The sequence below is a fragment of the Nicotiana tomentosiformis genome, chromosome 1 (genome assembly GCF_000390325.3).
Source record: "Nicotiana tomentosiformis chromosome 1, ASM39032v3, whole genome shotgun sequence".
Lineage (NCBI taxonomy): Eukaryota > Viridiplantae > Streptophyta > Magnoliopsida > Solanales > Solanaceae > Nicotiana > Nicotiana tomentosiformis.
Window position 1 is genome coordinate 126,356,532 of NC_090812.1, and position 112,427 is coordinate 126,468,958.

The 112,427-nt window shown below is 38.2% G+C and overlaps 1 protein-coding gene and 1 long non-coding RNA gene across 3 annotated transcripts; one reads left to right on the top strand and one right to left on the bottom strand.

Moving 5' to 3' along the window:
* The first annotated feature begins 48,920 nt into the window (after nucleotides 1–48,920).
* On the top strand, nucleotides 48,921–100,922 carry LOC104118251 (DExH-box ATP-dependent RNA helicase DExH3). 2 transcript variants are annotated; one of them, XM_009629460.4, is made up of 19 exons: nucleotides 48,921–49,434; nucleotides 51,833–51,987; nucleotides 52,078–52,165; nucleotides 52,452–52,688; nucleotides 54,617–54,712; nucleotides 55,301–55,489; nucleotides 55,654–55,813; nucleotides 55,898–56,028; nucleotides 56,629–56,799; nucleotides 62,190–62,462; nucleotides 63,609–63,803; nucleotides 65,286–65,489; nucleotides 71,444–71,513; nucleotides 76,035–76,183; nucleotides 80,027–80,335; nucleotides 80,429–80,488; nucleotides 84,236–84,388; nucleotides 84,486–84,596; nucleotides 99,522–100,922. In XM_009629460.4, the coding sequence occupies exons 1-19, from the start codon at nucleotides 49,144–49,146 to the stop codon at nucleotides 99,984–99,986; spliced, it is 3,507 nt and encodes a 1,168-aa protein (XP_009627755.1). In that variant the 5' UTR covers nucleotides 48,921–49,143; the 3' UTR covers nucleotides 99,987–100,922. The 2 variants fall into 2 exon arrangements, with proteins under 2 accessions (XP_009627755.1, XP_070047304.1); XM_070191203.1 differs by having other exon boundaries at nucleotides 49,298–49,434; nucleotides 51,795–51,987.
* A 4,475-nt stretch (nucleotides 100,923–105,397) lies between these two features.
* On the bottom strand, nucleotides 105,398–108,373 carry LOC104113468 (uncharacterized). Its single transcript, XR_001972727.3, has 4 exons — nucleotides 108,225–108,373; nucleotides 106,650–106,877; nucleotides 106,025–106,108; nucleotides 105,398–105,892 (listed from the first exon to the last, which is right to left on the bottom strand). It is a non-coding gene; the product is annotated as an uncharacterized lncRNA (long non-coding RNA).
* Nucleotides 108,374–112,427: the final 4,054 nt, after the last annotated feature.

The following is a 112,427-nucleotide window of genomic DNA, read 5'->3' on the forward strand; positions in this document are numbered from 1 at the left end:
CAGCTGGACGGTAATTTGACTTATGATGTGGAGCCGGTGGCTATTTTAGACCGGTAGGTTCGAAAGCTGAGGTCAAAGAGCATAGCATCAGTGAAGGTGCAGTGGAGAGGTCAACCAGCCGGAGAAGCTACTTGGAAGATTGAGCAGGAGATGCAGAGCAAATATCCACACTTATTTGAGACTCCAGGTATTATTCTAAACTCGTTCGAGGACGAACGTTTATTTAAGAGGGGAAGAATGTAATGACCCAGCCGGTCGTTTTGAATATTATAACTTTGTTCCCTTATTTATTGCTTAATTTATCCCTTTCAATTGATTTATGACTTATCGAGTTAGTTGGTTTGGGTCCGGAAGGAATTCAGAGTGAAATGAGACACTTAGTCTCATAATTGAAAATTTAAGTTAGAAAAGTGGATCGGATGTGGACCTATATGTAAATAACCTCGGATTTGAATTTTGATGATTTCAATAGCTCCGTATGGTGATTTTGGACTTAGGAGCATGTCCGGAATATTTTTTGGAGGTCCGTAGATGAATTAGGGTTGAAATGCCGAAAGTTTAATTTTTGAGAATTTTGACCGGGGGTTGACTTTTTGATATCGGGGTCAAAATCCGATTCTGAAAATTAGAATACCTCTGGTATGTCATTTATGACTTGTGTGCAAAATTTGAGGTCAATCGGACGTGATTTGATAGGTTCCGGAGTCATTTGTAGAAATTAGAAATTTCAAAGTTTATTAGGCTTGAATTGTGGTGTAATTCATGGGTTTAGCGTTATTTGAGGTGATTTGAGGATTCGACTAAGTTCGTATGATATTTTAGGACTTGTTGGTATATTTGGTCGAGGTCTCGAGGGCCTCGGGTGAGTTTCGGATGGTTAACAGATCAATAATTGAACTACAACAGCTGCTGCAATTTCCTTCTATTGGAAATTTCTTCTACCAGAATCGAGCCCAGAAAATCGAGCCCAAATAAATCGAGCCCAGGGTTGAGGGCCACAATCAAGGGCAGGGTCGAGGATCAGGATCGAAGCCATAATCGAGCCCAGGGTCGAGGGCCACGATCGAAGGCAGGGTCGAGGATCAGGATCGAAGCAACGATCGAGCTCAGGGTCGAGGGCCACGATCGAAGACCGGGGTCGAAGACATGATCGAAGGCCAGGGTCGAGGGCCATGATCGAGGGCCAGGATCGAGGGTCAGAATAGAGGCCCAGGATCGAGGCCCAGGATCGAGGATCTCGATCGAAGGCAGGGTCGAGGATCAGGATCGAAGCCATGATCGAGCCCAGGGTCGAGGGCCACGATCGAGGCAGTCTGGGCAGAATTATAAAGCAGGGACTTCGTCCCATTCGCTATTTTTGACAAATTGGAGCTTGAGGAGAGGCGATTTTTAATAGATTTTCAAGAAAAACTTGAGGTAAGTCCCTTGTAATCATTTTTACTCCATAATATTATATTATCATCGAATAATCCGACTAGATTATATGATTTTGAGGTGTAAATCGGAGATTGGAACTTAGAAATTTGAAAATAAGATTTGTAGATTTGAGGGTCGAGTTGGGGTTGGATTTTGATAAAATTGGTATGGTTAGACTCGTGGTGGAATGTGCTTACGGATTTTATAACTTTTGTCGAATTCCGAGACGTGGGCCCCACGAGCGATTTTTGAGCTAAATTTTGATTTTTTATGGAAAATTAGTATTTTCTTATGGAATTAATTTCAATAAATTTTATTGACTGAAAAAAATTATTCGTGACTAGATTCGAGGCATTCGGAGGCCGATTTGCGAGGCAAAGGCATAGCAAAGTAAAGAATTTCACGTTTTGAGGTAAGTAACAATTTTAAATCTGGTCCTCAGGGTATGAAACCCTGAAATTTTGTGTCATGTGATTATTTTGGAGGTGACGCACATGCTAGGTGACGGGCGTGTGGGCGTGCAACGAGGTAATTGTGACATGGTCCGTCCCGTGAAACTGTAAAGTTGAATAATTTGTTGTTAGCTATATGCTCTTTATGTGTTGAAGAAATTTGACTATAAATCATGTTAGAAATCATGCTTAGGCTATGCGATAGTACTGTTGGGACCCACAGAGGGCACGTACTTATTGAATTAATTGCTAATTTATATCTTGTGCTCAGTCATGATTTTACTTGCGTATCATACCTCAGTCTTTCTTGATATTTGTTATTGCATTATGTTATCTTTGTTTGGGCTGATCTTTGTGATTTCTGAGAGCCCGAGAGACTAGAGAGGTTGAGGACTGAGTAAGGCCGAGGGCCTGTCGGTGAGGTAAGGATATTATGGCACGTGAGTTGTCCGTGCAAGATATTATAGCTCGTGAGTTGTCCGTGCAGATTATGGCGCTTGGGCTGTAGGAGCCCTCCGGAGTCTGTACACACCCTCAGTGAGCGCGGGTACCCATTGAGTGCTGAGGGATGAGAGCCGAGTGGTTGAGCTGTTGTGATGAGTTTAGTGACTGTCGCCTAAGAGGTTGTACATGCTTTGCATTTGATATTGCACTTGATTGCTATCTATTATTGTTGTGAAAACTCTGAAAAAGTGAATGACGTAAATCATTAAAAAAATCTTGAAAAAGTGAATGACGTAAACATGCATTACACCAATTACATGATTATGATAAAACATAATTAGAGTTGTAAATATGACTCTATCCTAATAAAATAAAGATAAAAATGACTATAACACAGTTATTATTTTAAAACCTAAAACTAGATGGCAAATTAGTATTTACTATAATAGATAGCTAGACTAAAGTCTTCAAAACATAAACTACATTGGAGCGATACCAAAAGAATTCTAAAACTAAAAGCTATCTTGAAAAAGATAAATTGAAGAATGCTAAAAACTCTTGAAGAAAATAAAGCATAAAGAAAAAAAAAATATAAGCATGGAAGTATGGTAAGAATTGGGGGACAAAACTCTTTGCTTTGTAATTCACACTTTGCATACAAAGATCTAAAGCGTGTATGTTATTTTGTAATCAACAAAGAGAAATAAAGATTATGAAATTAAGATAAACAATTAGAAAAAACTTTTTGACTTTTTGAGATTTTTTTTGTTTGAGAATTTACTATGAGTTAAATTTTTTATTTTTAACTTTTCAAAAAAGATTTATAAAGCAATTTTGTTTTAAATTTGGAAAAGTTTTCGAGGCTTACATCTGGCCAAATGAACACCCAGAATGTTGAGTGACACTCAGGCGAACGCCCGAAAGATTGAGTCTTACGTCTCACGATACTTACGCCTCAGGGTGTTTTTGAACGCTTCACCCCGGAGCTCGCCCGAAAAATGTCTTTAAAGACACTGGGTATTTGCATATATATTTCAAACTCTTATTTGCCCTCATAATGTTGTAGTTCAAATGGTAAATTTTTTCATATTTGGTTCTCAGAAACTAAAGAATTCGCATACGACAAATATTACAATTCTTAATTTGAAAAAGAAAATGCATGTCATTTAGTATCACTAAATTTAATTATACCAAATTAAGAGAAAAATAATAAATAGGTTCTTTCATATTTTAAACTCTTATTGATCTTCGTAATATTGTCCGAAACTTATTGATCTTTCATGTAGTTTAGATTGTTATAACTTTTTCATAGTTAGGTTGTCCGAAACTACAGAATTTATATATTACAATACAAAACATGAAAAAGGGATTGTTATTGTGACTACAATAGATTAATGAGATGTAAAATCAAAATGTATTATTATTATTATTATTATTATTAATACTGTTATTTTCTAAAGTTTGATAAGATAATGATTGAATACGTTTAACATTAAAATAGAAAAAAGAAGACAATGTCGAAATAATCTCATGATAACATATTCTGAATTAATTATTAAATAAGATATTTTAATTTAATTATTTACTTAATTTTCATGAAAAATGATCATTGACGTGTTATATGGATAAGTTAATGTATTTAACAATTTTAAATTTTAAGATATAAGTATAATCATACAATAGTTAATTTATGGGGAGAATTGACGCTGAAATTCTTGAAAAATGAAAGATGATAAACTTATCCTTTGTTTTTGTGATGTCGGAGTCTCAATTTAAAAAGGTATTACACAAACAATCTTATGCAATTCACAAGAGTCTCGAATTTTATTACACTTTCAAGAGGGATATCAATGTCAATAACAAGAATTCTGGTCATAAAAGAACGACTAAAACCGATGAAAGGAACATACATCATGAATATCATTTAAGAAATATTATGTGAGATACACCTATATTATATATTTGTATCACATTAAATTAAAATAAGTAAAAATCACATGCATCTAATTAAAGTTTAGTTGTTCATCTCATAAATTTAGAGATATCCAATTATCTTAACCTCGACAAACAAGTTACCAAACGACGATCTACATTGATCACTCACATAAACTTAAACTTTATCCTTTCATGTCTAATATTTATTTAAAGCTTAATTTTAATAATATTGATATTATTTTACAAAATAATATAGGACATAACTAGATATACACGTGCAACGCACGTGCCGAAAAATTAGTAATTATTAAAGGCATAAACATTGCTATAAAATGATAAAATTTTTCTATGATTTTTAGTTGCAATTCCTATTTACCGGTTCAAGTCCCCACCAAATGACTCAAATTTTGTAGACAACGTCCTAAGACTATTTCTAATAAATCTAAATAACATTCACTCTAAATTTGTCACAAAAATTAAATTCGAAATTCAAACTCACTTCTTGAAGGTTGTTCAACCATGGCGGGTTACCTTTCTAATATGATCTTCACCACCCAAAATTTATAAAATCAGTTCCTAACCACGATTTGAGCTCCAAACACAACAACAAATTCGCGTATGCCAACTAACAGCCAATAGGATTCACACTTTGCGTTACTATCCTATCTTGATTACCGCAATTTTCCAGTGCAATAAAAGTTATATTTGTATACAATAATCAGATTGTAGCGAGTATAGTTTAGGGTAAAAGTGTGAGTTGTTATGTTATCCCTTAGATAGTTAAAGAGTCATTCAGTTTGATTCATACTCCAACAGAAAACTTTATTTCTTAAAAGGATTTAATCCTTTTCCTCTCAATGACATATTCCAGAACAACCAATCAGATCTACGGTGGAGAAGAAGAACAACTAGAAATTGCCCATTATATTCAACGTAACTAACAAATTAACTAACAAACTTTTTAAATCGATTCCAATAATTTGCTAAATTCTTTAGGCGAAAAGAGGACGAAGAAGAAGGGAGAGATATGGGGGCATTCAAGTTTTTTGTTCTGCGAAAAAATTCAATATATGTACAAGTTAGGCTAAATCAGGAAAGTCAATTGTCACGATCCAAAATTCAACTAGTCGTGATGGCACCTAACCTCACCCGTTAGGTAAGCCAAATAACACAATCTGATTCAATTAATAATTAACTGACTATGCACTCCCCAAGGACTGGTAGTACAAATCATGAGTTTCTAAGATTAGAATTTACAAAACTTGCATGAAATAAATACATCATCTGTTCGAAGTGTACATAAATAGATTCTTATAAATCTAAGGTTATCATGAACAAGAGACAGCTATGACCGGAACACAGGTACATCTTCAAATCCATCTCACGTCGATCGCAGCAACATCAACATCCAATATCTGCATGCAAGGTGCAAAAGTATAGTATGAGTACAACCGACCGCATGTACTCAATAAGTAACAAACCTAACCTTAGGTTGAAAGTAGTGACGAGCTGGAACACAAGTCGGGGTCCAACACCAATAGCCAACAATATTTTATAACAATATAATTTAAAGCAGCACAAGTAATAATTCAACAATAACATGCTCAACTTAATCATAATTTCTGAAAATAGCTTTGCCTTTCAAGTGTATCAGTGAAAACTCAGTCTTTTACCGAAGTTGCCAAAAATATGAATAAGTTTGAAACAGTAATTTTTTCAAAATTCCTTTCAACAATAAATAAGATGTTTCATTTTCTTTCCACGTAGCCAGTGGAAAATGCATCAATATGCCCATATGCCAATATGTGTGAGAAATCATGAATGACGTGATACCGTACAGCATGATGAAAATGCATCTCTATGCATGTATGTCAAGTGGGGATGTCAATGTGATGTACCTCAATGATAAAACCATATGCATACTCTTAGAGTATCATTTCACTCATTCCTCCTAGTCACTCAATCATCTCAGTCACTCAGTCCTCCCAGTCACTCAATCCTCACAGTCATTCAGTCTTCACAGTCACTCAATCCTCACAGTCACTCATGCCTCACAGTCACTCAATCCTCCCAAGTCACTAGGCACTCGCTCTCGGCACTTGCACTCAGTAGGTACCTGCACTCACTGTGGGTGTGTACTGACTCCGGAGAGGCTCCTTCAGCCCAAGCGCTATAACAAGCCAATCATGGCATAAATTAGTCACTCATGCTGTGGCGTGCAGTCCGATTCCATAAATAATAATATATATCAAGCCAATATGGCCTTCTGCGGCGTGCAGCCCGATCCCATAATCATCCTTACAATCAGGCCCTCGGCCTAACTCAATCATCAATCTCTCCAATCTTCCGGGCTCACAATGTCATGAAAATCAGCCCAAAATGATGATATGATGAATCAATAAATAGCAACAGAGATTGAGAGATGATATGAAATGAATGAACATGACTGAGTTTTAAATTTTAAATTTAAACAAATTCAACAACAATATGACCTCTCTAAGTCTCAATAATACTGGCATATAGCCTCAACATGATTTTAACATAATTCTCAGCTTAATAGCTCTAGTACGTAGAGATTTTCATGATTTCAAATAAGTTCAGGTAAGTACACAGTACCACAGGAATAATCACAGTTCACACGGTGCACGCCCACACACATAACATATATAATTCAGGGTTTATACCCTTAGCTCCAAGATTAGATGAGTTACTTACCTCAATCCGAGCAAATTCTTTATTCCAATAAACCTTTTCCTCGTGATTCGGCCTCCAAACGCCTCGAATCTTATTCAAAATAATTCGATACAATCAACACGAGGTATAAGAATCAATTCCATATGAAAATGCTAAATTTCACAATAAAAATCCGAAATTAATTTAAAAATTAACAGTGGTACCCACATCTCAAATCCCGAAAAAATTTAGAAATCCTAACACGCGTTCCGATACGAGTTCAACCATACAAAAATTATCAAATTCTGACATCGGATTGACCTTCAAATCTTCATTTTACATTTTTTGAAAGATTTTATAAAAAACTGATTTTTCTTTCATAAATTCACGGATTCATGATATAAATGAATATGGAATCATGAAATATTATCAATATAGGATAAGGAACACTTACCCCAATGTTTTCCCGTGAAAATCTCCCAAAATTTGCATAAACGGAGCTCCATAAACTCAAAAATGAGTAAAAATGACAAGAACCCCGTTTTATAGACCCTTTATTGTTTTCGAATGCCACATGTAGTGTGGGGCACTGCCTGTGGCGTAGTTTCCAGTACCCCAATAATTCCAAGCGCCAGGGGTAGCACCTCACTTGCCCTGGGCGCTGGCGGCGATGGAAAATTGTTTCTGACACGAAAATGAGCATAACTCTCTCATACGATGTCCGAATTCGACGATTCTTTTTGCTATGGCTCCATAATTTCAATACGGATCTAAAGCTTCAATCAAAACTGAATTTGGAGCTCATTTTCTTAATGTGATACCACGTATTCTTGAACAATCGACATCGAACATTCTAGGTTCGATGCCGAAACATAGCAAATCAATCCGGAATGAACTCAAATTTTGCGTACAAGTCATAAATGACATAACAAAACTATTCCAATTTCTAAAATATGATTCTAACCTCGATATCAGAAAGTCAACTCCCCGGTCAAACTTCCAAACTTTAAATTTCTTATTTTCGCCATTTCAAGCCGAATTTAACTACGAACTTCAAAATGAATATCCGGACGCACTCCTAAGTCCAAAATCACCATACGGATCTATTGAAATCATCAAAACTCCATTCCGGAGTTGTTTGCACAAAAATCAAACTCCGGCTAACCTTTTCATTTAAGCTTCCAACATGAAATTCATTCTTCCGAACTAATCCTGAAACACCTGAAAATCAAACCGACGATTCACACACGTCATAATACATTACATGAAACTATTCAAGACTTCAAATAGTAGAAAGGAGAGTAATTACTCAAAACGACAAGTCGGGTCGTTATAACAATAAAGCGCGACTCAAATTGGTTAGAGAAATAACGAGGTGTACATTCTAGTAATAATTTCTAAAATATGTGTTTTTGATCAACTAGAGATATTTTAGTGAAAAGTACCCAAGAAAAAAACGGCTTCACAAGATCATGCAAAGTTATATTTTATTTGTATATTAAACTTCCATATCTGACCTTATAAAAAGTGAAATAAAAACAAAGACCGATTGTAGCTCAAAATTTTATGTGTTTTATGCCTGAGGGTAAGAGATAGTATTTCATAAGTAAAAGTGGGTTGAGAAGCATCATAGGTTCAAATATAGCATCAAATATTAGTGGATAGAGTTATCTAATATATGTGTTAGTTGATGTCACGGCCCAATTTAGGATCATGACCGGCACTTAGGAGCAAGTTCTCCCAAGTAAGCCTCATCGATAATTTATAGAAAATCGGACAGCGTTTTCCCTGTTTTAGGACTATCCAAAAATAAACCTGTCTTAGAAATCAACAACACCATCCTAATATCAAACCAAACAATCAACAACTTATTAATTAACCAAAATAAGTCCACCATTTCTAATCAACCCACTAACAATCAGAAATACTAATTTATCTCCAAACTCGATGAGAAAGTGCAATACTCATTATAAGTCTATAATAACGAAAAAAATACTCATGACACTAAAAGAATGACTATGAAGCGACTCTACGAGTTCAAAGAGAAGACCATAGCAATAAATAAAATTTTCGCCCACGCGAACAAGTGTGAGGCTCACCAAGAACTATCAACTTATGCGCTCTAATTAACGAAATCCTTCCATGCGTCACCTATTGTCTCTGAAAAAAATAGCGGGGAGTGAGTCGCTAGCTCAGCGAGTAATAATACTTAACCACAACCGTTTTTATTGGGGACAAGTGTCACGACCCAAAATCCAACTAGTCGTGATGGCACCTAGCCCAACCCGCTAGGTAAGCCAACTTTCAACTACCCAATTCCAATAACAATTATTAAAGCAATTTAAGTAAATAAGGATCTTAATCTTATACATTCCCCAAGAACTGGTAGTACAAATCATGAGCTTCTAAGAATAGAGTTTACAAAGTTGATATGAAGTAAATACATCTTCTATTTGAAAAGTACATAAACAGAGTTTTTATAATCTAAGGCTACCATGAACAAGAGGCAGCTACAATAGGAACGCAGGTACATCTTCAAATCCGGCAACCATCGAGCACAGCAACAACAGCAGCCAACATCTGCACGCAATATGCATAAGTGTAGTATCAGTACAACCGACTCCATGTACTGAGTAAGTATCAAACCTAACCTTATGTTGAAAGCAGTGACGAGCTTTTACCAAGGTCGGGTCCAAAACGAATAGTTCACCACAGTCCATAACAATGCAAAGCCAATAATATAAGAAGTAACTCAGAAATAAAATACTCAGCTAAATCATAATTTCTAAAAATAGTTCTTCCTTTCAAGTACATCAGTGAAAAACCTAAATTGTTTATCGAAATTTCCAAAAATATGAATAAGTTTGAAAGCAATAATTTTCAAAAAAACCTTTCAATAATAAATGAGATGTTTTATTTTCTTTTCAGATAACCCGTGTAAAATTAATGCATCACTATGTCCATCTGTCAACATGTGTGAGAAATCATGAATGATGTGATACTGTACAACATGAGGAAAATATATCTCTATGCATGCATGTCATGTGTGCATGTCAGTGCGATGCAACTCAGTGATAAAATCATATGCATACTCCCAGAGTATCATTTCACTCAGTCCTCCCAGTCACTCAGTCCTCCCAATCGCTCAGCACTCGCACTCAGTAGGTACATACGCTCACTGGGGGTGTGTATAGACTCATGAGGGGCTCCTACAACCCAAACTCTATAATCTGCACGGACAACTCACGTGCTGCACGGACAACTCACGTGTTGCACGGACAACTCACGTGCTATAATAATATCTGGATCCGCACAGACAACTCACGTGCTGCACAAACAACTCACGTGCTATAATAATATCTAGATCCGCACGGACAACTCACGTGCTGCACGGACAACTCACGTGCTATAATAAAGCCTATAAGTCCTGCTGCAGGCGGGCAGCCCCGATCCACATAATAATCCTCACAATCAGGCCCTCGGCCTTACTCAGTCATCAATCTCTCCAGTCTCTCTCTCATGGGCTCACAATGTCCTGAAAATAGCCCAAAAATAATGATATGATGTATCAATAAATAACAGTAGAGACTGAGATATGATATGTAATGACATGAATATGACTGAGTATGGATTTTTAATTTAAAATAAATAATTCATAGTAATATGACCTCTGTGGGTCCCAATAATACTGGCACATAGCCTCAACATAATTTTTAATATGCTTTTCAGCTCAATTTCTCTAACACATAAAACCACATGGAAAATGCCAAGATTATTTAACTACAAAATTCCAAAGAAACAATTATGTCACAATTTCTATAGTGCACGCCCACACGCCCGCCACTTAGTATGTGCGTCACCTCCCAACAATTCACATAATACATATATTCAGGGTTCATACCCTCAGCTCCAAGATTAGAAGAGTTACTTACCTCGAACAAGCCGAATTCAATGCCGAGAAAGCTAAACAATGCTCCAAAAATTCCATTATGTGAGTATCCACCTCCGAACGGCCCAAACCCTGATGATTTCCTTGAAAATCCCTCGTCAAAAATCGCCACGAACCGAGCTTTCTTGATTCAGCTCTTTAGTGATATTAAAACCTCCAACTACTCTTACAACTTCAATCTACATCAACATAATTCAATTGGACCAATATTAGTAGAAATTTCCAGAATTTTGTCCATTTAGACATTTTATCAAACACCTAGAGTGCATAGCATTTTACTACCTCTAATAATGATATTTATTCATCCAACATTCCCTCCTTCCCACCAATAAGAGATACTAAACCATCTTTTGTCTACAAATTTCCTTCTTTAACACCATTGCAATTATCAATGAACTCACATCCACCTAATTGTTACTAATTAATTCATTACAAAATCTCTACAACACCCAATAATCTAGTTTAAGTATTTATGGCTTCCAAGCACCATCCAATAAGTGCTAATGCTTATTTCTTACTCATATATTCACTAACAATCCATGCTTATAGGTTTAAGAGTGAAAGATTACCTCTTGAAGACCAAATCTTGAAAGTCAACTTTTGGGGTGTTCTTGAGATTTTGAAGAAATCATATGGAATCCAATACAAAATCTTGTTTTAACTAGTGATTGAGAAGTGAAATCATCATAAAAATAATCTTAAAAACTAACCTTAAGTGTGTATTGGAAGCCTTGGCCGGATGGGTGATGGAGAGAAAAGCCCTAGTCTTGAAATCCTCTTATTCTTCTATCTCCCCGCTCATGTATTAATAGGCACAGGTACAGTATTTTTTCACTGGTGCTATCCATGTGCTATAAGTCTTTAGCTCACTAGTTTGCTAAAATTCCACTGGTGCTATCCCTGTGCTATAAGGCGCTCACTAGTTTGCTAAAATTTTCAGCTTCCCTCCTGTGCTATAGCTGTGCTATGGGGAGATAGCTCACTGTATTTTCTTTAGTCTTATTGCTTTGAAATTAACATCCAAGGGAGAAAGTTCTACAACCTTTGTACTAATTGATCTACCTTGGCACCACAAAACCTTAATTTCCTTATAAAAAATTCTCCGGGGTCGTTACACATAATTCAACATCCGGTCAATCTTTTCAACTTAAGTTCTAAACCTTGAAACTAAGTGTTCCAAATCATTCCAAAACCTCACCGGACCCGAACTAATCACCCCCCGACAAGTTACATAACAATTGTAAAGCATAAATTGAACAGTAAATGGGGGAACGGGGTTGTAATACTCAAAACGACTGGTCGGGTTGTTACATTCTCCCCCACTTAAACATACGTTCGTCCTCGAACGTGCCAAGTGTTGTTTCCAAGCCATCACATCACTATTCCATCTTACCACGCACATACCTGGGGGTGATCCCACGCCACCCTATTCCATAGACTTGACAACACAACACAATTGAAGATCATTACGTTAACCTTAGTCCGTAGAACTTAAAACCCAATTTCCAACATCTAGAATTTCTTACAAGACCCGAGTCAAACATCTACACACCTGTATGAGTCTTAACAAGCTGTATCCAGCCATAACCATAATCCCAGATATAATCGCATAACATACTGCACAACTCGCATACTCGTAACACCATTAATTATCATGGTAACTACTCAAAACCAACCAAGTACTAGTATATAAAACCTCATATCAAGCCAAACCTCGTTCCAAAATCCTTCGTACACTACTGATAATAAAAGAAACATGCAGAAATCTCATGACCCCTTATCAGAGCAACAAGTCATGGAGCTCTCTCGCCCCAACCAGAACCATAATCACTTTCTAAGCCGACTTTTCATATTATCCTTCCGAATATGCCGTAATCAAACCTGATAGTACCCATTCTAGGTCCAATGACCTTATATTATTAAACACAACTATCCCACAGACACACCACATCAATATAACTCAAGCCACAACTGCGCAATCCATGTACCCAAATATGGGAGATGTCTCAAGGAAGAGAACTGTATTGCAAGTTCAACAAGCACCACCACCACCGCAATGTTACAACCAACTCCTCAAATTTCATGAAGAGGATAATCGTAGGCGTATGTGCACAATTGTATAGGAAGGAAATTAATGAATCAGATAAATTATCATAGAAATAAAATTCTCACACACGGCACGGACAACTCACGTGCCAATAATATGAATCGCCTGGCATGGTCACATACCTCCAGTCCCAGCATATCATACAGGAGCAATTAAACAAGTACACTTGTATATGATAAAGAAATAAGATTCTCATGCTCCTGGACTGGTATAAATAACATGCCATAGCGTAAGCATGTGCAAAGTCTGCTATCACACTTCAAATCGGCAAGTTAACATAGAAATAGTAACTACCCCGTTTATTCAGGGGAATTAGCCTTTTTGTAACCTCAAATGTAGCCCAGATAGTTCTCAACAAAGGTACGAACACGAGAAACGTTATAACTTTACGCTTAACAATCAACTCTAAGAATCATAGCCTAAGCATTCTTTCGAGTATGAATACTTGCCCGGATGCTCGCACATTGGCTCAAACCTCACATATATGCACACTTATAGCGCGTAGCTATCACAATAACTAACGCAACTAGTGCCTCCACTGAGTTTAAAGAAAATACTCATTTCAAACAGGCCGCAACTCGAAACAATATACTTCTAAGAACTTTCAGTCTCCAAATTCATCAAACACATGAATCACCATAACTGATCCCAACTCCAGCGCTAGAATGACTAACACATCTTTCATTCACAATCTTCCCATGAGGAATACTTTCATAATTCTTCCGTGCCACATAGCAATAATTTGAATATCAGCAGTCTATCAACCAGGTGAGTACTGCAATACCAATGAACATCCGTAAGTTAAAACACAATGCGCCTTTTGGAATGCACACCCTTCTCGGGGATTATCGAGCAGTTATAACATTCATAGAAATATATGAAACTGACCATGTTGTCCAACATTCGTTACCTTCTCTTCAAGACTGAACTGTCACCTTGTACATGTAAATCCTAATCCCGCACAACACACCACATCTATTATGCCATCAAGTGACAAGCACAAGAATCCCATTATCAGATCTGAGTCGATAGCAAATTACATACCCGGTTAGTTAGAAACCCTCCTCTTGCTTTCTTCCAGGAGGAAATCACAATACATAACATGTTTCCCACACCAGTAGAAAATATCTGTAGAGTCTCACCACATCATAATTACCCCTATAAATACCACAACCGAAACACCCACTCTGAAAGTACCTTATTTGAGTCTAAGGCCGTTGCATTCACCTTCCTGATACCGAAATATAAAATACATAATGATAAATAAAAATGCCACAAGTCTCGACACCATCCAACTTAAATCTCAGATTTTAGCCATAAACAAATCCGCCAAAATTTTTTAATTGTTACATATTAATCTCGAATCCATTAGAACTTTCTCGAGAGTCACCCCATTTGTTCAAATCCACATTACACCACCCAAATGGGGCAAAAGACACGTGCTACATTAGCACAACAACACTCAAAGAAGTAACTCTACTTTAATACCACCTATCAAAGTCATATTCCGTGCACACTACATCATTCACAAATATCAACTCACTCATCCCATGATTTTCATATACTCATAAAGCGCAATATAACCCGTATCCAGAAATTTCCTTACTCGAGTCATTCTCGAACTCCACCTATGCAAGTCATCATTGATTCCCAAGTATACTTCAGACCAAAACAAAAAAATATGACACATAACCATGAATTGAATTGTCAATAGCAGGCTCCCCCACTTGGCTCAAAGCCGTAGATTAAAACATTCCATAATTCACAATACCCATACTTTATTACTGTCATAATACCGTAGTCAGTATAACAAAAATTCTTCTCAAGCTCATACAACGCCAACCATAAAAATACCTCAATCGTCCGCTAGACTCGCATTCATTATCTTAACACTCAGTCAACTTTCTCAACCAGATTCAAATTCAAATCTCCACACATACGCCCCACTAGCAAAAAAGAAACCCTTCACTCACATTACAAGGAACACACTTACGTAGATTACTCTCCAGGAGATAACCCACCTACTTAACCTTAAATTAGTATCTTGTTATAACCTTTCGCAGTCGCAATTACTATGCAATCACTTAGTCTATCTGTGTCCAAACTCATTAACCAGACATGAGAATTTAGTTTGTCTCAAAATTTAACAACGTGAAAGATCCTTCAAAACATTCATACTCGAGACTGTACGTCACATCAAATCGAAAATCAAGCACCCAATGGCCTTTCCTTTACATTTCAAGGAAACATTTCTGGTCATATTCAAATCGTCTTAACACATCCCGTGGTCACATCATACTCATCACAAATCCATTTTACCATTTATCGAGCCATAAATTCTATTGTAGGGTCATTACCGGACATATGAGTCCAATTATACAAGTTACAACTGAAGCTACCTAGCTTAAGCTGCGGTCTAACCATGGCCTCAAGTCCTCCAGACTAGCCCATCACCAAAACACAGTATACACTCTCGAACTTCGTTCATAGAATCATAAGTCGGCGATGCACAGCTGATACTGAGTGCTCATGTGCGCATACGAATACGTGGAAGGAATCCAAAGAGTTATATTTCAAGATGAATCAATTCCGTACGATAAAGAAAGAAATATGTGAAATTATCCTAAATGCCCTGTAGCCTCTCGAAGATAAGTATGGACGTCATCATACCGATCCGCAAGACTCTACTAGACACTTGCTCATGATTTGTAGAACCTATGAACCTAGTGCTCTAATACCACCTTGTCACGACCTAAAATCCAACTAGTCGTGATGGCACCTAGCCCAACCCGCTAGGTAAGCCAACTTTCAACTACCCAATTCCAATAACAATTATTAAAGCAATTTAAGTAAATAAAGATCTTAATCTTATACATTCCCCAAGAACCGGTAGTACAAATCATGAGCTTCTAAGAATAGAGTTTACAAAGCATTATGAAGTAAATACATCTTCTGTTTGAAAAGTACATAAACAGAGTTTTTATAATCTAAGGCTACCATGAACAAGAGGCAGCTACAATAGGAACGCAGGTACATCTTCAAATCCGGCAACCATCAAGCACAGAAACAACAGCAGCCAACACCTGCACGCAATGTGCAGAAGTGTAGTATCAGTACAACCGACTCCATGTACTGAGTAAGTAACAAACCTAACCTTAGGTTGAAAGCAGTGACGAGCTTTTACCAAGGTCGGGTCCAAAACCAATAGTTCACCACATTCCATAACAACGCAAAGCCAATAATATAAGAAGTAGCTCAGAAATAAAATACTCAGCTAAATCATGATTTCTAAAAGCAGTTCTTCCTTTCAAGTACATCAGTGAAAAACCCAAATTGTTTATCGAAATTTCCAAAAATATGAATAAGTTTAAAAGCAATAATTTTCCCAAAATCCTTTCAATAACAAATGAAATGTTTCATTTTCTTTTCAGATAACTCGTGTAAAACAAATGTATCACTATGCCCATCTGTCAACATGTGTGAGAAATCATGAATGATGTGATACTGTACAGCATGAAGAAAATACATCTCTATGACTGCATGTCATGTGTGCATGTCAATGCGATGCAACTCAGTGATAAAATCATATGCATACTCCCAGAGTATCATTTCACCCAGTCCTCCCAGTCACTCAGTCCTCCCAATCGCTCAACACTCGCACTCAGTAGGTTCCTGGGCTCATTGGGGGTGTGTACAAACTCATGAGGGGCTCCTACATCCCAAGCGCTATAATCTACATGGACAACTCACGTGCTATAATAAAGCCTATAAGGCCTGTTGCAGGCGGGCAGCCCTGATCCACATAATAATCCTCACAATCAGGCCCTCGGCCTCACTCAGTCATCAATCTCTCCAGTCTCTCTCTCAAAGGCTCACAATGTCACGAAAATAGCCCAAAAATGATGATATCATGTATCAATAAATAATAGCAGAGACTGAGATATGATATGTAATGACATGAATATGACTGAGTATGGATTTTCAATTTAAAACAACAAATTCACAGTAATATGACCTCTGTAGGTCCCAATAATACTGGCACATAGCCTCAACATGATTTTTAATATGCTTTTTAGCTCAATTTCTCTAACACATAAAACCGCATGGAAAATGCCAAGATTATTTAACTACAAAATTCCACAGAAACAATTATGTCACAATTTCTATAGTGCACGCCCACACGCCCGTCACCTAGCATGTGCGTCACCTCCCAACAATTCACATAATACATATATTCAGGGTTCATACCCTCAGCTCCAAGATTAGAAGAGTTATTACCTTGAACAAGCCGAATTCAATGCCTAGCAAGCTAAACAATGCTCCAAAAATTCCATTATGTGCGTATCCACCTCTAAACGGCCCAAACCCTGATGATTTCCTTGAAATTCCCTTGGCAAAAATCGCCATGAACCGAGCTTTCTTGATTCAGCTCTTTAGTGATATTAAAACCTCCAACTACTCTTACAACTTCAATCTACATCAACATAATTCAATTGGACCAATATTAGTAGAAATTTCTAGATTTTTGGCCATTTAGACATTTTATCAAACACCTAGAGTGCATAGCATTTTACTACTTCTAATAATGGTATTTCTTCATCCAACATTCCCTCTTTCCCACCAATAAGAGATACTAAACCATCCTTTGTCTACAAATTGCCTTCTTTAACACCATTGCAATCATCAATGAACTCACATCCACCCAATTGTTACTAATTAATTCATTACAAAATCTCTACAACACCCAATAATCTAGTTTAAGTATTTATGTCTTCCAAGCACCATCCAATAAGTGTTAATGCTTATTTCTTGATCATATATTCACTAACAGTCCATGCTTATAGGTTTAAGAGTGAAAGATTACCTCTTGAAGACTAAATCTTGAAAGTCAACTTTTGGGGTGTTCTTGAGATTTTGAAGAAACCCTATGGAATCCAATCCAAAATCTTGTTGTAACTAGTGATTGAGAAGTAAAATCATCATAAAAAGACTCTTAAAAACTCACCTTAAGTGTGTATTGGAAGCCTTGGCCGGATGGGTGATGGAGAGAAAAGCCCTAGTCTTGAAATCCTATTTTTCTTCTCTCTCCCCGCTCATGTATTAATAGGCCCAGGTACAGTATTTTTCCACTAGTGCTATCCATGTGCTATAAGTCTTTAGCTCACTAGTTTGCTAAAATTCCACTGGTGCTATCCCTGTGCTATGAGGTTTTAGCTCACTGGTTTGCTAAAATTTTCAGCTTCTCTCCTATGCTATAGCTGTGCTATGGGGAGATAGCTCACTGTATTTTCTTTAGTCTTATTGCTTTGAAAAGTTATCCAAGGGAGAAAGTTCTACAACCTTTGTACTAATTGATCTACCTCGGCACCACAAAATCTTAATTTTCTTAGCAAAATTTTTTCGGCGTCGTTACACATAATTCAACATCCGGTCAACCTTTTCAACTTAATTTCTAAACCTTGGAACTAAATGTTCCAAATCATTCCAAAAACTCACCGGACCCGAACTAACCACCCCCGACAAGTTACATAATAACTGTAAAGCATAAATTGAGCAGTAAATAGGGGAACGGGGTTGTAATACTCAAAACGACTGGTAGGTTTGTTACAACAAGTCAGAAAACATGCTAGTATATCAAACAGAAAATATCATAAGAATGCCCTTTCTAAAATGGTAAATATAATCAGTCTTTTCATGTGTTTCTTGTAACATAAAGCAATTTAACAAATCAGCATTAAACTCAGTAAACACTTTCTCATAGAAAATCTTTATGTTTGGGAGGTTTCCAAGAAAGAATCATGTAATCTGTATTACTGTGTGGACCCCTTCATAAAAGGAGTCAAATATAACTGTAGGTCCTTACTCGAGGGAAAACTGTAATTGTATGCTAGTTCTATTTTCCCACTAGCGAGGGTTATAACTGTACTCGGTAATCGGTAAATACAAGGTGCACCAGATCTAACGAACCTGCCGTTAGCTAGGGGATCCTTCAAAGTCTCCTCCCATTTATACTTTTCTTTGTAAACAGTAAATATTCACGTGGAAGCATTTTCAAAATAGTACAGGGCATTTCAATTCTTATCAAATCATGTAATCCAAATTCTGGTAATGGTAATCATATCTCAAGTGACAGTAAAACATATCTAGTAGCAGTGAGAACTTTTTAATTAACTGTAAACATCTCAAATAAACTATTCAGTACCATATCAAGTAAAGGACTTGTCCCGCATGCAATTTCAAACATTCAGTAACACCTTTTATTTTCAAAATATAGTATAAACCATGAAGGTTATGAAAACACAAATTGCGGTAAGATTACTACTCACAGTACTCGTGTTGAAATATCAAACTCGTCACCTCGAGAAATCTGTACAATTTTCTTCAATCAATCTATAATCACATCAATATCGATCTCGTGTTAATTTCTTTGTTTAAGCTAAATCATAGCTAATTTAGATTACCCAAATCCTCAGAGTTTTATGGTCTACCATCAATTTACCAAATTATATTTATCCATACTATGAGTAATTCAACTAGTCTATAACCTATCAATTTCAACTTACTCGTATATTTATTCTTTAATATTTTTCTTTTATCACATGTTATACCAAACATATGTATAAATCTAAATCATTAAGGATCACTATTAACAATAATTTCTATCGTACATACACCGAGAGGATAATCTTAACCAAATTGAAGTAAGAAATTTACCCTATGAATTGAAAAATAATACCTTCAACAAAAGCCTTTGAATCTCTGTTTGGTCCTATAATTTATTGATACTACTATATACAAAGGGCATTAAGAATTTGATTTATTTTCATATGAAACTATTTCTTGTCCTCGCGTAGTGCCTTACAAGCATTCAAAATTCTACACTAGACTAAATTATTTGCTATAAGATTAATAAAATACTTATTCATCTAATGAGAATACATGTTTGTACTAAATTAAAAGTAACTTTGTATACGGTCGAAATAGATTTCGGCCTTCCTACGTTTGATCGAGTTCGAGTGTTAAGAAGTCGGAATGAGATTTTGGGAGTGAGCTCTGAGGTCGGTACTAACGAACCTCGAGCCCGAAGGTCGATTGAGGAGGCAGCTCGATAATCCTATCAAGCCCGTGACCGAATCGATCCGTAAGGCACTGCTTTGAGGTCGAAAATACGCGACACCCATCTCGAAGGTCGAACTCGATCCAAGACCGAAGGGCTCGACCCAGTAACGAGTTCGAGCTGGTATCGAGCTCACAGATAAGAGCCGTTGCAACCACACCAACAAAGAGAATCTTGGCGGGAATCAAGGAAGAGACAAGTCATCATGGGTCTTCCACTATATATTTTATTTTATTGTTTTTTGGTAATAACCCTCTTCTATAAAAGGGGGAATCCTTGTAAGCTAGGGGGGTGGAACATAAAAAAAAGATCACTTCCTCTAGATATTTGTAGTAATCCCCTTGTGCTTGTTTTACTTATTCATTCTTTTTGCTTATTATTTTCGTTCTTATAGTCAACAATACACATATTTCCATTTCTTTACGCGATTTATATCAAATTGTATCGCATATCCTTAGAACCATCCACAAATCTAACGTTATCCAGTTTTTTCGGTAAACAGTTTGGCGCCCACCGTGGGGCTAAGGGTAACAGTGATCGTTTGATATAAACCTAAAGTACACGCCAGTTTGCAACTTCAAATCAGCAATGGCTTCACCTATCGACCACGAAGCCGGCCTTCAAGATGAAACCAACAACTTGGAACCCAGGGCCGGAAAGCCACTCGATGAAGGCGCTAAGGCTCGAATCGAAGCACCCGAAATTCGAGCCAAAGTGTCATTGGATGTCAATTCATAAATAGCTCTAGAGGCGAATCAGCGTTCCGAACCGGAAAGGAGCATTCAGGGTGGTACTCGAGACACCCATAACGTGGAGGAGATCGGAGTCAGCTTACGGATGATCTTCGAGATGTTACAAGCCCAGCAAATAGCGATAGCTCAGTTGCAGAGCCAAACTCAGGTACAAAGCAGGCCGGAGCCCAATCCGCTTCGAGAAGTCACCCACAGAACGGAACCAGCCATAGAGAAGCCAAATGAGCAAGAATCGGGGACTACTCCCGAAATTATTAAATTGCTCGAGGAATTCACAAAACGAGTCGAAGCCAACGATAAAAAAGTAGAAACATATAATTCCAGGGTTGACCGGATCCCGAGGGCTCCACTAATGATAAAAGGGCTAGATTCGAAAAAATTTATTCAAAAGCCTTTTCCCTCGAGTGCAGCCCCAAAACCAATCCCCAAAAAATTCCGTATGCCCAAAATACCCAAATATAACGGAACGACCGACCCCAACGAGCACATCACTTCTTACACGTGTGCCATCAAGGGCAATGATTTGGAAGATGATGAGATCGAATCTGTATTATTAAAAATATTCGGTGAAACCCTGTCAAAAGGGGCAATGATATGGTATCATAATTTACCATCTAACTCCATTGATTCTTTTGCTATGCTTGCAGATTGCTTCGTAAATGCTCATGCCGGAGCCATAAAGGTCGAAACCAGAAAGTCGGACATGTTCAAGGTAATGCAAAAGGATAACGAGATGCTAAGGGAGTTCGTAGCTCATTTTCAAATGGAACGAATGGATCTGCCACCAGTCACAGACGATTGGGTTGTTCAAGCTTTCACTCAAGGTCTAAATGAGCAGAGCTCGAGGGCTTCGCGGCGGCTGAGGCAAAATTTGATCGAGTACCCAGCTATTACTTGGACCGATGTGCACAATCAATATCAATCCAAAATAAGAATCGAAGATGACCAGTTGACTTCTAGGACCATTACGAAAAAGCAAAAGTCGACCAGAGATCGATACCAGCCATATAGCGGAAACGATACTACTGCTGAGTATCCGTGGCCTCTTTAAAATCAACCTTGTACACAGGGAGGCTTTATCATTGAACGCATCTGTGATGATTATCAAGTTCGGTGCAAAGGAAATTACTTTGTTATTTCATAACAAACAGTGTCTCAATAGGAAGCGTTGTAAGGGCCAAACGGTCAAAACGAACCATGCTTATATATTTGGCCCGAGCCCTGACGCAAAACATGAACCCATGTATAATGACCTGCAAAGAAAGCTCTCCTCCTTACCGATATTCTATGTTCAAGATTTATTATGCAAACAGGATCGAGTTCGAATCAGTCACTCGATTGCCAAGCCTACGGGCTACCTTTATTTCGAGTTCGAGCAATCACTCACTCGACCATTAAGCCTACGGGCTACTTTGACTATTACGCCTACGGGCTACATTGCATAGGGTTCGAATCATTCACTCGATTGCCAAGCCTACGGGCTACCTTTATTTCGAGTTCGAGCAATCACTCACTCGACCATTAAGCCTACGGGCTACTTTAACTATTACGCCTACGGGCTACATTGCATCGAGTTCGAATCATTCACTCGATTGCCAAGCCTACGGGCTACCTTTATTTCGAGTTCGAGCAATCACTTACTCGACCATTAAGCCTACGGTCTACTTTAACTATTATGCCTACGGGCTACATTGCATCGAGTTTGAATCATTCACTCGATTGCCAAGCCTACGGGCTACCTTTATTTCGAGTTCGAGCAATCACTCACTTGACCATTAAGCCTACGGGCTACTTTAACTATTACGCCTACGGGCTACATTGCATCGAGTTCGAATCATTCACTTGATTGCCAAGCCTACGGGCTACCTTTATTTCGAGTTCGAGCAATCACTCACTCGACCATTAAGCCTACGGGCTACTTTAACTATTACGCCTACGGGCTACATTGCATCGAGTTCGAATCATTCGCTCGATTGCCAAGCCTACGGGCCACCTTTATTTCGAGTTCGAGCAATCACTCACTCGACCATTAAGCCTACGGGCTACTTTAACTATTACGCATGCGGGCTACATTGCATCAAGTTTGAATTATTCACTCGACTGCTAAGCCTACGGGCTACCTTTATTTTGAGTTCGAGCCATCACTCGCTCGACTATTACGCCTACGGGCTACATTATTTCGAGCAAAACTACTCATTTCTTCGAATTAAAACAAATACTTGACTATTTAAGCTGAAGGACGCTCGAGCCCGATAAAGCAAAGGGGACTACCCACGAGGCCCGAAGGCAACAGAGATTTAAATTCAAACTGTCTATTTAGTTTGAAAGGCCATTTTTCTTCAAAAAAGAAGAAGAAAGATTTGTATTTACAAAATTTTTTGTACAGAAGCGGCGAAAACGCCATCAGAAGTTATCCGATTCAAAGCATGTTGGGCCTCGTTGAAAAGACAGGAAGCCCCTCCGCATTCATCACTGATTGATCTTCTCTGGTCACCAAAGACCGAAGGTAACTGGCAATTCCCACCGGGGAAGAAAAAATTCGGGTATCCTCGATAAAGTCAGGGATTATAAAGACACATAAGATGATCGAGCATTACATACGTCATGGTCGGGATCGATAAAAACATCAGTGTATATCTGATCGAGCTGCTAGGAAATCATATCGTTTCTCGCCATATCCTTTTCCGATAAACGAGGGGACTATCTGTATACGGTCGAAATAGATTTCGGCCTTCCTATGTTCGATCGAGTTCGAGTGTTAAGAAGTCGGAATGAGATTTTGGGAGTGAGCTCTGAGGTCGGTACTAACGAACCTCGAGCCCGAAGGTCGCTCGAGGAGGCGGCTCGATAATCCTATCAAGCCCGTGACGGAATCGATCCGCAAGGCACTGCTTTGAGGTCGAAAATGCACGACACCCATCTCGAAGGTCGAACTCGATCCAAGACCGAAGGGCTCGACCCAGTAATGAGTTCGAGCTAGTATCGAGCTCACAGACAAGAGTCGTTGCAACCACACCAACAAAGAGAATCTGGGCGGGAATCAAGGAAGAGACAAGTCATCATGGGTCTTCCACTACATGTTTTATTTTATTATTTTTTGGTAATAACCCTCTTCTATAAAAGGGGGAATCCTTGTAAGCTAGGGGGGTGGAACATAAAAAAAAGATCACTTCCTCTAGATATTGATAGTAATCCCCTTGTGCTTGTTTTACTTATTCATTCTTTTTGCTTATTATTTTCGTTCTTATAGTCAACAATACACATATTTTCATTTCTCTACGCGATTTATATCAAATTGTATCGCATATCCTTAGAACCATCTACAAATCTAACGTTATCCGATTTTTTCGGTAAACAAACTTAAATTATTTTTTTTGTTTCTTCCCTTAGTTAGCAAAATAATCACTAATATTATGCTAAGTATTGAGTAAAGGAAATCTCATATAGATTACCATGGAAAACAAAATTTAGAATTCAATTACCTAACTTATTCTCCTCCTCCGTAAATCCATTTGCTAGAAAAGAGCAAACCCACTTTGTGATTTTGCCCTCGATGCTTCTGTGCATTTTTGCTTCTGCCGAGTTAAATCGCTTGCCCTCAATTCCTTTGTTTAGTTAACGTAGGGCTTTGACCCTAATTCATCTCTTATTGTATTTATTTTTTTTGGTTAGTTATTCTTATTTTTTCTTTTGTTGCAAATTACGTAATTACCCTATTTATTTTTTTTTTAATGAGGAGTATTACATTCTTCCCGCCTTATAAAATTCGGTCCTCGAATTTCGCTCAGGTACGTACCTATAAACTGAAATAAATGAGGATACTTGACTCGTGTAGCATCTTCTACTTCCCTTCTTCAACTGTATGATTTTTCCATAAGACTTTCACAAACATAATTTTCTTTGACCATAGCTTTCTTACTTACCTATCAAAAATAGCCATCGGCTCCTTCTCGTAGGACAACTTCTCATCAAACGGTATAGTAGATATTTCAAACACTTGAGATGAGTTTGATATATATATTTTCTTAGCATTGAGACATGAAATACTGGATGAATAAAAGACAACTCAGGAGGAAGTGCCAAACGATAAGCCACAACTTCCACTCGGTCTAGTATCTCATACGGTCCTATAAACCTCGAGCTCAACTTACCTCTTTTTCCAAACCACATCATACCTTTCACATGGGAGCCTCGTAGGAACACTCTATCCCCAATTGTGAATACTAAATCTCTTCTTCCCTTACCTGCATAAGTTTTTTTGTCTGCTTTGAGCTGTGAGCAATCTCTGCTTGATTAATTGGACCTTGTCAATAGCTTCTTGTACTAAGTCGGGTCCCAATAAGTTAGTCTTATCAGCTTCAAACCATCCGATAGGAGAACGGCATCTTCTACCATACAATGCTTTATATGGTGTCATTTGAACACAGGATTGGAAGCTATTGCGGTAAGCAAACTAAGTTAAAGGTAGATAAGCGTCCAAACTACTTCCAAACTCAAGAATACATGCTCTCAACATATCTTCCAAGATATGTATAGTACGTCCAGACTGCCTGTCTGTCTGTGGATGAAATGCAGCACTAAGATCTACTCATGTACCCAACGCTTCTTGAAATGATTTCCGAAAGTGTGAAGTAAATTGTGACGCTCCATCAGAGATGATGGATATTGGAACTCCGTGAAGTTGGACAATTTCGTTCATAAATATTTGTGCATACCTCACTCCACCATATGTAGTCTTAACTGGAAAGAAGTGTGCTGATTTTGTCAGTCGATTTACAATTACCCACACATAATCATAACCTCTAAGGGTACGGGGTAGGCCAGTCACAAAATCCATGGTAATTTTTTCCCATTTTCATTCGAGAATCTCAATTTGTTGTAGTAATTCTGCGGGTCACTAATGCTCGGCCTTGACCTACTGACAAGTCAAACAACTAGAAACAAAGTTAACAATATCTTTCTTCATACCTTCCCACCAAAATTGCTTAGGTCATGATACGTTTTTGTTGATCCAGGATGTATAGTGTATCTAGAGTTGTGGGCTCCTCGAGAATAACTTGTTTTAACCTATCTTTATCTGGTACACATAAACCGCCACTTAGTCGAAAAATACCATCACTATCAATAGTCATATTCTTACTTTTACTAGCTAATACCTCATCTCGATATTTACATAATCACTCATTTTCATATTGAGTGACTTGTTTTGTGCTCTACTAGTGAAGACTTGGCCTCCATACTAAATTTGATATATGTACCATTTAGTCGCTATATATTTTTAGCCAAAGGTCTTTTTGGCAAAACTATATGTGTTAAATTGCTCATAGATTTTTTTTTTCTCATGTATCCGCCACAACATTGACCTTTCCATAATGATACTAAATGGAACAATCATAGTTATTGAGTAGTTCCATCCACCAACCCTGCTGAAGATTTAGATCTCTGTGTTTAAAAATATACTTCAAGATTTTGTGGTCAATCTAGATCTTACAAGTTTAAGAGTATAAGTAGAGCCTCCAAACCTCGACGAAGTAGTGACAAGGCTAAGGCGGGTCACTTACATTAACCTGTACGCAATATTAGTAACAACAACAATAATAGAAATAATTTAGGTAACTTATTTATAATAATTGAAGCCAACTCAGCAGTCATAACCAATTATCATTTCCATCAATTCTGTTGTAGCATGCAACCCGCTCTCACAATATATTCACATTCAATTCTGTTGCGGCGTATAACTCGCTCCTCCAATATATTCATTTTAATCAAGTCTGTTGCGGCGTGCAACCCGATATACCAATATATATATGTATGTCGACTTTTAAATAAGTATGTTGTGGCGTACAATCCGATCCTCCAATATGGACTTTAATAAGTCTGTTGCGGCGTGCAACCAGAATCCCCCAATATGGACTTTTAATAAGTCTGTTGCGGCGTGCAACCCGATCCTCCAATATATTTATTATAATCAATTCTGTTGCGGCGTGCAACCCGCTCCTCCAACATATTCATTTACCAATTCTTATAGAAGAAATTTTCCCAATAAGTGCAACAATTAATATAAAATTATAAGACAACAAGCATACAATAATTTATGATTTAATTATGAAACAAACAGAGGCACATAACAAATTATTATGGAAATCAGAGAGAAAATATATAGTTTAATATTTAATATGCGAAATGTCAATTAACAATTAAGGTACATAATTCAAATAGAATGTAACAATTAATGTAGGAATTCAAGAATTAATATTTGACAAAAAATAGGAGAGAAACAATTATTATAATAATTAATTCATGATTTAAAATAATTTATAATCTTTCAAGTAAGCAGGCAAACAATTAATTTGACGACGTATAGACACTCGTCACCTCGCCTATACGTCGTTCATATGTAATTCACATAACAAATAATTTAAGGGTTCTATTCCCTCAAGTCAAGGTTAACCATGACACTTACCTCACTTTGCAAATTCCAATCAATTACTCGACCACAACTTTTCCTTTTAAATTTGTCTCCACAAGCTTCAAATCTATTCATAAACAATTCAATATACTCAATACGAATCATAGGAATGAATTAATTCCATATAAATTTACAAATTTTCCAGATAAAAATCTGAAATTTATTAAAATATTCATTAGTGGGACCCACGTCTCAAATCTCGGAAAAACTTATAAAATTCGAAAAAATCAATTCCGAGACGAGTCCAACCATACATAAATTATCCAATTCCGATGTCAGATGAACCTTCAAATCTAAATTTTTTATTTTTGGAAAGTTTTACAAAAATTACAATTTCTTCCATCTAAATCCGAAATAAATGATGAATATAGGCTTAGATTTATGAAATACAATCACTATATGATAAAGAACACTTACCCAGTTCGAAATCATGAAAAACTCCTTTGAAATCGCCCCTAAGACGAGTTATAATTGAGGGTTTGTGAAAAATGGGAAAAATCCCGTTTTGGTTCTGTTTTAAGTCATAGGGGTCAGGCCTTCTTCGCATTCGCGAAGGGCCTGTCGCGTTCGTGATGAGTAGCAGCCCGTGGCTTTCACGTTCGCGAGTCCTCCTACGTGTTTGCGAAGGCTTTTTCCCCCCTGGCCTTCGCGTTCGCGTGCCAGTGCTCGCATTCGCGTATAAGGACAACTGACCCCTCCCCCAGGCCTCTAAAGCTTCGCGTTCGCGTTGAGCTGGTCGCGTTCGCGAAGGGTAAAGTCCCCATAGCTTCGCGTTTGTGGTCCAATCTTCGCGTTTGCGAAGAAGGAAAATTAAGTCAACTCAGTTTGCTCTTCGCGTTTGCGAGAGTACATTCGCGAACGTAATGAAGGAAATACCAGGAGCCCAAAGTCTGCAGAAAACCAGATTTCCTAAGTCTGAAATCATCCCGTAGCCTATCCGAAACTCACCCAAGCCCTTGGGGCTCCAAACCAAACATGCACACAAGTTCTAAACCATCATACGAACTTGCTCGCGCGATCAAATCGCCAAAATAACACCTAGAACTACGAATCGGACACCAAATCAAAGGAAGTTTTCAAGAAAACTTTAAAACTTATATTTTTACAATCGGACGTCTGAATCACGTCAAATCAACTCCGATTCTCACCAAATTCGGCAGACAAGTCATAAATATTATAGTGGACCTATACCGGGCTCCAGAACCAAAATACGGATCCTAGGTCAATAAATCCAACATCAGTAATTTCTTTAAAATCATTAAGCTTTCAAGCTTTTAATTTTTTAACAAAATTCCATATCTCGGGATAGGGACCTCGGAATTCGATTCTGGGCATACGTCCAAGTCCCAAATCACAATACGGACCTACTGAAATTCTCAAAATACCGATCCGGGTCCGTTTACTCAAAATATTGACCAAAGTCAACTTAGTTAAGTTTTAAAGCTCTATTTCACATTTTAATCCTTTTTCACATAAATATTTTTCGTAAAATTGTACGGACTACGCACACAAGTCGAGGAATAATAAATGGTGCTTTTTGAGGTCTTATAACACAGAATTACTTATTAAATTTAAAGATGACATTTTGGGTCATCATATTTTCCACCTCTAAAACAAACGTTCGTCCTCGAACGGAGTTAGAAAAAAAAATACCTGAGTTGGTGAATAAGTGTCGATATTTACTCCGCATGTCCGACTCAGACTCCCAGGTAGATGCCTCTACCGGATGACCTCCCAATCGCACCCGAACTGAAGGATAACTCTTTGACCTCAACTGTCGGACTTGCCGGGCTAGAATAGCCATCGGCTCTTCCTCGTAAGTCAAATCTTTGTCCAATTGGACTGATCTGAAATCTAACACATGGGATGGATCACCATGATATTTCCGAAGCATATACACATGGAACACCGGATGAACCGCTGATAAACTAGGTGGTAATGCAAGCCTGTAGGCTACTTTACCCACCCTTTCAAGAATTTCAAAGGGTCTGATATACCTAGGGCTTAACTTGCCCTTCTTTCTGAACCTCATTACACCTTTCATAGGTGAAACTCGGAGCAATATTCTTTCTCCAACCATGAATGCGATATCATGAACTTTACAGTCGGCATAACTCTTTTGCCTAGACTGAGCTGTGCGAAGTCGATCCTGAATAATCTTGACCTTATCCAAGGCATCCTGTACCAAATCGGTACCCAACAACCGAGCCTCTCCCGGTTCAAACCAACCAACTGGCGATCGGCATCGCCTTCCATATAGTGCTTCATATGGAGCCATTTGAATGCTCGACTGGTAGCTATTATTATAAGCAAACTCCGCAAGTGACAAGAAATGATCCCAAGAACCTCCAAAGTCAATAACACAAGCGCGGAGCATATCTTCCAATATTTGAATAGTGCGCTCTGCCTGTCCGTTTGTCTGTGGATGAAATATTGTACTCAACTCCACCCGTGTGCCTAACTCACGCTGTACAGCCCTCCAGAAATGTGAGGTAAACTGCGTACCTCGATCTGAAATAATAGACACGGGCACACCGTGAAGGCGGACAATCTCACAAATGTAAATTTCAGCTAACCTCTCTGAAGAATAGGTAACTGCCACTGGAATGAAATGTGCTGACTTGGTCAACCTGTCCACAATGACCCAAACTGCGTCAAATTTTCTCTGAGTCCGTGGGAGCCCAACAACAAAATTCATAGTGATATGCTCCCACTTCCACTCAGGAATTTCTAACTTCTGAAGCAAACCACCAGGTCTTTGATGCTCATACTTAATTTGCTGACAATTCAGACTCCGAGCTACATATGCAACTATATCCTTTTTCATTCTCCTCCACCAATAATGTTGCCGCAAATCTTGATACATTTTGGCGGTACCTGGATGAATAGAATACCTGGAACTATGTTTCTTCAAGAATTAATTCACGAAGTCTATCCATATTAGGCACACAAATATGACCCTGCATTCGCAGAACCCCATCTTCCCCCACAACAACCTGTTTGGCATCACCGTGCCGCACCATGTCCTTAAGGACAAGTAAATGAGGATCATCATACTGCCTCTCTCTGATGCGCTCATATAAAGAAGACCAAGCGACTGTGAAAGCTAGAACCCGATTGGGTTCTGAAATATCTAACCTCACAAACTGATTAGCCAAAGTCTGAACATTTGTAGCTAATGGCCTCTCACCAACTGGAATATACGCAAGACTGCCCATACTCACAGCCTTTCTACTCAAAGCATCGGCCACCATATTGGCCTTTCCGGGGTGATACAAAATGGTGATATCATAGTCTTTCAACAACTCCAACCATCTTCGCTGCCTCAAATTAAGATCCTTTTGTTTGAACAGATACTGAAGGCTACGATGATCAGTAAATACCTCACACAAGACACCGTAGAGGTAATGCCTCCAAATCTTCAGCACATGAACAATGGCTGCCAATTCTAAGTCATGAACAGGATAATTCTTCTTGTGAACTTTCAATTGCCGCGACGCATATGCAATTACCTTGCCATCTTGCATTAATACTGCACCAAGCCCAATGTGAGATGCGTCATAATATACCATATACGATCCTGAACCTATGGGTTATACCAACACTGACGTCATAGTCAAAGCGGTCTTGAGCTTCTGAAAGCTCATCTCACACTCGTCTAACCATCTGAATGGGACACCTTTCTGGGTCAATCTGGTCAATGGGCTTGCTATAGATGAAAACCCTTCCACGAACCGACGATAATAACCTGCTAAACCCAGGAAAGTCTGGATCTCTGTAACTGAAGTAGGTCTAGGCCAATTCTGAACAACCTCAATCTTCTTAGAATCCACCTTTATGCCTTCTGCTGATACAACATGCCCGAAAAAGGCAACTGAGTCTAACCAAAACTCACATTTTGAAAACTTGGCATATAACTGATTATTCTTCAAAGTGTGAAGCACACTTCGAAGATGTTGCTCATGCTCCTCTCGACTGCTAGAGTAAATTAAGATATCATCAATGAATACAACCAAAAAAGAATCCAAATAAGGCTTGAACACTCGATTCATCAAATCCATAAATGTTGCTGGGGCATTTGTCAACCCAAATGACATCACTAGGAACTCGTAATGCCCATACCGAGTCTGAAAAGCTGTCTTAGGGACATCAGATGCCCTAATCTTCAACTGATGGTAACCAGATCTCAAATCAATCTTCGAAAATATCTTGGCACCCTGAAGCTGATCAAATAAGTCATCAATTCTTGGCAGCGGATATTTGTTTTTGATAGTGGACTTGTTCAAATGTCTATAGTCTATACACATCCGCATAGAGCCATCCCTTTTTTTTACAAATAATATTGGTGCACCCCAGGGCGAGACACTGGGTCTAATGAATCCCTGATCAAGCAAGTCTTGTAACTGCTCTTTCAATTCATTCAACTCCGGCGGGGCCATATAGTATGGTGGAATAGAAACGGGCTGAGTGTTCGGAGCCAAATCAATACAGAAGTCAATATCTCTGCCGGGTGGCATCCTTGGTAAATCTGCAGGAAATACTTCTGGAAATTCACGAACAACTGGTTCTGAGTCCATAGAAGGAACATCCGCACTGGGATCGCGAATATAAGCCAAATAGGCTAGACACCCTTTCTCTACCATACGCCGAGCTTTCATATAAGAAATAACCCTGCTAGCAGAATGACCAGGAGTTCCTTTCCACTCTAACCGAGGTAACCCCTGCATAGCTAGGGTCATTGTCTTGGCATGACAATCCAATATAGCATGATAAGGGGACAGCCAATCCATACCCAAGATGACATCAAAATCTACCATATCAAGAACTAGAAGATCCACACTAGTCTCAAGATTACCAATAGTAACCACACACGAATGATAGACATGATCTACTACAACAGAGTCTCCCACTGGTGTAGATACACACACAGAAGCACTCATAAAATCACTAGGCACAACCAAATATGAAGCAAAATAGGAGGACACATAGGAATAAGTAGATCCTAGATCAAATAGAACTGAAGCATCTCTATGGCAAACTGGAATAATATCTGTGATCACAACATCAGATGACTCGGCCTTAGGCCTAGCTAGAAAATCATAAAATTGGGGATGGGCCCCACCACTCTGAACTGCGTCCCTGGGACGGCCTCTAACTGGCTGGCCTCCACCTCTAACGGCCTGACCTCCACCTCTAATGGCCTGACCTCCACCTCTAGCTGCCTGACCCCTACCTCTAGCTGGCTGAGCAGGCGGTGAAGCAACCGGTGCCGGTATGATAGCACGAGAATCTTGCCGAGATTTGTTACTCACCAATCTAGGGAAATACCTCCTTATGTGACCAATGTTCCCACACTCATAGCACCCATCCTGATGTCATGGCTGCTGAAGCTGAAGCTGACCCAAATGGGATGGATAATCGTTGTAGTAACTCTGGAGTGGTGGTGCACTGATAGGAGCTGAATGTGCACTGAATGCTGGCTGCCCAGAGTAAGGCATAATAGGACCTTGACTCCCTTAAGCACTGGGAGATGCATGAAGTGCTGAATGAAATGGTCTGGGAGGATGAACCCTACCAAAATTACCCCTGCCTCCAGACGAGGCACCATTGAAACCACCGAACTGACGAGGCCTCTTATCGGACCTCTGCCTTCTCTCCTGTGTAAGAATCATCTCGATCCTCCTTGCGACATTAGCAGCCGCTTGAAAAGAAATCTCACTTTCGGTCTCCTTGGCCATCTGAAGTCTGATAGGGTGAGTAAGTCCTTCAATAAACCTCCTCACTCTCTCTCTCCCTCCGTAGGTAGTAAAAGGAGAGCATGACGGGCCAAATCCATAAAATGGGACTCATATTGAGTAACAGTCATGCTGCCCTGCTATAGACGCTCAAATTGCTTGCGAAATTCCTCTCTCAGTGTGATAGGGAGGAACTTTTCCAGAAATAGCTAAGAGAACTGCTCCCATGTAAGTGCAGGCGATCCGACTGGTCGGGTCAATGTGTAATCTCTCCACCACCTCTTGGCTGAACCCGTCATCTGAAATATAGCAAAAATCAACCTCATTGGTCTCAACTATACCCATGTTTCGCAGTACCTCATGGCAGTGTTCAAGATAATCCTGTGGGTCCTTAGAAGGTGTACCACTAAACTGAACAGGAAAGAGCTTGGTAAACTTATCCAGTCTCAATAAGGCCTCAAAAGACATGGCGGGCCTATCACCGATCTGTGCCGCAACAACTGGCTGAACTACCCCAACTGGCGGGGCTGCTGGAGCATGATTCTGGGGAGCCATCTGCTCCGGAGTGGGAGTAGTGGAAGTTTGTGCTCCTCCCCCAGCCTGTGAGACGGCTGGTGCCACTGGAAATGTACCATTCTGGGCCACGCCCTCCATAAGACTTACCAAACGGACTAGAGCGTCCTAAAGTACTGGAGTGGCTATGAATCCTTCCGGGACCTGAACTGGTCCAACTGGTACATTCTGAACTGGAACCTCCTCCTGAAGGTCCACCTGAGGTTCTTTAACAGGTGCAACTGCTCGAGCTCTAGACTGAGCTCTACCTCGGCCTCTAGCATGACCTCGGCCTCGACCTCTACCCCTGGCCATAGTTGCCACCGGGGGTTCTGGTCCCTGTCCATCAGTAGAGGCATTACGTATTCTCACCATCGGCGAGAGAATAAGAGTAGAATGGTTCAATCATTGATGATAGAATAAAATCGCACGACAGAGGCCACTATCTCGCGTTCGTGTATAACAAAAATTTCGCTGACCAAATTTCCTCCTTCGCGAACGTGAGGGACCTCTCGTGAACGTGTACCTTTCACTTCATGGTCCTTCGCGAACGTGATACCCACTACGCGAACGCGTAGACCAAATGACTGGGGTCCCCAGGTGCCTCACTTCCTCTGCGCAAACGCGAGGGACCTCTCGCGAACGCGTACCTTTCACTTCCTGGTCCTTCGCGAACGCGGGATCCTTTGTGCGAACATGAAGAACAAACTTGAGCTGGCCTCCCAGATGCCCTACACGATCATGAGACCTCTCTCGTGAACGCGATGAAGAAATGTCTGCAACAAAACACCAGAAAATATGTTATCTTCCAAAGTCCAAAACTGATCAGTTAGGCATCCGAAACTAACTCGAGGCCCCCAAGACCTCAACCAAACATACCAACCAATCCTAATATACCATACAAACTTAGTCGAGCCCTGAAACCATATCACACAATGCTAAAATCATGAATCACCCTCTAATTCAAACTTAAATAAGTTGAAACTTCCAAATCTGACAACCGATGTCGAAACCAACTAAACCACGTCCGATTGACCCCAAATTTTGCACACATGTCATATTCAACCCTATGGACCTATTCCAACTTCGGAATCGGAATCCGATCCAGGTATCAAAATTCCACTACCGGTCCAAATCTCCAAAACTTTAACTTTCACCATTCCAAGCCTAAATGAGCTACAGACCTCCAAAATATTATCTGGACACGCCCCTAAGTCTAAAATTACCTAACGGAGCTAACGGAACTGACGGAACTCCATTCCAGAATTGTCTTCACATAGCTCCGACTACGATCCAAATCCTAAGGCTTAAATCTCCATTTAGGAACTAAGTGTCCTAAAACACTCCAAAAACCAAAACGAAACCTCCCAGCAAGTCACAATCGCAGAAATAGATATGGGAGAAGCAGTTAATAGGGAATCGGGGCTATAACTCTCAAAACAACCGGCCGGGTCATTATAAATTCTTTTTTTCTTAAACTACTCCACATAACCTTTTTAGTATTACCATATGGTTTAATATTCATGAACTTGACTAATCTAGATTCACATCATGTTAGAATTATTAAAAATAATATTCTCTATATATAAATTTCTTAAATTCCAACGTGATACCTTTGTTACGACCCAAAATCCCACCTTAAGGATCGTGATTGCACCTAGACTCTAAAACTAGGTAAACCGATCACTTACAACAGTTAAACTAATTAAACATGATATTATAAAGCATAGTTTAATATAAAGGCGGAAATAAAGGTGATACAAGCCAACACGGCGATAATCACAACCAATCCCCAAGACTAGGTAGAATAGAGTCACCAACTCTAACTGAATACATACAAATAACTCAAAATACAATATTGTTCAAATAGAGAGTTGACAGTATAATGTAAGGAAAGGACTCCAAGGGACTACGACGATCAAGCAGCTCTACCTCGAATCCTCATGATCAAATAGCTCTCACTCCGGGATCTGCTATCTCCAACACCTGGATCTGCACAAAAATATGCATAAGTGTAGTATGAGTACACTAAGGTCGATACCCAGAAAGTATCAAGACTAACCTCGGTGGAGTAGTGACGAGGTACAAGTCAAGACACTCACTAGTCAAATGTAACATGTACAAAATATCAAACTGACAACAGAAAGATTAACAAAAAGCAACAGCTGTAATCTCATCAGCAAGAGTGATAACCATTTAAAACAATCAAAGGTCCCTATTCAACAATAAGTCATCAAATGAATCACACGTATATTGGCACCTCGTGCCCAGTACCAGTCACCTTCACACGGCAAAGACCTCGTGCCACAACATAAGTCACACTTGCACGACATTGACCTAATGCCACAATATAAGTCACACTCGCACGACAATGACCTTGTGCCACAATATAAGTCACACTCGCATGGCAATGACCTCGTGCCACAACATATACCACAACCGCACGGTAAAGACATCGTGCCACAATTTACCATAACTCCATGGTAAAGACCTCATGCCACAACATATACCACAACCATACGGCAAATACTCGTGCCAAAACATATACCACAACCACACAGCAAAGACCTCGTGCAACAATTGTACCGATCCGACTTGTCGTTTTGAGAATTAACATCCCGTTCAACAGCATAAGGTCCTGAGAATCTTCGTAATATGTACTATGACTTGCGTGTGAGGTCGAGTTTGGTTTTCAGAAGATTTAGAATTTAATTGAAAGAACAATTCTTGTTTAGAAGCTTAAATGAAAAGAGTTGACCGGAGTTTGACTTTTAAGCACATGACTTCGGAATAAAGTTTTGAAGATTTCAATAGCTTCACATGATAATTTTGGACTTAGGCGTATGTCCGTATTTGCATTTGGATTTGGACGTTCGTAGGGTAATTTGAAGCAGTTCGGCGAAAATTGAAAAGGTGAAGCTTTTGGAAGGTTAAGGGGTTTGACCGAGAGTTAACTTTGGTGATATTGGGTTCAGAATGCAATTCTGAGAGTTGTATTAGCTCTGTTATGTCATTTGAAACTTGCATGCAAAATTTGACGTCGTTCCGGGTTGATTTGGTGTGTTCCGGCATGGGTTTTAGAAGTTGGAATATTCGAAATTTCATAAATCCGATTCAAGGTGCGATACATAGTTTCGACGTTGTTTAATATGGTTTGAGGCCTCGACTAAGTTCGTATTGTTATTTGGTACATGTTGGTATATTTGGTTAAGATCCTGAGGGCCTTGGGTGGATTTTGGATGGTTAACGGATCGCTTTTTGGACTTAAGGAAATGTTGGAATTTTGATTGTTGGTGCAATCGCTTCTGCGGAGTTTGACCGCAGAAGCGACGTCGCGGAAGCATCGCCTTGCATCACAGAAGAGGGGATGTTTGTATTGGATAGAGGTCGCATGTGCGAATAATTTCCCACACCGGCATGATCGCAGAAGCGGATGAAGGAGATGCAGAAACGGACAGTAGCGCAGAAGCACAACTCCAGTAGCACCTGCGGTTGCGCAGAAGCGGAACCATTTCCGCAGGTGCGAGGCTTCAGCTGGCAGTGGTCTTTCACAGAAGCAATATTTGTCTCGCAAAAGCAGCTTCGCAAAAGCGGCTTCGCAGAAGCGCAAATTTGACCACAGAAGCGGAAACTAGGCAGAAACATAAGGACCCAAAAATGGTCATTTCTTCATTTTCGATTGGAATTTTTGGAGCACGGTTCTTGGGCGATTTTGAGCATTTCTTCATGACTTCAACTTGTATAAGTGTATTATATCCGAAAGTAATTATATTTCATAAATCCACGGTTATATTCATCGTTTAATACGAGTTTTAATGGAAGAATTTGGAATTTTTGTAAAACTCTTCAAAAATAAAAATTTAAGATTTGGAGGTCGATTTGTTATCGGAATTTGGTAATTCTTGCATGGTTGGACTTGTTATCGAATGGGTGTTTGATGTTTGTAATTTTGGTCGGGTTCCGAGACGTGGGTCTGAGTCGACTTTTTGGAGCGATTTTTCAATTCTTAGCTAAGATCATTATTTCATTATTTGAATCAGTTTCCTATAGTTATATTTATAGTATTTTATTGTTTTGGCTAGATTCGAGCCGTTCAAAGTTGGAAAATTGAGGAAAAGGCCTTCTAATTGATTGATTGAGCGTGGTTTGAGGTAATTATCTTACCTAACTTTGTGCGGGGAGAAACTACCCCTTAAGTATTGAGTCTTTGTTGCAAATTGTGTCATGTGAAGTCCGTGTATGCGAGGTGACAAGTACATGCTCGGGCTTATTTGTGGAAAGTTGACCTTTTAGGACTCTTAGGATCTTATGTTCATTAGATATGAAGTTGTTTTGTTATGTTAAGTTCCCCATTTACTAGTTTTACCTCTACGTGTCTTAATTAAAATTAATTGCTTCATGTTCAACCCTTATTGCCTATTTGACTCTTGTGTGCCTTAACTGAAGTTGTTTTCTCTTCGATTGCCATGTTATCCTTTCCTAATTGCTTATCCTTAATTGAATTTGTTGTACCTCTTTCATAACTGCTCAACCCTAAATGAAGCTAGTCATCCTTGATCGTAGTGGCCTCATCCTTATTTGGAATTATTGACTCATGTTATCTCCCTTGATGTCGGATTGTACTTTTGTGGAATCATTTGTTACATATCATTTCTCCCTTGCTATTAATATTGAAATTAGTATTTCCTATTGTGTTTATTACTTGTGAGCTCGTTCTACCGCTTCTTTGTGATCCAAAGCTCTTGAGTTGATTTTCTTGTCGTATTCTCATGCTATTATTGTTGTTGTTGTTGCGGTTGTACTCAGTTTGTTGAGCCGAGGGCTATGCGCGGTTGTGGTATTGACAATGTTTAGATGAATTGTTGTGGAATATGGGTACATGTTGTGAAAGTCATTCTATTGTGATGTTGTGTTTTTGGAACGTGATATTGTTGTGGGTTTGCGCATGTGGCGAGACATGGTGGGAATATTATTATGCGTGTGCAACGAGACAAGACAGGTATTTACTTTATTCTTGTGCATGTGACGAGACAAGGTAGGAATATTATTATACGTGTGCGGCGAGACAAGGCGGGAATTTACTTTATTATTGCACACGTGGCGAGACAAGGTGGGCTATGTCGGGGATTTATTTGTGATGACTTATGATGGCCTGGGGGCCTTGTTGTTGTTGATATTTGTGTAGTGGCGTGCCTAACCTGTGTGAGTTTTACTTGGTGCAATTGTGGGGATCGTTCCTTACGTACCGTTCATTTTCTATACTCTTATTCGTTGGCCGAACTGTGATAGAACACTTGCACAAGCATACACATATTTTATCACCCTATCAGTTTAAGAAGATGAACATTGATGTTGCCGATCATTTGTACGTACTTCGTCTACTTGTCATATATGTGAGTCTTGAGGTTTGGTAATTCGTGGGGATTATTGAATAAATCTGGTGCGAAAGCGGTTACTCTTATCACGTTGCTACTTGTCTTTCCTTTATTTATTTTTCACCGGATATAAACTGTGTCCAGCTTACTCTGCTGTGTTATTACTTGTGGTGTTCCGCTGTAAATTGTTGCTTCTATTTCCTACTGCAAGCATCGTATTATTGTTGTCATTATGCGTAGTTCTGTAGAGATATCATATTATGTTAGTTTTATGCCTATACTTTTCAGGTTATCTAGTCCAGTAAGTGTCTTGACTGCCCTCGTCACTACTCTACTGAGGTTAGTCTTGATACTTACTGGGTACCACTGTGGTGTACTCATACTACACTTCTGTACATTTTTGTGCAGATCCAGATAATTTGGAGTGAGTTGATCGCTAGCTAGCTGTACGGATTTTGTTGTGGAGACTCAAGGTAAACCTGCTGCTGCGTTCACTGGCCTCAGAGTCACCTTCTGTTATTGTACTTACACTATTTATCTCTATTTCAAAACAATTGTATTTAGAGGTTTTTGTAGCAAACTTAGTAGAGCTTATGACTTGTACTACCGTTTTTGGGAATTGTAATTTGTATAAGATTTTTATCTCATATTTTTCATTAGATGGTCAAATTCTTCTGTTTACTTAGTAAGTGTTAAGCTTACCTAGTCTTAGAGACTAGGGGTCGTCACGACATCCTACGGAGGGAAATTTGGGTAGTGACAAGTCGGTATCATAGCTCTAGGTTCATAGGTGCTACGAGTCATAAGCGAGTTTAGTACAGTCTTACGGATCGGTACGGAGATGTCTGTACTTATCTTCAAGAGGCTAAGAAACTATTAGGACAGTTTTACTTCTTCATTTCCTATCGTGCGAGTTTATTGATCCCGGTGTTTGATTTTTATCATTCTATTCTCTCACAGATAGTGAGGACATGAGCTGCAGTTACTGATGATGCTGCCCCCGAAGTAGGTGTTGCTAGGGGCAGAGGCAGAGGCAAGGGACGAGGAGGAGCACATGCTACATCTAAAGCACCTGTCAAAGCAGCAGTTGAGGAGTCGCCAGTAGTTCATGTTGGGGGACGGGCATCGGAGGCGCATGTTGTTACCACCGGACTCCAGGAGACTTTAGCACAGTTCATGAGCATGTATGGTACATTAGCTTAGGAGAGGTTGATTCCAGTTGCACCATCTACTTCGCAAATTGGGGGAGGGACTCAGACTCCTGCCGCCTGTACTCCAGAGTAGCGAGTCCACATTGGTCAGGTTCCAGGTGTCATGGCGACTCAGCCTGTGGTCCTAGTTCAGCCCATGGTTAGGGCCGTAGCATATTAGGAAGAACAGCTTAGACTCTCAAGGTTCAAAAGTATGACCCTCCTACCTTCAGTGGTTTGGCTTCAAAGGGTGCACAGGGTTTTCTAGAGGAGTGCCATCGCATTCTCTACACTATGGGTATTGTGGAGACGAGTGGGTTGCTTTTACTATGTTCCAGCTTAAGGGAGCGGCATATCAGTGGTGGCGAGCATATGAGTTGGGTAGCCCGGCCGATATAGCTTCACTTTCATGGGTTCAGTTTTTAGAGAAGTTCCTGAGAGAGTTTGTTCCTCTGATCCTCTGGGATGCATGACGCGCGGAGTTTGAGCAGCTGCGCCAGGGCACTATGTCCGTGTCAAAGTATGCCGTTAGATTCAGTGATTTGTCTAGACATGCACCCGCTTTGGTCACTATAGTTAGAGAGCGAGTCTGTAGATTCATTGAAGGGCTCAGACATGATATCCGGTTCAGCATGGCTCGGGAGTTGGAGTCAGACATTCCATTTCAGCAGGTGGTAGAGATCGCCCACCGATTAGAGGGCATGTGGGACCAGGAGAGAGAGGACAAGTGGGGCCAGGAGAGAGAGGACAAGCGGGGCCAGGAGAGAGAGGACAAACGAGACTAGGAGAGTAAGAACATGCGGGGTTAGGAGAGAGAGGACAGGGAGTCTAAGAGGTCTCGTAGATCAGAGAGACCTATTGGTCCTTATTTTGGAGGTAAGGTACGTCATGGTTGAAGTTTTGTGGGTCAGCCAGTTCAGTTTGCACTTTAGGCTTCGCATGGTGTTTCAGGTACCCATGGGTCTCAGAGTACCCGTACCGCATAGTTTCCACAACCACGTCAGTAGAGGTTTGCTTTGAGTGTGGAGATACCAGCCATATGGTGAGAGATTGTCCTAGACTCCAGACAAATGTGTCACAACGGGGTATTCAGGTTATGAGTTCGGTTTCAACTGCCGATATCCCTGCACCGTCAACTTGGGGTACAAGTCAGGCGAGTAGAGGGCGCCCAAGAGGGGGAGGCCTGACCCGTTGATATGTTTCCTACAGTAGGCCTGAGGCCACTGCACTAGATGATGTTGTACAGGTATAATTTCGATTTGTTATAGAGGAGTATCATTCGCATTTTATTTCGGTTCTGCTTATCGGGTTGAGTCCTCCTATTTTGCTTCACATGTGAGTGAGTTTCGTGAATTAGTACTCAACTTATGTGTTTATCCCTGCTGGGAGATTCTATAGTGGTAGCCCGTGTCTACCGTTTTGTTTTTATTCATTATTGAGAGTTATGAGATTTTGAGTGACTTTTTGTTCCTCATTTCGGTAGTTTTGATGTGATTTCTGGGTGATGGGTTACGATTTGTGACTTGGATGCTCTACCGGTGTGAGAGTTCAGTATGTGTTGTGAATTTTGTCGGCGGAATTGAATTAGTGGAATGTTTCCGTTGGTATGATGTGTACGCTACCTGCAATTCAGAGCTGAGGATAGGATCCTTGCATCTTTATGTGATTTGATATGTTTAAATCGGGTTGCGTGCCGCGGTGGAGTTATATTAGGATGAGATCCTTGTGATTTGTTTATATACATTGATTCTTCCTTGTTAAATTGATTCATAGAATGGTATTGATAGGGAGTAGTGCATGTCGGGCTTGTTTGATAGTTCTCTCGTGTGTTTCTCTTTGCATATTCAGTCATATTCGCATTGTACTTATTGGGTTTTAACTTGCGGGTGTATGCCCTGGTGGCGTTAGATGTAATATGTTGATTTAAGTGAATAGTCATGATGTCTTCATGTTTATTGCATCGTTGTCAGTCTTGTGAAGGTTTGAAACAGGGTTCTATCGGATATGAGGCAAATTGCTGGAACTGGATTTGATTACGGGCAGCTATGGTGATCAGAGATGTTGTTATGGGTATATGTGTGATGTGTTATGTCGAGTGGTCGCACCTTGTGGGCATAGGCATAAGTTGTCGCGTCTGGTTGAGGTTGGTACCGTGTGTTGATGCGGAAATCAGGTCTTTTGGAAATGATCGGATGGTGAAAATTTTGGTTCTAAGGCTTATTGATATTGGTGGAAAGGGCAAATGTCAGTTGAGATGGTGTCGTCGGGCTTATGTGGAATGGGGTGACGAGGGGTCACCCGCGGGTGTATGTAGGATAAATACATTCAGTGATTTGATGACTTTTGGACGATTCTTGGCACGTTCGAGGACGAACGTTTGTTTAAGAGAGGGAGAATGTAACGACCTGACTTGTCATTTTGAGAATTAATGTCCCGTTCAGCAGCTTAAGGTCCCGAGCAACTTCGTAATATGTACTCTGACTTGCGTGTGCGGTCGAGTTTGGTTTTTGGAAGATTCAGAACTTAATTGACACAACAATTCTTGTTTTGAAGCTTAAATGAAAAGAGTTGACCAGAGTTTGACTTTTGAGCAAACGACTCCGGAATGAAGTTTTGATGATTTCAATAGCTTCGTATGATGATTTCGGACTTAGGCATACGTCCGGATTTGGATTTGGAAGTCCGCAAGGTAATTTGAAGCAGTTCGGCAAAAATTAGAAAGTTGAAGCTTTTGGAAGGTTGAGGGGTTTCACCGAGAGTTGACTTTGGTGATATTGGGTTCGTAATGCAATTTCGAGAGTTGTATTAGCTCCGTTATGTCATTTGGAACTTGCAAGCAAAATTTGACGTCGTTCCAGGTTGATTTGATGTGTTTCAGCAGAGGTTTTAGAAGTTGGAATATTCGAAATTTCATAAATCCGATTCGAGGTGCGATTCATAGTTTCGACATTGTTTAATGCATTTTGAGGCCTTTACTAAGTTTGAATTGTATTTTGGGATGTGTTGGTATATTTGGTTAAGGTCCCGAGGGCCTCGGGTGGATTTCGGATGGTTAACAGATCGATTTTTAGACTTAAGGAAATGCTGGAATTTTGATTGCTGGTGCAATCACTTCTGCGGAGGTTTGACCGCAGAAGCGACGCCTTGCATCGCAGAAGCGAGGATGGCTGGACTGGACAGAGGTCGCAGGTGCGAAGAATTTTCCGCACCTGCGTGATCGCAAAAGCGGGTGAAGGAGACGCAGAAACGGACAGTAGCGCAAAAGCACAACTCTAGTCGCACCTGCAGTTGTGTAGAAGCAGAACCATGTCCGCAGGTGCGAGGCTTTAGCTGACAGTGGTCTTTCGCAGAAGCGAGATTTGTCTCGCAAAAGCGGCTTCGCAGAAGCGCAAATTTGTACGCAAAAGCGAAAACTGGGCAGAAACATAAGGACCAAAAAATGGTCATTTCTTCATTTTCGATTGGGATTTTTGGAGCTTGATTCTTGGGCGATTTTGAGGATTTCTTCACGACTTCGACTTGGGTAAGTGTCCTATATCCGAAAGTGATTATATTTTATAAATCTGCGGTTATATTCATCATTTAATTCGAGCTTTAATAGAAGAAAATGAGATTTTTGTAAAACTCTTCAAAAACGGAAATTTAAGATTTGGAGGTCGATTTGTTATAATTTTGGTAATTCTTGCATAGTTGGACTCGTTATCGAATGGGTGTTTGGTTTTTATAATTTTGGTCGGGTTCCGAGATGCGGGCCCGAGTCGACTTTTTTGAGCGATTTTTCAATTTTTAACTAAGATTATTATTTCATTATTTGAATCAGTTTCCTATAGTTATATTTATAGTGTGGAATTGTTTTGGCTAGATTCGAGCCGTTTGGAGCTGAAAAATCGAGGGAAAGGCCTTCTAATTGACTGATTGAGCGTGATTTGAGGTAAGTATCTTGCCTAACTTTGTAGAGGGGGGGGGGGAAACTACCCCTTAGGTATTGAGTCTTTGGTGCTAATTGTGTCATGTGAAGTCCATGTATGCGAAGTGACGAGTACATGCTCAGGCTTATTTGTGAAAAGTTAACCTTTTAGGGCTTTTAGGTTCTTATGTTCATTAGATATGAAGTTGTTTTGTTATGTTAAGTTCCCTATTTACTAGTTTCACCTCTACGTGTCGTAATTGAAATTAATTGCTTCATGTTCAACCCTTATTGCCTATTTGACTCTTGTGTGCCTTAACTGAAGTTGTTGTCTCTTTGATTGCCATGCTATCCTTTCCTAATTGCTTATCCTTAATTGAATTTGTTGTACCTTTTTCGTAACTGCTCAACCCTAAATGAAGCTAGTCATCCTTGATCGTAGTGGCCTCATCCTTATTTGGAATTATTGACTCATGTTATCTCCCTTGATATCGGATTGTACTTTTGTGGAATCATTTGTTACATATCATCTCTCCATTGTTGAGCTATTCTTATTGAAACTAGTAGTTCCTATTGTGTTTATTCCTTGTGAGCTCGATCTACCGCTTCTTTGTGATCTAAAGCTCTTGAGTTGATTTACTTGTCGTATTCTCATGCTATTGTTGTTGTTGTTGCGGTTGTACTTAGTTTGTTGAGCCAAGGGCTATGCGCGGTTGTGGTATTGACACTGTTTAGATGAATTGTTGTGGAATATGGGAACATGTTGTGAAAGTCAATGCTATTGTGATGTTGTGTTTTTGGAACGTGATATTGTTGGGAAGTTTTGTTCGGGTGTTTGCACGAGGTTTCTGCCGTGCTGTTGTTACTATTGATATATGCACATACAGCATGACAAGGCGGGCTATATATGTGGTTTTGTGCATGTGGGGAGACAAGGTGGGAATATTATTATGCGCGTGCGGCGAGACAAGGCGGGCATTTACTTTATTATTGCGCATGTAGCGAGACAAGGTGGGAATATTATTATGCGCGTGCAGCGAGACAAGTCGGGCATTTACTTTATTATTGCGCACGTGGCGAGACAAGGTGGTCTATGTCGGGGATTTATTTGTGATGACTTGTGATGGCTTGGGGGCCTTGTTGTTGTTGATATTTGTGTAGTGGCGTGTCTAACCTGTGTGAGTTTTACTTGGTGCAATTGTGGGGATCGTTCCTTATGTGCCATTCATTTTCTCTACTCTTATTCATTGGCCGAACTGTGATAGAACACTTGCACAAGCATACACGTACTTTATCACCCTATCGGTTTAAGAAGATGAACATTGATGTTACCGATCATTTGTACGTACTCCATCTACTTGTCATATATGTGAGTCTTGAGGTTTGGTACTTCGTGGGGATTATTGAATAAACCTGGTGCGAAAGTGGTTATTCTTATCACGTTGATACTTGTCTTTCCTTTATTTGTTTTTCACCGAATTTAAACTGTGTCCAGCTTACTCTACTGTGTTATTACTTGAGGTGTTCCACTGCAAATTGTTGCTTCTATTTCCTACTGCAAGCACCATATTATTATTGTCATTATGCGTAGTTCTGTAGAGATATCATATTATGTTAGTTTTATGCCTATACTTGTTCAGGTTATCTAGTCTAGTAGGTGTCTTGACTGTCCTCGTCACTACTCCACTGAGGTTAGTCTTGATACTTACTGGGTACTGCTGTGGTGTACTCATACTATACTTTTGCACATTTTTGTGCAGATCCAGATAATTCGGAGTCAGTCGATCGCTAGCTAGCTGTACAGATCTTGCTGTGAAGACTCAAGGTAAACATGTTGCAGCGTTCACAGGCGTCGGAGTCACCTTTTGTTATTGTACTTGCACTGTTTATCTCTATTTTGAAACAATTGTATTTAGAGGTTTTTTATAGCAAACTCAGCAGAGCTTATGACTTGTACTATCGGTTTTGGGAATTATAATTTGTATAAGATTTTTATCTCGTATTTTTCATTTGATGGTCGAATTCTTCTGTTTACTTAGTAAGTGTTAGGCTTACCTAATCTTAGAGACTAGGTGCCGTCACGACATCCTACGAAGAGAAGTTTGGGTCGTGACAACAATTTATATCACAACTCATGTCACTTATCAATAATACGTTCAAGAGAAATTTATCAAGAATCAAATAAAGTAATGCATAGGAACAACTTCCTTTTTATTTCATTCCGTTATGTTACCAACAACTTCAAAGAATATGAGATAACAACTCCACGTAGGTGAATTTACTTTGGCAACCAAATCATCAAGTAAATGACAGAGACACAGATAAGCACATTGGAAACAACATAACAAAATACGTGAAAATGCATGACACACATAAGAAGTCATACCACTACACAAACCTCATCAATAAATGCCCCCGAGCCATCACATATCATCCCCACATAGCCCCCTTGTGTTCGGCGCGTGCACAACAATAAAGTAAATGCCCGCCTTGTCTCGCCACACGCGCATCAACAATGATCCCACCTTATCTCGACACATGCGCAATATATATATATATATATATATATATATATATATATATATATATATATATATATATATATATATAGAGAGAGAGAGAGAGAGAGAGAGAGAGAGAGAGACCGCCTTGTCTCGCCACATGTGCAATATCAATAATAACAGTAAAACGGTAGAAAACTCGTGCAAACACCACGACAATCCGCTCAACAAGCCCACGGGTGCCAAAAATCACAACAACAACATACTAACAATTGTCATCAAGACATCAACTCACAAATCTGCTAACATAGTGCACAATGACAATCAATAAGGAAAAACAGATGAGTGTTCAACATATAACATGGATTCAGGTAATCCAAATAGCAAAAATTCCATAAACGCCCAACTTGGCCAATTAAGGAAGTACAATCCTAAAATATGATCTGTAACATGGAATATGAACTCAAGTAATCATCACAATAGGAAACATGTAGTGTATCGATTTCACAATCAAAACAAGGCAATAAGAGCAACTTTGAGTCAATCCGGTCATAACCAACACATATACGCCCGTGTACACACTCGTCACCTTATGTACAAGTCATTCACATAGTACAACAAATAAGCAGTTAGACCAAATCCTACGGGAAAGTCTCCCCCACAAGGTTAGGCAAGATACTTACCCCAAAAGCCCTCAATCAATACTCTAAAAATATTTTTCCTTTAAAAGTCACCTCCGCTCGACTCAAATCTAGCAAAAAATGACTTAATAACAGCAAATAATGCAAGAGAATTCACTTTCAATTAACAAAGTTAAGATCTTTACACAATTACCCAAAAGTCAAACCCGGGGTCGCCCTGGTCAAAACCCGAGTCCAATGATAGATCTTGACTACCCATAGCCTCACGAGTCCAAATATGTGTTTAGTTTTCAAATTCGAGTCCAATTCTACTCTCAAACATCAAATTTTTATTTTTTTCAAACATAGTAAAAAATCTCCAAAAATGCTCTTCAAATCTCATGATTTAGATGTAAAATCTCATAAATAATCATGTTATATAATCAAAAATTGAGTTAAAATCACTTACCCAATGATTGTGTATGAAAATCTCTCCTCAAAATCGCCTCCCACTGAGTTTAGGGCTAAAAAATATGATAAATGAAGTTAAGTCTCGAAATACCCAGCTATAAACAAGCTGCATATGTCGCATTTGCAACCCGGGCTCGCAAATGCGAAAAAAGGATCGCAAAAGCGAAAAAAGGATCGCAAAAGCGACCCCTGAGCAGACCTTAAAATGTCGCAAAAGGGACATATTATTCGCAATTGCGAACTTTGGCACCTTCACAAAAGCGACAGCTTTGTTGCAAATGCGTTAATCTCCCTGCCCAAGTGCCATCGCAAATGCGATCAAATTGTTCACAAATGCAATCTCCCCAGTCCCCAGCTTACTTCGCAAAAGCGAGAAATATCTCGCAAATGCGAGGACAACACACCAACAAAAATGAACCTTGCACAAAACTCTCCGGAACGCGTCCGAAACTCATCCGAACCCCCGGGGCTCCACATGTGCGTGCATAAACATCATACGAACTCGCTAGTACGATCAAAACACTAAGATAACATCTGAAACCACGAATCGGACACCAAAATACATGAAAATCACAATGAACTTCAAGAATTGCTAGAAACACAACCATGTATCTGATTCCTATCAAACCAACTCGGAATGACACCAAAATTTGCAGACATGTTCCAAATGACAAGACAGACCTATTCCAAGCCCCAAATCAAAATCCGAACCCGATAGCCATAAAGTCAAACCATGGTCAAACTTACAAAAATTCTAAACCTTTAATTGCCAACTTTCGCCAAAAAGTGCCAAATCAACCTAGGAATCTCCGAATCCAATTTCAGCATACACTTAATTCCAAAATCACCATCCGGATCTAGCGAAACCATCAAAACTCCGATCCGAGATCAAATACGCAAAAGTCAAAGTTGGTCAACTCTTCTAACTTAAAGCTTCTAAAATAAGAATCATTCTTCCAACTCAATCCCAAATCGCTCGAAAATCAAAATCGACCATACACGCAAGCCGTAGTAAATAATATGAAGCTACTTAAGACCTTAAATCACCTAACGAGATGATAAAACTCAAAACGACAGGTCCGGTCATCACAACCTTAGGTAAGGTGCAAGAATCCCACCTCAATTATATTCAATTTCATGTGAAACAAGTAATTATTTTTCCAGACAAATAGGTCAAACTTATTACACCCAAACTCCATTACAAAGGTTGCCTTCCAAACGGGCCCTACGACGTAATACTATTTCTCGCATACTTTCTGTGCCCACTTAAACGCCCGTTCGCTGCTCGCTGGACTCCTCCCATAATTTTACTCACCACGCCACTCCACTATCCTTCACCACCGCCTCTGTGCTATCGGAGCTACCATCTTCTTGGGCACACTATCACCTTCTTTCCTTCCCCAGACAAGAGAAGGTTTGAAACTAAAGCACATCAATGATCATAGCCCTTTTCAAGCTCCTTTTATCGAACACATAAAATGCATTCAAGAGTAGGGTGTCTCTTAGCATGCACAAAACGGAGGTCTTCTTATTCTTCTACTTGCTCTGCACTTCTCTCTAATCTACTCTCTTCCAATTCAAACCGGAATATATTCGCGGCTTGCCACCGGCGAATTTTGATAGGCAGTGATGTAAGTAAGGTTTATTATGTACCGGATTCGAATTTTCGTTGGTTGGGACAGCAGCGTGGGTTTTGTAGATACCCTGCTACCGCCGCGTTGGAGCAATTCTCCGACGATGAATATGAATGCGACTACGAAAATCATCCGGTAATTTCATTTTAGTTATTTTAAACTTCTTTTCTTTGGGATAATAAAATAGGAGTAGGCTTTAATGTTAAGTTCTATGTCTCCGAGAATCATTGAATGTGTGTGCTTATCTTATTCTATGTGTTGAGTTTCATTTTGGCTTATTTTTGGGAAATTAAATGCTATATATGGATTTAGATGCTTACTGTTTTAGTTATTTGTAATAATAACTAAATTGAAATACTAATTGTTGTTTGGCAAGTTGAATTGGTAATTAAGTTTTTTATACTAATACTACCCAATAGTGATAATTTACTATAAGAAGTCCCTTTTTTCTTGGTTGGGCCAATCAAGCAAGGGGTAGTGTACTGGAAAGGAGTTTTAAAAAATTACTTTTAGCTTAGGTCTTGTTTAAGCTGGGAGCTTTGAGTTCTTTTCAGTTGTGAAACCTTTAGTGTGAAAGGAAACACTTACAATATCATTCTCTTGAAATTTTTGACTTTTCATTTTCTGGTCGAAATTTGATTGGTGCGGGGTGGGGGGAGGTTTCAACGTTTTTCACATTTTTCTCTTTTCAAGTTGTCCTTTACTTTTGATGATACCACTTGGCTGGTGTGCTTGGGACAAGGATTGTTTCAGTTGCTATTACTTGAGCCTAGCAACCCTAGCCAATATTAGGCTGCTGTGATGTGTTAGATCCCTGAGTGAGTCCCAGTTAACTAAGTGAATGACTCTCTTTTGCTGGTAATGAGTGAGTCCCAGTTAACTAAGTGAATGACTCTCTTGTCTCTATTGCCCTGCCGGATAAAATTTCTCCTTGCTGCATTTATTCTTTTTCTCACCTTAACTGGAATAGGAAATAAGGACATGACATATGTTGGAAATGCATCCAAAACAGAATTCACCAAAACCACTCTACCTCCCAGAGATAAATATTGACTCTTCCAAGTTGCAAGTCTCTTTTCACATTTTTCTACCACAGCATTCCATATTTCCTGGGATTTATTCTTAGAACCTAATGCCAAACCCATGTAAGTGGTTGGCAGTGATCCCACCTGGCAATCCAATATTGTAGCTAATACTTGAATGTTTTGGACTTCCTTGATCGGGAACAACATACTTTTCCTCCGGTTCACATGCAACCCTGAGACCGCTTCAAAGACAACCAAAATGAGCCTTAGATGTCTTAGTTGCTTAACCTTAGCTTCACAAAACACTAGTGAATCGTCAGCATACAACAAATGTGTGATCTCCAAGCTACTATCCTCCCTATTTGATGCAAGGTAGAACCAATAAAGATTTCTTTTTCGATTCATCCTGGCCCATTCCTCGAACGAAGTTTTTACGGGGACCACCACGACTCCTCTCTTCTCGAGAATCCATACATCCCAATGGATCTCCTTGTCTAAGACCTCTCTCTGATGCAAAAAATCCTTGTGGGGAGGCATTGACAAGAATGGAAAATTTTACAGTTTTAATACGAAAAGATATCCACTTAATCCATTTTGCACCAAAACTCATATCCTTTAGCATTTTTAGAAGAAAGTTCCAATTAACATGATCATATGCCTTCTCAATATCTAGCTTGCAAAGGATCTATGAAGCACTTTATTCTGCAACTTAACAATGGAGACCATCTTTGTTAAGTCTACCTTCTATTTCAGAAGAGGAGGTACAATGATGCAAAGACCTTTTGATGAGGAGGAAATTTTGGCAGTGATCAAATTCTACTATGGGGATAAAGTTCCAGCGTTCGTATGGCTTCACTATGAAATTCTACAAAAACTGGTGGTGCGTTACCTATCGAAAAGATCTGTTGGGGCAATGTCAAGTTTGATTTTACCAGAGTTTCACAGCTAGGAATATTTTGAAAGAAGCCTTAATGATTCATGTATTGCTCTTATTCCCAAGAGAGGTGGAGCGAATGAGTTGAAGGATAGTTTTGGTATACCTCTTGTATACCGGCTTGTTTTTGCCCAAACATTAGTAAAATTTTATTTCTTTATCCAAAAAATGTTTTATTTTCATGTTCTGCTAAAAACGATATCAATGATAGTTGACAATTGGTGTGCATATTTGCCTGTTCAATTTACAAAAGATACATGGAAAAGAGTAGTTGTGAGTTGGCTTAGAATGTAGATATGGACTTCATTTAGGGATTCAATGGCTGTTGAAGGGCTTGATGGTGGGTGTTGTTGTCAGTGGCCAACGACCATTGGTTTCTACTTGGGTTTGCTCAAATGAAAAGGGCCAAGAAATTGTAAGAAAAGAATAATATTGATCTATTTCATCTTTTACATGTCGGCTTTTCTTTTAATCTTTTTAGTAAATCACGTGCATATTTTCTGTGTAAAATATTTTTGGTATGAATGATTTATCAGTTAAAGCTTTACTTATGGACTTTGAGATTCTATGACAGGCTTCATCATCAGTGGCCAATATAGACGAGTGGAAATGGAAACTTAGTCTGCTGCTGCGTAATGAAAAGAACCAAGAAGTTGTATCCAGAGATAAGAGGGATAGAAGAGACTATGAGCAGATATCTAACCTTGCCAAAAGGATGGGTCTCTATAGGTAGGGAAGAGTATTTTTTGGTGATTTCTCCCACTTTATTTGTTATCATGTGCTTGTGCTTTATTACTCGCTTCTTTTTGCATCTTGCAGTGAAATTTATGGAAAAGTTGTAGTGGTGAGCAAGGTTCCTCTTCCAAATTATAGACCCGATCTTGATGATAAGCGGCCTCAAAGAGAGGTACGAGTTGCCTCCTACCGGTACAATTATTTCTCTCTGCTGCATTTTGGTGATGGTTTGAATATATAGACAATAACAATTTGAGCAAAGGACTTTTAAGTTGGCATAAATGGATGCGGTTTTAATTTTGTGTTAAACAAAAGAATAAACTGGAGAGACAACAATGGCATTGAGGTGTGGTTATCTGAATGTGTCCTCGCCAGATTTCTTACGGCTCAACAGATACTCTAGATATGTTCTTGATTTTAGAAAGCAGAACTTGAATTTTTGATTGGCCTTGATGCAGGTAGTAATCCCACTAAGTTTGCAAAGGAGAGTAGAAGGCTTGCTTCAGGAGCATATTGATAGAACACAGCTCATTAGTGGAAAAGCTGACAACATTTTAGATGGAACAAGCTCCTCTGATATGGTTGAAGATGCGAACTTGGATGAAAATCCAGATTCATTCTTAGATGGCTCTGTCATGGAGAAGGTTCTTCAGAGGCGGAGCTTACGCATGCGTAATATGCAGAGGGCTTGGCAGGTATCTTTCCGTGTTCTTTTTTTTGTTTTGTTTTTATTATGTTTCTTTATATTTGTGGAGAAAATTTCTCTGTTCCAAATGCATGTCTCACTCTCTGCTCCTGACCTTAAATTAAAAGATTAGGGATGTTGGCTTACAATAGTGAACACTAAGAAACTTCTAAAGAACAAAGCTTAGAAAAGTGTGGGCATATCATCAGTTGTTCCCTGATTAATTTCACTCTATGACTTCTAAAGTCATCTTTTCAGATTTGTTCTCAGTTTGTTGTGACATGTTGTTGCGACTTTTGATAGATTTATCACTGTCATCCCTCCTATAGATCATATTTCACCTTTATCCATGCTAACATGTTCTTGGTTAATCCATGTTGATGTGCCAATGCATGAGTTCCTTAGATTTGTTGCTTTTACATTGCTTAATGGTTTAGTTTATCCTTGTTGATTCAAACGGCCTAATTTTATGCTTCTCATAGTTGTAAGAGATCTTCTATCATCATTTTGGAAAAGTGTGTGACCATCTCATCTAAAAGATTAAGCTGTTAGAGAGAGCGTTCTTTTATTTATTCAATTATGCCTTCAACATGCCTCCTCACGTATGAGTCTTAATCTTTTTGATGCGCCAAGTACGTTGAAATTATTTTTTGATAATGGGTGGCGGTAAGACTCAAATCCAGGACAGTCGGACAGCTCAATGACGATCTTTTTTTCCACCCTAGCGTGGCTGGTGATTGCGCAACTAGAATTTTAACACAAAGGCTGTGATACCATGTAGAAGTGTGTTACCATCTCATCTAAAAGCTTATGTTGTTACCAAATGTTCGGCCGCCATGTTGTGTTATCCTCGCTCCAGATGTCCGGGGTGTTATGTATCCCAGATCGGTTGAGGGAGTGAGTTAGTATCTCCTTAGATGGTATTGAGCACTCCTCATTTCATGAACTAACTTTTGGGGCGAGTTATGCCCAAGGTCCATCTTCTTTCTACATTTGATTTTTAAGATAGTTAGAATGAATTTAGAAGGGATAAAAACTCGAGGTTCGTCAGGCTTAGAAAATAGATAATTTAAGCGGTATATGCTGAAATTGAACTTGGCTTTTCATAAGAATCTATTAATTTTTGTTATACGTTTTTGAGCATATTTTACCAGACCCCACAGAGGGATAATACTGGGTATGTTGTTGTTTTTGAGCATATTTTAGTGTCTATAATTTCATATTTATCTGTTACTTTTTAATTTTTTAAGTAGCTGGAATTGTTCACGAATTTGTATCATTCTGGACTAATTAGATTCCAGTTTACTTTGGTTTTTTATTTTATAAATAAACTGGTCGTCTAGTTTGACAAGTCTTCATATGTGTTACCTTTTCATCCCGTTTTATGTGACAGTGCTAGGACATGATTACGTAGTTAATTTGACTGGTATATCATACTTGTACTAGTTGAAAGTATTAGTAATCACCTAAGCCAAGTGACATCAGGTACCTGACAGTTAGTATGAGATTACAAGGACACAGGACAACTATTTCAAACCTCAGTATAGCTGCACATTTCTTCATCTTGTATCATATTGACATTCTAATATGAAATAAGCAAGCAACTCTGCTTCTTTAGCTGATCTCTTAACCAAATTTGGGACTAGATAGCAAGTCTAAGGACTTTTGAACCAAGAAGAAATATTTATGCTCAGAGTGGTTTGATAAGTCTCCATATGGCCTGCAACAGTTAGCACTCTATATTGCTGAGGTGAATGTAGAGAATTTATTTGCACTGGGAGCTTTTTATCTAATCAAAATAGAGTGCTTAAGAAGCTATCTTTGTATGTTCAACTCATTGTTTCGTCCTCTTTTTTCCCTTCTCCCATATCAGCATCAACGAACTTTGTTGGATACATATTCCATGAATAAGTTTTTGTTGGATTTTATTTTGCACAGGAATCTCCTGATGGCAACAAAATGCTAGAATTCCGGAAATCTCTTCCTGCATTTAAGGAAAAGGAAAGGTTGCTCCAAGCAATTGCACGTAATCAGGTCATACTCTGATGAACTTGTGATTCTTTCTCCGTCCAATGCTTTTATGGTGATTGCATATGACAGATATGTTGCCCGAGTCAATGACCTTCTTTATTCTTAATAATATGGCACTAGTCCTTTATCATGAAATATGTGATCGTGCTTAAGGTTAAAATGCTTTTGAAGGTTCTCTTGCAATTCATAGTCATTTTTGGTCTTGAACTAAAGAACTTCATTCAAAGGATGTATTACGCTTTTGCTCTCCTATTTGCACAGTCAAGAGACTCAAGACCCTTAGTAACTATATGATTTGCTTAAGCACTTCATACAGGTAACCCATTGCATTTAACTGGCTTTGGTTCTCTAGTATATGGAGTATATTGAGGATGTCCAGGGAGCAGACTAGGACATATTGCAGTTCGTAGCGCCTAAACCTATTGTAGCATTGGGATAAAAAGAGAAGATAACACAGTTTAATAACTATTAGACATGTAGGGATTCTATAAGTTTGTGAATTGAAGAGTAGAAATTTAAGGAACTGAAAATTGATTCTGACATGCTAACTTGATTTATGTCAACTAAGTTTTCTTATGATTATTACAACAGGTGGTAGTAATTTCTGGCGAGACAGGATGTGGTAAGACCACTCAACTGCCACAGTACATTCTAGAGTCAGAAATAGAATCTGGCCGTGGAGCATTTTGTAGCATAATTTGTACACAGCCTCGAAGAATATCTGCTTTGGCGGTTGCAGAAAGAGTGTCTACAGAGAGGGGAGAACCTCTTGGTGACTCAGTATGCTACTATTCCTCTTTGCACTGATTTTTTTTTTTTTTTTTTTTCCAGCTTTGGTTTAAGCTTTCACTGGATGAGGCAGTCCCAAAGTTAAGATGATGTTACAATATGTTTTGGAAACTTCTTTATTTTAGTTGCTGTTCTTCACAGACTATTTTTGGTAGGTGGGCTACAAAGTACGATTAGAAGGGGTGAAAGGAAAAAATACACATTTACTATTTTGCACGAGTGGTATTTTGCTTCGTCGTCTTCTCAGTGACCGCAATCTTGATGGTATAACCCATGTTTTCGTTGATGAGATTCATGAGCGAGGCATGAATGAAGGTACATGAATTAGCAATTTGGTCTTTGGTTTTCTTATGAAAGTATTTTCAATGCTTTGATTATCTACTTCTCATTCTTTATCAGACTTCCTGTTGATTGTGTTGAAGGATCTTCTTCCACGACGCCCAGATTTGAGATTGATTTTGATGAGTGCTACTCTTAATGCTGAATTATTTTCCAGTTACTTTGGAGGGGCTCCAATGATTCATATCCCAGTAAGCTGCAACTTGGATCCCACTTTGTTGAATTTATACATTTTATTGGTGTTTGTGCACTATATTAGATGATAGTAGTCCTTTTCTATGTTGCTTGGACTCTCCGAAAATTTTGCCAGGTGCGTGTCGGATCCTCCAAAAATAGTGTATTTTTGGAGGATCCGACACAAGTGCGGCATCATTTTGGAGAGTCCGCGCAACATAGGTCCTTTTTATACTGCCCAATACTCTATGTTTCCCCTACATGTTCCGTTTGCAGAATTTCTCAATCCAGATTTGAGAAGAGTGAGCTTTTGAATTTTATGCCTTTAGAAGGGTGCATACATGCAAGGTGTTAGTCTATTGCTTGTTGATCCACAGTATTAACAGAAAATATTTGTATAATTTTAGCTTTACTTGTGATTTATTTTTCATTTCGTTCCTTTGTCATGTAATATTATTTTATCAATTAAGGTCATAATATGTTGACTTTTTGTCCCAGAATGACTGTTAATCTTTCTATATTTGTTTTGTTAAACCAGGGTTTTGGTTGTTGAACTTTGCTGGCTTATTTGACACAGTATGTTAACATTTTGACTGGTTGCATTTTGTATGATCTAGGGCTTCACATATCCTGTAAGAGCGCATTTTCTGGAAGATTTGCTGGAAATAACAGGGTATAAGTTGACTTCGTTCAACCAAATTGATGATTATGGTCAGGAGAAGATGTGGAAAACACAAAAACAGTTAGCACCTCGCAAAAAGAAAAATCAGATAACTGCTCTTGTTGAGGTTATTATTCTATTTGCAGTTGTGTTCTATAGATGAGATGATGTACTTTTTTATTTGCTAGTTATATATTTTCTTTTTTATTCAATTTTTGTTAGGTTTCAGCTTCTTTCTTCATCGTATTTTTCACAACTTTGTTCCTCTATTCTTCTTTCCAGTGCTCGTTTTCTGATTGTCTTTTTATTTTCTTTTGATGTCCTTCTCTAGTTATGAACATCTAAGAGGAAGAAAAGTCGTGATTTTTCTTTGATCTCGAAATTTGGAAATTATGAAGACAGAGTGACTCAACTGAAGTTTGATCTTGTTCATTGTAAATCAGAGTTTCCCATAGATGATCGAACAAGATCATAAATTAAGATGGAAATTATATGTTCTTCATATGCTAGAAAGTGAAGTCCTTGAGGGAAGCTAATACCATTCCCTAGACCGTTAAAACAGAACTGTGAAAAGTAACTTCGCAGAATTGACTTTGCCCGCTGTTCTCCATCACTTCTGTCCCATTTACTCAGCTGTGCTCTCTGCTAAGTGGCAATTTAGAGTGGATCAGCTCTCCCCTATTAATCTGGATAGAGAATTCACCTTTTGGATTCTGGTTAGAAGAGAACCTTTTGGAGTTTACTTATCAAAATTAAAGAAAAAAGGTCTCTTGGATTTTTCTAGTTCTTGCATATGTAGAGAGGCATTTGATTCATCTAAAGAAAGCCCCTTTTTTACACCCATTTTACTCCCAAATGATCAATTTAAGTTGAAATCTACAAACATCTCAAGTCCTAGGTGCACTTACTAGAAGGTAAAGAGAAGGGGGAGAAGAAACAGTTCATTTTGGCTAGTTACGAGATGCATAATGTTTTTCATTTTCATTAGGAGCCAACATGATCTGATAGCATAATGTACTAATGTGGGTGTTCAGATGTGTTTGCATGACTTTCTTTGAGAAGGTAACATATTTTATATATAAGATAAAGTAACCCTGATCACAAAGATTGTGCTAAGAGATTACAGAAAGTTACAAGACCCCCCAAAAGAGCAAAAACATAGTCTTGTGGTAGTTACAAGGCCCCAATGATGTCCACTATAGACTCTACATCTTTTACAAGGACTTCTTTATACCAAAAGTGAAACAAAAATATACAGTTCATCTTGATCTTCTTTTCAGAACTAAATCTTTCTTAAAGTATCTAGAGTTCCTTTCCATCCATATTGTCCACCAAATATAAGCTGGGACAATGCTCCACCATTTCTTCTGCCTCAGTTGGATACCTGGATCGTTCCAGCATGCTACCATTTCTGCAGTTGTCCTGGGTACTGTCCAGTTTAATCCTTTCATACTCATGAATAAATACCACAACTTGCTGGTCACTTTACAAAAAGAGGTGGCTATTTGTTTTAATCTCATTGCCACACACAAAACATTTAGAGCATAGTTGCATTCTATCCTTATCAAACTATCATGGGTCAGAACAGCCTCTTTAACCACTAGCCAACAAAAGCATGCCACTTTAAAAGGTATCTTGACCTTCCAGATGTGCTTCCAGTTCCACGGCCCATTGTGTGGTCGTCTAGAGCAATTTTAAAAACTATAAGCTGACTTCACAATATAAATTCCCCTGCTATCTCTCTCCCATACTATTCTGTCCTCTTCCTCTACAACCCCTTTGAAGCTATCCAGGAATCTGAAGAATTCAGTCACTCTAATAACCTCCTAGTCATTGAGGAACCTTCTGAAGGTCACATTCCAACCCTGCAAGCTCCATGTCTCAGCCACAGTAGCTTGAGGTTGCTGCACTAAGTTGAAAATGTCTGAAAAAGTTTCTTTCAGAGGTCCATTTTAACTTTAATTCTGACATTACTGAACAAATCTGACCATAAGCATCTTATAGACTTCCAAACACTTACCCCATAAGCACCAGAAACACCACTTGTACACCACAACCTATCTGCGCCATATTTTTCACTAATTACCTTCTTCCACAAAGCTTGTTCCTCCAGGGAAAATCTCCACAGCCACTTCGTAAGTGAACTCTTATTATGTTGTCTCAATTTCTGATTCCCAGGCCTCCCTCCTTCTTGCTGTTGATGGGCACTCTATTTCACCAGATGGTAAACCTTTTTCTCCTTGTTCCCTTGCCATATGAATCTCTCCTTAAAGCATCCATCTTTTTCTCAACTTTTACTGGTATTGGGAACAAAGACATTGTATAAGTAGGAAGGATTCCAAAACACATTTGACTAAAGTAATCCTTCCCCCAAAGAGAGATAGCTACTTTTCCATGTGGTAAGTTTCTTTTCACATCTCTCCGATACTCCATTCCATATCTCATGGGATTTATTTTGCTCCCAATGGCATCCCCAAGTATGTAGTTGGAAGGTTCCGCACTTGACAACCTAAAACCGCAGCATATCTCTGAGTCTTGGTGACCTTATTAACTGTATACATCTGGGACTTGCTTCAGTTAACAGTAATCCTGAAACTGCTTCAATAATTGGAACGGTCAACCTCATATGTCTGACTTGCTCTTCTTCAGCTTAACAGAAAATCAAGGAGTCATCAACATAAAGAAGATGAGTAATTTCGAAGTTGCTTCTGTCATTATTCACCACCTTGAAACCCCTTATCCACCCCTCTTGATTTGCCTTCTTGATCATACTATTCAACCCTTCTGTTGCAATTATAAAAAGAAAAGGAGATAGAGGGTCTCCTTGCCTTAACCCTCTCTGCGAAGAAAGAACCCCTCCGAAGATCCATTAACCAAGATAGAGAACTTAGCATTGCTGATGCAGAAACCTATCCACCTAATCCATTTATTTCTAAAACCCATATTCTTCAGAGTTTTCAGAATATAATCCCAATTGGTATAATCATGTGCCTTTTTCATGTCTAGTTTGCCTAGAATCCCTTCCTCCTTTTATTCTAGAATCACACTCATTTGCTATTAAAGCAACATCCATGATGTGCCTGCCTTTGATGAAGGCCATTTTTTGAGGGTCAAGCAGCTTGTGAATCACTGTCTTCAGTCTTCTGTCAGCACTTCTGATATGATCTTATATACACTACGTATAAGACTTATAGGTCTGTAATCCTTCAAGTCTACAGACCCAACCTTCTTATGAATTTAAGCTGCATAAGTAGCATTAAAACTTTTCTCAAAAAATTCCTGTGAATGAAAATTTCGAAAAGTATGCAAAACATCTTCTTTGATCACATCCCAGCACGGGATAATGAAACCCATGGAGTAACCATCTGGATCCGGGGCTTTGTCTGTACCACAAGCCTTTAAGCCTCAAGGATTTCTTGCTCTGCAAACTCCCTCTGTAGCCATTGTTCCTCTGCCTCACTGGTTCTACGACAGTTAGGGCAGTTTGAGCTGTTGCCTCCAAGCTTCAGATTCAGCATAAAAGGATTGATAGAAAGCTAAAATCTCACCCTTAATAGCATTAATGTCCTCAACCTGTGTCCCATTGATGTTAAGCTTATCAGTGTTATTAAACCTTCTATGAGCATTAGCAATCCTCTGAAAATACATGGTATTTCTATCCCCCTGCTTTAACCATTGGACTCTTGATTTTTTTCTCCGAGATAGCTCCTCATTTTTAGCAATCTCCTCCAACTCCATTGTTAGACTAGCCTTCTGCAACAATTCATCTTTTGAGAGATCCCTGGAATCTTTTGCTATATCAAGTTCAAGAATTTTATTCAAGCAAATGGTTTTCAAAACCTCCAAATTTTCCCCTTGTTCTGACCTCCATTCTCTCAGTTTATCTTTCACTAATATGAGTTTTTGAGCAAGGATAAAATCTGGTCTTCCTTGTAGAACAAAAGAATGCCACTAAGTAGCTATTCTATCCCTGAAGCCCTCTGTCCCCATCCACCAGTTTTCAAATTTGAAATATGATTTTGTGTTCTCCCACTCCCCACTTTGTAGTAATATGGGGGCATGGTCTGAGGATACTCTTGGAAGCATGGATTGCCTGATATTCCTCAGACTTTCATCCCACTCGGCAGAGAATTTTCTTGACTTCTGTGATGCATATACTGAAATTTTTTACTTATTAGGTTGGTCTTACTAATTCGCTTACCGAGGACATGACCCTCGATAGAAAGGTGTGGAAGTCAAGAATTAGGGTTGTGGGTTGACAGGTAGTCGAGAGTTTCTCTTAGTCTCACCAGCAATATTAGTACTAGTCTTATTTTTTCCTATTCCTAGTTCCTTGTTATTACGGGGTGTGTCATTCTTACCGGTAGTATTGGCACTATTCTTGAATTTTCGTATTCCTAGATCTTTGTTATTACATACTATGCCATTTGCTTCCATCCTATTACCTTGTTGATGCTATTGTTTGTTTATTGCTTCCTTTTCTGCTCTTAAGCCTAGGGTCTACCGGAAACAACCTCTCTATCTTCATAAGGTAGGGGTAAGGTCTGCGTACACACTAGCCTCCCCAGACCCCACTTGTGGGATTTCACTGGGTTTGTTTTTGTTGTTTTTGTTGTTGGTGGTCTTACTAATTCAGTCTTAAACTGCATAAATAGGGCCTTAGCTGTTGCGTATTCATTACCTGGTTGGGAAAGAGAGGGTTCAAGTTATGGGAGAATTGAAAAACGAAATATGTTGGAGATCTAAGCAACTTAATTTCCTGCATAGAATCTTGAATTTTTAAAGAGTGACTGCTCCTTTTTGTATATATTATGTGCTACTTGAACATTCTTTTCTTTTATGTCACTTATAGAAAAAGACTTTAACCAGTTACCATTATGTGAGGAAATCCTAGAGATATGCTGTATAGTTAGTTTTGTTGAAAACCAATTTACATTATACGATTGAATCATATTAAATCTTTTGTTGAACTTCTCTAGGACAAGTTAAGCATAATTTCTACTGCTATCTATTGCAATATATGTGTTTCCTCCCATTGTGTTCTTTCTCTCTCAAGTAATTTCATTCTTGTTGGTTAGATGCTATACTTTCTTCTAGTTTGTTAGTATATCTGGTGCTTAGCAACCACGTCCATTCTTTTTTAAAATTGCTACTGGAAATTGTTGCTCCCTGATTGTTACTATTTGATGCTACTTTTTCTACCCCTTTACGGGAAATTGTTGCTCCCTGATTGTTACTATTTGATGCTACTTTTTCTCCCTTTTTTCCTTATTGTCTTTTGTCTCCCTCTTCTTTATTTCTTCCCCCTCTTTCTTCTTCTTCTTCTTCTTCTTCTTCCTCTCCAGGTAGGGGTAAGGTCTGCGTACACACTACCCTCCCCATACCCTACCGGTGGGGTTATACTGGGTTTGTTGTTGTTGGTTAGATGCTATAGAAAGAAATTTCATTGTCAGATCTTCCCTCATTGCAAGAGAAGTTACAGTACTAATCTTGTTTGATTGATGTACTATATGGCAGGATGCTCTAAACAAATCAAACTTCGAGAGTTATAGTGCAAGGGCACGTGATTCATTAGCATGCTGGGCTCCTGATTGTATTGGATTCAATCTTATTGAGGCAGTTTTGTGCCACATATGTCGAAAAGAACGTCCAGGTGCTGTACTAGTATTTATGACTGGTTGGGAAGATATTAGTTGTTTAAGAGATCAGCTTAAAGCCCATCCTCTCTTGGGAGACCCAAATAGAGTGTTGTTGCTCACTTGTCATGGTTCTATGGCAACCTCTGAGCAGGTAAGACTGCTCATCTCTCCCTACTTTGATGCCTCTTCGTGTTTTGCAGCTTGCAGTTGTTTCCCCTTTTCTTTTGAATGTACTGCCGCGTATCTCCTTCATTTTCATAATGTTGACACATGTATCTATTGTTAGTAGGATCTGTTCTATTGAGGTGTCACCTTTTCAGGCTGACACAAGAGAAGTAGAAGTTGTACTAATTACAACAAAGTTACATATGACTCACTTTTTTTCACTTGTTTGTCAATTTTCCCTTTCCTCTTTCCCAAAAACTCAAAAAGAAACTCATTGCCTCCACATTTCCCCCATAATGTTATATGATAACACATTTCAACAGTCTTGATAATTTTTTCGAGCAAAATTACGCTTCACTTTCTTCATACCATAGCGCTAAGTGCTTTCTTTACATCAAGATGTTTTGCGTGGTCTTTCTTTGCTACACTCGTGATAATCGTGCCGAGTTAAAGATGGATGTTTAACAATGGGCCAATATATTATTAACTTTTGTCTTGGTCGTGAGTCTGGCTTCATGGATGCTCTGTTGACAATCTGGATTACTGGGTGATCTATTGAAAAAGTAGTGCGCTACAGCATACTGCTTCATCGTTCACGATGGCGATTAGCCCACTTAATATTTTTTGATAAGTCTGGCTCACTCAATTTAGTAGATTTGTTAATTGAAAGTAAAAGTTTCTTGATGTATTGCAGGTATCTTGATCGATCCTCTTGTAGGTCTCTACAATTAAAATTTCTTTTTCCATAAAAAGCTAACAAGGTTTTCAATAACCTCTGAAACCCCCACCCAAAAGAAAAAAGAGCCGCCTTCATTCATGCACTTTAGGTACACAGAGAGAGGATTTCTGTTTAAGAAATATAAGGGCGTTATTCTGGAATAGGCCTGCTGCCTTGCACCTCTAGGAGGCTGAGGAAATGTGTCTGTCCCAATCAGCGTGTATACACAGATGATGGTTAAAAAAGAAAGTTGCATTTTCATCTTCCTTGTCTTAGAAGGAAAATCTTCTACTAATTGCAATGGGATATCTATGTTTTACACTTTTACTATCAGTTCAGATGTACTCTTACTAGAAGTGTACTTTCCTTGTCCTTGGACATAATGTTTTGACAAACTTAAATTTTAATCTGCAGAAACTCATATTTGAGAAGGCACCTCAGAATGTACGTAAAATAGTACTTGCAACAAACATGGCCGAGGCAAGTATTACTATAAATGATGTAGTCTTTGTAGTGGACTGTGGAAAAGCGAAGGAGACAACTTATGACGCGCTAAATAATACTCCATGTTTATTACCTTCATGGATTTCACAAGCCTCTGCCCGACAAGTAAGTTCCTTGAATAAAAAGCTTCTTTCTTACTCAGCCTAACCCTAAACTTTCCATATGATAATTCTTTTCCTTTTACCTTCTTTTCAAGCAAAATTCTAGATCCGTCTTTAAGTCAAGCACTATAGGAATAGTTTTTTTTCCTTATAAGTAACATGAATCAATTCTGTTCTTAGATGGTATGTAAAAAACATGATAGTAATATTTTTTTTTTGAATTGCTTTTTATGACTTTCTTGGTAGCTTGATATGCTGTTAAAATTTATTTTTTAGTTTGGTCCCTTGCAGTAAAAAGTGTAGGAACCAAGTTGATCACATGGAACTGTTGCTTATTCTGCTACAGTTGGAATAAACTGGATTATGGTGCCTTGCATTTCTGCTTATAAAGTAAAAAAAGGTCCTTAGCACTTCTATTTGGTTGGAGTTAATCCGATGGAAAGCAAACTTAATGAGTTCTTTAACTCCTCTTTTCACCTCTCCAGTTATGAATGGAGAGGAGGAGAAATGACATAACTATCCCCGTATTTGAAATGTAACATAAGTTCTTGGAGGAAATTGGTGAACAAACTGGTTTCTTTCGCTCTTCCTTTTGACTTACCAGGTGAAAATCCAGCACGACATATTTCTCCATCCATGAAGACTAATTCCTTCCTCTCTTAAGCCAAAGGCGAGCATTAGCAAAAACCTAAAATGTTAGCAAATACCTAAAGTGTCATAACATGTTAACTGAGTCCGAGGATGTGCTGAACCGTGTACACTCTTTTTTTTTTCTGCTTGTTTTGTAAACCTTTGCACATGTGAGGGAGACTGTTTCTTAAAATTAAAAAGTCAAATACCATCTGAGATCGGTTTTTCTGTGTTTACATCAAATGTTGGTGTTGAAAAGGTGAGGTATGCCTTTTCATACACATTATGAGCTACAATACTAGGTGGTGCATCGCTTGGAAGCTAAGTTGCTCGGACTCTTCACTTTCGGTGCCACACCCGTGTCGATACGACATATGTGTTGGTGTGGGTGTGGGATCCGTACCGAATTTGGTCAACTGATTTTGGGTACTTTGACCAAAATGACGAAGAAATTCGGGACAGATACAATAATTTTTGAAATCAAAATAAATGCTAAGATGAAATTGAAGAAAATGGAATACCCCGTATATAGAAATTTCTATGTCAGACCTTTCCTTTTATCTCCTTCTCCTCTTGATCAATATTTTTCTTCTTCTCGGAATACCTTGTAAGTTTTTCACTTAATGTCTCATAATTTAGACTTATTTTTTTATAACTCTATTTTTAGATATTTGAATTATTTTTAGCCGAATCCCGCACCCGTACCTCGATCCGTACCCCCGAATTTTTAAATTTAGATCATGAAAGATCCGACCTCTAGAATTCATTTTCTCAGTGTTATCTAGAGTCAAATTTTGATGATATGTTGGGTGTTCTTGTGTTTGCTTATGGAATTGTTATATCTCGTGCTTTGCAGAGAAGGGGCAGGGCTGGCCGCGTGCAACCAGGCGAGTGTTACCATTTATATCCACGATGTGTTTATGAAGCTTTTGCTGAATATCAACTACCTGAACTCCTGAGAACTCCTTTGAATTCTCTTTGCTTGCAAATAAAGAGTTTGCAGGTTGGAAGTATTGCTGAATTCCTATCAGCTGCTCTTCAGCCGCCAGAACCATTGGCTGTAAGTGGTTCCTTTCTTTATGCTAATTCCTATGTTTCTTATGCTTTTTTCTGGATCAGTAATACCTTTCATCTTTGTAACAACTAACAATAATATCTACGCCTCTTGAGGTGTGCATAATTTGGTATATACCGAATTATCGAACCAAAACCGAAAACTTCGCTATATTCGGTATTTCAGTATTTGGTTTAGGTTTTTACAAAATTCGGTATTTACGCAAAAAAAAAAGAGAAAAAGAAAAAGAAAAATCGATACCGTACCAAAATACATACTAACTTACACAATGCACATATTTTAGATTATATCAATAGTAAAGGCCTAAGATTTTACATCCTTTATCCTTGTTTTTATTTTAACCTTTCCCACCTTTATTTTGTTACCTTCTTAACTTTCAAGCTTTCCCACCTTTAAGGTTTAGAAATAAGAATCAATAGTTTCAGTTTTCAAAGTTCAAGCCTTTCTACTTCGTAATGCAGACAGATGGACCTCTCTCGCTGCACCTGGAAGAAATCGTTCCATTCACTCTCATACATGATCACGCAATCCTTTCCTCTAACTTAGTCTCTAGAAAATGGAAAGTTACAAAAGGCACTTTCTTTGATTTAGTGTTTTGTCCAAGAATTCTTTTACCTCTTAAAGACAAGAAAGTTACAATTTTTTATCCAAGTCAGAAAAATCAAAGTTACCGAATTGAATAAACCAAAGTCGGAAGGAGAAAAGCCGAACCATACCGAATTTAATTAGGTATGGTATTGATATAGCATTCTAAGAAATCGAATACCAAAATACCGAATCGAAATGTCTAAAAACTATACCCAACCGACCGACGAACACTCCTATATGCGTCGATCCAATTGGGTTTGGCATATTGGGATCTAATTCCTCAATATCCATTCCACTTCATCTTATTCTGGTTCATTTCAGTACTTAATAATTTGTCTTTCGGACAAATTAGGGGCTTCTAAACTAGGAATTTTCTAAAACTCACACTTATCCTTACATTGACAACTTCTAAGTTTGGATGTAATTATTATGGGGTACGTTGCTGATAGCTCAGTCATTTCTAATATTTTGTACTCCCTCTGTTTCAATTTAAATGACATACTTTCCTTATTAGTCCGTTCCAAAAAGAATGACACATTTCTATATTTAGAAACAATTTAACTTTGAACTTTTTATTTTACCCACTTTACCCTTAATGAGAAGCTTCAAGAGACAGCTTCAAGTACCTTGGTTCGGTTATCCAGGGGGAGGGGAGATCGACGAGGATGTCACACACCGTATTGGGGTAGGATGGATGAAGTGGAGGTTAGCATCTGGAGTCCTGTGTGACAAGAGAGTGCCACCGATACTCAAAGGTAAGTTTTATAAAGCGGTGGTTAGACCGGCCATGATGTATGGGGCCGAGTGTTGGCCCGTCAAGAACTCACATATCCAAAAAATGAAAGTGGCAGAAATGAGGATGTTGCGATGGATGTGCGGGCACACTAGGATAGATAAGATTAGGAATGATGATATCAGGGAGAAGGTGCATGTGGCTCCCATTGATGACCAGATGCGGGAAGCGAGGCTTAGATGGTTCGGACATGTTCAGAGGAGAAGCCCAGATGCTCCGGTACGGAGGTGTGAGCAACTGGTTGTGGATGGCACGAGAAGAGGTAGAGGGCGACCTAAAAAGTATTGGGGAGAGGTGATCAGGCAGGATATGGCGAGGCTCCAGATTTCCGAGGACATGACACTTGATAGGAAGATGTGGAGGTCGAGTATTAGGGTTGTAGGTTAGGAGGTAGTTGAGTCGTGTCTTACTTCGTACCATTGTGGGACTAGCCGTGTAGGGTTTTTGTCTAAGATAGCTATTGCCAATATTGTGGCTTACTATTTCACTTTTCAGTGCATGTCCTATTTACTAGCTATTGCTTTTGCTTTGCATCTTTCTTCTAGATTTCATGGTGTTCCTATTTTTCTTATGATTGTTGTGGTGATACTAATATTTACTAATATTGTCTCCCTTTGCTTTGCGTCTTTCTTCTGGATTTCATGGTGTTCCTATTTATCCTATGATTGTTGTTGTGATACTAATATTATTTCCTTTTTGTCATTTTGTCATTTTGTCTTTTTATTTTTTTGAGCCGAGGGTCTTTCGGAAACAGTCTCTCTACTCCTTCGGGGTAGGGGTAAGGTCTGCGTACACACTACCCTCCCCAGACCCCATTAGTGGGATTTTACTGGGTTGTTGTTGTTGTTGTTGTTGTTGTACCCTTAATGAGAAGCTTTTATAGCCACACAAATATATGACCCCACAAAGCTTTTGCCCCCTTAAGCTTTTAGGACCACATGCTTTAAAAGTCTTTTTTTTTTCTTTGTGCTAAGTCAAAGTACATCTTTTAAATTGAAACGGAGGGAGTACTTAGCTGGCAATTTATAAAATTTTGGTCCAGTATCTCAATCTTCTATTTTTAGTTTGTTAGGGAAAATGTAATTTTTTTATCTTATAGTTTTTTGGAAAATTGTCTTTGCTTCTGGTTGAAGTATTATTTGTGTAAAAGCACCGGACAGAGGTTTAGATTCTTCCTAGTTTGAGTAACCTTGAATTTTGGAATTGTCTGTTGTCTATGTGGATGAGTATTGCTTTAGAATAACCAAGTAGACTTTATATGACATGATCTATGATGGCTCTGATTTCATCATCATTTTGACTAGTTTTACGCTGGTTGTCGGCCTACCCCAACCCTTCTCCTTGAGATCGGCCATAAGCATTTTCAAGTGATCCAAAAGAAAAGAAGGATGAAAGCAAAGAATGATCGGTGCATTTTCATTGTATTTAAAATAGAAATGCAAAGAGCGGGATGGTACTGAAATTCCTTCCCAGATATATATTATTTGGCTTGAAATAGAAAATGGATATTCTTTTTGGCTTGAAATAGAAAATGGATATTCTTTTTGCTTTTCTTCTTAGAGCCCATTTGACCAAACTGCCAAAAACTACTTATTTTGAAAAGTACTTTTCCTAAAATGTTTTTTCAAAAAAGTACTTTTGAAGAGTAGCAATTTGTGTTTGACCAATCTCTTTGAGAAGTACTTTTTACGATATTTGATAAGCAAATCTTGTTTGACCAATCTTTACATAAAGTACTTTTGAATATCAAATTATGGAAACGAACAGTATCAAGGTTCAGTTTGCAATTAGTATTATTTAGAAGAGAGAAATGAATTTAAATATTTATTATGAGCGAATTTAATTAAGTTTTTATTTTTATTTAAATAAAACATTAAACATGAATTGAAAATATATTTTAAAGATTTTATTCAATATAAATATATTTATACAAATACAGTAATATACCCGGTACACTGCAAAAGAAACAAAAATATCATACCTTGTGAAAAAAATGAGTAAATATGGTGATTAGCTTAGTTATTTCAAAGAAGAATAGGAGTTTAAATTTAAAAAGAGGAATAGGAGAGGATAAAAAGAAGAAACAAAGAAGGAAAAAACAACATGAGAAGTATGATCTATTTATATAAGAGAGACTATTCCAAAGAAGAGCAGGAGAAGGAGAATAATACGATGGAAATAAAGAGAGAAGGAAAAGGTATGGTAGAAATAAAAAATGAAAATACAACAACAACAACAACAGACCCAGTGTAATCCCACAAGTAGGGTCTGGGGAGGGTAGGATGTACGTAGACCTTACCCCTACCTTCAAGAAGGCAGAGAGACTGTTTCCGAAAGACCCTCGGCTTAGGAAAGATAAAAGAACACACCAATTCTAAAACTGAAGCAAAAATACAAAGATACAAAACTAAAACTGAGTTTTGTAATAAGAAGGCCGAAACGAAAGCAACAACAAGTAATCACATAAATCAAGGCATACGAAAATACATACATAACGCTAACTCATGTACTAAAGCTACTGTTACAGACAAGGACAACACTAGGCGACCTATTCTAACCCTTTACCTTTATTCTCAACCTCCACACCTTCCTATTCCTGGTCATGTCCTCAGTGAGCTAGAGCAACGCCATATCATGCCTAATCATCTCTCCCCAATACTTTTTCGGCCAACCTCTCACACCTCCTCATTGGTGCATCTGCGTCTCTCCTCTTCACATGTTCGAACCATCTATGTCTCGCCTCCCGCATCTTGCCTTCCACAGAGGCCACGCCCGCCTTATCCCGAATAACTTCATTTCTAATTTTATCCAGCCCGGTATGCCCACACATCCATCTCAACGTCCTCATTTCAGCCACCTTCATCTTTTTGGACATGAGAGTTCTTGAATGACCAACACTCAGCCCCATATAACAGAGTCGGTCTGACCACCGCTCTATAAAACTTACCTTTAAGTTTAGGTGACACATTCTTATCACACAAAACACCTGAAGCGAGCCTTCATTTCATCCATCCGGCCCCAATTCAATGTGTAACATCCTCGTCGATCTCTCCATTCCCTTGTATAACTGACCCAAGGTATTTAAAACTCTCTCTCCTAGGGATGGCTTGAGAATCAAGGCTCACTTCTTCGTCCACACCCTGAGTCGTTCCACTGAACTTGCATTCCAAGTACTGTGTCTTGGTCCTGTTCAAATAAAAAATGAAAATGAAAAGGTTAAATTAATGAGGGATAATTTTAAAAATATAAATTAGCGGTAAGGATATTTTTGTCTTGAAAATTTAATTTGTGCTTCTACTTCTTGGAAGAAGCTAGAATTCGTAGCTTCTTCCCATAAGCATAAAAACTGATTCTGCTTTCGTTCAGAAGCACTTCTCTGTCTTGGCCGAACACCTCAAATTTCAAAAAAGTATTTTTTTGAGGGGAAAGTGCTTTTGGCCTCCCAGAAACTTGGTCAAACAAGCTATTAAACTTCTTATTAGCACTGTGTTGTAGCTATTCTTCTCTTCTGTTGGATTAAAATAACTTTAGAGAGTGTTTGGATAATTTTAAGCATTTTTTTACTTATTTTGGTCTTTGATAACACCAAAGTGCTTGTGATCAAAGTGCTTTTAAGCCAAAATAACTCAGAAGCTTGGACACTTCGAATTATGATTTTTTAGCTTAAAAGCTCTTTGGATTTGACCGAGTATATTACTTTGTTATGAACTTATGCTTTACAATTTTCATATAGCGATAAAAGACCCTTCATTGCATCAAAAAACCCTAACTTCGCTCTCGTTTCTTTTTCCTTATTATGTGCTGCTGCTTTCCATCTCTGCCTCTACAGTCTCGTTTCTTTTTCTTTTAGTCTTAGCAATTGAAGAGCATTTCATTCATTTTAGTAGGAAAATATGCTCAATAAACTACTTGTTTGGAAGCTTCAACACTTTTCTATCCGGACACGTTACTGCTTATTTATGAAAATAGTTCCAACACTTAGAAAGTGCTTTTTAGCACGTGATGCTTAAAACTACTTTTATTCGGCTAGGCTTAGCCGACTCCAAACTTGTTTGGGATTGAGGCGTAGTTCTTTTATGCTTTCATTCAGCTAAGCTTAACGAGATTTGAGATTGATAAAGGCATTAAGTTGACAGCAGACTGGAGTAAAGGGAAGAAGCTTTGGACTCAAATCATAAGTTTCTTGAAACACATAGCAACATGTTTCATTAATTGTAATTTGAAGACTTTGTTAGACTTTTAGAAGTTCTTTATCATCCAATATTCAACAAGTTATATAACTACGAGTTGCTGAATTTGCTTTCGTATTTTTGGTTCACTGATAATTTTTTTAATGAGCAGGCGTGAAGGTTGATTAACTTTAACACGCGAATCATATATCGTTTCTGAACATTGAATGTGGGACTTGAACTTGATTTTCACTGAACTTGGTCTTGTGGGGATTGGACCTTAATAGGCTAACAAGTTCACATGATGCTATACACATGCCATCTGACTTTAGATGGTTGCTATCTTAGTTTCCACCTATCATTGAAGTTTCTATTTCCATGTATTGCAGGTGCAAAATGCTATTCAGTTTTTGAAGATGATTGGTGCATTAGATGAAAATGAGTATCTTACACATCTAGGTATGTGTTCTTTTGAGGCGTGAAGAGAGTGATCTGCTTCATGAAAATGTTAATTTCTTTTATATATATATATATAGTGAGAAAGCACAGGAGAATTTTTTTTTTTTTTTTGATAAGGTAAATTGTATTAATCAAAAGGGAGAGAACTCCCGTATACACGAAGTATACCAAAGACGTAGAGAATTTACATCAGAACATGATTCTCTACAAAAAACGCCCAATCTTCTATACAAGTAGGGGCTAAATGAGTGCACCAAAAAGCGATCAAAGATAAAAGACTATTCTTAAGATGTGAAAAAGGAGACTCAATCTCCTCAAAAATTCTCCTATTTCTCTCCCCCCATACTACCCACATGAGAGCTAACGGGGCGAACTTACACGCCTTTTGCTTTCTTCTTCTACGAAAACTGCCCCAGCTATATAACATTTCCTTTACAGTGCTTGGCATCACCCATTGAACACCAAAAATATTCAGGATTGCCCTCCACAAAGTAGAGGACACAGGGCAATGCAACATAAGGTGATCAACTTATATTATTGATATCTATTAACTGTTTTACAATAGCCCTATTTATAACTATACACAATACGTATTCTACTCCTATTTTATGTAGGACTAGGGTTATTTACATAACTATATATTCTAACACTCTCCTTCAAGCCACTGCCTACAAATCATATGTACCGAGCTTGTTACATATGTAACTAATACAAGGACCAATGAGAGACTTGGTGAAAATATCTGCAAGCTGATTATTCGACTTTACAAACTTTGTAGCAATATCTTCCTGAGAGTATCTGACGAAATGACAGTCGATCTCAATGTGTTTAGTTCTCTCATGGAACACCAGATTTGATGCAATATGTAGGGCAGCTTGATTATCACACACAAGTTCCATTTGACCGATCTCACCAAATTTCAACTCCTTGAGCAACTGTTTGATCCAAACTAGTTCACATGTTGCCATAGCCATTGCGCGATATTTTGCTTCTGCACTAGTTCGAGCAACACATTCTGTTTCTTGCTCTTCCATGATACCAAATTACCTCATACTAAAACACAATATCCAGACGTAGAAAGTCTATCAGAAGGTGATCCTGCCCAATCAGCATCTGAGTATCCAACGATCTGCTCATGGAATCCTTTGCCTGGAGCTGATTTTAATTTTATATACCGAAGAATGCGGACAACTGCATCCCATTGACTATCACATGGAGAATCCATAAATTGACTCACAATACTCACAAGAAAGGAAATGTCAGGTCTAGTAACTTTGAGGCAATTTAAGTTACCAACCAACCGCCTATATCTTGCAGGATCGCTAAGCGGCTCCCTTTGTCCTGGCAGAAGTTTAGAATTCGGATCCATAGGAGTGTCAACATGTCTACAGCCTGTCTCCTCAAGAATGTCTAAGCCATACTTCTGTTGTGAGATCACATTACTTGAGCTAGACTGGGCGACCTCAATTACTAGAAAATACTTTAATCTGCCTATATCCTTAGTCTGAAAGTTCTAAATGAGATGTTGCTTCAGCTTAGTAATACCATCCTGATCATTGTTGGTAATAACAATATTGTCAACATAAACCATCAGAAAGATACAGAGATTTGAAAAAATGCCGATAAAACACAGAATAATCAGCTTCACTATGAGTCATGCCAAACTCCTGAATAACTATGCTGAACTTAGCAAACCAAGCTCGAAGAGACTGCTTTAGACCATAGAGTGACCGACGCTACCGACATACAAGGCCACTAGACTCGGATGATTTCTCTATATAACTTCATCCTCAAAGTCACCGTGAAGAAAAACATTCTTAATATCCAACTGATGGAGAGGCCAATAGCGAACAACAGCCATGGATAGAAAAAGGCGGACTGATGCTATTTTAGCCACGGAAGAGAAAGTATCACTGTAATCGTGCCCAAATATCTAAGTATACCCTTTGGAAACAAAACAAGCCTTAAGTCGATCAACCTGGCTATCTGGACCAACTTTGACGGCATAAATCCAACGACAACCAACAGTAAATTTGCCCGAATGAAGAGGAACAAGCTCCCAAATACTACACATCTCGTCAATCATAGTCTGTCGCCATCCTGGATGAGATAGTGCTTTACCTATAGACTTAGGAATGGAAACAGAGGACAAAGATGATACAAACACATAATAGGGTGATGACAGACGAAGATAACTTAAACCGACATAATTGGGATTAGGATTAAGTGTGGACCATATATCTTTTCGAAGTGCAATCGGTGGACTAGGAGGAGACAAGTCTGCAGTAAGAGCAGGGTCAGGTGTAGGACATGAATCAGCTGAGCCTGATGCTGGGCGCAGACGACGATGATAAGTCCAGAGTGGTGTTCTTGTGGCTGGGGATTTAGGAGGAAAAACACTAGATTCCTTAACAGTTGGTATAGGTTGGACTTCTGTAGCTGAGGGTGTGGGAGGAGCTATTGTGAACTCCTCAAGAGTCGGTATAGGTAAGACCTGAGATATATCAAGGTGGTAGGAAGAGGTGAAGTAAGGTCTAGACTCAAAGAATATGACATCAACTGACATAAGGTACCTACGAAGATCATGTGAGTAGCAACAATATCCCTTTTGAACACCAAAATAACCAAGGAAGACACACTTGAGAGCACGAAGAGCTAATATATCTTTCACAGGGGTTAAGTTATGAACGAAACATGTGCTTCCAAAAACACGAGGGGAAAGGAGAGTAAGGGTGACGGGGGAAACAATACTGAATGCGAGACTTGATTCTGGAGGGGAGATGAAGGCATCCGATTAATCAAGTAACAAGCCGTGAGAACATCATCGCCCAAAAAACGCAGCGGAACATGGGACTGAATGAGAAGTGTTCGAGCAGTCTCACTGAGGTTGTATTATTTCTCTCTGCAACGCTTTTTTTGCTGAGGGGTATAAGGACAAGATGTCTGATGAATAATTTCTTGAGAAGTCATAAACTGCTGAAACTGAGAGGATAACTATTCTAAGGTATTATCATTGCGAAAATTGCGAATAGAAACACCAAATTGATTTTTATTTCAGCACAAAAACTCTGGAATATAGAAAACAACTCAGAACGATCTTCTATTTAGAAAAGGCAAATACACCTTGAATAATCATCAATAAAACTAACAAAATAACGAAATTCTAAGGTTGAACTAACTCTAGTAGGACCCCATATATCAGAATGAACTAAAGAGAAAATACACTCTGCACGACTCTCAACACTACGCGAAAAGGTGGCTTGGGTATGTTTCCCAAGCTGGCATGACTCAGAATCTAATGTAAACAAACTAGGCACCATCTTCTGAAGCTGTGATAAACTTGGATGTCCTAAACGTCTGTGAATTAGGTCTGGAGGAGCTGTAACTAGACATGCTGTGGAGGGATTAAGTGAGTTAAGGTAGTCGTTAGTGTATAAAGTGCGAACCTTTTTTCAAACTGAATTACATGTCTGGAATGGACGAAACAAGGGCATCAACTTGGAATCAATAGATCGTCATAAGAGATTACATAACTGGGCATCAATCTTTTTCCAAAGTGCTTTGGCCGTTTTATCTCAATCACTAGCCTTTTTGGTTAAGTGATCTTGAACACGTTGTGCTTTGCACCACAACTCAACTGAGGAAGCCCAAGCTAAATAGTTTGAACTTCTCAGTAAGGGTTCCAAAGTAATCTTAACACTTGAATTTCCACCTCCCACTTTTTTGGAACTAAAAGACATCAAATTCAAGGGACATGGTTGGATTGAATAGAGTTCCAAGCAAAGAAAGTAGTAAGTAACTTCACCAATCTGTTTAAGGGCTCAAACAGTATCAATTTCTGTGAAAAAAAGATTTAGGCAGAAATTCAAACAGTAACAGTTCGCCGGAAAAAGGTGACTGAAAGTGGCCGGAAAATTGGAATGTGATTGGAATAAAAAAAATAGTATGGATAGGCTCGGGATTACTAGACAACCAAATTGTCTGGAAGGAACTTTGTCCGAAAAATACCTCACACGCCATCGCGTGAGTCGGAGTCTCGCCAGAAAATATTCTGCCGGCGGCGCGTTCTGCCGGAGAAATTTTTACGGGTTGGTCGCCGGAAGCTGATCTACTTCTTGATGGTGTTGGCTTTGGCTTTTGTACAACACCAGTGGATATGAACTTTCTTGCGGACAGACCTGCATTTTTCGGTTAACTGATTTCTTCTTTCCGGAATCGTTGGTAGTTTTTTTTTTTGCACAACGAAGAATCTCTCGCGATTGCGCTGATACCATGTGAGAAACCAAGGGGAAAAAATATTATAGATATTTCTATTAACTGTTTTACACGCCCTATTTATAACTATACACAATACATATTCTACTCCTATTCCATGTGGGACTAGGATTATTTATATAACTATATATTTTAACATATATATATATATATATATATATATATATAGATATATGTGTGTGTGTGTGTTTATGACTTTTATTCTGCGGTTTATAAGTTATATCTTCACCATTCCTTCACAACCAGGAAAGTTTTTAGCAATTCTCCCGGTGGATCCCAAGCTTGGGAAAATGCTCATTATGGGTGCTATTTTCCGTTGCTTCGATCCTGTATTGACTATAGTGGCTGGTCTTAGTGTGCGGGATCCTTTTCTATTGCCTCAAGACAAAAAGGATGTAAGTAGAAAGCAATTGCGCCGTTAGCCTCCCCCATCCCCCTTTTAAATTCATTTACTACTAGTTGGTATTATTCTGCTCTCAATTTGTTATTCATTCGCACTTTTATTTAGTTTCATGTCCTTGACTTTTCCACCACTTCAAGATTGTGCATCCCTGCTTCTTTCTCATGTTTGCTCAATGATTAGTTATTCCACTTTGCTATTTACATCTTGACGTAAATAACCCAAAGTAGTAAGAGGGAGCTATATTGAAAGAAGAATATTATAAATGGTTTAACTTTTGTCACTTGAAATGTATTTTGGGAGAAGTTTAGAGTTTTAGTTTGTAGGAGTTCTATTTTGTAATATTCCAGGGTGTATTCCTTATTAAGCAGTTTGACATTGATCTGGCTTTCCCAGAAGAACACAAAATATTTAAAGTAAGAAGGAATAATAAAACAGATGGAAAATGCATATACTTATGCCTGAGAATGGAGGGTTTATTTGTAAAGATGGTGTCACATAGGTGAGGTGGGGACCAAGGTGGGAGCTTTTTTTTCTACAGGTGATCTCCCTTATTCATTGAAAAAAACAATGGAAACTGGATTGTTTTTTTATCTTATAAAGTGATAAGATTTATTTCTTATTAAGCAGTTTGACATTGATGTGGCTTTCCTAGAAGAACACAAAATATTTAAATTTTAAAGTAAGAAGGATATGAAGACAGATGGAAAATGCATGTACTTATGCCTGAGAATGGAGGGTTTATTGGTAATAGAAAGTGTCACATAGGTGAGGTGGGCACCAAGGGGGGAACTTTTCTTTTTTAAAAGGTCATCTCCCTTGTCCATTGAGGAAAACAATGGAAACTAGATTGTCTTTTTATGTTATAAAATAATAGGATTTTATTAAAGAAGGGCAAAAAACACCCATATACAAGTGGTATACAAAAAAGTAAAAAACCTTACAAAAAGATATGATTCTCAATGAATGACACCCAATCTTCTATACATATAGGAACCTCTTGGGTGCACTACAAAGAAATAAGGCATAAAAGGCTAACCTAAACATTCCTTTGAAAAAGAAAGGGTAAGAGGCTATTCCTTAAGTGTACAAACTTATTCTCTTCTTCTCCAAGAGCTCCTCTATTTCTCTCTCTTCCACATAAGTGCTAGTGGAGCAACATCCCGCGCCATGCGTTTTCTCTTTCGTCTTCTAAAGGACCAGCTGAATATTGCTTCTTTAACAGTGCCTGACATCACCAACTGAAGTTCAGACTATCTCAAAATTTTCCACCACAAGCGAGATGCTAACTCTCGATGTAAAAGGAGGTGATCCACACCTTCATCCTGGTTTCTGCATAGTAGAGACCAACTGATATATATAATTGTCCTTTTCCTCAAAGTCGTAGCGGTCAAGATCAACAGAGGCGGAGCTAGAATTTGAAGCTTATGGGTTCGGGATTCTAGTTCTTTTAAGTTACTGGGTTCTAAATTAATAATTTGTACGTATTCAATGGATTTTGTAAGACAAATACAGAGTTTGGACCAAAGCTACTGGTTTAGCCGAACCCATACACGAAGAGCTAGCTCCGTCCCTGAAGATCAACCCTCCCGAACTAGCCAAATGAAACAATTTACCTTTCTCGGAACCCTAGGAATCCATATTGAGAGATATGGAAGCACTGTCTCTTCCCTTTCCAAGAGCTTGTCACAATAGTACTTAACAAAGAACACATCATTACTCCTTGCCTCCATACATCGTGACTATCCTGTGTAGTTCTTTGTTTCATGAAGCTACTCAACCAAACTTTGGAATTCTACGACCTCCCAATCTTGCAAGTTCCTCCTAAACCTCAAATGATAATGAACTTCTCCACTTTGTAGCCTCGGTATTCGTTGGGTTGGCATCTCCTTTTGGCATGCAATCCTAGACATGTTTCGAAATGTTATTCTCAAAGGGGCTGTTTGGTTGGAGGGAATAAGTGGATTATCTCGATATAAATTTTGGGATTAAATCTATCTTATGTTTGGTTGAGGGTATTAGCTAAAATCAGGATAGCTTTTATACCATAATCATGGGATTATCTGTCCCATATAGAAAGTGGAATAGATAATCTTGGTTGTAATCCCATGATCATCATTCTAACCAGGATAAGCTGGTTTTGAACCGAACCACCCCAAAGTATTATTCACCACTTATTTTCCCAAAAACTAACCTTGCTTATCATCCACCTTGAACAACACATTCTAGCTGAATTCTTCCCAGTCCTCCAAATATTCCTCCATAAGCAATCACTTCTACCCAAGAGTACTCTCCTCTACCTCAAAGTGTAACATTTTTGTTCTCCAACCCCCTTCCAAAACCCTATATTCTCCACGATCACTTCTCTCCAAGAGTACTCTCCTTTTCCCAAATCTCCATAGCCATTTTACAAGCAATGCTTTGTTAAAGAACTTTAGATCTTTAACCCCAAGTGCACCCCAATGCTTTGGTGTCGTAATTGCTTCCAATTTACCGAGTGAAACTTCGTCGTCCCGTTTGTCGAGTCTCTTAGAAAAATCCCTTTGAAGTTTTTCCAACTTCCTCATTAGACTAACTGGAGCTTGTAACAACATGAAATATGTGAGAATGCTCGATAACACACACTTAATCAACACTTCCTTTTTCTCTTATGAAAAAAATCTCTTTCGCCAACCTGCTGACCTCTTTTTAAGCTCTCTATATCACCGGATTTCAAGTAGCTGGGTCCTTATACGATGCACCTAATGATAAATGAAGATAGGTATTTCCCCAACCTTGCAATTAAACACATTTACCAACATCTCAATGTTCTCCACCTCATCTATGGGGATAAGCTCGCATTTTCTTAGATTAATCTTTAGGTATAATACCATATGGAGCCATGTTAGCACTCCCAAGTATACCAACTGAGTTCTCGTAACAGCACAAAACACTAACCCATCTTGCTAATTCCTCCATCTTGCTCCAAAACCCATCTTTATCGTGAGGAAGTCAAGAAAACCCCAATTAACGTGATCGTAGGACTTCTCAAGATCTAGTTTGCACAAAATACTTGGTTCTTCTTATTTTTTTCTAGAATCCGCCACTTCATTTGCCACGAATGTTGCATCAAGCATTTGTCTACCTTTCACAAAAGCATTCTGCGAAGTAGATACAATCTCATCCTAGATCTTCTTTAGTCTATAGAAAAGGACTTTATGTATAATCTTATAGATGCTACCCACTAGACTAATCGGTTTATAATCCTTGATGCTCGTAGCACCCTCCCTTTTCCGAACAATGGTAATGAAAAGGGTCGAGAGTCTTTTTCAAATTCTCCCGTCTCCTGAAAAGCTGCAATGGCCTCCATCACCTTGTATGTTGGCACTATTGAAAGAATGCCAAGTAAATTTATCTTGGTTCCAGAGCTTTATCCCCTAAATCAATACTCAACCAACAGCCTTCAGAAGGACCTCTGCCCCAATGTTAATTAGTTTATGGTATTTGGTCTTACTTCTGAATAATAGTCTTGAAGGTAAACACTTAAAAAGATGGGGTACATATATAAATAAACTATTATATTCAATTTTTGGTACCAGTTTAAAAAATATTCAAATTTTGAATAATAGTTTATTTAATTCTTTCTCTAAATTTCCTGAAATGCTAATTAGTTTATAGTATTTGGTCTTGAGGACATTTGAACAACACTAACTTGGCACTATTCCCATCTGAGTCATCTTCTCATTATCAACTATAGGTATAGCCTCGGCAGCTAGAGCAGTATAACACTGTACTAGATAATGCTTTGTGGGCTTTACTAAATCGTGTCCACCAATATTGATACACTCCTATCTTGCAGTTAGCGGGGACTGCAAAGTCTAGATTCTCAGCAAAAGACTATAGTGACCATATGGCGCTTGTCCGTGCATATGAAGGATGGAAAGATGCTGAAAGGGAAGGTTCTGCCTACGAATACTGCTGGAGGAATTTCCTCTCTGCCCAGACTCTTCAAGCTATCCATTCTCTTAGAAAGCAATTTATCTTCATCTTGAAAGATGCTGGATTGCTTGATGCTGATACTGCAACTAACAATAAACTAAGTTACAATCAGTCTTTGGTTCGTGCTGTCATATGTTCTGGCTTGTATCCTGGAATTGCATCGGTGGTGGTATGTAATGGTTCTACAGTTCTGATCTGGTTTCGCGAATTCATCCAAGTCCAACTGTATATATGTACTTATAGAAATCATGTGCATGTGCAGCACAGAGAGACATCAATGTCCTTCAAGACTATGGATGATGGACAAGTCTTGCTTTATGCTGTAAGTTCAATGGACAATTCTTTGAAGTTATTTGTTTAGATTAGGAAGTTAACACGATTATTTTTGTTTCTGCTCTTTCTATCGTATTAAGTCCTGATGCAATTATGTGAAGTGCAAGTTATGTATCCCTTCCCAATACAGAACTATTTTTATTGGGTTTGCTTTAACATGAAAATTCTTGCTGGAAACATTAGTTCCCAGCTCTTTTTTCTTTTTCAACATTTGCCAGAATTCAGTTGTTTTCATCAGCCAAGCAAGTCCCTAAATTGTTGCTCTACGTTTGTACAGGCTTCGTTATTGGTTCGAAGTTCCGACTTGTTTAGATCTGTAGAGATGTTCATGTTTAGTTTTTCGTAGCTTATGAAAATAAGGTGTAAACTGCCATCAGGTTGTTTGCTTCTGTGTATGTAGTCATCAACTCAAACTTTTACCATATGCATTTACCAAGCTTAGAAATGTGTCTTACATGTATTTTCTACTACAAGAATATTTGATTTTTTTTTTTTGAATGGGAGGAGGCTTTTCACACAAATAAAATCTTTTCCTCATTGTATTTGATAGGACGTCTGTCCAACAAAGTTTCTGCCTTCGAGGTATCACCTTAAACACAAAATAATAAACCGTACAAGGAGAAAGAAAATAGAAGAATGGGATAATATTCTGGGGTAAAGTGTTTAAAATTCTGAACAGGGAAAGCATGCATAGCTTGAAATGATACCTATTAGGGAATTGGAAGGTTTTTTTTTTCTTTTTCTTTTCTTTTCTTTTGGCTTAGCCTATTTGTTTTCGAGTCTACTGATTCATTTGATGACTTTTTCCCAGAATTAAAAAGATCTTGATCTCCCCAATCCACATTCTTGACTCTCCCAAAAGCTCTTATGTTCTCCCTTTTTCTATTACCCAAGCATTTGATTTGCTGCTGTTCTACAATGGTAGCCATGATTGCTTATGAAAATAAGGTGTAAACTGCCATCAGGTTGTGTGCTTCTGTGTATATAGTCATCAACTCAAACTTTTACCATATGCATTTACCAAGCTTAGAAATGTGTCTTACATGTATTTTCTGCTACAAGAATATTTGATTTTTTTTTTGGAACGGGAGGAGGCTTTTCACACAAATAAAATCTTTTCATTGTATTTGATAGGACGTCTGTCCAACAAAGTTTCTGCCTTCGAGGTATCACCTTTAACACAAAATAATAAACTGTACAAGGAGAAAGAAAATAGAAGAGTGGAATAATATTCTGGGGGAAAGTGTTTAAATTTCTGAACAGGGAAAGCATGCATAGCTTGAAATGATGCAGCTGGACCTATTAGGGAATTGGAAGGTTTGGTTTTCTTTTTTTTTTTCTTTTCTTTTCTTTTGGCTTAGCCTATTTGTTTTCGAGTCTACTGATTCATTTGATGGCTTTTTCCCAGAATTAAAAAGATCTTGATCTCCCCAATCCACATTCTTGACTCTCCCAAAAGCTCTTATGTTCTCCCTTTTTCTATTACCCAAGCATTTGATTTGCTGCTGTTCTACAATGGTAGCCATGGTTGCTGGAAATGCCGCTGATATCAAAATATTTTTTTGATAAGGGTAAATAATTTTATAAATGTAGGAAAAACTCCCGCATACAAGCCGTATACCAAAAGTAGAGAACCTACGCCAATAATATGATTCTCTACAAATGTCACCCAATCTTCTATACAAACAGGAACTTCATGGGTGCACAAAAAACTCTTACAAAGATTAGAGGTTATTCCTCAACTGTACAAAATTATTTTAATCCCTTTATTTCTCTTTCCACAAGACTCGGATGATGGCTATGAGGCCACTGCATCTTCTGTTCCTTCTTCTAGCAGCCTAGCTATTCAGTGCATCCTTACTGAACCTGCATCGCTCATTGCACCTCGAACCAGTTCAGAACAAACCACTACAGGAACGAAGCTACTTGGCAGTGTAACAAGAGGTGATCCACGTCTTCTCTCGAACATCTTCACATAAAGCACTAGCTAACATATGTAATCCTCTTCCTTCTTATGTTCTTTGCTGTCAATATCACCGCTCTTGCTGCCAAGAAGCGAAGAAGCATGGCTTCCTAGGTGCTCTAGGAGTCCAAACTGACACATAGGAATACTCGACTGCCCTCTCACCAAAAGCTTATGGTATGATTTTACTGAAAGCACACCATTACTTCTCGATCCCCACCTCCATGAATCCTGAACAGTGGGTGTAGTATTTTGTTTGCAGAGCATTTCCATCAACCTTGGAATTCATCCACTTCTCAATCTTGTAAGTTCCTCCCAATCTCAAGTTCCAAACCCCCCTCCCCCCATCTTGTACAACCCGAATCTGTTCCACCATCGCCTCTTTTGACACGGAACTCTAAATAAGTTGGGGAAGGTCGTCGTCCTCAACATGCTCTTTCTGCGCCACCGCTGATCCCATCTCTTCATGATATCTCTCCAAAGCCTGCATCCATCAGGTAATCAAATATTCCTAGATTTCCATCCCCTTCTACGACCCCATATTTTTCCTAGTTTTCCTAGTGCAAGACAAAAGATTTCGTGGTGCCTCCACAGAGGCTAAAGTCCTCGCACTCTCCTGAAGAGCTATTGCGAAACTGATAGAACACTACAGGTTCCCACGAAGCTTCCCACGACGCGACGAACACGAGAAGGAAGTGATTGTGCTGGCAACCGCAAAGAGTGGACAAAAAGGCTTTCTCCCCAGCTGCGGTGATAGACCACTTAATTGTGATTACCTCAAGGAAGAAGCTCAACAACTGTGGTAAGACAAGGGGGGACAAGTGTTCTTAAGAATGATTGGGCTTAAAGACACACAAATCAGTAGAATCACTTTAGCGGGGGTAACAAAAGCTGGAATTCTTCCTGCTGAAAACAAGGGACCTCCTTGTCATCCTAGGAGTTAGCAGAGGTATGAAAGAGTCCCCTCTCTGTATCTATGGCCTTAGAGTAGTGTATCAAATTAACGGACAAGAGCCGCCATTATCATTGACGAAAAGGAAAGCTTGGAAACTGATCAAACATATTAAGTATGCTACAAAAAAAAATTCTATCGGCCCTTTTTTTGGCAGAAGAAACCTCAAAAATTAAGTATCTTTCTTCCTCCTTTAAATTCTCAATTGTGAGAATTGCACTCCTTGCTGCAGCCTTGCAAACACCGCTTGCTTTGCGGAACATTGGTTCAGAACTGGAATTCAGAGCAAGCTCCACAGGCCTATGAAAGTCTCTAGAGTTATCTTTATACCAGAGTAGTCTCAGCCATTCTGTTGAATTTTCAACATCCTATGGACATTGTAGATGTTACAGTTATAATGATTATCTGCGTAAGCCCATTCTCTGTCTTATAGAGTTTGTAGAACAATTGCCGTTAGGAATTGATGAAATGACTAAAATGGTTCATACTGCTTTATCTTGTGTCCAAGAAGGAAGGAGTGTTACAAAGAAAGTCTTGTTCAACTTATCTTTAGTTCGTAACTGTTGCCAATTCAGGAAATTCTTCTTTTCAATCCTTCCAATTTGTGTAAGCGGAGATCTAACTATGCCATTTAATTACACAAATTCATTGCCTAAACGTGATATCTACACAACAGTTGCTTTGGACATCCCTTTCCAGATAGGAAGGTGGACCTGCACTTCAGCAGTTGAATAGTTGTTTAGTTACAAACGTTTACTTCAATTGCTATATATCTGTCATATTGCTGAAGTTGTTTGAACATCTGAATGATGTGTCTTCAGAATTCAGTCAATGCTCGTTATCAAACGATTCCATACCCTTGGTTGGTGTTTGGTGAAAAAGTGAAGGTCAATACAGTCTTCATACGAGATTCTACTGGAGTATCTGATTCGATTGTGATCCTATTTGGTAGTACTCTTGACAGCGGAGATACGGTAACTTCTTCTCTGCCTAGATGCTTACAGATTCATATCATGGAAGTTGTTAACTGGCTGGGGATTTCTATATCTTGTGATTACATTTTTTTTTCAGGCTGGGCATTTAAAGATGTTGGGTGGATACATAGAGTTCTTCATGGATCCTACTCTAGCAGATTGCTACATAAAGCTCAAAGAGGAGCTTGAAATGCTTTTGCAAAAGAAGGTAATTTTCCAGGATCTCATTGCTTTTTCGATGCTTCTATTCCTAGTTATGAATCATTTTATTTCTGGCTAGAAAGACAGCAGGCACACTAAACTACTTTAAGCATGGTATCTCAGTAAACTTCCTTCTTTACTGTGAGAAAGCACGGGAGAAAAATATGTTATTGATATGTTCAATTATAAAATAATGAGCCCTATTTATACAATACATATCCTACTCCTATTCTATGTGGGACTAGGACTAAGTACATATTATTAATAACTATCTAACACTCCCCCTCAAGTCGGAGCTTACAAATCAAATGTACCGAGCTTGTTACATATGTAACTAATACGAGGACCAGTGAGGGACTTAGTGAAACATACCTGCAAGCTGATCATTCAACTTCACAAACTTTGTAGCAATATCTCCTGAGAGTATCTTTGCTCTGACGAAGTGACAATCAATATCAATGTGTTTAGTTTTCTCATAGAACACCGGATTTGATGCAATATAAAGGGCAGCTTGATTATCACAAACAAGTTCCATCTTGCTGATTTTATCAAATTTTAACTCCTTGAGCAACTGTTTGATCCAAACTAGCTCACACGTTGCCATAGCCATTTCTTGATATTCTGCTTCTATGCTAGACCGAGCAACCATATTTTGTTTCTTGCTCTTCTAAGATACCAAATTACTTCCTACTAAAACACTATCCAAACATAGAACGTCTATCCGAAGGTGATCCTGCCCAATCAGCATTTGAGTATCCAACAATCTGCTCATGGCCTCGATTCTCAAACAATAATCCTTTGCCCGGATCTGATTTTATATATTGAAGAATGCGGACAACTGCATCCCAATGACTATCATAAGGAGAACTATAAACTGACTCACAGCACTCACAAGAAAGGAAATGCCAGGTCTAGTCACTGTGAGGTAATTCAATTTACCAACCAGCCATCTATATCTTGCAGGATCGCTAAGCGGCTCTACCTGTCCTGGCAGAAATTTAGAATTCGGATCCATAAGAGTGTCAACAGGTCTACAACCTGTCATTCCTGTCTCCTCAAGAATGTCCAAGGCATACATTCATTGTGAGATCACAATACCTGAGCGACTTCAATACCCAGAAAATACTTTAATTTGCGTAGATCCTTAGTCTGAAAGTGCTGGCGCAATCGACATACAAGGCCACTACACTCCCCCTGAGCAACAAAACCGGGTGGTTGTTCCATATATAGTTATAAACTTCATCCTCAAGGTCACCGTGCAGAAAAACATTCTTAATGTCCAACTGATAGAGAGGCCAATGGAAAATAACATTTATGGATAGATTAAGGCGGATTGATGCTATTTTAGCCACGGGAGAGAAAGTATCACTATAGTCGAGCCCAAATATCTGAGTATACCCTTTGGCAACAAGACGAGCCTTAAGTTGATCAACCTGGCCGTTGGGACCAACTTTGACTGCATACACCCAACGACAACCAATAGTAGATTTACCTGAAGGAAGAGGAACAAGCTCCCAAGTACCACTCGTATGTAAAGCAGACATCTCGTCAATCATAACATGTCGCCATCCTAGATGAGATAGTGCTTCACCTGTAGACTTAGGGATGGAAACAAAGGACAAAGATGATACAAACGCATAATGGGGTGATGACAGACGAATAACTTAAACCTACATAATGTGGATTAGGATTAAGTGTGGACCGTATACCTTTCCGAAGTGCAATCGGTGGACTAGGAGGAGACAAGTCCGCAGTAGGAGCAGAGTTAGGTGCAAGACGTGAATCAGCCCGGCCTGATGCTGGGCGCGGGCGACGGCGATAAGTCAAGAGTGGTGTTCCTGTAGCTAGGGATCTTGGAGGAGCAATACTAGATTCCTCAACGGTTGGTATGGGTAAGACTTCTGTGGTTGAGGGTATAGGCGGAGCTGTTGTTATCTCCTCAAAAGTTGATATAGATAAGACCTCAGAGATATCAAGGTGGTCGGAAGCAGTAAAATAGGATCTAGACTCAAAAAATGATGTGTGACATCATCTGACATAAGGTACCTACGAAGATCAGTTGAGTAGCAACGATATCGCTTTTGACACACTTGTTAGCATGGGAAGCTAACTTATTTACCAGGGGCTAAGTTATGAACGAAACATGTGCTCCCAAAAACACGAGGGGGAAGAGAGTATAAGGATGACTGCGGAAACAATATTGAATACGGAATCTGATTCTGGATGGGGATGAAGGCATTCGATTAATCAAATAATAAGTTGTGAGAACTGCGTCGCCCAAAAAAATGCATCGGAACATGAGACTCAATAAGAAGTGTGCCAGCAGTCTCAATGAGATGCCTATTCTTTTTCTCTGCAACCCCATTCTGCTGAGGGGTATAAGGACAAGATGTCTGATAAATAATTCATTGAGAAGTCATAAATTACTGAAACTGAGAGGATAAATATTCTAAGGCATTTTCACTGGGAAAAATGCGAATAGAAACACCAGATTGATTTTTTATTTCAGCACAAAAACTCTAGAATATAGAAAATAACTTAGAACGTTCTTTCATTAAGAAAAGCCAAGAGAACGAATTGACTCTACTAGGACCCCATATATCAACATGAACTAAAGAGAAAACAGACTCTGCATGATTCTCAACACTACGCGGAAAGGTGGTTCGGGTATGTTTTCCAAGCTGACACGACTCACAATCTAAGGTAGACAAACTAGGCACCATCTTCTGAGGATTGGATAAACTCGGATGTCCTAAACGTCTGTGAATTAGTTCTGGAGGATCTGTAACTGGACATGCTGTGTAGGGGTTGAGTGAGTTAAGGTAGTACAAGGCTTGTGATTCACGCCATATGCCAATCGTCTATCCCGTATTGTGGTCCTGCATAATAAAAGAATCATCAATTAAATATATACCACAATGGAGGGCATAAGTCAAACGACTAACAGATGCAAGACTAAAAGGACATCTAGGGACATAAAGGACGGAATATAGAGTGACAGAAGATAGGGGATTAGCTTGTCCAGCTCCTTTTGTTTTTGTCTAGAACCCATTGGCTAAAGTAACAATGGGAAAAGACTGTGAATATACAATATTCGACAAAAGTGATTTATTGCTAGAGGTATGGTCAGAAGCGCCTAAGTCCATGACCCAAAGTCTAAGAGTACTAGACTAGGAAACACAAGCAAAAGAATTACCTGCAACAGAAGTATTAGTTTGAGCAGCCGAGGCTACTTGTGGAGATGTCCTGTTTACTTGCTCGATACTGAAGGAACTCATTATATTCCCCTTTAAATAAAGAAAATCCATGTTTACTTGTAGTCTCGATCTTAGCAACGTGAGTATTTCTTGGTGGTCGACCATGTAAATAATAGCACACTTCACAAGTGTATCCAAGTTTATTACAATAAGGACACTTGGGTCGAGATCTTCCAAAACGACCTCCTCTTCGTCTATTCTCCATAGTTTGAGATGCCTGATTTCCACTGTCTAGGATGCGAGAACAGAGGAGTCAACTGTCTGTGATGAGATCAATGGGTGACTTGGTGCTGCAGCAAGACGGAGTAATCGAGAGAATAATTCATCAACTGTAGGGACGGTCGAACTAGCCAAAATCTGGTCATGTACTGAATCAAGGTCATTAGGAAGTCCAGCGAGTGGAAGAACTAGAAACTGGCATTAACTTCTCAAATTCCTCCATGACTGCCTGTACTTGTCCCAAGTAAGTAGACATATCCAATTCCTGTTTTTTCAAGTTTGTTATTCGCGATATCACATCATAGAAACGAGATATGTAATTAGTATATAAAGTGTGAGCCTTTTCCCAAACTAAATGACATGTCTGGAATGGACGAAACAAGGACATCAACTTGGAATCAATAGATTGCCACAAGATACTACATAATTGAGCATTGATTTTTTCCCAAAGTGGTTTGGCTTTTTAATCTCCCTCACTAGCCTTTTTGGTTAAGTGATCTTGAACACCTTGACCTTTGCACCACAATTAAACAGAGGAATCCCAAGCTAAATAATTTGAACTTACCATTAAGAGCTCTAAAGTAATCATGAAGCTTGAATTTCCATAACCCATATTTTTAGAACCAAATACATCAAATCCAAGAGACATGGTTGTACCAAATATCAAAGACAAGTACGAACAACAATAATCTCTCCAGAAAAGTGAAGAGAAAAGGCCGGAATTCGGAAACCACTTGATTCTGGAGAAACAGTCGTCGGAAAAACAAAAAGTGGTCGGCGCGTGAGGGTGCGTGAAGGGTGTTCTGCCGGAGAAACTTTTCCAAAAAGTGGCCAAAAACTGCCGGCGCGTGACGTCTGAACCTCGGTGAAAAATTTTCTTTGGGCGGCGCGTGAGGGTACTTAGAGGGTGTTCTGCCGGAGATTTTTTTATGAGTTGGTCGCCGGAGGCTGATCTACTTCGTGGTGGTGTTGGTTTTTGCACAATACTGACGAATAGTAGTTTTTTCTTGCGGCAGACCTGTGTTGCCGGAAAAAGACTTCCGGTTGACTAATTTCTCTTCCTGGAGTCGCTGGAATTTATGCACAACAATAAATCTCTCATGATTGCTCTGATACCATGTGAGAAAGCATGAGAGAAAAATATATTATTGATCTATTCAATTACAATGAGCCCTATTTATACAACAGATATCCTACTCCTATTCTATGTGGGACTAGGACTAATTACATATTATTCATAACTATCTAACATTTACCTTTAAGATAGTCTAGAACTCAAAAAGTACTCTCAATTCGAATTCTTACAGTAATTACTGTATTAAGGAGATTGACCAAATGACTTGTTTGATAGTTATAACCTTAGTAATACTAATTTGTGTAAAGCAATTTAATGTTTGAGGTTTGTTTATTGGTTATCTAATTAACTTTGACGACTATCTTTTTTGGGTGGGTTTTTTTCGGGGTGGGGGGTGGAGAGCAGGAAGGAAAGTGGTCTACCCTGAAAACTTGTGAAGAAACTGAACAAAAAACTGGTACGGGAAACTTCACAAGTTTCTCCTTTAATGGTGGTCTCCAATGGTGGGCTCCATCTCAAGATCTGATGACATTGGCAAAACCTGGATCAGACTAGTGGGGCTGCCATTACATCTATTGTCTCAGAAAGTTTTTAGAGAAGTGAGAGACTTTTGTGGCGGTTGGATTTAGACTGAAAGAAGAAACATAACTCAGAAATCATCTGAAATGGACAAGGTTGTTGGTGAAAGGGAATGGAAATTTAATTCCGAAGATGGTTTACATAGAGAAAGCAAGGATTATCTACTTGATTCATATTTGGTGCGAAGCTCCTGTGAGATTTTGTTCCGCAATGGCAATTTGGAGAAAGATTTGGACCTGTTAATAGGGTAGCCTACAAAAACAGGGGGATGGGCTCAAGATTTCAGCGATGGGATGGGGCACGTGAGTTGTTCCAAGGAAGTACATTCTACGTCTAATGCTATAAAGGTCACGTGTGAGGAGGCTAGCCCTCTACTCATCCGTTAATTACAAGGCCTCAGTTCAAATTAAAAAAGAATTTGGGCCCAGACCTTTTGGCCCAAAGTCTCACGGAGGACAAGTCAACTAAAGGTTTAAAATCAGACACAAGGACTGACCTACTGGTTGAAGAAATAGTTGCTAACTTCCTTCTCCAATCTTTCGACAAGACGCAACCCACCATACAGTACCAAACCTGGAGAACACGATCATAACACCAGAAGAAGAGAGAAACATAGAAACCTAAAATAATTCATGCAGCGAAGAAGACAACATGAGTTCTGCCAAAGAAATAACAAGTTCCTCGATCGACATACAGAATTCTAACAACATGCAAATCATCGTAAGAGGGAAAAAATGACCTGGGCAATTGAAGAGGTAGAACGATTGAATGTTCAAAATCGAGAAGTTGAGAAGGACCCTGAATTCGACACTCTTATTTGGATACACTAGAACATCATTAGACTAAGCAAAGAATTTGGTGTAGATTTCGAAGGATGTGAAAAGGAGGCTCTACAGTTATTCATGAAGATCGATCACAAGAGGCAAACAAACAAGGGCGACACAGAATTGGTGGCGGAATCAACTCCAACAATTAAGGGTTCTAAAGAGCTCAAGAGTTTGGATATAGGGATTACCTTTCAAAGCAATGGCACCAACAGGGGGGGGGGGGGGTTTCCTAATCAATAAAATTTTCGTATTATGGAATGCAAGAGGTTTCAACAGGGCAAGGAAGAGAAGAATGATCAAGAGTTGCATCAACACCTGCAAAGCTGATATATATTATATTGCTTTCAAGAATCCAAAATAGAAGGAGATATCAAGGGAATTGTAAAAGATCTTTGGGCAAACAGAAGGGGGAAATTTGCACAGTTGGAAGCTAGTGGAACCAGGGGAGGCATCTTAATTATGTGGGATAACAGGATTTGGATGGTGAAGTGAGCAGCTTGGGATCCTTTTCTATTTCTTGCAGATTCACGGGGAGAACTCAGGATTTCACCTGGCACTTAACCAGTATTTATGCTCCAAATAATAGACGGGAAGAGAGGAGGTTTGGTCGGAAGTTGGTGCAACTAGGGGCTTGTTCTCTGGCCCTCGGGTCATTTGTGGGGGTTTCAACACAGTTCGATTCCCCTCAGAAAAAAAGATTGTACCATATTCACTAGATCAATGAATGATTTCTCTGAATTCGTTGAAGATATGGGCATGGTGGACTTACAATTGTTTGGAGGAAGATTCACTTGGAGGAGAGGAGTCAGACATAATATTGTAGCTAGACTAGACAGATTCTTGATTTTGAAGATTGGGATGAGGGCTTTAGAAACATAAAACAATCAACTCTTCACAGAGTGACTTCTGATCACACCCCATTTTTACTGCAATATGGGAACTAGGAGCCAATTAAATCTTATTTCAAATTTGAAAATTAGCGGTTGAAGGCAGAGGGATTCAAAGACAGAGTTAAAGACCGTGGAACTCAATTACTTGTGAAGGAAGACCTAACTACATTCTAGCCTTCAAACTGAAAGCCTTGAAAGACAAACTTAGAAATTGGAGGAAAACTATTCAAGTGAACCCGGAGATGCGGAAACTTAGCATTATCACTCAATTGTCTGAGCTAGATGATATTCATGATCGAAGGAACTGAAATGAGGAGGAAATACTCACTAAACCTACACTTTCTGTGGAGTTTGAGGAAATAGCTAGGCTTGAAGAGGTGGCATGAAGGCCTAAGTTGTTCGGACACGGGTGCGGGTGTCCGACACGGATGCGAATCTAGAGATCAGATCCTTCAAGATGTAAATTCTAAGATTCGAGGATACAGATTCTAGTATGGAAACAAGTGTGATGATCCGACTTAAAATAATTCAAAAAAATAAAAATATCTCTAAATTATGAGAAATTTTGTGGAATACTTGCGTATGAATTTCTTTTTTATTCTCAAGTTGTAGATAAGTAAAAGATTGATTTTCTAGATAAGGTCATGATATTTTCTTCAAATTTACCCTAGTTTTGGTTCTGAATTCGGGAATCAAATTGTATCTCGTTTCAAATTTTTTCGTCCATCATGGTCAAAGTACTCTAAATTGTTTGACCAGATTCGGTACGGATCCCATACCCACACCTATACTATTGTCGTTTCGACACGGGTGCAGCACCTAAACTGCCGTGTCAGAGCAACTTAGATGGAGGCAGAGATCCAGGGCAACATGGTTGAAACAATGAAATAAGAACACTAAGTTCTTTCAAAGAACAACTAATGCTCATAGGAGGCAAAACAACATTGATCGGCTAGAAATATAAGGACAATTTTTGAGGAACCCTGCTGGTATAAAAAAAAGAGATTGTAACATTCTATCAAAGCTTGTATGCAAAATCGGAATAATGGAGATGTCACGACCCAAATCCCACCTAGTCGATGGTACCGAACCAACCTGCTAGATAAGCCAAACAACATATAACACAGCTCGAACAGAAAAATATCAATAGATAATAAATATGATTGCAGTAACCAACACAACTATTCCAAATACTGGTAGTACAAGTCATGAGAGACTAAGAATAAGAATAAGAATACAACTGTGAAGTCTCTCTTTTAACTTTATAGCAAAATCCATCCATACTTGTCTTTATTAACTCTGAGATTGGGATTACATCATCTGTTTGAAATTTACATAATAGAAATATAAATCCTAAACTACCATGAACAAAGTGGTAGCTTGTAAGTGGAACGCTGGTACATCTTCAATGCTAGCCTTCGTCATCCATAATAGCTTAGCTCCACAATCCCCATGCAAGGTGCAGAAGTGTAGTATGAGTACAACCCACCCAATGTACTAAGTAAGTATCAAGAATAACCTCACTGAAGTGGTGATGAGGACTTTAAGTGAAAAGATACTCACTTTATATAACCTGTGCAGCTTAATTGCATATATAATACAGAGACGTATCCAAGGAAACAATCGTAGAACAACGGATATCAATAATAAAGGTGCACAATTGAAGAAGAGGTAAAAAACATGCTTTTCCAATTAAACAGGTCAAAGCAAATACAACTTGCACTAATTTCGTATACAAAAGAGATATGCACAGTATTTACAAAAATACTTCTACATGAGTGTTAAATGTCTATACATGACAATGATCTAATTCCATATCAATTTTCAAATGAGCATTTATATGAAAATCTTTACATGATTCCAACATGTCAATGTATGATGACGACTCTCCCTCTACCTCAATCGGACACCTTCCAAGTGTCCAACAACTCTTAACAAGTTTCATGCACATGTAAAATGCATCAACTATTATATGCAGAAGATATGCATGCATAGAACATGTACAATGCATGAATATGCACAAAGGATTCACTTGAATGGTCAAAACTTCCACCTTTATGCTCAATAACTCATCACATCAGATCCCACATCACAATCAACCATAAACTCGTTGGTTTCTCACAACCAGCGTGTACGCCATCAAGAGAGAAACATGAGAGGCCGACCCTAAGGGAATAGATCCATATTCACACGCTGCACGACAGATACCTCGTGCCACAACAATAACAATATCACGCATCAAAGGTCTAAACATGATCTCTAACATGAATAAAGGAACTCAAGTAGTCATACAACAATTTAAGGCATATCATAAGAATAACAAGTACGGATGTGTGTTCATACTATACGTATGACTATGACCAAATCAAGTGCATCAACAATCTCAAGAATAGCTCATCATGCCCAAAAAGGTATCATTAACCTAAACATTATCTCAAGCATGGTTTATTATGCTCATTCAATCGAATAAAACATAAAACAGGTAGAACACAACCAAACAAGGCATAAAGTAATCTAGATCCTACCCCGAGCATGAATAACCATGGCATGTGCATATACGCCTGTCACCTCGCATATACTTCATCCCCAAATGTAACAAACAATATTATTTATTAGGAAAAACTCTCTCAAACCAAAGTTAGGCAAGACACTTACCTTTTGCAAGTCAAATTAATCTGCGAAAATTATTTTTCCTTTAGAAATCACCTCCAACCGGCTTAAATCTAGCCAAACATCTTCCAAGGAAGTAAAATAATGTTATAGGAAGCAATCCCAATCAATAAAACTTCAATCTTCGAAGAATTTCAAAAAGTCAACAAAAGTCAACCCGGGCTTGCATGCCCAAAATCCGAAATCAATACCAAATCCTGATGACCCATAACCTGTCGAGTCCAAATATATAATAAGTTTCCAAATCCGGGTTCAAATCGGTGATTAAATCCCCAAAATACATTGTTAAGTTGTAGATAAAACCCCTAATTTTACTTTGAAATTTCATGTTTTAATGGTGATCTAATCATAGGTTCGTGTAATAATCATAAATTCGAGTTAGGTTTATTTATCCCAATGAAGTAGATGAAAATCCCCTAAAATATTACCTGAATCCAAGTCTCTAGCTCCCAAAATGATAAAAATGAAGTCCAAGTACTTAATGGGGTTAAATATACAAGTGCAAAAAGTTTTCTCAGAAATGACAGTATTGCGCCTCCTTCGCTAAAACAGTCATAACTTTTTGTACAAATGTCGTAATGATGAACAGCTTGAATTTCTGGAAACTAGATTCAAATGCCTACACTCATACTAGGCGACCAACACGAAACCACGTCATCTTTAGATTCGTAGGCCACTTTATTCCTTTTTCATGCTCCCAAAAGTACCTCAAACTGAAATGTTTGATTTAAGAAGTCCTTTAATGAATCTGAAGCTGTTCCTTTCATCTCCCTAATACTGCAATGTGGAATCAATAATGATATAGAAATACTGCAAGTCTCGGGCGCAATCCAATGCAGATCTCAAACTTTAGCCACACAACGAAATTCGGCAAATCCTTAAGTACCACATTCTGGAACTTAAACCTACTAGAACCATTCTCGCGAGTCATCCACTTTGCTCGAATCCCCGATGCATAGTCAATACGCATCGAACGACTTGTGCTCTGTTAGCGCATAAATACTCTAAGAAGCAACCTCATCCTTAGGCAATCGAGTAAATCCTCTCCCCTTGCATGCTACATCCACAATGAATATCACACCTGACGCATTCCACAATCTCTATATATCAATAATGTATAGTACATCATGCATCCAGCAAATTCCTTGTCCAAATCATCCTTGATGTCATCCTCTTATGTCACAACTAATCCACACGCATACCTCAGTCTAGGAACTATAACACCACATGCCCATATGATCCAATCGTCGGTGATAGACTCTCCCACTAGGCTTGAAGCCATAATCACATCATCCGATAATCCACAATAACCTTTCTCCTTAACTACTGTGATCTCGCACTCTTGTTCAGAATTCCTCATAAGCTCATGTAGCACCAGTCATAACACATTCCATATTATGTGCCAATGCTTACTTATCCTCGTGACGGTCGTGCCAACTTCCTCAAGCGATCCGAACTCTAATTGTGGTACATGTATTCCACTGGATAGAAGGAAAACTCTTCATAACTTTCTCACAGGAGATAACCCACCTGTTTAACCTCAATTCGACATCTTCATATGACCTTACCATGGTTACAACCACTATGCAATCAATTGATCCTTCCGAGGCTACACTCATCAACAGGATATAAGAATCTACTTCATTTTACAAATGAACAACTCAACACACTTACAACTCAAGACTGTATTGTACATCAAGATATAATCAAACATCCATATTCAATTATGCATTCTAAGCAAATCCTTCTCGTCACATCCAAACTATCTGAGCGTAGTCTTCAGTCACATAATACTCATCATATAGCTATCTTGCCACTCACTGAGCCATCAAACCCACCTCTAGGGACACAACCGGACGTAAGAGTCCAAAATCACATACTTACACAACTGAATCTGCCGAGCCAAAGTTGCGACCTAAACCTGGCCTCAAGTCCTTTAGACTGACCTACCTTACAACACAGAAAAACATCTCGTACCCCATCCACGACATCACCAGTTGTCAGTGCACAATTGATACCGAGTACTCGACATCACATGCAAATGATTGGAAAGAAATGGAAGATATAGGCTTCTAGCTGAAATAAAGTGATAAGGAAAGAAAGAAAGGGAAGTTTCCTAGATGCTCTGTAGCCTCTTGAAGATAAATATAGATGGCATTATACCGATCCACAAGAACCTACTAGACATTTGCTCATGACTCGTAGAACCTATGAATCTAGAGCTCTGATACCAACTTGTCACGACCCAAATACCACCTAGTCCACGCTGCACGGTAGAAACCTCGTGCCACAATAATAATAATATCACTAATAACCGCACAGTAGAAACCTCGTGCCACAATCATCTCAACTGCACGGACAACTCACATGCCATAACCTCAGTATATATCATAGAACCATATGCATGGGTGTGTGCATATGAATAAAAGATGATCTCTATGCATGATATATGCATGTATATACTGTATGACTACAACTCCAACATGTAATCTATTCACCAAATGATCATTATGTCCAATTAAGCATCAAAGGTCTAAATATTATCTCTAATATGAATAAGGGAACTCAAGTAGTCATACAACAGTTTAAGACATATCACAAGAATAACAAGTACGAATATGTGCTCATAATATACGTAGTCATACGGCCAAATCAAGTACATCAACAATCTCAAGAATAGCTCATCATTCCCAAAATAAGGTATCATTAACCTATACATTATCTCTAGCATGGCTTATTTTGCTCACGTAGTCATTCAATCGAGTAAAACATAAAACAGATAGAACACACAATCAAACAAGGCTTAGTAATCTAGATTCTACTCCGAGCATGAATAACCATGGCACATGCGTATATGCTTGTCTCCTCGCATATACATCACCCCTACATGTAACAAACAATATTATTTATTAGGAAAAATTCTCTCAAACCAAAGCTAGGCAAGACACTTACCTTTTGAAAGTCAGATCAATCTTCCAAAATCGTTTTCCTTTTGAAATCACCTCCAACCAGCTCAAATCTAGCGAAACATCATCTAAGGAAGTTAAACAAATCACCTCAGTCCAAGCTCTCTAGCTCCCAAAATGAAGTTCAAGTACTAAATGAGTTTAAATATACAAGTGCAGAATTTTTCTAAAAAATGACAGTATTGCCCCTCCTTCACTAAAACAGTTATAACTTTTTGTACAGATGTCGTAATGATGAACGTTTTGAGTTTCTGGAAACTAGATTCAAAGGGCTACAACTTTCATCAAGGCATCTTCACCCAATTCTTTATAGATTTTGAACAGATCTCTTGCAAAATCAGGTTAAGTGCAGAAAATTGCAGTTTTAGCATTTCAAGTCTTTCAAAACTTGCTCCAAATGCGTCGAAATTTACTCGAGCCCCTCGTGACACTATCCAATCATTCCTTCAAGTCCAAATACTTTATTTAGACTTGTCCAAAGGCTCAAAACACCCAAGGGAACATCACAATAAAGAATCGAGGCACAAACCGAATAAAATTTATTTTAAGTTAAATCTTCATTCTTTCAAAAGAGTGTCCGTATCACATTTAGACACTTCGGATTACTTCCAAACTTAGCACACAAATTCAATTCAACTATATGGACCTATCCAAAATCCCAGAACATCAATCGGAGTCCAATATCATCAAAGTCAACTATTGGTCTAACTTATGAACTCTTAAGTTCTTCAAATTGCCAAATTTCGATAAATAGTGTCGAATTCTTCTAGGAACCTCCGAAACTAAATCCGAACATATATGTACAAGTGCAAAATCATCATACGAACATATCGGAACCATCAAAATCCGATTCCGAGTCCGTTTACTCAAAAGACAGACCTTGGGCAACTCTTCCAACTTAAAGCTTCCATAATAAGAATTACTCTTCTAAATCACTCCCGAACGTCTCGGAAATCAAAACCAACCATACTCGCAAGTTATAATACATCATATGAAACTACCCAAAGTCTCAAATCACAGAAAGGAATGCGAGAACTCAAAACGACCAGTCAGGTCGTTACAGGAGACCTCAAAGCAACCTCGGAGTATGCCCCACAATCACCGCAGGAGAAAATCATATGCTACAAAAGTCCATTTTGAAGCTCAAGAAATTTGGAGCAGTGTTCAAGCATGTGCTAGTGACAAAGCTCCTGGCCCTGTTGGCTCCTCCATGGCTTTTTCACTCATTCCTGGGAGGTGGTCAACACTGATCTAGGGGTAAGAGTGCAATGCTTTATATGTGAGTCTGAATTTTAGGACCAGAAAGTTGCCCCCATGGCTTTGATCTAGGGGTAAGAGTGCAATGCCTGATATGTGGGTTAGGCACACGTTACGGGTTCGAACCCTGCCGCAGACAAAAGTCTGGTTTTTAAGTGAAGAAAGCTAGAGGGGTGAGCACATTACCCCGAGTTTTGACCCGTGCGCCATTGGCCCTTGGGGGTTTTTTAGTTATCAAAATACTAAAATAAAAAATCTAGGACCTGAAAGTTAGAGACGTTTTCCTTTTGTGTATTTGAAGTCTAGAAAAGTGATTTGGAATTACATCCACAATTAAAGGAATAAAAAGACTCACTGGCTGTGATCTTTCTTTCCAATTGATCCTTATTGCATTTTCTCAATGTCGAAAACAAATGCCGAAGCTAATACAAACCCTGCTCCTATGCTTCCTGAAGGTGAGGTAATTCCAAATGAGGGGATGAGTCGACAGAAATTTGAAATTAGAGCTCTGGATCATCCAAACATTCCTTTTCTTTCCCTTCTGCACTTCTAATTCACCAATACAAGACTGTACAAAGTGTTAAAGGACAAGAAAGGCCATTGTCATTAATATTTTACCTACAAGCAAGAGAATAATTTTGGTCATATCAGGGATAAAGAATTAATACTTCTTCCAGCAGGTATGACGTGGAGCTTCAGGACCATGTTTTCAGTAGGATGATCCTCCCATTTCCTTAAATTTTCTAATAAAACGTGCTTATCCATGGTGTACTGATATAAAGATCTGGGAAGTCAGACAGAAAAGCTCATCCGCAAAGTAGTTTCTGGAGCAAATATGTTTGATGTTTGATTATTAACACGTCAGAATTCCTCCTAGACATATTAATGTCTCACCATAGGACGCTTCTGCTGTTTAAGTTAACATCTGTCTGACCGTACCTCTACTCCTTAGTCTTTCTCCATTGAAAAGCCATTTGCCAATAAGGCTTTAGTACACTTCAAATTTCTCAGCCTTGTATGTCATCCTCAGCAGTATGGAAGTAGCAAAATTCCATTCCTCGAAGGTTCAGTATGACAATCCCATGTTTTTCTTTGATAATAGTCCTGGAGTTTTTGGAGCCTCTGCTATTAACTAGTTTTTGGATTACTTGTTAAAAAGAAAAAGAGTTTCACTGATTCTTGGATGATGCAGCTTCAAGATCCTGAGGTTGACATCCACAAGGAAGGCAAATACCTTATGCTTGCTGTTCAGGAACTGGTTTCAGGAGATCAGTGTGAGGGAAAGTTTGTGTTTGGTCGTGAAAACAAGAGGCCTAAAGATTCTAAAGACACTGATAGATTTACAAGGGATGGGACAAACCCAAAGAGTTTGCTGCAAACCCTAATGATGAGGGCAGGTCACTCCCCTCCCAAGTACAAAACAAAGCATCTAAAAACAAATGAATTTAGGGCACTTGTAGAGTTCAAGGGAATGCAATTTGTAGGTAAACCAAAGAGAAACAAAGCTCTTGCAGAAAAGGATGCTGCAATAGAGGCACTAGCATGGTTAACTCAAACTTCTGAGAAGAATCATGATGAAGATGATAAATCTCCGCCTGATGTCACCGACAACATGCTGAAACTTCTTGGTAAACGCAGGAGATCAAAGCGTCGTTGAGGATGGACAGCAGACATTTTCTTTTAGAGTTGGTAGTGTGGACCATTAAAAGGCAAGCTTGAAGCTTCCAGTTGATCAACCTCCATACGCTGTCTCACTTGTGCAAGTTCAAATACACTGCTGCTTGCCACAACCTGATCATGGTGGTGACTATTTTTACCCTGGTTTAGAGGTATCAGGTTCAAATTAGGCTCATAAAGAAGAAAGCTCCATGAGTGCAAAGTTGGGCCATGGATTGTCACCTGATGAGTGCATCACTAAACTAGAATGGTTGACCGGATTGTAAAATAAGAGGGCTGTAAGTGAGGTTCAGATGTGTTGCAACTAGCAGGAATCCTGCAACCATTTCTGTGATCCCATTGGCTTGATTCTTGTGTGTATAAAATAGAGTGTCATGCTTCCGCTCGATCCAAGAACTGTCCACAAGAAAGTGACTTTAGCCGAACCTTCAGGCAATTTCTGCAGTTTTACAAGGAGAGGTTTCAACAGCTTATTTTGAACATGAATTGAGCAGTCTCTAAGATTCAAGAGGCTATCGGAGATCAAACATTATGTCTTGAGCAGGTTGCTTCTCTGCCTCAACAAAGTTTGTTACTGTAAGTGAAGATAATGAAGGCACTCAGAGGTGGCTATATGGATAAATGGGCTAGAAAATTTTCGCTCTTATCAAGTTGTTTGAGTACCTGAAGAAGAAGCCTACAACATTAAGTGGTTTGTAGTAACATTTTATAGGTTTAATATATTAGCTTATTTGATTGTTGTAACTTTACGCATTAGTTTATTTAATTGTTGTAACTTAACTATAGTTTTTCAGCTGTATATGAATTAGTCATTACTCTTTGATCAGTGCCAATCTGTTGTGGTCTCTTGTAGAGGAATAATTTTGTAATTCTATTGCAAGGGTATAAAGGTATTATGAGAACATTTCGGTTTTCAGTGACCAGTTGAGCAAACTAATTTAATTAGATGAGAAGAAAGAAATGTCTTTTGATAATTAGTGACACCTCGAATGCTGGATTGGCATCCAACAAGCACCCTGATCGCACTGCCAACATGGTTAACCCGGTTGTACTCCCAACCTATTCAACAAGTCGGCCTTAATTTGTTTTCAGTTATTTTATTTTATTTTATTTTTTATTATGGTAAATCTTGCATCAGAAAAAGTTCTTTTTCTTATAAATGTGTTTTTTGGGGGTTGTTGAGGTTCGCGCAGTAGGAGAAAGGAAAAGCAAGGGCTTGATGACAATCAAATTTGTATCTGTAGGCGTAGGGTGGTATCTAGTTTCACCAGTAGGATATGAGTCAACCCTTGATGAAGAATTCTATCTTGTTTTTGTTTTTGCTTCTACTTGAAGTCTATAAACTCTGTTACTTATATAGAGTCCTAATAAGTTGAAGGATATTGTTGATCCGGTGTCTCCGACGTCAGGAGTTCCATTAGTCAAATCTGTTTTTCTTTCATTCCATCTTCTAATGTGTGCATCTCAAAGGTTTGGTAAAAGCAGTATCTTCCATAGGTGAGGTTTCTAATTGGGAAGCATTGGCACGAAGCAACGGCTTGATGCCATTGATTGCTAAAGTTTCAATTTAGACAGAAATATGAAGAAAAAATATGACTTTACATGTGAATCTAAGGCCAAACTTTGAGCTGTTACACTCGATACAATATCAATTTAAATAACATAATATTAACACATTAAGATAGCTGTCCCTTAACTGAATGGTTTCGTATTTTTAACCAAAAAACACTAAAATCAAGCATATAAAATTAAAAATTTCCTAACTTTATCACGATCCAAATTGGCATTTAAGTCGTGATAGGGCATCCAACGAGCCACTACCCATCGGGCGAACCCTCTAAGTTAGAACAAGCGGAAACATCGAAAAGATAAAGAGAAATACTATTCAACTGTCTAATACAGATAAAGCGCGGAAGCATAATTAAAAATTTAAACAACATCCCATTAATTCACTGAAAAGACTAAGTCATGGAGCTACTAAATCTGAATACAACTAATACGAGTTGCTGCTCAAAATAAAGAATGTTCCAAGTCTACTAGAAGATAGAGTTGCCTCCAGGAACTAGTGGTGGGCTGGTGGCTCACCTCAACTGGAAAGACTAGAGAAAAGCTAGAGTAACTGTAAGTCTAAAAGACAAGATCATCGACTCGTTTTCTTAGCTTACCCCTGGAATAAGTCTGTAGAAATCGCTGGTAGTGCATTAATACTTAATATAAAGTAGTACAAGTATAAAAATAATATACAAGGCAACTGGATCTAAGATTATGGATACAAATAGTGAAAGTGAATATGATGAAACTACATGTTGGTGCACTGGTAGAACTGCTATAGGGACATAACTCATCGGAGCGCGTATTGTATATCTAATAGCCTGTTTGGCCAAACTTTTAAAATTTGCTTATTTTGAAAAGTGCTTTTTTTAAAAAGTTCTTTTCAAAAAAATACTTTTAGTGAGAAGCAGTTTGTGTTTGTCTAATCAATTTGAAAAATACTTTTGAGCAGCAATTAGTGTTTGGCCAAGCTTTTAAAAAGTGTTTCTAAATGTATTTTTCTCAAAAGTGTTTTTCAAAAAAGTGCTTCCGGGGAGAAGTTACTTTTTTCTACTTCTACTGAAAAGTAATTTTTTCTTCAAAAAGCCTGGCCAAACATCTTAAGTTCGAAAAAAGCACTTTCGACCAAAAAAACAAAATCACTTTTGGCGAAAAAAAAACCTTGGCCAAACAGGCTATAACCCGTTAGGCGTGGTGCACCAATCCCCCATCTTACCCAGTAACTAAAACCGCCAACGGAACATAATTCTACCCATATTTGGAGAGTGAATTGCATGTCTAACCTGCCTGGCATGGTGCACCAGTCTCCGATTTTACTCGGTAAGTAGAATTGCTAGCTCAAGAGCATCATCATACCCGAGCTATATGAAATGCTACTAGCTCAAAGAAATTATTATTCCCGAGCTAAATATGATGCTAGCTGTGTGATAATGTATGCTAAGCAGTTAATCAAGTATCACAAAGAAGTAAACAGGTATACTAAAAGCTGACTGAGTAATAAAGTATACTTAATAGCTAAACAAGTATCACAAAGTAATAAAATATCTGCTGGAAGCTAACTAAGTAATAAATTATGCTAAACAGCTGACAAATGTCTCAAACATGTCAAGAAACTACTAGAAGTATCAAATAATGAGAAAGCACATGCTAGGACCCTCACTGTCTACTCTAGATACTTATAAACTAGCCAACCTAGCTCAATGCTTTCCCACACACATGAACTAGATAGTTCAATTACATACAAGTAACACATATATCATGCTTTTAAGGAAAAGGAAGCAAATTAAAAGTTTAAGTATCACTTACCTTGTTGATCCAACCTTTACTTGAAACCTTCACTTGAATCGTCAAATCCGCTCAAACAATTTTCAATGGCCTAAATCTATTCAAAAATATGTATAACGGGTCCAAATTAGTTTATGAGAGCTAGTACTATCATTTTAAAAAGCTTCAATGTTAAAGTCAACTCTTGTACAATTACAAAGTTGGCCCTCAGGTCAACGAGTCAAAATTCAAAATAAACTTCACAATCGGGTGACCCATAAGCTAAGGATTTCAAATCTATACTAGATTTTCAAAATAAGTCCAATTACATTTTCAAATCTCTATTTAGGTGTTTCTAGGTTATCTCTAAAGTTTCCCCAATATTCAGTTTTAATTCATGCTTCTAAAGTTAAAATCAATAATAGATTCATGATATAATCGTAAATTCGAGTTAGAATTACTTAACCCGATATCATAAATTTTAATCTTGCTCTAAAATCCTCAAAATCGAGCTCCCAAGTCTCCAAGATGGGAGAAAATGAACCAAAATTACGAAATGAGGCTATTTATATCAAAACCTAAAAATTTGTCTATGGGGAGTTGGTCATGCGTCGCACCCCCATGTCCTCTCAGGCATGAAATTTTGTCTTGACTTCAAAAGAGTATATTTCTCAATCAATACGAATTTTAGAGATAATTCAAAAATATTATAGTCCTTCGAGTCTGTTATAAAATAAAAGCAACTTAGTAAAACATGAACAAGACATGTTGTTATGAAATAAAAGCAATTTAGTAAAATATGAACAAGAAATGGAGATAGAGAGAAGGAAGAGATTTTCTTCTTTAATTATGTGTATTTTCCTATCTATTACAAGACCTTTATATAGGCATAAAAAGTGAAGAAAAATATGTCACTGAATATGTCATTAAGCATAAAAATATGTCATTGATGGTATCCAGAGACGGACTAGCTTGCTGGTTGAGGAGACTCGAGGTAGTGCTGCACTTTCGTTCGCAAGCCTTGGAGTCACCTATCTCATAGTCCTGTTACTATTTATTTGATTTGAACAATGTATTATTTATTCTAGACTTTGTATTTAGTTATTCAATAGACGCTCATGTACTCAGTGACTCCAGTTTTTGGGAGGTGTTAGGTGGTCGTTTGTTTTTATATATATATATATATATATATATATATATATATATATATATATATATATATATATCTTTTTGAGATTTATCTTTCATTTATGATATCATGTTATTTTACATTCTACATTGTCTTTATTTTTGTTATTTATTGGCTTGCCTAGCAAATGGTGTTAGACGCCATCATGACCCTTTGGTTGAGATTTTGGGTCATGACAATATTGTTAGCACATGCTATTTGATGTATTTTTCACATGCATGAGACTTGTGAACAAGCTGTTGGACACTTGGAGGGTGTCATATTGATGTAAAGTTTGAGTCTTTATCATGCTTACATTATTTTTATGCACGAGACTTGCTTGGTGAAGATAGGGTGCATCACTTTATATGCTCTATCTGTACATACTGTAATTGTACACGTTTGTAAAGTGAGTATTTTGACTAAAACTTTGCCATTACTTTGTTGCAGGATAGCCATGGAACTAATTGAGCAATGTATCAATATACTCACACTACACTGCTGTACTTTATGAGTAGATATTGGAGCTAAGCTACTGTAGAGTTCGAGAGCTAGCATGAAAGATATGTTAGTGTCGTAGTTTTTGACTATCATTTTGTTCATGGTAGTTTAAAATCTTGCATTTTTGTTGTATATTTCAAACAGTTGATATATTTTCTTTATATCAACACAAGTGTAATTGTTCGTGCTTAGCGCGGTCGTAAAAGAAAGTCAAAACATGGTTAAATAATTAACGTCAAAATTTATCTAAAAGAAAACCAAATCTTTCCTAAGCAATTAAAGTTCCTATTACATATAGTGGGAAAGAGCACTTTCTTTTTGCTTAACATACTTTGAACAACAATCTAATAAGCAACCTAAAACAGAGAAATATAATTTACAAATTCATGGTCCTGAGATAGCTCATAAACAAAAATACCAAACAAACAGCCTCAAGATGCAATCTGGACTTTAAGTTCACGTCTTATCCCCTACTCACAAGCCAAAGGTACAACTTACATAATATTGAAAATTGCATCTAACCAATTAAACCTGACTCCACCTTTTATAAAAAAAATCAAACCAAGTAGTCTATTCATTCACCTTTACATGCATACATATATGCAATACATGTTAAGATTGAATAATCAAGAATTCAAAAATGACTCTCATACTTGAAGAGTCTATGGGTTGTCACCTCCAATTTTGGTACATGAAGAGTCTTCAACGTCATGCAAGTAACATGTGCTGACGTTCTTTGTTAATTTGGTGAGTGACGTTGTCATAAAACCATTGCCCTGTGAAAAGATCAATCTTCAGGTGGCAATTCAATGGTCTCCTCTTCTTCAACAGGTATTTCAATCTTCTCTTTATCAAGCTTTGCTTCTGTTTTAGTTTCAGGGCTATTCTATGTTTTCCTCTCACTACAGAAAAGAAGCTCTCAAATTCATCACTACAGAAAAGCAATAGCTGCTAGAGTGTGTAGCAAATCAGCCACAACCTCATTGAATTAACAAATAAATAGTTTTGTCAAAACACTTGATAAATAAAATTACCATCAGCTCAAATGTTGAGTCTCATAAGTGAGCTTCATTGTATCAAAATCATGTTATTGAATTTGAAATCTGAAACTAAAATATCTGCATCGAAATATCGGTAAGCATAAGGAATTATAAGCTTCAATAGATACAATATTTGACAAAATTGCCAATGCCAAAGGGCAAAAATAATCTACCAAACGGCTATTATCAATGTTGAAAATTAATTACTTATTTTTTTTAGGGCAAGTATTTTCTAAAATGTCTTCTATGAGGATCTATGATTTTTGTCATCTTGCTTTTCTTACCGTTAAAAAAATTCCTTCTCTAGAGTTCCAACAGGGAAGTGCCTAAAGAATGTAGTTCGAAAAATAATTTAAAAAGCTAGGTATAACATCTTTATGCAACAAAAATAGACTACAAGATATAGAATTTTTAGCTTGAGATGCCATAGGAAATCAGCAACTTGAACTTAACTATTTACAATATCATGCACAATTATAAAGTAACTACGAGCACCATGCTGCTAAAAGAATGTTAAACTCAAAACTATCGTTAGCTCAAGATAGTTGCCACGTGAAAGGCCATAGAGCAAATGACACTGCATCCATGATATAAATCGGTAAGTTAAAAAAGCACTAACCTTGGATAGTATTCATGTCTGACTACTTCTGCTATCCATCAAAAGAACTTCCATGATAAGAATGGACAATATAAAAACTAACTCTCACCTATCTTCCACTTCTATCTTCAACTGGAAAACTCACTAACTCGTATTTTTCACGGTCCTCCGAATGCTATGCGGCTTTTACGCAATTACAGCAAGAGTGAATCCAAGTGCTTTCGCGCTATGACACATTCCTCCATTCAACTGCAATAACAACCAGAAGTTCAACCAAATAAATCTTGAGCAAACCTAACTGAAACATCAAACAAATGTAAATTTATATCATGATCAAACCAAAACTGTCATACCACTTCCCCAATAAGCAGCAAAAAGTGAACAACTTCTGCCCATACCGAAATTAGAAAAGAAGAGAAAGACTTTTTACATCTAAAATCACAACTCGGTCTATGTAGTATTACTTTTGAAAACAGAATTTAAGAATTTAAAGAAGTATAGGTCAACTAACTCAACCCGGACTCAATAAATTAGGAAGTAAAAAGAGCACGTTCAAACAAAATTCAAGACAATAATATGTGGCAGCTTACATTAATAAGTTTTCTTGCTACCTTAGGCTCGCTGATGGATACCAAGTTTTCCTCAACCTTAGTAGTCCCCCTCAGTTTCATTCAACAAGGAATAGAATAATATAACTTTGAATCACATGTATGCATAAATCAATTCTAACATATCTATAAGGAAGAGATCCGCAAGAGCAGGTGATAAAACTAATACTACAACAGTTATTTGATGTAATTCTCAAAGTCTAGCAAATTGGAGTACCAATGAAAAGTTAGGCAAATGGGTCTGTTTAAAAAGCATTAAACCACAAATATTTGTATTTCAGGAAGATGACTAAATTAGACTTGTTTTTTTTATTTAAAAAAAAAAAAGCAGGACAAAATAAAATGAGCGATAACACAACACAAGAATCCCAACAATTTCTTGAGCATTGAAATTTTCATCGTTGTGAAGTTCTAAAAATCAGGGACAAAATGTTTTGGTTCAAACAATTTGTTGAACATTGAAATTTTCGATTTTCATGAAACCAACACAAGAATTCATCAGAGTACAACTAAGTGATGACTAAATTATACTTGTTTTTTTTTATTAAAAAAAAAAAAGCAGGACAAAATAAAATGAGCGATAACACAACACAAGAATCCCAACAATTTCTTGAACATTGAAATTTTCATCGTTGTGAAGTTCTAAAAATCAGGGACAGAATGTTTTGGTTCAAACAATTTGTTGAACATTGAAATTTTCGATTTTCATGAAACCAACACAAGAATTCATCAGAGTACAACTACGTCCAGAAACTTTAAGGATCTTCAGATTTTAGATAGGATAGTCCAACTAAGCATTCATCCTCGGTCCTCACTCAACATTAGTACAAAAAAAACCCAATTTTGCAGCTTTAAAAATGTTCTAAATTCATCGTTCAGATACAATGCTAACAGAAAACAGAATCATCGGCTATGAAAGAAAGAAATGTAGGAAGCAACTCAACAAAAATAAAATGGAGCAAGAAGAATTAGAGTATTGGGGACTTGCCTGATAGAACAATTTGATAAGTTGAGAGAACCGTAAATTCTCGCACCTTTGAGCACCCGATCCATGGAGATTGGTTGATTCAGATTCATGTGAAGAAAGAAGAAGAGATGGAGGCATTTTGTTGTCAGTAGACTGCAAACGTCGGTAAGAGAAAGAAGAAGAGACGGAGCAGGATTGAAGAAGTGACTTTTCAGGAGACTCGGTTAAAAATTAAACGGAAAAGGTTAAAAATTGTCCTCAAACTATCAAAAATAGCTTAAATATACCCTCCGTTTATTTTTGGTATCAAATTTATACTCGCCGTCTAAAAATTGGACCATTATTACCCTAAAACTAACGATTGCCACATCAGCTTTTGGACATACTTAAATATTACGGAAAAATAGTCAAAATTGCCCTCAAACTATCGAAAATAGCTCAATTATATCCTCCGTTTTGTGTTTGGTACCAAATATATCCTTGACGTCTAAAAATTGGATCATTACTGTCCTAAAAACTAACGGTCGTCACATAAGCTCATGTGAACAACAAAAGTCTATCTCCAACATACGGTCCTCCATCTTGACAAAAGTCCCCACGTGTCACACCTCCTTTTTCCCCGGGGATAGGAGAGTTTTTCCAATTAAAGTGACATTAATCGAAATGGGATTATTTTATTTATTCAGAGTCGTCACTTAGAATAATTTATGGTGTCCCAAGCCAGCGATTTATTTTACATCCCAAATCGAGGAAATTTAACTCTATTTTTGTGGTCTGCGAACAAAAAAGACCGGGTAAGGAATTCTATTAACCCAGGAGAAGGTGTGAGGCACTCCCGAGTTCCGTGGTTTTAGCACGGTCGCTCAACTATTAATGATTGGCCTATTTATCTGATTTAATACATGCTTAAAACCTATTATGCATTTTTAAATTTTAACCGCTTTTAATTATTTATGGAACTTATTTGAATAAGTCGCGATGTTGCACACTCATTTGTTTTTGTACATATTGAGAATCACGTCACGTGAAACGCACCCACGATTTACAACATGCTTATTTTTATTATTATTCGAAGTTGAAGTCAAGTCGCGTGAAACGCACACTTGAGTTGGGGTTTACATATCGTGACTATGCCACGGGAACTGTACCCATAGTCACGATGATTTATTAATCGCGCCTAAAGCAAACTACGAATATTCGTAAGTTATTTTCCTAAACTAGTTTGAGATTATTTCTGAAGCTATTGAACTCCGGAGGTTATTGTGAATGTCGTACGTATTATGGAAGTCATTTGAAGTTATATTAATTTATGCAGGAGAGCTAGCTTACATGTTTATTGGGAACATGCCAACAATTTAATTAATTCTTCTTGCCTTGGGCCCAAAACGTGGGTCATTTAACATTACTCACTAATGATGCCTAAAATTAATTTGCAAACAAATCATATGACCCACTTATCAATTAATTATAAACTAACCAAACTAAACTAAGACAGAATACTACTTAATAAACCTCAAACAACTAATCAGAGATATTACGCAAATAATCAAACTTATGAGTATTTATATCAATGTAATCTAGCACACTCTATTCTAACAAATAAACATCCAACATGATAAATTCAAAGAGAAGTTTAAAGAGAAGATGAACCTTTATTGCTAAAATTTCCAGCAGGTACAGTGAAGAGAAGCTCCAAAACAGCAGAAATCCAAAACCAGCGCTTAACCAGGACCTCAAACGACAGAACTCTAACACGACTTCACTTCGGCGTTGGCTTTTGACGGTATTTTTTGGGGTTAATTTTGGGTGCTTTGAAGCTGTATTTTGGGGTATTTTGGAGTGTTATATGGGGTGATGAATTGCTGGATTTTTCGAAAGAAAGAGGAAGAAGGAATGACACGAGTACAAATTCTCTTAGCGTAGAAGAAAAAGAAAAATTCTCTCCATTCCCTCCTCCCTATTTTTTTTCTCTTTCTCCCTTTTTTTTCCTCACATTTCTCTTCTATTTATAGAAAAAAAAATCGAAATTTTAATTTTATTTTTTTTAATTAAAAAGAATTTCCACTTCCCATTTTTCTTATTTAAATTCTCCACTTTTATTTACTTTTATCTTTTAATTTCTTACTTTTTTTACCTTTATTATATTTAAATTTCCACTTTCATACTTTTCTTTTTTTATTTCCCACTTATTTTACTTTTTCTTTTTTTTAAATTTCCACTTACTTTACTTTTATTAAAAAAAAATCAGATACCCTTACTTTTATTTTTTAATTCCATCTTTATTTTACTTTTTATTTTTTAAAATTTTCACATTCTTTTACTTTTATTTTTTTAATTTTCCACTTTCTTTTACTTTTTTTATTAAATAATTTCTACCTACTTTTACTTTACTTTTTAATTTTATATTTCTACTTTTTCTATTTTTTAATTCCCATCCGAAATTTATTTTTAAAAAAATTAATTTTTATTTATTTTCGTTTTTTTAATTCATTTTATTTAAAAATAAAGATAAAAATAAAAATAATACTAATAGTAATAATTGAACTTTTAAATTATTATTAACAAAGCTAAAAAAATATATATTAAAATTTCTGAAAATATTTACATAGTAGAAGGTGATAAAAATTTAAATATAGTCAAAAATTAGGTGCTCACACCACGAATAAATTTTTTTTCTCTATTTTCTGCGAGGGGTTGTTGTATTTCTCGTGAAGGCGCAGTGAAGCACTTAGGTGGCCCGCTAGCTAGGCCAGTGAGAAGGGGAAGGATTAGGTGGTGTCTAAAAAATGTATCTTTGTATGAGGTTTTGGGTCTAGGTCTTATTTGCGGTCGGTCTTCTTTTCTTTTCTGTTGATGAAGGCTGGAAGTGGAAAAGTATAGTATTTTAGAGGATGGTTTCATTCTAATGATTTTCGAGTTTTTTATGAGAGTTGTTTTTAAAAGTATATATCTCTACAACTGATCTATGACCTTTTTGAGATATGAGATTGGATAGCTAGCCATAGGAGTACTGTAATATACAGCTTTTGTTGTTCTCCACCATTTTTGTGATAAGATTTATGATTTTAAGTGATAAAAGTTGGTATTTTATTTCTTGTATAGTATATTGATTTTTTTTTTTATAGATTTGTGAATCTTAATAATAGCCCAACTAAATTTTTCATAATAAGATTAGTGTAACTTTAATTATTTGGAAGGAGCAACACTTCGATGAGTCAACGAATGAAAATGGAGAAAGAAATTTTATTCGTGGGGGCTTTTGTCAAGATGGAAGACCATTTGTTAGAGATAGACTTTTGTTGTTCACATGAGCTTATGTGACGGCCGTTAGTTTTTAGGGCAGTAATGGTCCAATTTTTAGACGTCAAGGACATATTTGGTACCAAACACAAAACGGAGGATATAATTGAGCTATTTTCAATTGTTTGAGGGTAATTTTGACCCTTTTCCCGTAATATTTAAGTATGTCCAAAAGCTGATGTGGCAACCGTTAGTTTTAGGGTAATAATGGTCCAATTTTTAGACGGTGAGGACAAATTTAGTACCAAAAATAAACAGAGGGTATATTTGAGCTATTTTCGATAGTTTGAGGACAATTTTGACCCTTTTCCAAAAATTAAAAGGAGCGACTGAAAAGAAACGACTTGTCAGTATTTTTTTTCCCGTACAGAGCATATAAATATAAAAGGGGAAAATAAGTATAAAAAATCTGGAAAAAGATAAATGTGATTCCTGAGATGAGAGAGGTGCCATTTAGCAATTATTGTCCCTCCTTTATATTTATATATAGATATATAGATAGATAGATATATATAGATTATATATAGATTGTATTTCGTTTCTTAGTTGCTTATGACTTGTGACATTAGTTCTTGGGTAGATTGTATTGGATTCCATGTATTTATTTTATTATTTATATTATTAAATTTTATTGAGGATTATTATTGTGTTGGTTGGTTCACGTAGCGGGTTTTAATTAGGTGTCATCACAATTGGTGAACTTTAGACCGTGACACTAGTTTGAATTTATACTCGGTAGATCTACTATGGAGGCTATATTCTTGCTAAAAAGATTGATGAAAATTTATCGTGAAATGATAAAGGATCTACACATGTATTTATTGAACGAGAGGAAACATATGATGGAGTACCACTAAAGGTCATTTGGTAGGTGATATAGAAGAAAGTAATTCATATTAAATATATACATGTCATAAAGGACGT

Bases quoted from the DNA above. Each gene is read 5' to 3' on its own strand.
- LOC104118251 (XM_009629460.4), top strand. From the start codon at position 49,144: ATGCATTCAAGAGTAGGGTGTCTCTTAGCATGCACAAAACGGAGGTCT. The intron at 55,814-55,897 runs GTACATGAATTA...ATTCTTTATCAG, and splicing joins TGAGCGAGGCATGAATGAAG to ACTTCCTGTTGATTGTGTTG. The intron at 63,804-65,285 runs GTAAGTTCCTTG...CGTGCTTTGCAG, and splicing joins CACAAGCCTCTGCCCGACAA to AGAAGGGGCAGGGCTGGCCG.